The following is a 144,179-nucleotide window of genomic DNA, read 5'->3' as shown; positions in this document are numbered from 1 at the left end:
CAGTGTTGATTTCCTTTAGGATTGACTGGTTTGATCTCCTTGCAGTCCAAGGGACTCTCAAGAGTCTTCTCCAGCATCACAGTTCAAAAGCATCAATTCTTCAGTGATCAGCCTTCTTTATGGTCCAACTCTCACATCTATATGTGACTACTGGAAAAACCATAGCTTTGACAATATGGACCTATGTCAGCAAAGTGATGTCTCTGCTTTCCAATACACTGTCTAGGTTTGTCACAGCTTTTAATTTCATCTTTTAATTTCATGGCTGCAGTCACCATCTGCAGTAATTTTAGAGCCCAAGAAAATAAAATCTGTCACTGCTTCCATTTTTTTCCCCATCTATTTGCCATGAAGTGAGGGGATAAGATGCCATGATCTTAGTTTTTTGAATGTAGAATTTTAAACTAGCTTTTTCACTCTCCTCTTTCACCTTCATCAAGAAGCTCTTAGCTCCTTTTCATTTTCTGCCTTTAGGGTAGTATCATTTGCATATCTGAGCTTATTGATATTTCTCCCAGCAATCTTGATTCCAGCTTGTGATTCACCCAGGCTGGCATTTTGCATGATGTACTCTGCATACAAGTTGAATAAGCAGGGTGACAATATACAGCCTTGATGTAATCCTTTCCCAATTTGGAACCAATCTGTTGGTCCATATCTAGTTCTAACTGTTGCTTCTTGACCTGCATACAAGTTTATCAGGAGGCAGGTAACGTGGACTGGTATTCCCATCTCTTTAAAGAATTTCCCACAGTTTGTTTTGATCCACACAGTCAAAGAATTTATAGCATAGTCACTGAAGCAGAAGTAGAGGTTTTTCTGAAATTCCCTTGCTTTTTCCAATGGATGTTGGCAATTTAATCTCTGGTTCCTCTGCCTTTTCTAAATCTACCTGTACATCAGGAAGTTCTTAGTTCACATACTATTGAAGCCTAGTTTGAAGGATTTTGAGCATTACCTTGTCAGCATGTGAAATGAGTGCAATTGTGTGGTAGTTTGAACATTCTTTGGCATTGCCCTTCTTTGGGATTGAAATGAAAGTTGACATTTTCCAGTCCTGTGGCCACTGCTGAGTTTTCCAAGTTTGCTGGCATATTGAGTGCAGGACTTTAACAGCATCATCTTTTAGGATTATATGTGCACAAAATATAGAGATGACCAGAAAGAAAGAGTGAGAGGGAGCAATGAGATGAGGTCTATGGGCCAGGCAGGAGCCAGATCATGAAGCCTTACTAGCTGTGTTGCCGCAGATGGCTACTTAACCCTCCTGGGCTTCAGTTTCTGCATCTGCAAAATCAGGATGATAATAATAGTACATACCTGGGACTATTCATGAACTATGATTTATAAAGTTCTTAGAATAATGACTAACATGCAATTAGTATTATAGAAAAGATTTTAATTTAACAATTAAGTAAAGTTTTGATCTCTTGCTAAGCAACAGGAAGAAATTAGCAGGGAATGACATGATTAGATTCTACTAATAAAACAAATGAACATTTAAATGTATTTTTTAGTTGTAAACAAAGTAGTGATGAAGATTATGGTATCTATATTTGAGAAGTCATGAAGATATTTATTAATACATTCCTTTTAAATACATTAAATTATAGTCTAGTGACCAAAAGGATCTCAGGCCTACAAACTGTGTATGGAGAAGCAAAGCTTATATAGTGAGTATTTCTCAGATTCTGAACATGGAGATTGTCTTCAGAGCCCTTCCCAGGGTTCAGCAAATTTTCAAAGGCTTGTTTTTGGTCTTCTTATGTACACTTTGGTGGGAAAGTTTGTGACGATGAAGTGTTTAAAAGGTGGAAGGTCAAAAGGAAGGAGAAATCTATGGCCCTGGTGAAGATTGCCACTCAGTTCAGTTCAGTCGCCCAGTCGTGTCCGACTCTTTGCAACCCCATGAATCACAGCACACCAGGCCTCCCTGTCCATCACCATCTCCTGGAGTTCACTCAGACTCACGTCCATCGAGTCCGTGATGCCATCCAGCCATCTCATCCTGGGTCGTCCCCTTCTCCTCCTGCCCCCAATCTCTCCCAGCATCAGAGTCTTTTCCAATGAGTCAACTCTTCGCATGAGGTGTCCAAAGTACTGGAGCTTCAGCTTTAGCATCATTTCTTCCAAAGAAATCCCAGGGTTGAGCTCCTTCAGAATGGACTGGTTGGATCTCCTTGCAGTCCAAGGGACTCTCAAGAGTCTTCCCCAACACCACAGTTCAAAAGCATCAGTTCTTTGGTGCTCAGCCTTCTTCACAGTCCAACTCTCACATCCATACATGACCACAGGAAAAACCATAGCCTTGACTAGATGGACCTTAGTCGTCAAAGTAATATCTCTGCTTTTGAATATACCATCTAGGTTGGTCATTACTTTTCTTCCAAGGAGTAAGCGTCTTTTAATTTCATGGCTGCAGTCACCATCTGCAGTGATTTTGGAGTCCAAAAAAATAAAGTCTGACACTGTTTCTACTGTTTCCCCATCTATTTCCCATGAAGTGATGGGACCAGATGCCATGATCTTCATTTTCTGAATGTTGAGCTTTAAGCCAACTTTTTCACTCTCCTCTTTCACTTTCAAGAGGCTTTTAGCTCCTCTTCACTTTCTTCCATAAGGGTGGTGTCATCTGCATATCTGAGGTTATTGATAGCTAGTCACCTTCTATCTCTCACCAGTTATTCTAAGCAACCCATGTTGGTGGCCCCCTTACTCAGTTGCTGAAGCACCCTATCCAGCAGCCACATCACATTCATTTATCTGGAGATAATAAGGCACTTTGGCCAAGCGCACGTCTTGTTCCTGGACAGGATGTGACCACAAAAGGCACCAGATTACATACAGCCTCACTGAGAGCAGTACAAAGAGAAAAGGAGGTTTTCATGGGGAAGCAACATGCTGGCTTGTGTTTTGGACAGATAACCAGCAGGAATACAGCGGATGTGGAGTTGGGGAGACAGGTTAAGAGGCTGTGCCTATAATCTAAGCCTAGTAATGAGACCCTGAGCTAAATCTTTGCTGCTGCTGCTAAGTTGCTTCAGTTGTGTCCAACTCTGTGCAACCCCACAGACGGCACCCCACCAGGCCCCTCTGCCCCTGGGACTCTCCAGGCAAGAACACTGGAGTGGGTTGCCATTTCATTCTCCATAGCTAAATCTTTAACCATGAGGAAGCAAAGAGGAAGATGAGTCCTGCTGGCTGTAGAGAGGCAGACGCGACACATCTCAGCAGTTCTTTGGAGGCAGGTGAGGTTCCCAGCTGAGGACGCTGGGGGATTGTGAAGTCCTGGAAAGAGGTCAGAACACAGGAAGACAGAAGGCCAGGAGGGAGGCAGCTCATGGGAGAGGCTTCGGCCACGGTACACTCAAGCTCCGTGTAGCCAAAGTTGTGCCACAGTCAGTAGGTCACACCCTCTTTCCTGTGTATTAACACCTTTTGGGCTCAAGAGCCATTCAGACAGGGGTGCAGTGTAGTTTGACAGTTTCATTAAGCACCTGTTGTGTTCCATGCCTGAAGCAATGCTAAGCATTCATTATTTCACTTCATCCTCTACAGCCTCATCCCGTAGGCTTGTCAGCTCCATGCTGACATATGAGGGAACTGTGGCTCAGAAAGATTGATTAATTTTCCCAAGGCCAGAGAGTTCTTGGTGCCATGCTCTCCTCACTGCTTGTCTCTATAGCAACCATAGACAGCCCACTCTGGGTCCTCCCACTCTAGTCTCCTGCTCTGAGTCCTTGGGGAGGAAAGGTGGTCCTCAGTTTTTCCTGATTAGAAGTTTAAGAAATACTTGTGCTCAAAGAACTCAGGAGAAGAGTCCTCCTAAGCCTACCTCATAACCTCCTACCATGGAGAAGCAACAGGGCCTAGTGGTGATGGGCACAGACTCTGCAGTCAGCCTCCTACACTTCCATCCCTGCCCTCCCAACTAGTTGTATGAGCTGTGGTAGGTTCTTTAACCTCTCTGTCCTTTGCTTTACCCCCTTGTAATAAAGGAGTAATATTGTACTAAAGCAACATTGTTATTGTGAACATTGAGTTAACATAGAAAAAGAAAGTACCTAGAATAACATCTGGCACATGATATGTACGATATACATGGAGCCATATTATGGAACTGACAGTCCTGTTAGAATATGCCTAGAGATATCAATTTTAGTGCCAATCTCCCTGAGATTCTGTGGTCTAACAGAAACCAGGGGGCCAGTATTATTACTGGGCCCTGGTAATAAGTAAATAATTAAAATTACATTATTAATGCTTCTCATTAAATCTTTTTTCTACCTAACTAAGTCTATCCACTGATTCTGCAAAATCTTATTAATCTGATGTGAAGTACCAGATTAGAGGTTGGTAAACTTAGGAAGTGAATCAGAAAAATACCTGTCTAGATGTAGCTTACTGTATTAAGTAAACTCAGTCAAACACAGTGATTAATTTGTTCGAACAATCAGCCAACTCAGTAAAACCTGTTTTTTGGTCTATGTTTCTCTTTTCCTCAATCAGAACAAAGACATGGTTCAAAAATGGTAGTTACTAATTTGGACATCAACATGGCATCACTCTACTCTCAAGGAAGCTCAAGAAATCTTCCTCAGGTTCCATGGGGAAGTGTGAGCCACAGATGTGAAGTGTCTGAGCCAAAGCCACCAGGCTGATTCCATCATAGGTGGAAACGAAATCCATCTCTCTAACTCCAAACACAGGGAGCTTTCCACTGAAACATGCTGACTTGACACTCCACTCGCCTCTCTCCTAGGTCACTGTTCAACATACTTCTTTGATCATGTAACCCTATCAATAAAAAACAATTGAGCAGACAACACATATATGCATTATAAATATTCTACTGCACCAATACATTAATTACACTATAAAAACAACACAAAACTATAAGAGTTGAGCTTTCTTTGTGACCTAAGTGGATTATCTTGGGCACACCCAGGGCAGATAATATTCTCACTTTCAGAGACCACAGTGCTGTGTGCTGTCCAGAAAGCCCATGGAAACAATCAGTTCAGTTCAGTTCAGTCACTCAGTCCTGTCTGACCCTTTGCAACCCCATGGACTGCAGCACGCCAGGCTTCCCTGTCCAGCACAAACTCCCAGAGTTTACTCAAACTCATGTCCATTGAGTCAGTGATGCCATCCAACCATCTCATCCTCTGTCATCCCCTTCTCCTCCTGCCTTCAATCTTTCCCAGCATCAGGGTCTTTTCCAGGGAGTCAGTTCTTCACATCAGGTGGCCAAAGTGTTGGAGTTTCAGTTTCAGCACCAGTCCTTCCAATGAACATTCAGGACTGATTTCCTTTAAAATGGACTGGTTGCATCTCCTTGCAGTCCAAGGGACTCTCAAGAGTCTTCTCCAACACCACAGTTCAAAGCGTCAATTCTTCAGCGCTCAGCTTTTTTTATAGTCCAACTCTCACATCCATACATGACTACTGGAAAAACCATAGCCTTGACTAGACAGACCTTTGTTGGCAAACATTATGGGACTGTATTTGTATTCTATTGTCATTATAACTGATCATCACAAATTTAGCAGCTTAAAACTGCATATTTATTTTCCAGGGAGCTCCATGACATAGGAGTCCAGACACAGCAAAGCTCAGTTGGTTCTCTCTAGGTGTCTCACAAGGCTGAGATCAAGGTACTGCTTTCCTCTCTGGAAGCACCAGGGGTGAAGTCAGGTCCCTGAGGTTGTAAGACTAAGATCCCCATTTCCTTGCCAGCTCTTGACCAGGGATTGATCTCAGTTTCTTGAGGCTGAGCTCATCTTCCCAGGCTTGGGGCCATTCACCTTCAAAGCCAGAGATGGTAGGCTGAATCTTTCCCAGACTTCAAATCTCTCTGATTTCCCTTCTGCCTCATCCCTCTGACAAGTCAAATCAGTTGCTGAGACTCAATTTCTTCAATAGAAAAATAAGGAAAATGGCATCTACCTCAGATAACTGCTTTGAGGATTAAATCCAATAATAGATATGAAATTATTGTGAATACTGTGAAGCAATAGATGTGACAAGAGGTCGGACTTGGGGAGAATTAAAAGGAAAAAGAAGGACAAGGAAGCTTTTCTCTGCATTTAAGATGATCAGTAAGACTCTGATATAGAAGAGTTAAGTATCCACAGAACACTAAAAGTAAGGGAGATATTATGTTTAAAATATTTTGTGAGTGCTACAGTGATACATAAAAGTTGGAAGTTTTTATAAAATATCATCCACCAAATGAAACACAGTTTAACTTTAGGGTTTATCAAGATTTACTCTGTATCCCCAAAAGGATCAGAATTTAAAATATAAATGAGGAAAAACTGAATATGAGCCTGCACAAGACCAGAGAGCCTGTAGATATACAAATACCATTTGGTGAGAACAAGTGTGTCTTGGACTCCACAGATAGTGTCCGGGGGTCAATTACTTAACTTCATGCTTCAAATGTAAAATGGGAATAATAATAATAGCACCTATCTTAGGGTTGTGACAATTAAACACACATGTAGGACACTCAGCATGGTACCAGTCAATAAATATTATCTATTACTTTATCACTGGGCTCAAAAGAATGAGACTATGATCAGTGAGTCATAAAGCCAAAAGTATGGCAACCAATAATCTATTGCTACCTCCCAGCCCTTTTAAGGCAATAAAAAGACTCACGCATCCTTCAAAGAATAAAAATATGCAATAAGAATAAAAATCTTTCAAGTCGCTGCAGATAATGGGTGCTTTACCCATTGTGTACTCTACCCTGATGCTGTCCTTTTGTGGCTTGCAGGATTTGGAGCAATAATTCAGCTAAAAGCAAAGGGTTGTGTGAATTTGCAGTTCTGGAAGATGCTTCCAGCAGGTGCATCTTCATCCTGAGAAGATTTAGTCAGGGCTTGGTTGCCTAGATGGTTAACACCTGGTGGTTTTTATAGCACATGCTCAACTAAGCGTAATGGCAAAGGAGAAGGCCAGGCATAGACAGATGTATTACACTCTGGGCGTGAGTAAACGCTGCGTTCTCCAGCTGCACTTCACACATGCAAGGATTACACACACCGCGGCAACCGTGCCCCAGTCCTGGCAGAATTTCAAGACACTCGGAGCTTGAATGCCCCCCGAGAGACCTGTTGAGAAACCAAAAGAAAGTAAAAAGAGAGATTTAAAATATCAAATGCCTTACTGCCTGATGTGTTACTGTTTAACGGATGTAATTTAAAATGAAAATCAAAGGACTATTCCTTTCAATGTGACAGGCCCAGGGGAAACTCTTAAAGTAGAAAATATGAAGCAAATCCGAGTAAAGATTCCACGAGAAACGAAAGAAAGACAACACAGGAGGGAAAGGCAGGGAAAGAACTATAACAGGATAGCTTAGAAAGGAGACTTCAGAATGGCCGGAAATTTGGAGACTATTTGAAAAAATTTACTTCTTCATTGTTGTCGCTAAGTCGTGTCTGACTCTGCGACCCCATGGACTGCAGCATGCCAGGCTTCCCTATCCTTCCCCATCTCCCAGCGTTTGCCCAAACTCATATCCACACAACAGGCACTAACTAACCACCTACAGTGTATCAAGCACTATGGTAGGAGCCTCAGAGAGCTAACCTACATGGGGAGTCCTTAAACAGAGACGGACACTTCGTGGCAGGAGGAAGTAAAAAGAGAATGACCGCGAAAGGACAGAGAAGGGGCACCTATCTCTGCAGCATCAGGGAAGCAGGAAGAAGACAAACACGGGGAGGCGATGGGGAACAGAAGAGGGAGGTAGAGTTGCCCCGACCAGAGGGACAACTCTCTGGACCTCAGTTGTCCCAGGCATCAGAGAAGTGTCCTGGGCTGTGTGATTAGCTCAGGAATCCTGGGAATCCTGCAAGCAGACGGGCGTCTTTAACTCCTCTCATTCTTCACACTCCACCTTCAAAATGCTGGAAACGCATATCATTCAAAATAGGCATCCAGACTCTGACATCCTCTTGCTCTCCCCACCCATAGCTATCCCTGGGGCTGAGCCAATGTCCCCTCTTGTCTGCCTTGATGCTACAGCCTCCTCACCAGCCTCCTTCTTACACTGCAGCCTCAAGAGAAACAGGAGCGAGTCCATGCTCCAGGAGCATAGCCGTCCTCTGTCCAGAATGTCGCGGTGTCTCCCCACTGACCTCGGGCTCACGGACGCCACACGGCCTCTGCTCGCAAGTCATCTCCACTCCGCCTATGCTCCCTTACATGCTCCTCTCCAGCACTTCTGACCTATTTGCCATTCTTCCAACTCTCTTGCCTGGATACCCTCTCTCTGCTCCATCAGTTCCCTCTGCCAGGAAGGCCCTTGCCCTGGTTTCATTCTGTGAATATTCTTGACTCCCTCAAGGCTTTTCTCAAATTTTGTCACTGAGCAGGAACTTATGGGGCCTTCCTGAGACAGACTCCTCCCCCATATCCTCTGCTTTAGCTCCTCTCTGAAGGATCTAGACAATAGCATCTGATGCATGTTTTTTGAGTTGATTCGAAAACTTCCAAAAATGGAAAATGTTAACCACTTGATGACCATGAGCACATAGCCCCCAGGCCTTCTGGAGCCTCAGTTCAGTTCAGTTCAGTCACTTAGTCATGTCCAACTCTTTGGGACCCCATGGACTGCAGCACACCAGGCCCCCCTGCCCATCACCAACTCCCAGAGTTTGCTCAGACTCATGCCCATTGAGTAGGTGATGCCATCCAACCATCTCATCCTCTGTCATCCCCTTCTCCTCTGGCCTTCAATCTTTCCCAGCATCAGGGTCTTTTCAAATGAGTCAGCTCTTCGCATCAGGCAGCCAAAATATTGGAGTTTCAGGTTCAACATCAGTCCTTCCAATGAATATTCAGGACTGATTTCCTTTAGGATGGACTGGTTGGACCTCTTTGCTGGAGATCCTGGAGCCTGAGGACTGATAATGTCACTTCCCTTGTTACTTCCCCTTCAACCAACTGGAGAACCGTGCATGAGCTGGTTAGGATGCCCCTCCCCATCCTGCCTTTAAAAATTCCCTACTGAAATCCATCAAGGAGTTTAGGTGTTTGGGGCACTAGCTGCCTTGGATTCCTTGCAGGTCCTTGCCTTGGACCTGCAATAAACACTGTAGCTTCCTTCACCACAACATAGTGTCAGTAAATTGGCTTTACTGTGTGCAGGGGAGAAGACCCGAGTTTGATTCCGTAACAATTTCACCTTCTCTGCAAGGTCTACTCTAACCAACCAGGAAGCCCTACAGCCTACCCCTACATTCCTGATCCTCATCACCTAATTACTTACCTGTTGTGTGTATTATATACTGTCTCCCTCCTCTCCTCTAGAATGGAAGCTCCAAGAGGGCAGGGATCTTTTTTTTTTTTTTCAATTTGAGAATAACTGCTTTACAATGCTGTGTTAGTTTCTGCCATACAACTGCATGAATCAGCCATCCTCGTGAGCCTCCCTCCCAAACCCCCATCCTTCCCCTCTAGGTCATTGCAGAACACCGAGCTGAGCGACGTGTGTTATACAGCAGCTTTGCTCTAGGGATCTATTTCACACATGGTTTGTGGTGGTTTAGTCATTAAGTCGTGTCTGACTCTTGCGACCCCATGGACAGTAGCCCGCCAGGCTCCTCTGTCCATGGGATTCTCCAGGCAAGAATACTGGAGTGGGTTGCCATCTCCTTCTCCAGTTTTACCCATGGTAGTGTTTATATATCAATGCTGCTCTCTCAATTAATCCCACCTTCCCCTTCCCTTGCTGTGTCCACAAGTCTGCTCTCTGTGTCTGTGTCTCTATTTGAGGGCAGGGATCTTTGCTTGCTTTACTAATCACTTATCTAGGACACGATAAACACTTGATAAATCATTTGTTGAGTGAGCAAATACACCAATCTGAAAACAGGTACAAAAGCTAGTAAATCATAGGATCTGCTGGTAAGGCTCCTGGTCACCTTCTTCTTCATCCAGCTTTCTGTGCTTAATAGAAGATAGGAGGGAAGAAGACAGGGCCCTTAAAGAGCCAGTGCACCAGAGAGTATGGCAGAGTGAAAGAGTACAGCTTTGGTTCAGTTCAGTCGCTCAGTCATGTCCAACTCTGCAGCCCTATGGACTGCAGCACGCCAGGCCTCCCTGTCCATCACCAACTCCCGGAGCTTACTCATACTCACATTCATTGAATTGGTGATGCCATCCAAGCATCTCATCCTCTATGATCCCCTCCTCCCATCTTCAATCTTTCCCAGCAACAGGGTCTTTTCAAATAAGTTCGTTCTTCGCATCAGGTGGCCAAAGTATTGGCGTTTCAGCTTCAGCATCAGTCCTTCCAATGACTATTCAGGACTGATTTCCTTTAGGATGGACTGGTTGGATCTCCTTGCAGTCCAAGGGACTCTCAAGAGCCTTCTCCAACACCACAGTTCAAAAGCATCAATTCTTTGGCGCTCAGCTTTCTTTATAGTCCAACTCTCACAGCCATCCATGACTACTGGAAAAACCATAGCCTTGACTAGATGGACCTTTGTTGGCAAAGTAATGTCTCTGCTTTGTTGGCAAAGTAATGTCTCAGAGTACAGTTTAGGTTGTCTGAAACAGCATTCTGGTTTTGATTTGGCCACTTCTGTGTGACCTGGGCTTCAATTTTCTTGTTTATAAAGGAGAGGTTAGATTAGACCAGGAAGAGGCAAATCTCTGCCATGAGGCCAGATCCAGCCCACTTCCTGTTCTTAGCATAGTGTCTAGGGCTGCTTAGTGTTGCAACTGCAGAGCTGAGCCGTGATGGAGACAGTACAGTCTTCAGAGCCTAAAACGCTTACATTCCCAACTCTTTTCAGAAAAAAGTTGCCAACCCCTGGGCTAGACCACCTGAATACAAGAGCCAGTAAAGCAGACTTTGCTTAGTTCACCACTCTCCCTCCAGTACTTAGACCTGGCACAAGGCAGGTGTTCAATATATGTTTGAAGAACTCAAAGTTTTCAGGCTGTTGCACCAAGGCTTGAGCAGTTTACATAACAATAACAGTAGCTGATAGTATTAATACCACTTGTAAGACATGGCCTGGGGTCTTCTCTCATAGCTCAGTTGGTAAAGAATCCACCTGCAATGCTGGAGACCCAAGTTCGATTCCTGGGTCAGGAAGATCCACTGGAGAAGAGATAAGCTACCCACTCCAGTATTCTTGGGTTTCCCTGATGGCTCAGCTGGTAAAGAATCTGCCTGCAATGAGGAAGACCTGGGTTCAATCCCTGAGTTGGGAAGATCCCCTGGAAAAGGGAAAGGCTACCCACTCCAGTATTTTGGCCTGAAGAATTCCATGGACTGTATAATCCACAGGGTTGCAAAGAGTTAGACATGACTGAGTGACTTTTACTTTCAAGGCATGGCATAAAAATGTAACTTATATCAACAGTGCCATAAGAGAAGTTTTATTATCTTCCCCATGTTATAGATGGAGAAATCGAGACACAAGAAGATTAAATAACTTGTCCTCCTAAGTAAGTGGGACGAGTCGGGACCTGAACTCAAGTTGTCCAATGCCACAGTTCATACTTGAACCGCTGTACACACTGCCTGTCACCTGGCCAAAGGGACAAAGGCAGTTGCTCATTTATCTGTTTTATCTTTTGATATCTACACTTGTTTTTCTTTAAAGGGGGGGTCTCCAAGTTTTTTAAAGTTTGAAAATCGCGGAACTAGATTTAATTAAGTCACTTCAACAGTCTAAAATATAGCTTTAGCAGAGCTACTCTAAAGGAGAAAGTAAAATTGCATCCCACATCTTCCCTTTTCTCTTTACACATGGAGCCCTAAAGACATCTCTGCAAATTCCACAGCAGGACACCATCCCTCCCCCAACTGCACAGAATGAAGAAGACTCTCTGCTTCTCAAAGAAAGAATAACTAAGAAAGAAATGACAACTTTTATGTCCATTGCACTCTCCAAAAAATATAGAAAAGAACAGACTCAAAGAGACTTAGAACCTAATTCAACTTTCAATTGATTCACTTGTAGAAGCTTAGAGGATGAGCTTGAAAGGTGCACAACCTATAAAGAATTCCAAATACTGAATCTGCAGCTGGGATAAGCATAGAGTGGCGTGAAATTTCACTCCAAATTTCAAGGCTACTGCTCGTGGCCCTGAGCTGCTCTTATTTTTCAGCATGTGAGCACATGTTTTCCAACACAGAGACATCAATAAGTCAAGCCAAGGATAATCTCCAGGTCATTAATTAAAGCCTGTGTACAGGCATGCACACGATATCATCATACATAGCATACGGAGCCATAAACACTACGTGAAACAAGCAGCTATAAATTATGAGCATATAATTCCCTTGAGCTTCATAAACCATAAAAATGAAGCTCAAGTGGTTTGTGTAGTCATTTGAATCCCAGAAGGAAATACAGCACCGTGATTCAAAAGTTGCTTATTGTTTATTTTTATATAATGGATGGATCCTACTTGTCAATTCACGTGTGCCCTCCTCCCACTGGGGCCGTCCATCCTCACGCTGACTCTCCGTCAGCCATCCCCTCCCAGCCTGGCTTCCCCCAAGGTCTCCTCTCTTCACAGAAAAGGCCCCCCTCCATGGCAGGAGCAGAAGCAGCAGCCTGGTGGGAGTTTGGGGCTTCTCATCCCACTAGCAAACATTAATAATTCACGAGAGCAGTGTAACTCTGAATCATCAATGACTTTTTTTCATGGGATGCAGCATTTGAAACACTGCATTCTATGTATTATGACTTACTTACAGATTTGGAAAAACAACAGCTATTGAGCACTAATGTCTTCATGAAAGTATTGTTTTAAATGATGTCTTCCCAATCCCCTGTCCTCAAATGCCTCATCTCCATTCAAAAGTGTGATGTCCTTTCCTTAAATCCTATGCATTCATCCACTCATTAACCTAACAATGAGAAATCAAATATTTAGTGATCACTGATTATATACTTGGAAATGTGTCATACTTAGGATGTTTTCCCCTCGAGAATGTGCAATCTGGTTTTAAAGTAAAATAAAAATACACTGCAGAGCATGAGAATTAGAGTCAGGTAAAAGAAAGTGAAAGTGAAAGTCGTTCAGTCATGTCCGACTCTTTGCAACCCCATGGACCATACAGACCAGATAATTCTCTAGGCCAGACTACTGGAATGGGTAGCCTTTCCCTTCTCCAGATCTTCCCAACCCAGGGAATCCAGGAGTCAAGTAAACCAGGGTTATGTTTGAACTCTGCTGCTTTTTAACTGTGTGGTATATTAGGTATGACACTTAATTTCTCAGAACAATCATCTTCTCATCTGAATAAGTGAAGATGATAATATTTGCCTTTCTGAGTAGCTGAAAGTTAGTAACATATACCTCTTACTTGCTATATGCCCTTGGGTAAATTATGTAACCACTCAGCGTCTCCATTTCCTCAGTCAGCAAAATGGGGATTGCAAGTGTTCTTCTCATGTTATTCTGAAGATTAAATGTGTTATTAAGTGTAAAACATGCAGAAGAGTGCTTGGTAGATCATAAGAGCTCAACTGATATTAGTGGCTCAGGTTGTTTCTCTACATAAAGTGCCTATATCATACCATTTAGTAGATATTCAAAGTATTATAAAATGATATCAGTAATAAATAAGAAACTATTTCATATCAAATTATGTTACATAGTCTAAAACAATTTTTTTAAAGAAACACCCCCAAAGGACCAAACACAGGGACTCAAACCCATACGTCTATGTTAATAGCAGCATTATTCACGATAGTCAAAAGACAGAAGGAACCCAGGTGTCCATCTACAGGTGAATAGATAAACAAAGGTGGTACATACATATAATGGAGTGTTACTCAGCCTGAAAAAAAAAGGAAATTCTGACACATGCTACAACATGGATGAAAGCTGAAGACTTTATGCTATGTGAAAGAAGCCATTTACAAAGGGGCAAATATTGTATATACCTCACTTACATGAGGTATCGAGAGAAGTAATATTTACAGAAACAGAAAGTAAAGCAGTGGCTTCCAGAAGCTGGAGGGATGCGGTATAGAGTCTCTGGGGAAGATGAAAAAGTTCTGGAGATGGCTGGTGGTGATAGACACAACGCAAATGTACTTAATGTCACACTGTACACTGAAAAATGGTTAAAATGGTAAATTTTATAGTCTGTAATTTTACCACACAAAAATGTTTAGAAACAAACGGCACGTAAAGAGGGTTAAAGAAGTCTAGGATGTCTCCTTAGAGCAAGTGGCACAACAATTGCATCTTAGAAGATAGGAAGATCTGGGGAAATGGCATGTTCCGAATGGGGGGAGCACGGGAGTGAGGGCCTGGGTGGGGAAAGGACCAAAAGGGCATAAGACAGCCCAGTCGGAACCGAGGTTGTCTGCTGGGGAGAGCAGGACCACCGCGAGGAGGCCTGGCTGCAGTGCCTGTCTCCGCCCTACCCCTCCAGGCTCACCCACCCTCAGGCCATCCAGAGCTAACTTCAGAATTCATGCCACCTCGCAAATCCAATCCGTGCCCTTTCATCTTTCTTTGCAGTTCCTCTTCCTTGGAAATCCCTTTTGTGCGATGAATTCCATTCCCTCAAGACCAAGTTCCAAGGTCACCTCCTTGGCAAAGCCTTCCCTGACTCCGGAACTTCCCCCCCACTTTCTCTCCTCAACGAGAACCACTGTTCCTCAACAGTGAGACTTTTATCTTTTTCTTACGCCCAGGTCCTAGCACGTGCCTAGTGCATTGTTGGTGCTCAATAAATGCATGTGGAGCAGGTGAATCCTGGAGAAATTCAGGCAGTAGAGCTGAGACTGGATGCACTGGGTGGAGGTGATGGTCTGAGTTGGGGTAAAGAAAAGATAAGTCCTCAAACAGGCACAGAGAACAGACCGGAAGGGCTAAGAGACAGAGTCCAAGGAAGTAGAGGGGAGGACCATGTCCAAGTCCAGGCAGGAAGGTGGGGGCCCTGGATTAAGTAATTACGATGGGGAGGGAGAAAACCATTTAGAGAAAAAACACCCTCCCCCTAGCAACTGATTGAAAAGTCAAGACCATTGATAAAGTTTTTTAATGGGCTAAAATTTTTGCTGCTGATGACTGCAATTAAATGGTTTCATTGATTGAGACCTAGAGAATGGCGGAATGAAGACGCTTCATGGGCAGAGTTCCGGTTTCCGGTGAAGCTGGACCGCTGTGTTTCCGGGAAGAGGAGGATGTCCCGCCGAGATGAGAGCCATTCGCGCATCCCTCTCCAGGCTACCACCTCTTCAACCTATCCCAGGCCCCTTTCTTTGCTATACCATCTAGAGGGCTGTGTCTTCACAAAACAGAAAGGCTCATCTTCAAAGCTACTTCATTACCAGAACTTAAAAAAATAAAAAAGTAAGCTCAGTTATATACAACATTCAGTAGGAGACGAGTAGACCAGGTTCCTCTTTTCCGAACCTGTTCTAAACACTAGAGGAATTTCTTTGAAGGCCCCTGAGTGACTCTAAACAAGGGAGACACGTCCTCTAATTACCCTTTCTGACTTCAGTGGCTTCTGGGCCAATGCTGCCTTCGGTCTCCTAGCTGATGAGAGGACCGATCAGAAAGCTGCCAAAGCTTAGAGGTCTTACACGCTCTAATAGAAATACTCCAAAATGCTTTCCATTAAGTTTCCTCTTAAGGAACACTGATTATTTGCCAGTATATATACTGCAGCTTCGCCTCAAGGAATTTGGGCTATAGGTAGTGGGAAGCTCCTGGTCTAAAGATACGTGGATGTCGAGGGCAGTTACATCAGGAAATCACGACCAGTCGATGGATGGATGCTATTATCTCTGCCTCCAGGAGATGACAGTCTCACTATTATCATCCCCCAACACAAAGAGGGAAACCGGGTACCCTGAAAACAGGTTTTCCTATCAAGTGTAGACTGACGGATGCAGACAGCACCATCGCAATGCTAAGAGCACCATCAGAACACCAAAGGGCTACACATGGCCAAAAGGCTATGGAAAGATAAGAACTGTGTAATAATTAAGGCTGTTTGCCGGTGCTGGACTTTCTTGGGGGATAATTATTTCTCAGACAATCAACAAATAATTTTAGATGGGTGGACTACCCGCTGACTGATAATGGAGATTTTCACAAAATTCAAGTCATAAAACTCCAGGAAATGAAATAAAAAAGCAAGGTAAATCACCATCAGTTTATTTATGTTATTCGTACCATGCTAATTGTAAAACTCGATCTTAAAGATGATCATCCCAGCAGGGTTTCCAAGGTTCCGTCTCAGCGCTCCCCACTGTTTCCAAATGCACTCACACTCCTGCAAGCCCTCCCCACACACACAGCAGCTCACTGGTCCCCTAAGAAGATGACAAAGAGTTGGTCTGCCCTCCAAACCCTCCATCACGAGCACAACTAAACAGAGGCTCTGGGGACTTTGAGCCTAGGAGAGCACTCATTTATTAGCTCTCTTCCAGAAAAAAAAAGAAAAATCATAGAATGAATTCTGGAAAGACTCACTGATTTCTAAATGCCACTCCTAGGACCCGTGACCCTTTCTTACCAGTCCAATGAAAAATGAGGAAAATAAGGCCCATAGGATAAATTTTCCAAAAGATAAGTTTTGTTAAAGAAACGGGTTTTTCCTAGATGTCCATCAGCAGATGAATGGATAAGAAGGCTGTGGTACATATACACAATGGAGTATTACTCAGCCATTAAAAGAATTCATTTGAATCAGTTCTGATGAGATGGATGAAACTGGAGCCGATTATACAGAGTGAAGTAAATACAGTATACTCCAATATATGGAATAAGATTTTGTGTAAAAGAGACACAGATGTGTATAAAACTTTTGGACTCTGACATTCTCATGTATACTCCCTGTATTTTACAGATATGAATGTCATTTTATTTATAAAATGAAGGTAACACATCATATTAGATTTTTTAATGTCCTTACAATATATAATGGTCAATCTCCAAACACTGTCTTTGAAATATTGCTGGCTGATGAGATTAAATAGATTGGGAACTGCCCTCTGATCCTGCCTCCCTTCTTTGCTTTAATCTTTCAGGCCATGGGTGACCCCTCAGCCCATGGAGTCCTGGCATCATCAATCCACACGCGGCGCCTCCCCTCATCCCTGTTTATGTTCCTCCTCCACTTTTCCAGCTAAGCCCACTTCATAATAGTTAGCACAAAAGATAAGCAACAGTCCATATGCATTAAAAGAGTATTTACATGCAAGCATTATCATGTATTTTATAAGTATCTATACACTTCCAAGAACCTACAGCAGTTTTCTCATTTTATAAGTGAAATCACTGAGGACCAAAAAAGCATAGTGACTTGCCCACAGTCGCAAGAAGGTATAAGCCATCTTGTACTCTCTCTATTTTTCAATAAGGTTTTTGGCCATTTCCCTAAAAGAAAATACACATGTACACATTTTTAAAACCTCACTCATTAAATATCAAAATCAAAACTCCCCATAAATCTAGCTATTTCTCTAAGGTTATGTTGATTACTTGAAAGGTCATGTGGACTTGATTCACCTAGGATATCACAAATTGAAAAACAACTTAATAGGCAAATTTTTAATGTGATGTACATAAATTACCTTTGGGGATCCCCTTAGGGGTCCTCAGAGGAGTTTTTGTTAAAAATAATAATAACGCACAGAACATTTTAAGCAAACAATGTTGAAAATGACCATTTTTCCAAGGCTTGGGTTCTGTCTTCTCTGGCATTTCCTTCCCGGATCCCAAGAGAAAGCATTTTTCTCAAGTCCCACCACCACTTGCATTTTGCTTTCTGTTCTCAAGGTTGGCTTTAGAAAATGTCTCCTTTAGCTACGTCAGTGACACTGACGGTGTCTGTCAGTTTCCCCCATTGAATTTGTCCACAGCCAAAGCCACAGGTTAGAGCACAACTCTTTGTTCACAGTCAGATTTGTGAAGTAACCGGTTCCAGTATATGCACCCAAAATATTTATAATTTGTTACTTCCAAATACAAGTCACAGGATAATTTCACCTGTTTAAAAATACTGTAAAGTAGTGTCCTAGTGTTAACCTGTCCTTCATCCATAAGAAACAAAGCCTTCACTGACTTCACCCTGTCCCATATGTTCTGTCAAAGGACATGGCTTAATTGAAGACTTGTTTATTTTATAATGACTAGCAGGAAAAGCATCCTACTCTTGACTTGGAGATTTCAAACTTAAACTGAAATCCCCCTGAAAGCTGGTAACCAATTCTATGACCTAACAGAGCCCAGCGATATATCACAGCAAGACTTCAAAGCCAAGGGCAACCTTGAACATCTGCACTATCTCAAAAGCTTTAGTACTCCTCGGTTGAGAAGTGTCACAAGAATTAGGTTCTCCAGTCACCAGCCTGAGACTAACACTGTGCAGTTTATTTCAGCGGAAGGGATGCTATTTCACAGCAAGAATGGCTTCCACTGCTGCATGAAAGCAGACGTCCTGGTTTAACCATTTGCATCCAGCACTGATTATAGTCATCTGACTTCTTTCTACAAACCACTCTGTTCTCAGCAGGACTATCCATCTATTAAAATGCTTGTTGGTTAGAGTCCTTCTTCTTTGACTTTTCTTAGACCTCACTCTGAAGGAGGGAGACTTTCATTTCTTACACATATTGTTTCACTGTATTTGTACACAATAAACCTTCAGATGTAGTACTTGATGTCTTAAAAGGCAAAACAGTGTTAAAATGAACAGATTTCTCATGGAATTTGCTCCATTGACGATAGCCACATAATCACTAATCTGATCTTTACACCAACTATCAGAGAATGTCTTTGTTTGTGTCCATCTGCTTTGATTATTCATTCTATTTGGAAGGAAGGAAGGCCTAGTGCTCACCTGGTCTTGATGGCAGGATGTGTGTCCCCTACCTGTGTACCTTGGCTTACATCCCCTGTGGGTAGGAGTCCAGAGCCATGCACACACACGGATGATCTTTGTTCCAATCCAATTTCCTACCATTCTGAACAACCTTAAACTAGGATGCTCACTGGACAACAAAGAGGGGTACCTGGCAATCCAGCGAAGCCCACAGTGTCATGGCTCCTGACCTGACCTCCGTGTCCACAGCTTTTCTCACATTTACCGACCACATGCGTCAAAACCTACCTTACCAACCACAGACAAAGCTGCAGCATGAGCAGCAGCTGCCTCTGTCTTCCAGGCTGCTGCCAGGTTCAAGAAGGTGTGAGTAGAAGGGTGGAACAGAATTGAATCAAATCGAATCGCTCTTCATCCTTCCAGGGGACATAAGCCTCTTTGATTAAGTAGAGACAAAACGTATGCAAACAGGACCTCATAATCTTATCTCACTGTTGTTTTTTTTTTCCCCTTGTCACTCATATCATAAGCAGCATGGCTACCTAAAATGACATGTGACTTGAGAGTACGTAAAATGGCACACAGTTCTGCCTAAGAAAAGATACAGGCGAAAATAGACAGGCGTGGATACACACGAATGTGATTTTCATCCTTTAAAAAGAGAGAGGGAGAGCAAGTGAGAAACAAAGAAACGTTGCCAGCGTCCTCGGTGACCCGCACAGATCAAATTATACAGGATAGGGTAATATGATTGCCCGTTCTCAAATCAGCCCGCAGATGCGCCGCTGCTACTGAGTGAGCTGCGAGTGACGGCACAGCCCTGCTGGAAGTCCTCCTAAAAGGGAATTACAATAATCAAGCCAGAGCTCCATCAGGGCGTGTGTTACTGCAGCAAAATTAAGTACAGAAGCACAACCTGCCTGAGGCATCAAAATCACAAAACCATTGTCTTAACCTTCCAAACACTGCTCATTGAAAGAAGGGGTATCATTTAAAAAAAAAAAAATTAAGATTGAGCACAGCAGTCTTAGGTTGATTTTTTTTTATGCATTTAAATCATTGACTCCATTCATCTTTGCTGTTTCTTCCTCCTGATGGCCCCGTCCCTTGTTTATGCTACCCACTCAATCTTGACTTTCAATCATGAGAGTTCAATCATAAGATTGAAAGTCAAGGATTTAGAAATTATTTCCTCCACAGAACATTTTAAATAAAACATGTGTGGTAAACAGTTTTTATACACCTCAATAAATACACTTCCATCATCAAAAGCCATCTTGGAGCTTTTGAATAAAACGAACTAGAATCTTAGCCTTAGAAGAACTAAAGCTTCAACCACTAGGGAATCTGGTCGGTTCAGTCAAATCATTTTTGTGTTCATGAAAACGTCAGTCAAATTCATCTTCACACTGTACAGATTAGTGATTTTCAAGCTGTGTTCTCAGAGCTGCAGAACTCCAGAGGACAAGCAGAGATCTCTCACCCTCAGCCCGGCCAAATCTACCTACCCATCTTCCCCATCCCATCCGTCACCTCTGTTACCACCGGGTACCAGCACTGTCCTTTCACCCAGACCAGTGCACAAGCCCCTTACAGATTCCCTTGCTTCTTCACCTGCCCACTTCCATCTGTTTTTCACATGGAAGCCCCAGAATTCCTTTTAAAACATAGGCTAGCTCATATTTCTTCCTTGTCTAAGCCCTTTCAAGGACTCCACATTTTATTTCAAAGAAAAATGAAGCTCCTTGCTTTGCCTTGAAAAACTCTGCAATACCCATCCTCCAGTTTGTGCCTCTCTCTCTGACTCACAAAAGCTGCAGCTGAGAAAGAAAACACTTGCCCTTCTGTGCCTTGAAAACACAAGCTCCTTCTTACCACAAGGAGTACAAATCTCAGGGCCTTTGCACATGCAACTCACTGTCTTTGCAGAGCTGGCCCTTTATCATCTTAAGTTTGAGCCTCCATGCCCCCTTCTCAAAAAACCTGTACCTGACCACCCTATCAAGTAGTTTTTTCCCCCAGCATTGTTCTCTGTCACTGTATCCTGTTCATCTCTTTCACAGTAGCCATTGCAAAGTGATTTATTCAACTTACTGATTTTACTGACTGTACCCCAACTAGACTGAGCTCCATGAGGAGTGATGCTAATGCCTGTTCACAGGTTCCTTGTGGGCCATGCACCTGCCTTATTTCACCATTAGGTTTCGGCAAAACGATAACACAATTAATGGTTGTAGCTAAATGACAGAAGGACGAAATCTATGGCTGATTCATACTGATATTTGGTAGAAACAAACACAATACGATAAAGCAATTACCCCTCAATTTAAAAAAAGATAAGCAAATGAAGAAAGGAAGAAATGAGAGGTTAAGTGAATTCATCAGTCTGTTTGTAACAAGGCGTAAGAGGAGAACATGTACAATACGTAGACTTCACCACTGCACTCAGGTCATTACAGCCCAAAATTTAAATTGGAGGGAATTCTGCATAATCTGAAGTTTCTTTACATGCCCTTTCCTCCTACATTTTAGGGGAAGAGGACAATGAAAGGGATCAGAAGCGAGTCTTGGATCTGGTTCTCCCCACCCCAGCCAGCCTTGCCTCCTGTTTGATGGGGACAAAACAAGGCAAGCACCTGATTGAGCCCTTCCCCCAGCAGCTCTTGGGGCCCTGGTTTGGGCAGCAGCCTTTCCTGACTGGCCCATGGTCCTCCTTGTGTGTCACTCAGGCAGCAAGGTCCATGCTTCCTACCCAATTCTGTGAGGTCTCTTGGCGCACATACAACATCTGGCAGAACCCTGAAATCACAGGTCTGGATACTGCAAAGTTATCTCCATACATTACGCTCCTGCTCTGCAGGGGAAAAAAAGTTATTTTTTATTGAAATCACTTTTTCAGTTATGACAAGTCAGAGAAAGTTCATCATTCCCGTTGTTCAATTTTCCTCTGAGTCAATTTTTTTTTATTTTGTCTCATTGTAAAATTAAATATTTTTAAATGTACTGTTTTACATAGATATATGGCTAAAAGCAAAGCCATGTGATTGAGACTAATTTACAAGAATGACTATGTATACATGCATATATATATACATATATAAATATAAAGTCATTTTAAATTCTGATCCACCATACAATGTCAATGGTTTCTACACAACCATTTATCACACAGTTTATCAATACAACTTACCATTTTTTTTTTCATTTCAAAGAGACTGTTAATTCAAATCTGTCTTCATACTGGGAAGAAGAAACTGATTTATTGTCATAATTTTAAAAGAAAGTGATATAATAACATTCACAAATGACATTCATTTGGTTTTATTTTGATATTCATTTTAAAATGGAATGTCCATGCTCAGAGTTTGCAGACAAAATTACTAAGCATTCTGTCACCTCTACATGCTAACAAAATTATAAAGCAATGTTCACACTATTTGGAAGAAATCCATGTTTTTCCATTTCTGTTTTAATAATTTGGTCAAATATTGAGAAAATGGGGACCTCAAAAGAATCATAAACTGTGAAAAAAGAATGATGATTGCAGGTCTTTTAAATACTGGAGTTAAAATCAAGCCAAATGGATTTTCTTGAAAGATAATTTGTGGAAGATATAATTTAAGCTCCCAAAAGAAAGAAATCATTTATCTGAGGATAATGATGTTTACATAGAAAACTATCTGATGACCAACACCAGATCCGTTATGTTTTATTTCTTAACCTTTCTCTTTATTTCTTTACCACTTAATAAATACTTTCCTCTTTTCCTTTAATTTCTTTCTCCTCTTGTTCATTGCTTTGTGAAAAATAAGAAGGAAGAAGAAGGGAACAAGAAGAAAAGGAAAGAAAGACTTAGGAGTGAGGGGAGGATTCCTCCATCCATAGCTTTTCCTGGGTCATGTGATGAGTTGTAAGCACCGAAACATTTCCTGTCAAGAACAGTCACTTGAAAACTGGGGGCCTGGGCACACTGTGTCTTTGGCAGACCTCCCACCTTTCCACATCCTCCTTCCGGACGTCAGAAGCTTGCCTTCTCCCCGTAGAGATACCGACTCTCCCATTCTAACTTTGCTTTGACTATTATTACACTGCTTACCCTCTCAAAGCAGTGTCTGACTGTTGCCTCCTCTCTACCCCCTTATTTTCATAATTTACTGACCTTGTGTGTCATTCTTGCAGAAATTGCCTTTCTGGAAGGCACTGCGACTCAGTAGAAAAGTAGACTCTGGAGTTAACCCCTCTGAGTTTGAATCTTAGCTGTGCAACTTATAGCTGTGTGACTTTGGGCAACTTACTTACCCTCTCTGAGACCCAGTTTCCCTGGATGTAAAAGTGGGGATAATACTTTCTTCTGCATCTGTTGTTAGGATGCTTTAGTATAATAAACTTACTGTGAAGGGATTTTTTATAGAGGCTGGCATTCAGTAAGTGAGTGAATTGAAGTTGCTCAGTTGTGTCCGACTCTTTGTGACCCCCATGGGCTGTAGCTTACCAGGCTCCTCCATCCTTGGGATTTTTCAGGCAAGAATACTGGAGTGGGTTTCCATTTCCTTCTCCAGGAGATCTTTCCAACCCAGGGATTGAACCCAGGTCTCCCACACTGTAGGCAGACACTTTACCATTTGAGCCACCAGGGAAGTCGCCTGCATTCAGTAAGAACTTGATAAATGAAGGTGGTAGCTATAATAATACTTTTAGCATTTTTAATCTAACTTTCACTTTAGAAAATGATCAACAAATAAATGTAAACATATGAAGAGTTAATACAGAATAATGTTTTAGAACCTTTACTTTGCATTTTTCATCCTAAGGTCAGGCTTGAGTCATTCACAAAAACACTATGGGGGGAAAAATGTTTTATACTCATAAAGTTCTAGAAAAACTTGGTGGTAAATCAGAGCAACAATATCGAGATGAACAAATGTTTAGAAAAAGGCACACAAAAAGAGCAGAGTGTTCCAATATCCAAGAAATTTAGCCATTTATTCAGCAAAATTCACTTCAGGTCAGCCAACTATCATAAAGAATCTGGCAAACACCGGGAATAGAGAGAGAATTAAAACACGCTCCCTGCCCTCGAGGAATCTGCACACCAGTGAGGGACACATACCAAACTGCTTCGGAAAATGATAGAATGAGTGACATGCTTCAGGGAGCAAAGAGGAGGGACCCTTCCCCTAATCTGTGGTCAAGGAAAGGCTTTCCAGAAAAGTCGACACCTGAACTGTCTTTAAAAATGAATCCAAGTGACTTGCGTGAAGAAGGATGGGAGGCAACCACTGCAGGCAGAGCAAGCTGCTGAGGGAGGCCGGAAGCGTCCGAGCACGTGCGGAGAAGCGTCCAGCAAGAAGGTGCAGGGACATCCGGCGGGCGGGAGCCGGTGAGGAAGCAGTGCCCGCGGAGCAGCCTGCCCTTGGCTCTCCCCGGGACCCAGGCACGTCACAGAGGCCCGCACGACTGGGTTTGGTCTTGAGGGATTGTGCTGGCTTCGGAGTGAAGACACAGGCTTGAGGATGGGGTGACAGGGAAAGGGCCCACGAGGGGAGCAGGAATACAAGCCAAGCATGGACAGCGAAACTCCGAGAGAGTCCCAGTTCTTCACCTGAGAGACGTTACAAGTGGGTTCCCGAAATATTTAGAAAGCAAAACCGACAAGGTACACGTAAAACCTTGATGAAATAATAAAGGTAAAAGCAAATATCAAAATGTCAGACTGTGTGTGTGTGTGTGTGTGTGTGTGTGTGTGTGTGTGTGTGTGTGCGCGCGCGCACACACTAAGTCGCTTCTGTCGTGTCTGACTCTTTGTGACCCTATGGACTATAGATAGCTAGGCTCCTCTGTCCATGGTGATTCTCCAGACAAGAATACTGGAGTGGGTTGCCATGCCCTCCTCCAGGGGATCTTTCCGACCCAGGGATCGAACACACGTCTCTTTTGTTTCCTGTACTAGCAGGCGGGTTCTTAACCACTAGCGCCACCTGGGAGCGCTCAGACTCTGACTCTCTCTGCTCTGCTAAGTCACTTCAGTCGTGTCCGACTCAGTTTCCAAATACTGGTAATGGTCACAAGGACACAAGGTACCCATATTAACTGCAGCTCCTGATATGTGATCTACAAATCAGTGTAGTTATTACTGTCTACAACAGGAACATCTGTTTAATAAAATATTTTAAATTTCTACTGTCAATTTTTAACAAGCACATGGGGCTTTGGAACTAGACACATAACTAGATTCCAAAGTGGTGCTCCATTGAAATTCTTTTTGCATTAGGTCTTATTCCTTTCCCACCAATTTTTAGATTAATTAATGTAAATATAAGACTATCCACACACTCAAATTATTTGACAAACTTGAATAAAATAACAAATGTTCTTGATCAAATAATCACTTTTAACAGTGTTGGAAAAACTAAATTGACTCATCAATTCAATCAAGATGAATGAATTAGTTGTTCTGTTGACACAGTTTCTTTCAAAATAAAAAATGATCTGCCATTGCACAAAAGCCAAATGTTCTTCTGCATTGGAGTTTGATGCACCAAAGAACAAACAAAAATTTCAAATGAGTGCCTAATCAAGGATCTTTAATCATAAGTGAGTGCCAGGAAAATGTATTTTTTAAATCCATTAGAAATTAGTTGATAACTTTCCCTCAATAATAACCACAGTGTTGAATAGAGATGTCCTAATGCATTCAGTATTTTAAAACACTGGTGGGTTACACGCCAACCAATAGTGGAGTGGCTGAAAATGGTACAAGGTTTCTTTTGGAGGTGATGAAAATATTCTAAAGTTAGATGGTGGTGGAAGTTACATAACTCCGTAGGTATCCTCAAATTTATGGATTTGTATACTTAAAACAGGTGCACTTTATAGTATGCACATTATATCTAAATAAAACTGTTTTATTTTAAAGCTAAAAGAGGAAGCAGCATTTGAAATTACACACCAGTCCTCTCTGAAGAAATGGGAGATTGCCAAATGAATAACAACCATAGTTTCAGGGGCAAAGATCACTTGGAGGAGCAGTCATCAGAATCCTGAGGGAGAGAACACATGCAATTGTCAACAACAACAACAAAGAACATATGGTGGATAATTTGACAAAAATGATAATACTCTCAGCCTCAGGAATCTGAAATATCCTTAGGACATTGCAGTGGTCACATGAGGCCATAGTAAGAACACAAGGAAAGTCATGGGCTATCCATTAGAAATGCCAGCAAAAAACTTGCAGGAGGGAGAGGGCCACACGGGCGCTCTTTGGGGTAACAGTGCAGCTTTCCTGGGATTTCTTCCACATTTTGAATGAGGAATATGCTGAATTTGAGTAGCAAAACAAAGCTGGATCAAAGAAGGCACAAAGAAGGGCAAGAGGCGAAATGATGAAGGAAAGCAGTGCAGAGGCAGCAGGAAGTGCTGTCATTGTGGGGCTGGTAACAAGGATCATGCCAGTAAGGCTGGCATCTGATATAATCTACCAGCAAAGTCTGTCTTAGCTCTTACCAGCATGCGTGTGCATGCTGTGTTGCTTCAGTCACGTCTGACTCTTTGTGACCCTATGGACTGTACCCGCCAGGCTCCTCTGTGCATGGGATTCTCCAGGCAAGAATAATAGAGTAGGTTTCCATGCCCTCCTCCAGGGGATCTTCCAGTCCCAAGGATCAAACCCTCATCCCTTATGGCTTGTGAATTGGCAGGTGGGTTCTTTACCACTAACACCCCCTGGGAAGCAGAGTCTAAACTCTTTAAGTTCTGGGGAAGATGAGAGAGAAATGTAAAAATCAATGTTGAAAATAGGCTAATTTGAATTTTGACCCGTCAAATCCAGATGTGCAGAGGGAATGAAAATATTTCAATAACTGAGAAGAGGAAATGTTTCAGAGAAAGAACCCAGGGACCACAAGAATTTAGTAGAGAAACAAGAAAGACGGAGAAGATTTCAATGGCCCATGGTTTCTGAGCCTAAAGGAAGAGACAAAAACAAGGGGGTTAAAAATACTACAGTTTGGGAGAGAGAAAAGTTGGTTGCAATATTGAACTTGAGCACGGACCACCTGAGTGAAGTTATTTTATCAAATCAGGACAGGTTAGGAGACATGAGGAGAGGAAGGAGCAAGAAGCAATGGTCCCTGTCTTTACCGTTCGTTTTTTTATTCGTACCTATAAAAGGACTGGGATTGGGTCCCAGAAAACTGTCTGAGTCCTCAAAATTTCAGCTTTTAAAGATATCCAGCTTTCTCAAGTATGTGTAGTTATGAAACAAAGTATGAATTAACAAGAATTCCAATGTCTTGAACATGTAATTCAACAGCGATATATTATTGCTAGTTAAAGCAATTTTCAAGGCATGAACCGTATTAGTTCTACAAGAACATTTGCTTCGTGTGTTTTTCTTCTAGAAAATTAATAATTTTGGCAACGTGTTTTGTGATGTTCTTTCTAACATGTGTTGTAGAAGGATATTGTTGCAACTGCTGCTTTGTGTATTCTGGCTCGCAAAGATGATTTCACACTTACTAAGTTTGAAATTTAAATTGTGGGTTTGGCCGCAGCTATTGCCAGACAGCAATATCACAGAGTTATGATAAAGTTAAGAAATTTTTGTTGTCATTTTAGATTTTTAACTTTATTCAGAAAAAAAACTACATAATTTCAGAATTACAGACATATGAGGTATCGACTAATATTTTGCTTTAGGCAAACAATTTTTGTGGTTCAGAGAGATCTGCAGGGCATGGGCTGTTGAAACAGATCTTTCCCAAACTAAGCAATAAATCTAGAATTGACAGCTACACAAAGCCATCATCAAGTTGGGAAGGACTGCGTCCACAGTGTAGGCATTCAGGTAATTGGATAGTTAAGAAGGGAACTGTGAAATGACAGAACTCCACTGTTGCGAAAGATATCAGAGATCATTTTTAAATTATAATCTGCTAAAAAAAATCCTCATATTTGAGAGTACATAGAAGATCTTTAATTATTTTTAATGCTAATCAGGGGGCTCATCAAAAATTTAATTCAGCTCCTAAAATATTTGGGTTGAATGTGCATGCATGCTCAGCTATGTTCAGTTCATTGCAACTCCATGGACTGTAGCTTGCCAGGCTCCTCTGTCCATGGAATTTTCTAGGCAAGAGTACTGCAGAGGGTTGCCATTTCCTACTCCAGGGTATCTTCCCGACCCAGGAATTGAACCCAAGTTTCTTGTGTCTCCTGCATTGGCAGGTGGATTCTTTAACACTGGTGCCACTTGGAAGCCCTAACAATATTTAGGTTACCCTCTTAAACAACAGCACCAAGAACTGATTAATTTTTTAATTAAAATGACATTTTGCAAAAAATCTGTATGAATCAAGATTTTGCAGAAAAACTGAGTTTTAGAGACCTTTTCATTGGAAATTAAAATTATTTTATTTTATACATTTACAGTTTTGGTCTTATGTGGCATCTGGTCAAATACCAAGAAGAAAAGAAAGAAAGAATTTATGTTTTTAAATATCCATTCAATGAAATAAATAGAATTGTATGCTGGTAACATTAATCATCAGAGTTACAAAAATTATAAATTTACTAATGAATAGATAAACTTTCTTCAGATTCTCCATAACTTTGTTTTCCATGGAAATTCTTAAGACATCTCTCATGAAGTCATTTTTGAAATTTTTACAAATGATGGGCATATCTTCCTGAAGACCATAAGTATATTTTAGATGTCTGTCATGATGATGTGTATATCCGCTCTCTACTGCTCCCTTTAGCTTATTGGCACAGCATTGAGAGAAAAATGACAATCTGTCTCCAGAAAACTGATTCTGAACTGCATCTTTTAAGACTAAATGTCTTTGGCTTAAAGAAAAAGAAATATACAAAAGGCATAAAAATCAAATGGGTGATACAATTTGAAAAGTTTTTTCTTTTTTTCATTAGAAATAGAACTTCAAATATTTAGCTGGAAGATATTGTCAACTACACAAGATTTTTTTTATGTGTTTTCCAAAAGGCAACATCTCAACACCTCATGGAAGATGGCATGATTTCATGAGATCTCTAAGATACGAAGCTGGTTTTCCCCATCCTCCAGCATCACAATGAGAAAATAACTCTTCTACAGAAATATCCAAAATGAGGAAGCACTGTTTGCGAATTTTACATAAATGTATAAAATTACTGCCTAGAAGATATGATTACAAACAAGTGAAAATAAAATATTTCTAACTCTAAGGTAGTTAAACACATAACTTGATATAGAAGACCTGGGAACACGGATGACAACGGGCTGAGACCTCCATAGTGGTGAACGAGCGCCATCTAGTGCCTGAAAATGGAAATAGCAACAGAAGCTACTTTATACGTGATTTGCAGAAGGCTGACGGAAAAACTGATGAGGCTGTCCCAGGTGCAGCTAATTCTGGAAACCAGGATGTGAGGGTGAGTATTCTGCAGAGACTGAGGAGGGAGAAGAAAAACAAAGAGCGGGGTTGTTTTGGCATAGGTGGTGACCCTGTAAAAATTCATGGCCAGGATGAGGTGAGGAAAAATGCAAGATCCTGGGTGCTACCAGCAAACAGAACTTTTACCCTGAGCACCCAGCCGTTTTCAGGGAAGATCCCTCTCTTGTGCCTTTTACTGAATATATCTTCCTTTCTTCTTTCTTACCTTTTTCCTTAATCGCACCTTCTACAAATCTTTTGTCAGTTCAGTTCAATCGCTCAGTCGTGTCTGACTCTTTGCGATCCCATGGACAAATCTTTTAGGGCTGGAAATCTGTTGATACAAGATTTTTTTTAATTGCCTCATAAATAAAGGAATTTCTGGCTTTAAGACAATACAACAAACTTTTAAAACTACACTTATGCTTTATGGACCATCTAGTCTGTATTTAAGGAATGCAAGAAACTGAGGCTAGGAAATTGTAGGTATCCTTGGAGTCACCCAGGTGGTGAGTGACAGAACTCAGACTGAATCCAAGCTTTCCTCACAGACCGGGCCCAAGGGGAAGGAACTTTCCTGCCAGGTGGGCACACCTACAAAATGTTCAAAAGCTTTCCCACCTTTAGTCTATTTTTATTTGTTTTGCATATGTTTGGAATTTCAGAGGTTTAATAAAATTATATATTTTCCTCATTTTCTTTGAGATACCTTGAAGAAAATCAGAATTTAATATAAATGCATAGCTGCAAGAAAAAATAAAATGGGCAGTTATCTCTAAGTTCATGTATCCAATCCGTTTCAGAAAAAGAATGAACTGATTTAAATATAAATTCTGTGTTTCTATGGTCTTTTTTAACATGGTACAACAAATGAAACACAACATTGTTACCTTTAATTCCTTCTATTTGTACACAACTTTTTGCCATGTCATCCACTGTAGAATGAAACTTCCTAGAGGGTCAGGAAGTAGTTTTTTAATTTTTGTAAAGGAAGTAGCTTAGGGTGACCTAGATGTTTTCCTTTATGGTAAAGTTTTCAAGTATTAAGTTTGATTAATCAACATTTTAAAGATTTATATCTCCTACAATTCTCATTTGCAACAGTTAAATATGCAATGCCTCTGGAAGTCAGCTGCCACATAAACCAGGAAATCACATCCTTTAATACATATTACTATATCTGCAAGTAAAAAGCTTCAAAAACACCTTTTTCTTTTTTAATGAGATATTTTACATATTCAGATCCCACCCGCAAGAACATCTTGGAGAGGGACTCTCAAATGTTAAAGTTAGTAACCATCAGTTACTTCCCACCAATGAAAAATTCATTGTAATCTTTTTATAAAGAAAATAAAGCCAGAGTATTTTCCAAAATCATTCAACGAAAGAAGCTGATGATGTTGAACTTGAACCGAGCCCTGTGCTCCTGGCAAACAGAGGTTACAGGAGTTCTCCCATTCTTTGTGCTCTGGAAAACAGCTTCCTGTGAAGAACCAGCCTTCCCAAATGGCTCGACATAGACGAGACTCGCAGATGCTCCCGTGTTTACCTATGGCAAGGTCAGCCTTGGCTTCATACGTGATCAGCCCAACCCCTTGCCCCCACTGACCAAGCAGAACAAAATGTCTGGAAACTGAACACTGGTTAAACCCCTCTCCTTTTCTCACGTCCCTGGCCTTGCGCCTTCTCTCAGCCTGAGACAGCGTACAGCCCCTATTTGTGGGTCCTTCCTGGATGGTGTCAAGACAAACCATTCTCTCATTTGCTGTCCTGTATGCCATCCTTTCATTCCACTTCCCCACACCAGGCTCTTTCTAGCTTTGTCTCCATCTCTCATAAAAGCCCTTTTGCCTAACTCTTAAGACACTGCAGATAGTTGGATGGCATTGCTGGCTCAATGGATATGCGTTTGAACAAGCTCAGGGAGTCAGTGAAGGACAGGGAAGCCTGGCGTGCTGCAGTTCATGGGGTCACCAAGAGTTGTATACAACTTAGCGACTGAACAACGACTCCTCTTGTAAAAGCCCTTTTGCCTAACTCTTAAAGACACTTCACATGGTCACTATTCTTTCTACGGCAATAGCCCCCTTACAACATTGTAACAGCCCCTTCCCCCTTTTGCAATTAAAGTCTCTCCTTATTAAGTCCACTTTCTGTTTGATAAAATCAAGAATTCTAATTAAAGCTGAGGGACATTGACTACTAAATAAAGCAAACCAGGATGATAAAGTCTTCTGGCTCTAGAAGCAAAATCATACAATGTTCATGAGGGTAAACGTATTTCTCATATTTTTTTCTTTGCTCAGATAAAGTTTCACAACTTTTCAAGGGCAGTGCTTTCTGCAAAATATCTGCATTCACAAGAATAGTGAAATCTTTTCACAAATTACACTAAAAGTCCCAATATTTTCCAAGTTTCATTCTGGAATATCAAGTTGTCCCTATTTGCCCAGATCCAACCTTACATTTAATAAGTAAAAAAAAAAAAAATTACTTATTCAGTATTAGCTCACTAAATATTACAATTCCACTATTCCCTGTATAGTGGGATGAGAAATCTAAATAGCTTTATTCAAAATTCCTGTCAAATTGCTCAGTGCTCATTTTGTTTACCAGAGTAAAAATCTAATTTTTCAATGACAAAACCATACATTGTGAGGCTCAGTGCCACCGCAAATCTCCAGGACATTTCTATGGTCAGAACTGACCAATACCATATGCCATATTATGTAAACAAACACGTACCAATAGGCTCAATTGTACAAACCACAGGAGGAAACAAAAATGATGAGATGAACAGATGTCTTAGAAGCATAATGATGTCTCTGACAATCCAGGAGACAAAGATCTATGTTTCCCTTTGGTCTGTAAAAATCAGTTGGAAATCTTTATAGATTCCCACTCTTTATTTTTTAATTTCATATACATATACACATATATGAAACAGTGAAATGACTAGTTGGCATTTCACAAACTTAGCAGATCCAGGTAACTGAATTAATTTAGCTAGTGCCGTTCTACGCATATTAGGGGAAAAAAAATCATTTATTTCCCTTGACATCAGTTCTAGGCTCAGATCCAATGCCTGGGTACTCTGATTTATTTCTACTGCATTTATTTAATGCTGCTATTTATTCGTTCCTTTATGGGTTAATACTAATTGAACACCTACTGTGTGCTAGCACTGAGGATACGACTCCGAACAATATAGACCAAAGTCTCTGTCCTCCTGGAACATATAATTTAGACAGAAAACAAACCACATTAGTGAGTAAAATATAATCTATAGAAGACTAGGTGTATTTTGTACTCAGTAGAAAAACAAAGCAGGAAAAGGAGCTACAAAATGCCATGGGGCAGGGAGGTGGATTTCAGGCACTGACAGGTATGTTTAAGTTGAGTCCTCGAGGAAGTGAAGGAAATGCCAAGTGACTATCTGGGGGAGGGAATGCTCCTCGCAAAGGGGTGGCAGGTGCAAAGGCCTGGGAGCAGGGACACTGACACATGAACTGCAGTGCTGGGCGCTACAGACCTTGTGAAGAGGTGGAAGCCATGCAAGGAAGCAGGGGATGCAGATGCACTAAAGCTAACAGCAAATCAACTGCTTAAGAGCTGGAAAGTGAAAAGTGAAAGTGAAAGGTGCTCGGCCGTGTCCGACTCTTTGCAACCCCATGGTCTATACAGTCCTCGGAATTCTCCAGGCCAGAATACCAGAGTGGGTAGCCGTTCCCTTCTCCAAGGCAGGGATCAAACCCAGGTCTCCTGCTTTGCAGGCAGATTCTTACCAGCTAAGCCACCAGGGAAGAGCTGGGAGAGGGATGCAAGCACGATCCACAGCAGTTTAGATTCCATAACAACAATATAGTTGGGAAGAAAGCTCAGCAGGCAGGGGGAGGAGGGGCTAGAGTTATAGATGGCGGACGGGGTGTCCCTAAATGAGCTCAAATCTGAGAGGAGTTCTGTTAAAAAAATGTGGGCCAGTGACGCAGCACGCATGGTGCCAACTAGAGTTAGGACCATAGCAAGGGGAAATATAAATATTACGTAGATATGTAAGTATATGAATATGATACAAATTTATAAAAGTTACACAGTGTTTACATTATATGCAAACTATGTTTGGACACAACACTAAAAATATTGTTTCCCTGTGCATAGACCTTCCCTCAATTCCTCAGATGTATATATCAAAAGGGCCTCTTCTTATGTTTGTTGTTTGAGACAAAGAAGTAGAAAATTCTTTGTCAAATACAAAGCCTTATTAATGGAGGTGGGATCCAGCATTAATTTAGAACCCAGAGGAGTTCAGATGATTATTTTCTCTCACCTCTGCAAAGGACAACCATTCAGCAGTACTATCATGAAATGTACACATTTCCTTCACGGGCCCCCTACCTCCAACTGCAGGCCTCAGCCATGCCCTCCTCCGTCCGGGGGTCTAAGCCCTGCCTGCTGGCCACAGGCCCTCTCTGGGAACATCTTCCTCCCGGCATGCCCACGCCCACTCCCCTCTCTTCTAGGCTCAGTCTATGCCAGGGTCAGAAGGAGTCAAACAAGAGCAAGACGTGTCCCTGTACACACTGCTGCATATAAAATGGATAAGCAACAAAGTCCTACCAAGGAGCACACAAAACTCTGCTCCATGTTACGTGGGAGCCCGAATGGGAAGGGAGTTTGGGGTACATGTACATGGATACATGTACATGGATACATGGATATATATAGGATACATGTATATGTGTGGCTGAGTTGCTCTGCTGTGCACCTGAAATCATCACAACTTTGTTAATCAGTTATACGCCAATGCACAATAAAAAGTTTTTTAAAAAATGTTTAAAAAGGCAGGTCGCTGGCTTCCATGTGGGAAGATTAGAGCAGGCCCCAGGAGAAAGGGTTTACAAAACAAGACCAGGAGGCTGAGCCCTGGGAGAAAGGCTGAATCCTGCTCCCTATCCTAAAGGAAATTAGCCAAGGAAATCAGTCATCCAAAAGCGCTAATAATGTCTGATAGTATAATGTGTTTTCTCTCAAGCACACCTACTATTTTTAAGAGGCTGTTTTAAATAAAAGAAATGGACCTCGGGTGATGGCTTGCTGAGTGGAGGCTCTTGGAAAGAGGTCTTTGGAGCCCTTCCCAGCAGTAAGCCTGGGGGGTTAGGCCTCATGCGGGCAAGCCAGTCCAAGGAGGAGCTGAAGCAAGACCCAGCAGTCTAGGGAGCAAAATTCACCTGAGTCCTGCCCCCACCCCTGCTGGGCATGGGCCACCTGCCTCCTGCCATCTCTTCTCACCCCACAGTCATCCCAAAGGGAATGCTTGCATTCCTCATTTTGGATTGGTATCTGCCTGATGGTAAATAAATTAAATATGAATTCCCCTCAGTTTTAGAACTCATGTCAATCAAAATGTCAAGAATCCTGCATCCCAATTCCAGTTCTTTCCATTCATTTGGAGGAACAACATTTAAGTATCAGTTTTCCCATTAGATTATCAAAGATAATTGAGTTGTTATTTATTAGTAAATGTCCCATTCTGCTATTCTCTGTATTATCCCTTCAAAAAGCTCTAAAAGCACCCTCAAATCTTCATTTACAGTATCTAACAATTGTACCTTTTTACAACACAGAAAACATAAGTTAATATTTCAGTTGATGCTCATGTTTCCCTACCACTTTCCTCCTTTTTGAATCTTTAAAAAATATCTTGTATACATAAATTGAAATTCCATTTCTAATTTTATTTCACTCTCTTATGAAAGCAGCAATTACAATATTTGTAATGAATAGACATATTCTGGCATTTAAAATATAAAATCAAAGTGGAAAAATATTAGAGATACTGATATTTAGATCAAGATTCAGATCAAGATGATAATAGTCTGTATAAATTTATGAACTCAAAGTAATATTTTTAAATATTCCTTGAACATGAAAGTAACTTTTTCTAAAAGCATAAAGAAAAGCCCAGGGAAGACTTTCATTTTCTTATTTTGAGGCTTATTAACTACCGTTAAGCAGTTTAAAAATCTATCTGCATTTTTTCACTTGCCCTACACTTGGTTCAAAAGCAATCATTTGCTGCCCCCTGGCTGTAAAGAGATTCATTATCTTTGAATAAAATTATTTTCTTTAAAAGAAAAAATTATTGTATGTTGAAAAGGGAAGGATATAGAAAATCTGGAACTTCTCTGGAAGTCCAGGAGTTAAGACTCCACTCTTCCAATGCACAGGGTGTGGGTTCAATCCCTGGTTGAAGAAATAAAATCCCATATACTGCACAGCACAGCCAAAAGATTAAAAAAAGAAAATTTATGACCTCCCAAATATATCAAGGTACTAATTAATACTGATAAAGAACCTATATTTTTAGATCAGACTGCCTACCACGTACTAGCTGTGTGATCTTAGTCAAATTACTGAACCTTTCTCTGAAGTGTCCTAATCCATGTTAAAGAAGCTAATGAGAATAATAATGCCTACCTCATATGACTGGTAACCACAACTAGAGAAATCCTGGAATGCACACAATGAAGACCCAGAGCAGCCAAAAATAAAAGCAAATAATTTATTTAAAAACAATAAATAAATAAATTGACATTGCCCTCCAATCTTGCACTCCACCAACAGCATGAACCAAAACACCTGACTGACATAGAGGAAAAGTTGGGACCCAACTTTGTTATTTTACAGTTCTACAGATGTATGCTCAGTTATATCAAGATTGTATATTAAGTCCATTTACCTTTACCCACTAATTTGAAATATTATCTTCTACAAAGGTTTCTGTCTCTAATAATAGCAAAGAAAAATGTTCACTATCAACATATAAAATAAAGAATTTAAAATCTGAGTGTCAAATTTTCATCAAAGCTACCTTCTTTTCCTCCCCTCAAATCTAGGAGCAAGCAATTTTATCTTGATGCTGTGATGTCTTAATCTTTAAAAGGAACATGGAGAACAATTTAGATAAACACATTATTCATAGTCTAATTCTAAAAACATCACAACTAGCTGCTGCTCCCATAAGCATGAGAAACAAATGGTCCTGTGTGTATGTTTTTAGCAAAGTACTACTATATAGCGTTGTCCCTTTCTAAGCTCCTGCAGTTCTGTGAAAGAACTATATTAAGATCTGTGCTCACAATCCTGAGACTATGCCACAGTCAGGTCTAGTGGCAGAAGAAACCCTCAATTGGGACATTTGTCCTTTGGCATCTGTCATTAAGCAATGCAAAGCATAAAGTAGATTACCAAAGGTCATGTTTTAAAAGGTCTGCATTGTCCAACACACACTCCATCCTGTTGTTATTGGGCTACACAGTAACCAGATTGGGTTGCAAAATACACACTGCTTTTCTAAGAAATTATAAAGAAAAAATGTAAGATATCTCAATAATTTTTATATTATTTACACATCAAAATGTAAAACTTTGTGTATATTCATTAAATAAAATATATTATGAAAATTTACTTTATTCTCTCTTTTACTTCTTTAATGTAGCTACTCCAAGACTCATAATTACAAACATGTCTCATTTTGTATTTCTATTAGACCACAGTATCAGTTCACAGCAATAGAACTTGTAACTTTAGGACATGACCTGAAGGATTAGCTGTGACTCTTGGAGACCACACGTAAAAGCTGCAATCACAGGGATTCCTAAAAGTTCAGTATGAATAGTAGATAACACAATACACTAGGAAGAAAGAATTATTCACTCTGCAAATATGGATTAAGCACCAATTATTGCCAGGAACATGCCTGGCATTAGATCTGGACTATAGACTCCTTGATAACTGTACAACTTTAACCTTGTCAAAGCATTAAATTTCTCTGAGCCCCGTGGTTTGATGTGTATAATTGACCTTGCCTCAAGAGAAGAGATCAGAATGAATGCACTCTTGAAATTCTTTTCTGCATCAAGATCTATGATTCTGTACATATTTCAAGTTTGTAATCAAAGTCTCTAACTGGCTATAAAACTATATTAGAAAAGCTTATATCGTAAATTTATAAACAACATTTTTTACACATTATTTACTATGAACATTTTCTCTCAGCATGTAAATAAATTTATTCAGTGTGTAAAACATTCAATTCTATAATGGATAGTGAACTACAAAGAGAAATAAAATCATATTTTGCACCATACTCTGACAGTTTTATTTTGAGGTACATAGATTTTTTTCATTAACTTACTCAATATTTATATAACAAGTTCAAGGAAAGATGCTATCAAGGAAACAAACATTCATAGGGATAGTTCCTGTTCTTAAGTAACTCATCTTTGTGAAGCTTCCCTGGCCAGAGTTATTCCTAAAGGTAGATTTAATTACTCCATTGTTCATGTCTCTATTACATTCAACACATTTTTTCTGTTTATATTTCTGCTTCCTGCCTAGACTGTAATCTCCTTGGCAAAGGGATTATCTTATTCATCTTTGAATCCAGTACTTAACAAACAAGGGATGCATGTTGAACACTTGACATGTGGCTATTATCGTAACCAATAAGGAAGAGATGGACAAGCCGTGCCCTAGACGTGATACCCTGAGAAGAGCACACCATCAGCTATGCAGTATTTTTGCCAAGAATGCATAACCTCAGTCCGTTATTAGGAAACATCTGACAAGCACAAAGTGATAAACATTCTACTAAGAAAGTGGGGCACAAGGGATTACATTCTTACAAAATATTAATGTCATAAAAGACAAAGAAAGGTTGTAGAAATGTTCTATATCAAAGAAAGCTAAAGAAACATGACAATTAAATGCCACACCTTATCCTGGACTCGATCTTTTACTGGAGTGAAAAGACTCCTATCAGGGATATTATTAGGTCAGTGGACAAAACTGGAATATGAATGATAGATTAAGGTATTGTATTAATGCTAATTTTTGAATTTGATAACTTCATTATAGTTATGTAAAAAAATATTCCTATTTTTAGGATATACATGGAGATACCTCAAACTATTATAATATATGCAACCTTCAAATAGGTCAGCAAAAAAGTATGTCCACATGCATACATGAGCATACATGCACCACACATGTAAATACCCATGTAAACATACATGGAGAGAGCAAATAATAAAGCAAAATGAACCTGGTAAAGAGTGTGTGCATACTTCCCTTGTACTGTTTTTGTGTTTGCAGTTTTGAAATTATTTCCAAATGAAATGTTTTTAAAAGGACAAATATATATATACATGAGGCTCAGCTTCACTGCTGTTCACAGAAATGCAAATTAAAACAATGAGAAAGCACATTCACTATTAGCAAAAATTTAAAGGATGAATAGTATTCAGTAAAGGCAAAGGTGTAGAGAAAGTAATACTGTTTTCACATAATGTTGAACAGAAATTGACAAATCCTTTTAGAGGATAATTTAGCACTTTAATCTATTAACCCTTTAACCTTTTAAACCCAGAAGTTCACTTCTAGGAATTTTCCTTTAAAATTGCATGCAGTATGCATATTGACAAGACAATATAAGGTGGGCACTTCAGTATTGTTTGTAATAGCAAAAAAAAAAAGGTAGATAACCTAAATAAGAAGAAGTGGCAAGAATACAAAAAAGATCTTCATGACCCAGATAATCACAATGGTGTGATCATTCACCTAGAGCTAGACATCCTGGAATGTGACGTCAAGTGAGCCTTAGGAAGCATCACTACAAACAAAGCTAGTGGAGGTGATGGAATTCCAGTTGAGCTATTTCAAATCCTAAAAGATGATGCTGTGAAACTGTCACACTCAATATGCCAGTAAATGTGGAAAACTCAGCAGTGGCCACAGGACTGGAAAAAGTCAGTTTTCATTCCAATCCCAAAGAGAGGCAAGGCCAAAGAATGCTCAAACTACCACACAGTTGCACTCATTCCACATGCTAGTAAAGTAATGCTCAAATTCTCCAAGCCAGGCTTTAATAATACATGAACCTTGAACTGCCAGATGTTCAAGCTGGTTTTAGAAAAGGCAGAGGAACCAGAGATCAAATTGCCAACATCTACTGGATCATCAAAACAGCAAGAGAGTTCCAGAAAAACATCTACTTCTGCTTTATTCACTATGCCAAAGACTTTGACTGTGTGGATCACAATAAACTGTGGAAAATTCTGAAAGAGATGGGAATACCAGACCACCTGACCTGCCTCTTGAGAAATCTGTATGCAGGTCAAGAAGCAACAGTTAGAACTGGACATGGAACAACAGACTGGTTCCAAATAGGAAAAGGAGTACGTCAAGGCTGTATATTGTCACCCTGCCTATTTAACTGATATGCAGAATACATCATGAGAAATGCTGGGCTGGATAAAGCACAAGCTGGAATCAAGATTGCCGGGAGAAATATCAATCACCTCAGATATGCAGATGACACCACCCTTATGGCAGAAAGTAAAGAAGAACTAAGCCTCTTGATGTTAAGTGAAAGAGGAGAGTAAAAAAGTTGACTTAAAGCTCAACATTCAGAAAACTAAGATCAAGGCATCCAGTCCCATCACTTCATGAGAAATAGATGGGGAAACAGCGGAAACAGTGGCAGACTTTATTTTGGGGGGCTCCACAATCACTGCAGATGGTGACTGCAGCCATGAAATTAAAAGACGCTTACTCTTTGAAAGAAAAGTTATGACCAACCTCGACAGCATATTCAAAAGCAGAGACGTTACTTTGCCAACAAAAGTCTGTCTAGTCAAGGCTATGGTTTTTCCAGTGGTCATGTATGGATGTGAGAGTTGAACTACAAAAAAGCTGAGCACCGAAGAATTGATGCTTTTGAACTGTGGTGTTGGAGAAGTCTCTTGAGAGTCCCTTGGACTGCAAGGAGATGCAACCAGTCTATCCTGAAGGAAATCAGTCCTGAATATTCATTGGAAGGACTGATGTTGAAGCTGAAACTCCAATACATTGGCCACTGTTATGGTATTCTTGACAGACTGGGACGTGGGGACAGGAGTCAACGAGAAGAAGGTGAAGAAAAGAAGGATGCGAGGGACCCAAGTCTCTAGTGGAACAACGGTACTTTATTCCTGGCAGTGTGTGCTTATATATTGCTATACAAGGAAGCTTTAGGCAGAAAAATAAAGTTAAGTAAAAAACACCGAAACCAGACGCGTAACAACATTAACTAAGGGAATAACAATAGTCATAGGGCCATAACAACAGTAACTAGGGGAATAACAATCGTCACAGAGCCAAAAGACAATCCATGTATTGCAAGTAAGGTAGTATGACTAGTAGTTTTACAGGAAAGTAAATGGTTACTAAAAGGAATCCATGTATGCATTCTGCCTCATGACCTCAGTCCTGAGAACTGCGGGCAGCTCTGCTTGTTCCTGTTTTCCAGGAACTGATAAGGAACAGAGGGCCCTCAAGAAACAGAAAACATATAGGATTCCTTAAAATTAAACGTTCCCTGAAAATACCCCCTTTTTATTATTGTTGTGAAAAAGGCCCTGACCAATTGAGTTTGTTTAGTTTGAGCAATTTTTGTTGAAAGGCATCGGTATACAACAAATATAATTACCAGGACAATTACCAATGTTACAGCACCAGACCCAATACTATGAGCAATACTTTGGAACCATCCTTAAGGGTCTAGCCCAGATAATTGATCAGCTAGCTGTTCAGCTAAAGTTTCCAAATTATTCGAAGAGGGCAGACTTTCAGAGAAGGTTTTGAAGATTTCTTTTTGTAATAACTACATTTAGGGAAGCATATCGTGTATGTCTTGCAAATGAAATTTGATTTGCTCCCAGTCATAAGCACTATAGTCGAATTGAACAGGGATAATACAAAATTGAGCCGAATTCCAATCACATTTTAGTATTATTTGCTTCTGTAAATCTATTAATCAATCTCCAACCCATTTGATGGCTGATTTTAGTTTCTGTATTTCATCTTGAACTTCCTCATCTATCTGAGCCTGAGTGGCCCACATAGTATGAGCATCTCTGGTCTAATTTTGAATAAAATTATGTGTTTGAACTGAGGTTTGTAAAGCAATGTCTGCGACAGCAGCAGTGGTGCAAATGGCTACTAATCCCAAAATACCAAGAATTAACCATCCAGTGAATCATTTAGATCGCTGGAGTAAGTTAGTGAGCAGCTGGGAGGCAAGTCCTGACATGGGACCCTCTTTCCAGGGATTCATTTTTCAAAGAAACAGAGGAATTAAGACAAGTATATAATTTGTAATCTATACAAGTCACAAAACATAGAGTCTTATTAAACTGTAAGTTCTCTATAGCTATAACAAAAGGAAGAGGAACATTAGCTTGTATAAAATACGAATGACTATAATGAAAGGAACAGTTACTATGAGTTGAAGAGCAAGCCCAGCAGAACCATACAAGCACAGTCATGCCCATCAGGGACCAGCGGTTGAAACACTCTTGGCCCTTTTGGCTCTCGGTTGCTGTATTGTTTCTGTAGAGTTCCACAAAAGTGTCCCAGCCGCTGTTCTCCTGGATCCAAGGCTCTAGGTGGCCATTTAGGTAAGTGGCCATCCAAGTTGTGAGCTGACTCACCAATACCTGCATCTCCTTGTCTGTGCTTTCCATGCTTAATGCCCCACTGAAGGAGAAAAAGGCCACAATGTGACCCCAGTTCACCCCGTCCAGGAAGAGCTCACACACTACCTGTTCAAAGCTCTGATATGCTGTCCCTAGGGTGATGTGAAGCTGGGACATTCAGGTCACTGAATGTCTATTGGTACCTCAGTTCAAACTCATTGCCTGCCTCCCTCAGGGCTTGCTTTACTGTTGCCATGGGGATCACTTCCCTGGCGTCCAAGCTTCTGCTGTGGCCAGTGGCTCCATTCACTGCAGGGCTACCTGCCAGGTGCCAGGATGGGTTGCCATTGATGGCATTGCTGTATCCTCTCTGGGAAAGCTTGTAAGAGAGAAAGTCAACCACTAGTTCCCAGTTGCTCTGAGATATTTTTATAATAAGGATGGGTTCCACCAGTCTGTTGTCTAAAATACCTGTAGTGAAAAAGGGGGTTAGGTATATAGGTCCAATAAGTATGATTAATTCAGCTTGAGTGGGGGAAGCAAAAGCAAGCAAAGCAAGCATAACAACAAAAATATTTTCTGGATTCCAAGGCATTCTCTGTTGAGAAACCAGATTTTTATCTTGATTAGTAAGGGTTTTTGTTTATCCCTAAGTAAGGAGATCATCGGAGAAGGCAATGGCACCCCACTCCAGTACTCTTGCCTGGAAAATTCCATGGATGGAGGAGCCTGGTGGGCTGCAGTCCATGGGGTCGCTGAGAGTCAGACACGACTGAGCGACTTCACTTTCACTTTTCACTTTCATGCATTGGAGAAGGACATGGCAACCCACTCCAGTATTCTTGCCTGGAGAATCCCAGGGATGGGGGAGCCTGGTGGGCTGCCATCTATGGGGTCGCACAGAGTCGGACACGACTGAAGCGACTTAGCAGCAGCAGCAGCAGCAGCAAGGAGATCATAAGGTCGATGATGTTGAGGGCGGTGCTTCTTGGAGATTTTTAGAATCACCATGGCTTGTTTGGAATTTTTCTCGGGAATTTTGTCGTTTCTTTTTTATTTGGAATGCTGGAGGATCTTCTGGGGCAGATCTTCCAAAGAGGAAGCCAGTTGATTTTCATTGGATCTACCTGGAGAAATACAAGCATACCCTTTTCCCTGTAAGATTAATTTCCCAGATTTCAATTGTTTAGTTAGCCCATCTTAATACCAAATGGGCAGAGGAAGAGAAGTGTCTTACAATTCCTAGAAATGTTTTTCTGCTTATTTCAAGATAACTCCTTGTGGTAAGTTTTAAAAATTTAAAACAAATAAAGCTGTATTAACAATAGTTATAGGTTTAAAGGATATCTTACGTTAGAATCTAGTAAAGTCTGCTCTGGATAGGGAAGATAGAATTGTTCCTGTGTAGTCCTCCTTTTTAACTTTTTTTATTTGTAGTTTCAGTGTGTGAAATGGGGGAAGTGTGGTCCCTAATAATGGACTGTAATTCAAGAAAAAGTTGTTGAATAATAACTGATTAGAATTTGTGGTAGAAGTTTCTATATTTTTTAATACAAAAACTGAATTTGAGGGGTCAGAAATTATATTAATAGGGTAAGGATGTAGGTGAATAACTTGAATAAGAGCATATAATTCATTTTGTTGGGCAGAATGGAATTTAGTATTAAAGACTTTATATTCTTTGAAAGACCAAAATGAGGCTTTAGCGTTTTTTGGTCCCATCTATATAGAAAACATCAGTTTGAGGTATAGGCTGTGTTGTAACAATGCGAGAGATAATAAATTTAGTATTTTTGAAGAAATTTCAAAGTTTATTATAAGGATAATAAAATGAAATCTCTCCAAAATAGTCTAAGAAGGCTATTTGAAAATTGGTAGAAGTTTCTAATGCATTTTCAAATTAAGCTTTATTAATAGGTAATATAATTTTGTGAGGATCAGAGCCAATTAAAGTCTTAGTTCTATTTCTCCCATTGATAATTATTAGAGCAATCAAATCAAGATAGGGTGTAAGTGACTTGGTCCCTCTAAAATGGGTATAGATCCATTCTATTGAGTGTTCTTGTTGGGCAAGAAGTCCTATGGGGGAATGGAGAGAAGGGAGTACAAACAACTTCAGAGGTAATTCAAGTCTAATATGAGTAAGAAACTGTTTTTGTAATTTATTTTGTACTAAACAGAGTTCCTCTTGTACCTCTTGTGAAAGTGAATGAGGGATATTTAAATCAGGATCTCCTTTCAAAGTATTAAATAAATTAGTCAGTCGATCATTTGCAATGCCTAAAGAGGGTCTAATCCAGTTTATAGCACCTAAAAGTTTTTGAAAATCATTCAAGGTTGATAATTTATCAACACAAATTTGTGTTAGTTGGGGAGTAATATGTTGTCTATTAACAATAGATCCTAAGTAATGGTAAGGTGTAGAGGTTTGAATTTTTTCAGGGGCAATAATTAATCCAGAGTCTTCTAAACATCGTTGAGCTATGTCAAACATATGTTGAGTTTCTAAAACAGATGGAGCTGAAAACAATATATCATCCATATAATGAATAACAAGAAAGTCAGGAAATTGTTTTCACACAGGTTCAAGGGCTTTGGCTACATAATATTAACACATGGTGGGAGAATTCATTATTCCTTGAGGCAATACAGTTCATTGATATCATTTATGAGGCCCAATATGATTAGGAAAAGGAAGAGAGAAGGCAAACCTTTCTCAGTCTAGAGGGTGTAAAGGTATAGCAAAAAAGCAATCCTGTAAATCTATAATAATATGCCAGTTTTGAGGAATAGTGGTAGGTGATGGAATGCCTGGTTGCAGTGTACCCATAGGTTTCATAGATGCATTAACTTTTTGAAGGTCTGTTAAGAGATGCCATTTGTCAGATTTTTTTAATTACAAAAATGGGAAAATTCCAAGGGGAATAAGATTCCTCAATGTGTTTTAATTTCAATTGTGTATTGACAAGTTCCTTAGTAGCCTCTAGTTTCTCTTTTGCAAGGGGCCATTGCTCTCTCCAAATAGGCTTGTCACTTTTCCAAGTTATTTTAATAATTGCACCATTGTGAGCAGTGGCCCCTAGGAAAAACGTGGAATACATATTTCAGCTTGCCATTGCATAAGTAAATCTCTTCCTATTAAATTAAGCGGTGCATCTATCACATAAGGTCATAATGTTGCAGGCTGGCCTTATGGTCCCTCACATGGATATATTTGGACACCTTGATAAACCTCTTGTACTTTGGTTTGAGAAACTCCTGCAATTTGGCAAGAACTTCTCTGTATAGGCCAAGATTTGGGCCATAAGTGTTTGCAGATAATAGTGATATCAGATCCAGTATCAAGAAGATCAAAAAATTTTTTGCCATTAATTTTGATATTTATATTTGGTCATACATATTCAGATACTACTGATGTCCGTAAGGATTGTTTTTGATCTGTATTGTCAAATCCACCTGTCTGTATGTTATCAGAGGAGTTAATAGAAATTTAAGGTAAAAGAAGTATTTGAGCAGTTTTGTCCCCCTTTTTGAATTGCCATAGTATCTGAGATGACATCATAATTTGAATTTTTTCCCTTATAATCTGAATCAATTACTTCAGGGTGAACAGTAACTCCTTTAGAAGTCCAACTAGATCAGCCAAGTAAAAGACTGAAGGTTTGTGGGGATAGGGGTCCAAAAAGTCTAGTAGGTATTCTAGAAGGGAATACTTGAGGAAAAAGGTGAAAATCATTTAAGGCTGGTATATTCACAGCAGCACTGCCGGATGTTGAGGGTTTGAAGGAAAAGATGCAGTTTGCCCCTGGATTTTGTTGATGGGGACCTGGGGAGTCCCCAGCTTGGAGTTTCCCAAAATAGGCTTCCCTTCAATATCATATTTAGATTGACATTATCTGGCCCAATGTATCCCCTTACGGCAACGAGGGCAAACTCCTGGAGGCTTTTTAATAGTTTTAATTTTTTCTGTGTATTTTTTAGGACAATCTCTGTTTTAAATGGGTCTTATCCCCATATGCAAAACATCCTTCATTTCCCTTTTTAAAGGCATCAACCATTGTCTCAGCTAACATTTTCATTTTTTGAAGTTCTGATCCTAAATTGCTACAAGCCTTCAAATAATCAATAATAGTCTCAGTCTCATGAATTGGAGTGATAGCTCTTTAACATTTTTAGTTTGCATTTTTATAAGCAAGCAGTTTTTCTAGCTGCATTTTGGCTTCTTCTCCTATAACATTACAGGAAATAGCAACTTCCAATCTAGCTTAAAAAATCAGCATGGGCTTCATTATGTCCTTGAAATATTTTTGTGTAGTTGTCTTCAGGTTTTATTGACTTCTAACTTTCCAGGGGGAAATACAGTGTTGGGGTTTATCCACATCCATAGGTTGGGCTCAAAATATGGACCATCTTTGTCAGAGTTGGGTGGCTCAATTATTCGGAGTTTATATTTGGCAAGGTTTTGTTCAGCTAAAGGCAGGTGTGACGTGGTGAAGGCTAGAAAGAACCCATTTTCCATGTCCCAGTCTAGTAACCCATAAAGCTTTTGTCGTGAAGGAGAATGAGTAGAAAGTTTTTTCTTACAAATGTGAGTGTGTGTTAAAGGCTTATCATTGTCATTTTAAAAAGTATTGCCAGCTTTAGTGTCAAAATGGCCTCAGAAAAGTCATTGGCAGAGTCATTTTGTCCTTGAGTTAAGAGGACTTTCAGTTTTGAGTCCATTGCAAGAGGAGGAGGAACACTTGTGGCAGCCAGAGCAGAGCTGGTGGGATAATTCTGAAATATTTTATGTTGTTTTAATTGGGCCTTTTGTAAAGTTTTATCATCTAATTCATATTCATGTAACAAGTGTTCTGCCTGTTGTCGAATATCAGGGGGGCTAGAATTTCCTTGAAAAGGCAAAATCATGGCTTTAATGAGGGCTCATAAGGACCAGAAATCTATTGGAATATTTTTTCCCCTTCTTGTGGCTTGTTTAACATTCTCTCTAACCCAGTTCCAAATCTTAAAATCAAAATTGCTTTCATCAGAGAACCAGGGATTATGTTCAATTACCATTTGGAGACAAGCCTCTATTTACTGATGTGAAACCAAAAGTCCTTGAACTTTAAATAAATAATGAAGCAAAGCAGAAAAGTGGTGGGGCTTTCCAGTCGTTTGTCCCATAACCCCGCACTTACCGACCTCAGTAGGTCCATAGTCACTCCGTCCACTTGCCAAGGGCATATTCCAGGTCCCTGTTCGGGTGCCACTTGTTATGGTCTTCTTGACAGACCAGGACCTGGGGACAGGAGTCGATGAAAAGAAGGCGAAGAAAAAAGGATGCGGGGGACCCAAATCTCTAGTGGAACAAGGGTACTTTATTCATGGCAGTGTGTGCTTATATATTGTTATACAAGGAAGCTTTAGGCAGAAAAATAAAGTTGAGTAAAAAACACCAAAACCAGATGCGTAACAACAGTAATAAAGGGAATAACAATAGTCATAGGACCATATCAACAGTAACTAGGGGAATAACAATCGTCACAGGGCCAGAAGACAATCCATGTATTGCGAATAGGAACATGACTAAGTAGTTTTACAGAAAAGTAAAAGGTTACTGAAAGGAATCCATGTATGCATTCTGCCTCATGACCTCAGTCCTGAGAACTGCGGGCAGCTCTGCTCGTTCCTGTTTTCCAAGAACTGATAAGGAACAGAGGGCCTTTAAGAAACAGAAAATATATAGGATTCCTTAAAATTAAACGTTCCCTGACAGGCCACCTCATGCAAAGAGCTGACTCATTTGAAAAGACCTTGATGCTGGGAAAGGTTGAAGACGGGAGAAGAGGATGACAGAGGATGAGATGGTTGGATGGCATCACCGACTCAATGGACATGAGTTTGAGTAAACTCCAGGAGATGGTGATGGACAGAGAGGCCTGGCATGCTGGAGTTCATGGGGTCGCAAAGAGTTGGACACGACTGAGCAACTGAACTGAACTGAACCTAAATATCCAACAATAGGTTAATAGTTAATGCATAATGAAACATTCATACCATGGAGTTCTATATAACCACTAGATAGAATGAGCTAGGTGTATATTCTGTTATTAAAAAGATTTTCAAGTACACAGTCAACATTTTTTAAACAATTTACAAAATAGCCCATATAGTACAATCCCATTAAAAATTGGCTTATTGTATTTTTATAGTAATAGAAATAAATATATATTTCTTTCTTATTGGCTGAAGTTTTATATAAAATAATTACCATAAACACACACATTCACACACACACACATACATACACATATATATATATACATATATATATGTATATATATGTACCATCTAACACTCTAGTCAATAGAAAAGGAATATTTACCAAAAGAGAGAGATCAAGCTAGCAGATCAGGATAATGCTGGACTCACCTTCCCTCAGAACACATCAAAACCACTACTACATATAGAATTACTCTTGCTGAAATTGACCTGAGAACTCGCAGAACAACTCTTCTACAACCAGGGTTATAAAGAAAGATCCACATGTAGTCTGGTAGGAAGGGAGGAAAAGCAATCTGGTCAGGACCTGCACCCCTAGCAGGGGACAGAGAAGAGAGGGTATTCCAGACTCAGGGATCCTCCCTGGGGGAATAAGGAGTTTGAGCACCCCACCCCAGTACTCTTGCCTGGAAAATCCCATGGATGGAGGAGCCTGGTAGGCTGCAGACCATGGGGTTGCTAAGAGTCGGAAACGACTGAGTGACTTCACTTTCACTTTTCACTTTAATGCACTGGAGAAGGAAATGGCAACCCACTCCAGTATTCTTGTCTGGAGACTCACAGGGACAGGGGATCCTGGTGGGCTGCCGTCCCTGGGGTCACACAGAGTCGGACATGACTGAAGCGACTTAGCAGCAGGAGTAGCTACATGTTAGACATGCCAACCCTGGGGTCTGACCCCATGAAGGTGAAGCCCCTTAACTGGTCTAAAAACCACTGAAGCTTATCAGAGGGCTGTAAGAAACTGAGACTCCACTCTTAAAGAGCATGCCTACAGACTTGCTTACTCACAATCACAGTGCTGAGGCAGCAGATTGAAAATTGCCTGGGGCTCTCCCCATGCCAAGGCCACCCCAGAGCACTCCCCCCACCCATACTGGGCTCCTGCTGCAGTACCTCTTGCTCCAACACTGCTCCCTACCGAGAGGGAGATGGCTATAGCCAACAAAAGTGTGCAAACTTGGAGGAAATGGAGCCAGCTTGCCCACTGGCCCTGCCTCTAATCAGCGTGGAGACAGCCATTGCCAGCACGTGCCTGCTGATCACACGCTACCGAAAGGGAATAAGGCTAACTGCAGAGCAGAGACCACCATCCCCATAGCACACATCCCCATCCCTGGTGGCTCAGAGGTGAAAGTGTCTGCCTGGAACGCGGGAGAACTGGGTTCGATCCCTGGGTTGGGAAGATCCCCTGGAGAAGGAAATGGCAACCCACTCCAGTACTCTTGCCTGGAGAATCACATGGAGGGAGGAGCCTGGTAGGCTACAGTCCATGGGGTCACAAAGAGTCGGACATGACTGAATGACTTCACTTTCACTTTCACTTTCAGTCCAGCTCATTGTTGACACTGACCCCTCCAGCTCACACAGAGAAACTAACCAGGGATCTCATACCAAAAAGAAAAGTGAAATCAACACAGAAGTGCACCCCACATTCTCAGGCTCAGACCACATCCCAAACCAAAGACTACCATCACATCTGAGAGAAACGCAGCTCCTTCAAAACTCCTATTCCAGCCCTGTGGGCCCTGCCCCAAGCCCTGATATGGCAATGACAGCCACTAATCATGGGAAAAACTTCAACCTTCACCTGGCTCTAACCACTCCATCTCCAGTCCTACTTCCCACCAAAGTGGTGGCTGCCAGCACATCCTGGGGAAGACATGACCCCTGCTTGCTTAGTTCCAATTCTCTGACCAAAGCTACTGGGCACAGATGGACTGCATAGGGATGTTCCCATACAAGGACATGCCTTCAAGGCCAAGTAAGGTAACTGACTCACCTAATTTCATAGAGATAAAGTTAAACAAAATTAGAAGACAGAGGAATATGTTTAAAATGAAAGAAATGAAAAACACCCTGAAAAAAATCCTGATGAAACAGAAATAATTTACAACAACAACAACAACAAAAAGAGCTCAAAGTAATAATAAGCTGAACTGGAGAAAAGAACAGATGAACACAATGAGAATTTGAACAAAGAACTAGGAAAAAAAATTATTTTTAAAGAACTAGTCAGGGCTAAAAAATGCAATAACTGAAATGAAAAATACAACTAAAGGGAATTAACAGCAGATTAGGTGATAGAGAAGAACACATAAACAATCTGAAAGACAAAATAAAGAAATCACCCAGTCAGAGCAGCAAGAAGAAAAACATATTTTCAAAAATGAAGGTAGTTTAAGGGACCTCTGAGAAAATATCAAGCATACTAACAGCCACACCATAGGAACCTCAGAAAAAAAGGAGAGAGAAATGGTTTAAAAAGGTATTTGATGAAATTATGGCTTAAAACTTCCTGAACCTGAAGAAGGAAACAGATATCCAGGTCCGGTAAGCACAGAGTCTCAAACAAGATGAACAAAAAGAGAATCATACCAAGACATCGTAATTGAAATGGCAAAACTAAAAATTAAAAAAAAAAAAAAAAAGTAAAAGGCAGCAAAAGGAAAAAGAAAAGAGTTATATACAAGGGAACCCTAAAGGCTATCAGCTAAGTTTTTCAGGAGAATCTTTGCAGGACAGAAGGGGGTGGCATTATATAAGTACTTAAAAGCAAAAGTTAACCAGAAACCTAGAATACTCTATCCAGCAAGGTCATCATTCAGAACTAAAGAGGAGATAAAGAACTTCTCAAAGAAGCAAAAACTAAAAGAGTCCATCAATAGTAAACAAGTCTTAAAGAAGTGTTAAGGGTTATTCTTTTTAAGAGGAAAGAAAAGGCTACAACAAGAAATAAGAAATTATAGAAAAGAGAATATCCTGCTGATAAAGACTGTGGATCAACCATTTAAATTAGCTAGTACAAAGGTTCAAAGACAAAAGCTGTCAAATAAACAGCAATAAACAGTTAAGGGATAGACATGAAGATGTAAAATACGACATCAAAAACATAAAACATTGTAGGGGAACTGAAACGTAGAGCTTTTAGAATGTGTTTAAACTTAAATGACCACCAGTATTAAATAGAAATAGTCATAGGTCAACATGTAAACACAAATCATAAAACCTACAATAGATATACAAAACTAGCAAGAAAGGAATGCAAATGTAACATAAAGAAAAGCATTAAATCACAAAACAAGGGACTAAAAGAAGAAAAAAGAAAAGAGGAAAAACTATTAACAATCAGAACACACATAGCAAAATGGCAATAAGTGTATACCTATCAATAATCACTTTAAGTGTCAGTGGACTAAATGCCTAATGAAAGGAAATGCGGTGGCTGACTGGATGAAAATCTAGGATTCATCTATACATCGCGTACAAGATACACACAGATCAAAAGTGAGGGAATAGAAAAAAATATTCCACCCAAATGGAAACAAAGAGAAAGCTGAGTAGCAATACTCATATCAAACAAAACAGATTTTAAAACAAAGTCTATAATAAAAGACAAAGGGCATTATATAATGATAAAGAGAACAACACAAGAAGAGGATATAATGTTCATAAACATATGCAGAAATACGAATAGACATGAAGGGAGAAATGAACAATAACACAATAGTAATAGGGGACTTTAACACCCTACTTATATCAATGGACACATTAGCTGAAAGAAAATCAATTTTTTTAAAAAACCGCTGCCCTTAAAAGACATATTATACCAGTTAGACTTAGTAGATATCTACAGGATTGTTGGGGTCCTTTAATAGACCAGAACCTGGTGGTTAGGAGTCGACGATAAGAAAGTGAAACAGAGAAAGAGGCTGATATTCCCTAGTTTATGCAGAGAACCAATAAAGCCCTTGACACAGGGCTTGCATCGTTCACGAAGGCACAGGGCACCCTCTCGAGGGGGTGAAGGCACAGAGTGCCTTCTCAAGAGAGTCTTAGAAGTCCGGGCAGGAGAGTGAGCACGACGACGGGTTTCTAAGCTCCAGAGAATTAGCCGGGGGCGGGGGTCGGGGCGGGGGTTGGTGGAGAGAGAGAAACAAAAAAGACACGGGAACCTAAGCTCTGATGGAGCAAAGGTATTTTATTAGCAGAAATGCAGGCTTATATATCTTTAGTAAGATGATTACTCAGCTATTACACAGGATGAAATTTTATCAATAGTCACAATATGGATAGTCTAATACATGCAAGGTCGCTGATATTGAAAAGAGTCACTGAAGGGAGTTACTGAAAGGAATCCAAGCAGATACCATTTCTCATGATCTCAGTCCTGAAAGCTGCGCACAGCACTACTCGTTGTAAGAACTAATAAGGAACAGAGAATTTATGTGAAACAGCACGTAGGAATCCTCCTGTTAAACATTCCCTAACACATGACATTCCATCTAATATGAGCAGAATACATATTCTTTGCAAATGCACATGGAATGTTTCAACAAATTTAAGAGGGAAATTATTTAAGGCATGTTTTTGACCACAATGGTGTGAAGTTAGAAATCAATTACAAGAAGAAAAATGGGAATAAATAACATACTAATGAAAAACCAATGAACTCAATAAAAATCAATAAAAAACCAATAGGTCAATGAAGAAATAAAAAAGAAATCAATAAATACCTTGAGACCAATTAGAATAAAGCCATAACCTTCAAAAAAAATCTATGGGAGGCAGCAAAATTAATTCTGAGAGATGTTTATACCAATACAGGCTATCTCATAAAACAAGAAAAATTTCAAACAAAGCATTTAACCTATCATCTAAAGGAATTAGAAAAAGAAGAACAAGAAAATACCAAAGTCAGCAGACAACAGATCAATGAAGCCAAGAACTGGGTTTTTTTTAAAGATTAAAAAAAAAATTGATAAGCCATTACCCAGACTCATTTAAAAAGGGGGGAGGAGAAGGAACAAAATAAACAAAATAAGAAATGAAAAAGGAGGAGTTACAAATGTATCAAAGAAATCATAAGAGAATCCTGCAAACAAACTGGACAAAATATGTCAACAAACTGGACAATCTAGAGGAAATGGATAGATTCCTAGAAACATGCAATCTTCTGAGACTGAATCAGGAAGAAATAGCTAATCTGAAAAGATCAGTTACTAGTATTGGAATTGAATCAGTGATCAAAAACTCCCAACAATTAAAAGCCCAGGACCATTCAGGGGAATTCTACCAAACATAAAAGGAATAGTTATTATATACATCTCTCAAACTATTCTAGAAAAATGAATAGCCGAGAAAATTCCTAAATTTCTTCTGATATTAAAACCAGATACTACAAAAAGAGAAAGAAAGAAAATTATAGGCCAATATCCCTGATGAATGCAAATACAAAAACTCTCAACAAAATAAAAGCAAATCAAAATCAATAACATATAAATAGGTCCATACACCATGATCAAGTTTGATTTCTTCCATGGATATAAGAATGATTCAATATGTGCAAATAAATCATTGTGATACTTCACATTAACAAAAGGAGGGATAAGAAAATGCATGATCATCTCAATAGATACAGAAAAAGCATTTGACAAAACTCAACACCCATTCATGATAAAAACGCTCAACAAAATAAGATGTAAAGGGAACATACCTCAACACAATAAAGGCTATATATGACTAGACCACAGCTAACACCATATTCAATGGAGAAAAGCAGAAAGAATTTCCTTGAAGTTCAGGAATAAGACAAGGATGACCACTCTCACCACTTTTACTCAACATAGTACTGAAACTCCTAGTCACGGTAATAATCAAGAAAAATAAACAAAATGCATCCGAACTGGAAGGGAAGAAGCAAAACTGTCACTATTTGCAAATGACACGATATTGCATATAGGAAACCCTAAAGTATCCACTAAAAAACTATTAGAACCAATAAACAAATTCAATAAAGTTGCAGAATACAAGGTTAACGTACAGAAATCTGTTGCTTTAAAAAAAAAATCTGGCTGTGCCACATACCTTGCAGGATCTTAGATCCCTGACCAGGAATCAAGCCCAGGCACAAACGGTGGAAGTGCTGAAAGCAAGGATTTCATTCAGATTTGATGGAGAAATCAGAAGATTTACAGACAAGCAAAAGCTAAGAGAATTCAACATCTCCAAACCAGCATTATAACAAATGCTAAAGGAACTGCTCTAGACAGGAAACACAATGAGAAAGACCAACAAAAACAAACTCAAAACGATTAAGAAAATTACCAGCTAACAAAATGAAAATAGAAATATATGTTAAGTCACTTCAGTTGTGTCCAACTCTTTTGTGACCCCTGAGATTGTAGCCCACCATGCTCCTCTCTCCGTGGGATTCTCCAGGCAAGAATACTGGAGTGGGTTGTCCTGCCCTCCTCCAGGCGATGGTCCTGAACCAGGGAAGGAACCTGCATCATTTATGTTTCCTGCATTGGCAGGCAGGATCTTCACCACTAGCCCTACCTGGGAAGCCCCTCATAGGAACATACATATCGACAATTATCGTCAATGTAAGTGGATTAAATACCCCAACCAAAAGACACAGACTGACTGAATGGATACAAAAATAAGATCCATGTATATGCTCCCTACAAGAGACGCACTTCAACCCTACAAACATATACAGACTGAAAGTGAGGGAATGGAAAAAGTTATACCATGCAAAAGGAAATATTTTTTAAAAACGGGAGTAGGAGTACTCATATGAGACAAAATAGACCTTAAAATAAAAACTGTTACTACAAGAGATAAGAAAGGACACTACATAATAATAAAGGGATTAATCCAAGAAGAAGATATAGCAATTATAAATATTTATGCACTCAACATAGGAGCACCTCAATACATAAGACAAATGCTACTGACCAAGGACCTTGGTTGGCAAAGTAACGTCTCTGCTTTGGAATATACTATCTAGGTTGCTCATAACTTTTCTTCCAAGGAGTAAGCATCTTTTCATTTCATGGCTGCAGTCATGCAGTGATTTTGGAGACCAAAAAATAAAGTCTGACACTGTTTCTACTGTTTCCCCATCTATTTCCTATGAAGTGATGGGACCAGATGCCATCATCTTCCTTTTCTGAATGTTGAGCTTTAAGCCAACTTTTTCACTCTCCTCTTTCACTTTCATCAAGAGGCTTTTTAGCTCCTCTTCACTTTCTGCCATAAGGGTGGTATCATCTGCATATCTGAGGTTATTGATATTTCTCCCGGCAATCTTGATTCCAACTTGTGCTTCTTCCAGTCCAGCGTTTCTCATGATGTGCTCTGCATAGAAGTTAAATAAGCAGGGTGACAATATACAACCTTGATGTACTCCTTTTCCTATTTGGAACCAGTCTGTTGTTCCATGTCCAGTTCTAACTGTTGCTTCCTGACCTGCATACAGATTTCTCAAGAGGCAGGTCAGGTGGTCTGATATTCCCATCTCTTTCAGAATTTTCCACAGTTGATTGTGATCCACACAGTCAAAGGCTTTGGCATAGTCAATAAAGCAGAAGTAGATGTTTTTCTGGAACTCTCTTGCTTTTTCCATGATCCAGTGGATGTTGGCAATTTGATCTCTGGTTCCTCTGCCTTTTCTAAAACCAGCTTGAACATCAGGGAGTCCACAGTTCACGTATTGCTGAAGCCTGGCTTGGAGAATTTTGAGCATTACTTTACTAGCATGTGAGATGAGTGCAATTGTGCGGTAGTTTGAGCATTCTTTGGCATTGCCTTTCTTTGGAATTGAAATGAAAACTGACCTTTTCCAGTCCTGTGGCCACTGCTGAGTTTTCCACAATTGCTGGCATATTGAGTGCAGCACTTTCACAGCATCATCTTTCAGGATTTGAAACAGCTCAACTGGAATTCCATCACCTCCACTAGCTTTGTTCATAGTGATGCTTTCTAAGGCCCACTTGACTTCACATTCCAAAATGTCTGGCTCTAGATTAGTGATCACATTATCATGATTATCTGGGTCGTGAAGATCTTTTTTGTACAGTTCTTCTGTGTATTCTTGCCACCTCTTCTTAATATCTTCTGCTTGTTAGGTCCATACAATTTCTGTCCTTTATCAAGCCCATCTTTGCATGAAATGTTCCCTTGGTATCTCTAATTTTCTTGAAGAGATCTCTAGTCTTTCCCATTCTGTTGTTTTCCTGTTTCTTTGCATTGATCACTGAAGAAGGCTTTCTTATCTCTCCTTGCTATTCTTTGGAACTCTGCATTCAGATGCTTATATCTTTCCTTTTCTCCTTTGCTTTTCACCTCTCTTCTTTCCACAGCTATTTGTAAGGCCTCCCAGACAGCCATTTTGCTTTTTTGCATTTCTTTTCCATGGGGATGGTCTTGATCCCTGTCTCCTGTACAATGTCAAGAACCTCAGTCCATAGTTCATCAGGCACTCTATCTATCAGATCTAGGCCCTTAAATCTATTTCTCACTTCCACTGTATAATCATAAGGGATTTGATTTAGGTCATACCTGAATGGTCTAGTGGTTTTCCCTACTTTCTTCAATTTGAGTCTGAATTTGGTAATAAGGAGTTCATGATCTGAGCCACAGTCAGCTCCTGGTCTTGTTTTTGTTGACTGTATAGAGCTTCTCCATTTTTGACTGCAAATAATATAATCAATCTGATTTTGGTGTTGACCATCTGGTGATGTCCATGTGTAGAGTCTTCTCTTGTGTTGTTGGAAGAGGGTGTTTGCTATGACCAGTGCATTTTCTCGGCAAAACTCTATTAGTCTTTGCCCTGCTTCAGTCTGCATTCCAAGGCCAAATTTGCCTGTTACTCCAGGTGTTTCTTGACTTCCTACTTTTGCATTCCAGTCCCCTATAATGAAAAGGACATCTTTTCTGGGTGTTAGTTCTAAAGTATATTCAAAAGCAGAGACATTACTTTGCCGACTAAGGTCCGTCTAGTCAAGGCTATGGTTTTTCCTGTGTTCATGTATGGATGTGAGAGTTGGACTGTGAAGAAGGCTGAGAGCCGAAGAATTGATGCTTTTGAACTGTGGTGTTGGAGAAGGCTCTTGAGACTCCCTTGGACTGCAAGGAGATCCAACCAGTCCATTCTGAAGCAGATCAGCCCTGGGATTTCTTTGGAAGGACTGATGCTAAAGTTGAAACTCCAGTACTTTGGCCACCTCATGCAAAGAGTTGACTCATTGGAAAAGACTCTGATGCTGGGAGGGATTGGAGGCAGAAGGAGAAGGGGACGACCAAGGATGAGATGGCTGGATAGCATCACGGACTCAATGGATGTGAGTCTGAGTGAACTCCGGGAGATGGTGATGGACAAGGAGGCCTAGCGTGCTGCGATTCATGGGGTCACAAAGAGTCAGACATGACTGAGCGACTGAACTGAACTGAATGACCAAGGAGAAACAACCTGGAAGTAATGAACAGATTCTCAGATATGAACAAATTCTTCCAAGACCAAACCAGGAGAACTGGAAAATATAAACATACCAATCAGAAGTAAAGAAATTGAAACTGTGAATAAAAATCTTCCAACAAACAAAAGTCTAGGACCATATACCTCACATACTAATTCTATCAAACATTTAGAGAACTAACACCTATCCTTCTCAAACTCTTTCAAAAAATTTCAGAGGGTAGAACACTCTCAAATTCTTTCTATAAGGTCACCATCACCCTGATACCAAAACCAAAGCCATCATAAAAAAAGAAAATCATAGACAAATATCACTGATGAATATAGATGTAAAAATCCTCAACAAAATACTAGCATTCAGAATCTAACAACACATTAAAAGGATCACACACCATGATCAAGTCATGTTTATCTCAGGAATACAAAGATTCTTCAACACATGCAAATCAATTAATGTGATACACCATATTAACAAATAAAGAATAAAAACTGTATGATCATCTCAATAGATACAGAAAAATCTTTTTGACAAAATTCAATATCCATTTATGATACTCTCCAGAAAATGGGCATCAAGGGAACTTACTTTAACATAATAAATATCATATATGACAAGCTTACATCAAACATCATACTCGATGATGAAAAACTGAAACCATTTGCCTTAAGAACAGGAACAAGACAAGGATGTTCACACTCACCATTCTTATTCAACATAGTTTTGAAAGTCCTCAGTACAGCAATCAGCAAGAAAAAAAAGTAAAACAAATACAAGTTGGAAAAGAAGTCAAACTGTCACTGTTTACAGATGACATGTTGCTACACATAGAAAATCCTAAAGATGACACCAGAAAATTACTAGACCTAATCAATGAATTTGGCAAAGTTGGCGGATACAAATTTAATGACAGAAATGTCTTGCATTCCTATACACTAACAATGAAATAAGCAGAAAGAGAAATTAAGAAAATAATTCCATGTATAAATGCAACAAAAAGAATAAAATACCTAGGAATAAACCTACCTAAGGAAGTATAGGACCTGTACTCAGAAAACTATAAAACACTGATGAAATAAACAAAAAGGATATAGGCAAATGGAGAAATATACCATGTTCTTAGATTAGAAAAATGAATATAGTGAAAATGAATATACTACCCAATGCAATCTACAGATTCAATGCAATTTCTATCAAATTACAATGACATTCTTCACAGAAGCAGAACTAAAAATTTTACAATTTGTATGGAAACACAAAAGACTCCAAATAGCCAAAGTAATCTTGAGAAAGGAAAACCGACCTGGAGGAGCAAGCCCTCAACTTCAAACTACAGTAAACAAAGCTACAGTAAACAAGACAGTATGGTTCTCACACAAAAACAGAAATATAGACCAATGGTACAAGACAGCAAGCCCAGAGATGAATTCATGCACCTATGGTCACCTAATCTGTGACAAAGGAAGCAAGAATATACAGTGTAAAAAAGACAATCTCTTCAATAAGAGGTGCTAGGAAAACTGGACAGTACATGTAAAAGAATGAAATTAGAACACTACCTAACATCACACACAAAAATAAATTCAAAATGGATTAAAGACCTAAATGTAAGATCAGATATTACAAAACTCTTGGAGTAAAACATAGGAAAAACACTGAAATAAACCACAGCAAGATCTTTTTGGATCTTGCTAGAGTAATGAAAATTAAAACAAAACTAAACAAATGGGATGTCATTAAACTTAAAAGCCCCTGCATAACAAAGGAAACTATAAACAAGAGGAAAAGATAACCCTCAAACTGAGAGAAAATATCTGCAAACAAAGCAACAAAGGATTAATCTCCAAAATATACAAACAGCTTATGCAGCTCAATATCAAAAAAACAAACAATCCAATCAAAACTTGGGCAGAAGACTTAAATAAATATGGCCATGAGGCACATGCAAATATCCTCAACTTCACTAATTATTTGAGAAATGCAAACAAAAATTACAATGAAGTATCATCTCACACCAGTCAGAATGGCCATCATAAAAAACATGTGCAGACAGTAAATGCTGGAGAGGGTGTGAAGAAAAGGGTACCCTCTTACACTGTTGATGGGACTGTAAATTGGTTTACCCACTGTGGAGAACAATATGGAGGTTCCTAAAAAAACTAAAGGTAAAACTACCAAACAACCCAGAAATCCCACTACTGGGTATATACCCTGAGAAAACCATAACTCAAAAAGATACATGTACCCCAGTGTCCACTGCAGCACTATTTACAATAGCCAGGACATGTAAATAACCTAGATGTCTACCGACAGATGCATAGATAAAGATGTGGTATATATACACAATGGAATATTGCTAAGTCACTTCAGTCGTGTCCGACTCTGTGAGACCCCATAGACGGCAGCCCATCAGGCTCCCCTGTCCCTGGGATTCTTCAGGCAAGAACACTCCTCTGTCCATGGGATTCTCCAGGCAAGAGTACTGGAGTGGGGTGCCATTGCCTTCTCTGACAATGGAATATTACTCAGCCATAAAAAAGGCATGAAATTGAATCAGTGTAGTGATGTGGATGAACCTAGAGCCTGTCATACAGAGTGGAGTAAGTCAGAAAGAGAAAAACAAATATCATATATTAAAGCACATATATGCAATCTAGAAAACTGGTACTAATGAGCCTATTTGTAGGGCAAGAACAGAGGTACAGATGTAGAGAATGGACTTGTGGACACAGAGGGGGAAGAAGAAGGTGGGACAAATCGAGAGCATTAACATACACATACTACCATGTGTAAAGTAGACAGGTAGCAGGAAGCTGCTGTATAGCACAGGCAGCTCAGCTTGCTGCTCTCTGGTGACCTAGAGGGGTGGAATAAGGGGGTTGGAGGGAGGCTCAAAAAGGAGAGGATATATGTATACCTATGGCTGATTTGTGTTGTTGTACAGCAGAAACTAACAAAATATTGTAAAGCAATTCCAATTTTTTTTAAATGAGAATACCTGAGTACACTTTTTCAAAAGAAGACATAGATATGCATAAATATGACCATATCAACAGATGCAGAAAGGGCTTTTGGTAAAGTTCAACTCCATCATTTATGATTTTTTAAAAAACGTCCAGAGAGAGGACATAGAGAGAATGTTGTTGTTGATGATGTTATTATTGTTTAGTTGCTAAGTCACATCTGATTCTTTGTGACCCCATGAAGGGTAGCCCACCAGGCTTCTTTGTCCATGGGATTTCCCAGCAAAAATAATGAAGTGGGTTGTCATTTCCTTCTCCAGGGGATCTTCCCAACCCAAGAATCAAACCCATGTCTCCTGCATTGGCAGGCAGAATCTTTGCTGCTGAGCCATCAGAGAGCCCACAGGGAACATACCTCAAATAAAGACCATATATGATAAACCCATATCTAACATCATACTCGTGGTGAAAAGCTGAAAATATCTCCTCTAAGATCAGGAGCAAGACAAGAAGGCCAATTCTCACCACTTCTCTTCAACATAGTTTTGGAAGTTCTAGCTACAGAAAACAGAAAAGAAAAAGAAATACAAGGAGCTCAAATTGGAAAGGAAGAAGTAAAAACTGTACCTGTTTACAGATGACATGATATTATACATAGAAAATTCTAAAGACACCACCAGAAAAGTACTAGAGCTCGTCAATGAATTCATTAAAGCATCAAGATACAAAATTAATATATAGAAATATGTTGCACTTCTATGAACTAACAACAAATTATCAGAAAGAGAAATTAAGGAACAATCCTATTAAAGAACCATCGCATCATAAAGAATAAAAAACCTATGAACAAACCTACTTAAGGAGGTAAAAGACCTGTACATTGAAAACTATAAGACATTGATTGTGAATTCCCTGGTGGTCCAGTCGTTAAGATTTCACACTTCCTGGGCAGGGAGCACAGGTTTGATTCCTGGTCAGAGAACTGACATCTTGCATGCCATGAAGCACAGCCAAAAAACAGACACCAATGAAAGAAACTGAAGATGACACAGAAACATGGAAAGATATATCATTATCATGGATTGGAAGACTTAATATGGCTAAAATGAGCATAATGCCCTAGGCAATCAACAAATTCAATGCCATCCCTATCAAAATACCAATGGCATTTTTCACAGAAATAGAATAAATAATTTTAAAATTTGTATGGAAAAACAACACCACTGGTAGTCAAAACAAGACTCCTGGTAGCCGAAACAATTTGAAGAAAGAAGAACAGGGCTATAGAAATTATGCTCCCTGACTTCAAGCTATTCTACAAAGCTACAGTAATCAAAACAGTACGGTACTGGCACAAAAACAGACATATAGATCAATAGAACATAATAGTCCAGAGATAAAGAATCTACCTGCCGGTGCAGGAGACACAGTTTCGATCCCTGATCTGGGAAGATCCCACATGCCATGGAGTAACTAAGCCTGTGTGCCACAATTATTGAGCCTGTACTCTAGAGCCCAGGAGCTGCAACTATTAAGCCCACATGCTGCAACTACTGAAGCCTGTGCCCCCTAGAGCCCATGCTCAGAACAAGAGAAGCCACCACAATGAGAAGCCTGCACATTGCAACAAAGAGGAACCTCCACTCATTGCAGAAAGCCTACACAGCAACAAAACCCAGCACAGCCAAAATTAAAATAAATGAATAAGATTAAATATAAAAAAAAGAATAGAGAGCCCCGACATTATCCAACACTCTCACGGTCAATTAATCTATGAAAAAGGAGGCAAGAATATACAAAGGAGAAAAGACACTCTCTTCAATAAGTGGTGCTGGGGAAACTGGACAGCTACATGTAAAAGAATGAAATTAGAACATTCTCTAATGCCATAAACAAAAATAAACTAAAATTAATTAAAGATCTAAATGTAAGATCAGATACTATAAAACTCCTAGAGGGAAAAAACATAAGCAGAACACTTTGGCATAACTTCAGCATAGTACTTTTTCTTTTTCTTTTATTTTCTTTTTTGGATTTGTCTCCTAAAGCAAAGGAAATAAGAGCAAAAATAAACAAACGAGACCTAATTGAACTCAAAAGTTTTACACAGCAAAGAAAACACTGACAAAACAAAAAGAAAATCTACTCAATGAGAGAGGATATTTGCAAGTGATATGACCAATAAGAATTAATATCCAGCATATATAAACAGTTCATACAACTTAACATCAAAAAACAAAACAACCCATTTTTAAAATGGGCAGAATTGAATAGACATTTTTCCAGAAAGAAAATACAGGTAACCAACAGGCACTGCACTGAAAAGATGCTCAACAATGCTATCATCAGGGAAATGCAAATCAAAACCACAAAAAGATTTTACTTCATACTTGTCAGAACGGCTTATAATCGAAAAGAACACAAAGACAAACATTGGTGAGAATGTGGAGAAAAGGGAAGCCTTGTTCACTGTTGGTGAGAATATAAATTAGTACAGCCAGATTGGAAAACAGTATGGAGATTTCTCAAAAAACTAAAAATAGAGCTGTCATATGACCTGGCAATTCCACTGTTGGGCATATATACATAACAAAAACACTAAATCAAAAGGTACACTTACTCCAGTGTTCACTGTTTTTGTCGTTGTTCAGTTGCTAAGTTGTATCTGCCCCTTTGTGACCCCATGGACTACAGCACGCCAGGCTCCCCTGTCCTTCACTATCTCTCAGAGTTTGCTCAAAAAAATGCATATTGAGTCAGGGATGGCATCCAACCATCTCATCCTCTGTCACCCCTTCTCCTCCTGCCCTCAATCTTTCCCAGCATCAGGGTCTTTTCCAACAAGTCATCTCTTCACACCAGGTGGCCAAAGTATTGGAGCTTCAGCTTTAGGATTACATCTTCCAATGAATACTCAGGGCTGATTTTCTTTAGTATTGATTGGTTAGATCTCCTTGCTGTCCAAGGGACTCTCAAGAGTCTTCTCCAGCACCACGGTTCAAAAGCATCAGTTCTGCAGCCCTCAGCCTTCTTTATGGTCCAACTCTCACATCCATACATGACTATTGGAAAAACTATAGCTTTGACTAGACATATCTTTGTCAGCAAAGTCATGTCTCTGTTTTTTAATGTTCATAGCAGTAGTATTTACAACTGCCAATGTATGAAAGCAATCTAAGTTTCCATCAACAGATGAATGAATAAAGATGTGAGGTGTATATATATATATATATATATATATATATATATACACACACACACACATATACACACACACAATAGAATACCATGCAGCCATTAAAAATGAAAATATTGCCATTTGTAACAACATGGATGAACTTGAAAGTTATTATGCTAAATGAAATAAATCAGACAGAGACAAATATTGTATGATATCACTTATATGTGGAATACAAAAAATATAACAAACTAGTAATTATAACAAAAAGGAGCAAACTCACAGATATAGAGAACAAGCTTTTCAATAGCATTGGGGAGAGGGGCAATACAGGATTTGGTGATTAAGAAATACAGAGTATTATACATAAGCTACAAGGATAGATTGTACAATACAAGGAATGTAGCCAATATTTTATAATAACTATAAATGGAGTATAACCTTTATAAATTGTAAGCCACTATATTATACACCTACAACTTATACAATAGAATACATCAACCATAACTCAATAAAGAAAGAAAATATTACACCCAACTTTGAACCTATAGTCAACAATCTAGATAACATGGACTGGTAGGGAGTATTGAGTAGATGTAAATGTATAACCGAGACTATACCACTGTATGGGTTATAGTTTCAAATATATTGCTAGTAACATTGATAACATGATATAAAAATATTATTAGTAAAAATAAAATGTGAGAAAAGGGAAGTGATAGGAATTATGAAGATGCTAATTTGCTTATTTTTTAAAGCAGAGTTAGTCATAGAATCTGAAATATAACTACGTTTTCAAAATATAAAAATTTCCATTCTTAATGACTTAAATCTTAGCTATTTTAAGAATTAACATCTTATGCAAGAGGCATATTTTCTAAATTTCAAGAATTCTTTTATTTTATTTCTTTTTCTCTGTTATTAAATTTAATAAAGTTAATAGTTTAAAACAATGACTTTAAAAATATCTTCTCTTTCCCCCAATTTCTAAAATACAAGACAGTATAGTGCTAACTTCCCAGATGGCGCTAGTGGTAAAGAACCCACCTGCCAATGCAGGAGACATAAGAGACATGGTTTTAGTCTCTAGGTTGGGAAGATCCCCTGGAGGAGGGCATGGCAACCCACTCCAGTATTCCTGCCTAGAGAATCCCACGGACACAGGAGTCTGGCAGGCTACAGTCCATAGGGTTGCAAAGATCGGACAAGACTGAAGCGACTTAGCACACATAGTACTGGCATAAGGATCAACATATAAGTCAATGGCAGGAAGTTAAGATCCAGAAATTAACCCTTACATTAACAAGCAATTATTTTCAACAAGGGTACCAAGACAATTCAGGGAGGAAAAAAATAATCTCTTCTATGAATGTTCTGGAACAACTGAATAATCACATGCAAATGGAATGAAATTTGACCCTTCCTCACACTGTACACAAAATTTAGCTCAAATCAGACCATCAAAAACTGTAAGTGCCCAAACTTTAAAACTCTTAGAAGAAAATATAGGAGTGATTCTTCATGACCTTAGAAAGCTTTGCACCAAAAGCACTAGAAACAAAAGAAAAATTAGACAAACTGAACTTCATCAAAATTAAAATCTTTTGCGCTTCAAAAAATACTATCAAACAAGTGAAAAAGACAATCCATATATTAGGAGAAAATGTTTGCAAATCCATATGTCTGATCAGGGACTTACAATTAGATATTGTAATTTAGTAATAAAAGGGACAAATAACCCATTTTAAAAATAGACAAAAGAGCTAAATAATTCCTTCTCCACAGAAGATATACAAATGACCAATAAGAACATGAAAAGACATTCAACATTACTAGCCATTGCTGCTGCTAAGTCGCTTCAGTCGTGTCCTACTCTATGTGACCCCATAGACGGCAGCCCACCAGGCTCCCCCATCCCTGGGATTCTCCAGGCAAGAACACTGGAGTGGGTTGCCATTTCCTTCTCCAGTACATGAAAGTGAAAAGTGAAAGTGAAGTCGCTCAGTAGTGTCCGACTCTGTGCGACCCCATGGACTGTAGCCCACCAGGCTCCTCCATCCATGGGATTTTCCATGCAGGAGTACTGGAGTGGGATGCCATTGCCGTCTCCATTACTAGCCATTAGGAATATGAAAATCAAAACCATCATGAGATATCACGTCATACTCACTGCTGCTACTGCTGCTAAGTCACTTCAGTCATGTCCAACTCTGTGCGACCCCATAAACGGAAACCCATCAGGCTCCTCCATCCCTGGGATTCTCCAAGCAAGAGCACTGGAGTGGGCTGCCATTTCCTTCTCCAATGCATGAAAGTGAAAAGTGAAAGCACTAGAACAAGCTAAAATCAATAAAGTCAGATAATAACAAGTGTTGGTGAGGATGTAGAGAAACTGGAACTCTCACACACTGCTAGTGAGAATGTATCAATAAAATGGTGCAGCCATTTTTCAAAACTGCTTGGAAATTCCCTAAAATGTTAAACACAGTACTATTAAATGATCCAGTAATTCCACTCCTAGGTATATACCCAAGAGAAATGGAAACATGAGCCCACACAAAAACTTGTATACAAGCATTCATAGCAGCATTATTTGTAATAGCCAAAAAGTGAAAATAACCAACGTCTATAACAAATGAAGGGATAATTCAAGTTGGTATATCCATAGGATGGAATATTAATCAGCAGTAAAAAAAAAAAAGTTCTAATACATAAGATGATACATATCTTATATATACCTAATATATATCATAAGATGATACTTGAAAACAGTATCCTAAGTGAAAAAGGTCAGTCACAAGACAACATACTGTATGATTTCATTTATGTGGCATGTTCCAAAGAAGTAAATCTATAGAGCCTGAAAGTAGATTGTTGGTTGCCTGGGTCTGAGAGGATTGAGGAGAAATAGAGAGTGAAAGCTAATGTGTGTGAAATTTCTTTGGGGGACGATAAAAATGTTCTAAAATTGATTGTGGTAATAGTTGTACAAATCCGCATGCTAAGTTGCTTCAGTCGTGTCCGGCTCTTTATGACCCCATGGCCAGACAGGCTTCTCTGTCCATGGGATTTTCCAGGCAAGAATACTGAAATGGGTTGTCACGCCCTCCTCCAGGGATCGAACCCAAGTCTCCCACATTGCAGGTGGATTCTTTACCATCTGAGCCACCAGGGAAACCCAAGAACACTAGAGTGGGCAGCCTTTCCCTTCTCCAGGGGATCTTCCTGACCCAGGAATCAAACCAGGGTCTCCTGCATTACAGGCAGATTCTTTACCAACTGAGCTACCAGGGAAGCCCTAAATATGCGGAAGGGGTCAGTTAATTATTTTATGTATGTTTGATATACTTCATAATGTAAAAGAATCAAATTGTGCCTAAAATAAAATTTTAAAACACATACAAAGATCCTGCTTTTGTAAGATTGCTTGTCTGCATGCCTACTATATTTGTGTGTATGTATGTGTGTGTGTGTGTCTGAGTGTACATATGTGTGTGTGTATATAAACATCTATATGCTCTACCTCTATAGACAGATCAATCTAGAAAAATGTTCACCTAAAATTAACATAACATTTTATCATACAGCATTGGCATTTATTTTCTTTACTATGCTTCTAAGGTTTGGATGGCACTTCCAATAACAAATACGCACCTTTTTTTTTTCCCTAAAAGTCAGAGTTTTGCTTTACTTTTTTCCATGCCTTATTCACATTTCCTTGGTTTTTACCTAACATCCATTCCCTGTTCTAGGGCCCACCCTATCCACTAGGCCACATTGCATTTAGTTGTCATGTCTCCTTAAGGTCCTCTGGGCTGTGCCAGTTTCTCAGACTTTCCTTATTTGGGGTGACCTTGACAAGTTTTAGGAACACTGGTCACATATGTTGCAAAGTGTCCCTGAACTGGGATTTATCCGATGGGTTTCTCATGATTACACTGGGGTTACAGGTTTTGAGGAGGAAGCCCACAGGGTAAGGTACACCACATAAAGAACACGTACTAATAACGTGACTTACCACTGTCGATATCAACCTTAATCACCGGGCTGAGACGGTGTTCATCGTGTTTCTCCTCTGTAAAGTTACCCCTTTTTCCCTCTTTGGAAGAAAGTCACCATGTGCTCCTTACACTTAAAACGTAGGTAGCTATCCTCCACATCTTTGAGGGCAGAATATCTACAAAAAAATATTTGAAATCCTCAGCATGGGAAATTTGTCTCTTCTCCATTTATTTATTTATTCCTTCCTTCCTCCAAGCATTTATTTATCTCAGCATGAGCTTGGGGATATTTACTTTTTAACATGAATTATAATCATTTTATTGCTGAAATTATACCAGCTTTGGCCATTGGAATCTCTTTCAGTTGGCCCCTATGTCCCTTTGACATAGCCCCTTCACCGTGTGGTTTTTGTTTTGTACCAATTTTTTCAGAGCAATATGAATAAAGATTAGTCTACATTAACAGTGCTATAGATATATTAATAATGTATAGTACACTGTCAAGCACACTTAAGTAAAATTACTGATATAACTTAGCTTCCCTGATAGCTCAGTTGGTAAAGAATCTGCCTGCAATGCAGAAGACCCTGGTTTGGCCACCTGATGTGAAGAACTGACTCACTGGAAAAGACCCTGATGCTAGAAACGATTGAAGGCAGGAAGAGAAGGGGACGACAGAGGATGAGATGGTTGGATGGCATCACCGACTCGATGGACATAAGTTTCAACAAGCTCCGGGGGCTGGTGATGGACAGGGAGGCCTGGCATGCTGCAGTCCATGGAGCTGCAAAGAGTCAGACAGGACTGAGAGACTGAACTGAACTTAGCTAACAATAATAGCTCAACAACAATATTCTTTTTTTTTAATTCCACCTCATTTTTTTAATTTTTTACATTGGAAAACACTGACATATTGCTAAGAGCTAACTCCTGTGGAGCACTTACCATGTCAGCACTTACCAGGCATCTACTGTTCCATTTAATCCTCGCAATAGCCCTATGGCTAAACCTTGAGGAATATTTAATATAAGGTTAGTATTAACCTTATTTAATACAAGGCTTGGATTCACACTCTAGAAGTCAAGCACAGCTCTTCTCAAAGTGAGGTTCCTGTACCAGCAGCGTCAGTAACACCTGAGAATGTGTTATGAATGCATATTCTTGGCTGTCACTCCAGACCTCCTGAATCAGAAACTCTGGGGTAGGGTTTAGAAGGTTGTGTTTTAATATACTGTCTGGACAGAGGATCCTCGTGGGCTCCATAGGGTCGAAAAGAGTCGAACTAGACTGAAGCAACTTAGCACATCCTGCATGCTAAGTGATTATGAGTCGTTCTTGAGAAAATGATGGAGTCAGAATTTAATTCCAGGTATGAGAACTCAGAGTCCATTAAAGTCTGTGTGCTTTATCATTTAATATTTTCCCCTTAATTGCTAAGAAGAAAATCAGTTATAGGTGATTACTATTTAAAAACTGGTGTTAAATGAGGTAGGATTCTGGGGTAGTTTCATTCTCTACTCTGGGCTTCTACTGCATGACCAAATAATTTTAAGTACTCAGTTCACCACAAGAGAGAGTCCCTATACCCCTCAAGTGTGAGTGTGTCTAATCCCTCAGTGTGTCCAACTCTGCAACACCATGGATTGTGGCCTTCCAAGCTCCTCTGTCCATGGGATTCTCCAGGCAAGAATACTAGAGCAGGTTGCCATCTTTACCTCCAGGAGGTCTTCCCCACCCACAGACTGAACCCACATCTCCTATGTCTCCTTGCATGGGCAGACAGGTTCTTTACCACTGAGCCACCTGGGAAGCATAAGTACTGAATCTTTAAAGCAAAATAATCACACACACAAAAAAAAAACCCTAAAATTTTACTGGAGAGAGATTTTATCTCTCTGCATCATCATTAAAACAATTTGCTTAAGCTTCTTAACATGGGACAGCTGCATTTGAAGTTATATTGCTTAGTCGTTCAGTTGTGTCTGACTTTTTGCAACCCCACAGACTGGTTCTTCTGTCCACCAGGTTCCTCTGTCCGTGGGATTCTCCAGACAAGAATACTGGAGTGGGTTGCTATTTCCCTCTCCCGGGGATCTTCCTGATTCAGGGATCAAACTCACGTCTCCCGCGTTGCAGGCAGATTCTTTGCTGTCTGAGCTACAGGGAAGCCCATTTATTTAGGCATAAACACTAGCAAATAAATATATCATGGTTGGTCATTCAACATCTTTCTTCATTTCTAAAATGGGGCAAAAGCTTAGTGGAAGAGAATAACAAAGTAATCACATAATTTAAATAAAATTATCTAATTCAAGCATCATCACCTCTAAAGTTCCAAAGAAATGAGAACAGAGAAAAAATTTAATGATCCAGTTATGTGCATAGCTTTCCCTTTCCACATTATTCAGAGAACTTAGGTTAAAGATTGGTAAATATAGCATCTGGTACATGGTGAGTTCTCAGTATGTAGATCTGAATAAATGAGTAAATGGAGTTAATGTAACTCTTTGCCTTCACTGGACCTTTCTTAAGCCATCCCTCATTGGAATTCATTCAACTTTACACAAAATAAGATTGTGCTATTTTCACAATAAATATACAAATATTGCATAGTAGTTTATGAGAAGTCAGGTTATACTGCTTGTAACCTAGAACAATAATACTGAGAGATTTTGGAATGCTATACCCAGTGATGGATCCACACTCTGCTTATTCCAAACAAGAAAAGACATTCATTGACTATTTAGTAATTTATGTTTATGTTTGTTTAGCAACTTTGCCAAAAAAGAAAAAAAAAAGCATAATGAGAGGAGTGGGTCCTGGTACAGTAGAAAGAAAGGGAAGACAAAGGATTTAATTCCAACTTCCCTACTATCTTATCATGTGACTTTGGCCATGGCACTTGGCCTCCCCAGGTCCCCAGCTCCTCTTCTATGAAATGTGTCCAGATAAAATACAGCCTATAAGAAAGAAAATGCCTCCAAACAGTGAAAGACTTGTGCTCACAATTGTGCTGATGCACATCTTGAAATGTCTGTTGACAGAAGAGTAAGATCAAAGAGTCCAGATCTCAGGGGAAGAGTTCCTAGAACACATATGTTGGGTAGAGACTGAGAAAGTACAGTTCAGTATATATTTGTCCAACAATTACTATACTATGTATGTGGCATCTGCCAAAAGATTTGAGTTACATGATGAATAAGATAGTCCCTGCTGCCATCAATATCTTCGCACAGATACCAAGATAAAGACTATGATGATCAATCTGTGTCACTACGACTAAACTACAGGATGCCCACACATTTGGCCAAACATTATGCTGGGTGAGTTTCTAGGGGTGTTCCTGGACAGGCTTAACATTTGAATTGGTAGACTGAGTAAAATGGATTGCCTTCCCTAACATGAGTGGGTCTCATCCAACCAATCAAAGACCTGAGTAGAACAAAAATGCTGAGGAAGAGGGAATGCCTCCTGCCTGCCTGTATGGGCTGAGATTTAGGGGTTTTCCCCCAGTATTCAGACCCAGCCAGAAAACTGGCTCTTCTCAGGTCTTGAGCCTGACAGCATTCATACTGGAATTCATGCCATCAGCTCTCCTGGGTCTCCAGCTCATTGACAATGTATCTTGGGACTTGGTCTCCATAATCATATGACCCAATTCTTTATAATAGAGCCATATATATGGTTTTCTTTGGAGAACCCTAATACAAGGACCAACCTCCTTACATGGCCAAATGCCCTACAAGACCTGGTCATACCTACTCTCCCACCATAAGGCACATCACCCACTTCCTCTGCTCTAGCCTCACTAGTTTTCTCCCACATCCTCACATGCATCATGCTTCCTCTGTCATGGGGTTTTCAATCACCCCTTTATTCATTAACAAGCTCAACTAATTATTGAGTTCCTACCTTGAGCCAAAGGCTGTGGTAGCACAGGGAACATAATATAAACATGATAGCAAAGTGCTTGGTTTCATGGAGAATATATTCTAGTCATGGCAAATAACATACAAATAGGTTAACTTCAGAGAGTAGCACACACCTCAAAGGAAACAACAAAAAAGGAGGATATGGAAATAAGTAGGTGACCAGAGAAAGTCTCACTGTGTACGTGCCTTTTAGGTAGAATTTTATATGATGAAAAGGGCTAGTCATGTGGAGATATAATAAAGGAGTATTCTAGGCAAAGAAAACAAAAACAAGACTGACTCTGAAATGAGTTCGATATATGCTAGAGATAGCATAGTGGGGTGGTGAGAGGAGGGAGATGAGTAAGTAAGAGCAAGATACAGCTTTCATAGCCACAGTAAGAATTCAAAATTTTATTTTAAGCATACTGGGAGTGAGTCTTAGTCCACTGAGCTGCTATAGCAAAAATGCCACAAACTGGGTAGCATATAAAAAAACATAAATTTAAGTTCTGGAGGCTATGAAATCCAAGCACTGGCCTAGTCAGTGCCTTCTAAGAGCCTCTCCCTCATGGATGCTGTCTTCTCAGTGTACAGAAGGAGACAGGGAAGCTCTTCAGAGTCTCTTTTGTCAGAGCACTAACCCCATTCATGAGGCCTCTGCCCTCATGACCTAAGCACCTTCCAAAGACCCTACATCCTTATATCATCACCTTAGAGGGTAGGGTCTCAACAAATGAATTTTGGGGAGACACAAACATTCGGACCCATCCAGTATAGGCTTTGAAAGGTTGGCACGATCCGACCCACACTTTTTATTTTGCATTGCCATGTGTGACAGAGAAATCAGTGGGGATGGTTTGCAATAAAGGTGGACGATGACAGGAACTTGGCTGATGGTGATGTAGAAATGAAGAAGGAGTGGTTCAGGATACGTTTTGGAGGTAGAACAGATGAGAACTGCCAGTGAGGAAAAGAAAGGATGACTGCTAGGTTTTTTACTTGAACAGTCAGCTGGAGGGTGGTACCATTTTCTGAAACATGGAAGTTGAGGTTGAAATGAGAAGTGGGAAAGGGTGTAGGGTGGGTATTTGCCTATATCCTCTCTCTGGACTGTCTTTCTCTCTCTCTTCACCCAGTTACCCCCTTTCCAATCTTTGGATCTCAGCTTAAGTGTCATTTTAGCAATGTAGTCCTTTTCCCCAATAGTTCAAAACAAACTTCATATATTCAGTATATGCTCGCTTGGTGTCCTGTACTTTTTCTTAGTTCTTGTGTCACATTGCAAAAGTGGCCCCTAACACACTGTCTCTATCGCCCCTACTAACAGCCTTCCCATCAGAACACTTGGGCATGAGACCATCCTAGATCATCCAACCACCAGCAGACCCACCAGCTGACCAGAAAGGTATGAAAGAGCCCAGCTGAGCACTCAAAAATAGAACCACCCAACCTACTCACAGTATTCTGAGTTAGCCAGAGTACTGCTGTAAGCCACTAGGTTTTGTAGTGAGTTGCTACATAGCAAAGAGTGATACAACAGTTGCAGTCTTACATGTTGCAATGTTATGGTGCAATCTTAGTTGCAATCTTACATACATGTATCTGTTTGTTTGATTAGTCTGTCCCTTGGAGGAGACTGTGGGCTCTGTTATTCTGGTTTTCAGTTACCATGCCATGCTCAGAGCCGGCATAATATCTGAAACACATCAGGTATTCACAATGGACAACTTGCTGAATGAATGCAGGGGGAGAAGAGAGGCATACTTCATAACAGGAGAGAAGACAAGTTCTGTAAGAAAGGTAACAAAAGACTGAGGACATCCCTCTGTCCAAAACGAACTTTTATCAGAACACACTGCTGAGGATTACAAGACCAAGATTACCTTTCTTCTGCGTCCAAGAGCTCTAAACTGGGAGACAGTACAAAATCAACGGAATATACCGCCCTGGAAGGGGCTCTAACGCTGCCTACAAGACGGACCTGTCCAAGTTGTCACAGGAGAGTTCTTGAAAGACAGAAAGCCGAGATTTAGTCTCCTGGTGTTTACTTGGAAGAGGAGCACAAGCGAAGGCCAAGGACATGGGGTTTTGTTTGTTCAGTTCAGTTCCGTCATTCAGCTGTGTCCGACTCTTTGTGACCCCATGGACTGCAGCACGGCTTCCCTGTCCATCACCAAGTTTGAGCTTGCTCAAACTCATGTCCATCTAGTCGGTGATGCCATCCAACCATCTCACCCACCCTCTGTCCTCCCCTTCTCTTCCCGCCTTCAATCTTTCCCAGCATCAGGGGTCTTTCCCAGTGAGCCAGTTCTTCGCATCAGGTGGCCAGAGTACTGGATTTTCAGCATCAGCTTCAGCATCAGTCCTTCCAATGAATATTGAGGACGGATTTCCTTTAGGATGGACCGATTGAATCTCCTCGCAGTTTAAGTGACTCTCAAGTCTTCTCCAACACCACAGTTTGTAATCTCGGGGTATATCGCTAAGGTCTGTCTGTCTCTTCACTAAACTCTTAAGGCCCTTTAGGGCAGGCGGGGTGTAAGGGGCGGATTCTTATCTTTGTATTGATTATTATTCCCAGGGTGGAACATTCTCTTTTCCACAAAAGAAGTTCAGTAAACATTTGCTGAAAAAATGAACAGGGCGGAAAGCGCTGCTCCTTGCAAGAGCCTACACTTTTCGGACTTTCGGCCTCCACACGGAGACGTGGACAAGCTGAGCTTAGGTTCTACGACTCACCCGAAACCCGCCCCACCGGCGTTCGGTTCATCTCCCTCCTCGTTACCGGGTGACCGGCTGTGCTCCCGGCCCAGAGTGCGGGGACAGAGGCGCCTCAGGAGAGGCAGAGGCCCGGCGCCACAAACCGTTCGCCCGCAGAGGACGCCGAAGCGGACGCGGGTGGAGTCCGCCCGGCGCGTGCACGCATTAGGGCCCTTCCGGCGCTTCCGGGCGCGGGTCGCGGGGGACGCCAGGGCGGACGCCGGGGGTCAGAGGACGCGGGTGGGCGCGCCCCGCGCGTGCCCGCATCCGGGCCCTTCCCGCGCTTCCGGACGCCGGCCGCGGGGGCGCGCGCCGCGTTGCCGTGGAAACTCCGAGGCCCTCTTGGCGGCGGCGGCGCACAGGGCGGGCTCTCGCGCCCCGCCGCACGTCCGGGCGCCGAGACCCTGTCGTTGGGTCTCAGCCCGGGGTCTCCAGCCGTGAGCGAGGCAGCATGTTGAGGCGCAGCTTGGAAAACCGGTAACGGCCGCAGGGGCCCGCAGCGGCCCAGGGTCCCCCAACCATACACACACACGCGAGGGCTCGGGTCGGGGCGCGGAGCCTTCCTCCTTGAGCCACCGGACCGAGTTCGGGCCCTCAGATCGGGCTCCGAGCGGCGCCCGCCGCGCTCTGGGCCGACCACACTGGGCCGCGGCGGGCCCCGGCGGCGCGTCCCCAACACGGTCCCCGGGCGCCGGCCCAGCACTGCTGCTGATCCAGCGGGGCCGCTCGGGGCGCCTGCACTGCGGGATGTGCAGGCCAGGCCCGGAATGGGGGCCCGGAGGAGACGCAGGGGTTGCTTCAAGGTTTGCGCCGGCGAAGCTGCAAACTGCGCCCCCCGGGAATGTTGGCGTCATCACGTGTAACGCGAAGATGAAGTCATCTCATCTCATCAGATGAGAATGATTTGCCTTTTTTGTGTCTCCTTTCTCTCTAGGGACGCTCAGACCAGACAACTGCAAGATGCTGTCACCAATGTGGAGAAACATTTCGGAGAGCTGTGCCAGATCTTTGCTGCTTACGTGCGGAAAACCGCCCGACTGAGAGACAAAGCGGACCTCCTGGTGAACGAAATCAACGTGTATGCCTCTACCGAGACCCCGCATTTAAAGCAGGGCCTGAAAAACTTTGCGGACGAGTTTGCCAAACTTCAGGATTATCGACAAGCCGAGGTATGGAATGAGGTCACAGCGTCCTGTTAATGAGTGAGCCCTGAAGTGGTGGACGGAGCCGTGAAGACCTGTAATCTACCCAGCTGCAGTGGCGATCACACACTTGATGATAAACGTGCATTGTCATGTCGGTAGCGCTGTGTGAGTCTTATTAAAGGGAAGCTTCCTGTAATTTTTACCGTTTGCAAACTAACCTCTAGGGTGTCTTGAAGTCCTGAATTTCCCCACCTCATTTGCCAGCTTTTAGCCAAAGGGGTGGCTGTTTACAGGGGATAGTAAACATAGTACCCGAGGCAACAAAAGGAGCAATGGCTTGTGTCTTGTATGCAGGTAGGTATATTTTAAAGTAGTGTATCTGGAGATGGAAGATATTGGGAGTGGTACTGTGTATGGATAAGTAGTAACTGGACAAGAGATCTTTGTTGCTGCTTCCGTGCACTGGAAAGTTGAGCTGTGTTTCATTGAGAGGAGCGAGGGGCGGGAAAAGTGCACTGATTTCTTTTACAATCAACAGTGAAATTTTGTGAAGTTCCCCGAACTGAACTGAACCACCCCACCCAGAAAGGAGAGGTGGGAAGCGATGGCGTTGTAATTGTTTAAATGTTAAATCCCATTTACTTTTTAAAATTTTATTTACTTATTTATTTTTGTCTGCGCTGGGTCTTCATTGCTCCCTGGGGTGTCTCTAGTTGGGGCCAGGAAGGCTACTCTTCCTTGCAGCGGCCGGGCTTATTGCCGTAGCTTCTCTTGTCGCGGAGGTGGCGCTCTAGGCCCAAGAGCTTCAGTAGTTGTAGCAGGCGGCCTCAGTGGTTGCTGGCACGTGGGCTTAGTAGTTCCGCTGTGTGTGGGATCTTCCCACTCCAGGGATCGAATCCGTGTCCCCTGCATTGGCGCCTGGACACCTATCTATCCACTGTGCCACCAGGAAAGCCCAGCCCATTACTTTTAATACCTCGTTAGCACTTTCACGTGTATTTATTTGAAGGTTCAAGACTCAGGTCAGAAGTTTTCACTTTAACTTTTAACTTGTCAGAAGTTGCCCAGTTTTTGAGCTGTATTACTTCTTTTGTGCCTTTGGTCCTTTTTAAAAGTCTAAAACAGATTTGAATTATCAAAAAAAAAAAACCTTGAAATAAAAAAGAAGATAATGATCCTTGAAGCTATAACTGCTAATGATACAGAAATTTGAGTATTAATTACTTTGGGGGAAAACGGTGGGTTCTTCTCATATGATGTTTTGTGTGTAATAAACTTTCAGTTATATGTAACTGGGAACTTGACTGTTTCATAGGTAGTTTATACTCACAGATAATCCTAAAATCCTACTTTAGCCAATAAATTTCAGTGCCCCTTGCTAGAAAATCTTTATGCTATTTATTGAATAGCAAAGTGAATTGATTTACATGTGTTCTCCTTTTTATTTCCCTTGCTTACCAAATGGTGGAGGTGCTAAAGAACAATGAACAAAAAGGTAGGCTACAAAAAGGAGAACAGAAAAAGATTTAGCTAATCTTTACACTGAATAACCAGTGTATGGATTATTTGAAATGGAATAAATAATCCTGAATATTCATGGATTTATTTTTAGGATTCCTAATATTTAAATGCTTAGTGAGAACTTGATCTCTATTTCCTAAAATCTTTTAAAATGAAGTATTCATATACATTGTTTATAGAAACTAAACAAAAATCATTACAAAGTGATATATACTCACTGATTATAAAAACATGTATCAGCAAAATAAAGCTTTTTTCCTGCTACAAAAGTAATACATGTTCATTTTAAACAATTAAATATATGTCATCTTGTATTACCTATCCTGAAAAAGAAAATTTTAAGGTCCAGGAATTGTTTTTCTTATATTTATATAAATAGCTATATACCTCCCTTTAAAAAAAAAATTCATTTCTTTAGTGCCTTCCACTAGTGCTATTAGTAAAAGGAGAAATTACTCAAAATCTGATAAATATTGCAATGTTTAAGAAAACGGTTTAATTCCACATAAAAGAGAGATTGACCACATAGTTTGACAGCTCAGGAACACTGAGACCATTTATCTTGTTCTTTAAGCTTTGACAATTTACAAATGTCTTCCCAGAAAAAAAATTACCAATAACACAGTGGTCTCTAGACTTTTTTTCTTTTGATGATTCAGTTGTTTTAAATGTTTCCAGTATGCTATATTTTTCAGCTTCGATTTCTTTATCTGGAAGGTTGGGCTGTGCGTTTCAGATATAATGTATGTAAAATGTCCATTCAGGTGTTAAACACACTGAAAGTATAGCTGCAATAAAATTTGAGATGTCTTAAAACTTACCAAAGCTCTGATTGCTACTGCACACCTTCACAGTTTTTAATGTATTTGAGTTTAGATTCTGAGTCTTACCAATTTCCAGAGATTATATTTTTACTTATAAATGTTACTGAAATTTTAAAAATTTCAAATGTTAATCAGTATAGTGATTATGGTCTGGTTAGACAGCATAGGTTTTATTTCACAATTTAAATTTTGATATGTCTATGTTTCTTTCCAGTTATATTTTATAATAATTCTCAATAGGTTGAAAGACTTGAAGCCAAAGTAGTTGAACCTTTGAAAGCTTATGGAACCATTGTAAAAATGAAGCGAGTAAGTAAATTCATTTTTTTCTATTATTATTAGGTATTCTGGCAAAACATACAAGGTTTCCAATAACTGTCCTTTTAGCAGGGGCTTCCCTTGTAGCTCAGTTGGTAAAGAATCTGCCTGCAGTGCAGGAGAACCGGGTTTGATCCCTGGGTTGGGAAGATGCCCTGGAGAAGGAAATGGCAACCCACTCCAGTATCCTTGCCTGGAAAATCTCATGGACAGAGATTTTCTGCACTGGAGGGCTGCAGTCCATGGGATCACAAAGAGTCGGGCACGACTGAGCGACTAACAATTAGTTCAGTTCAGTCGCTCAGTCATGTCCAACTCTTTGCCACTCCATGAATTGCAGCATGGCCTCACTGTCCATCACCAACTGCCGAAGTTCACTTAAAGTCACGTCCATCGAGTCGGTGATGCCATCCAGCCATCTCATCCTCTGTCGTCCCCTTCTCCTCCTACCCCCAATCCCTCCCAGCATCAGAGTCTTTTCCAATGAGTCAACTCTTAACATGATGTGGCCAAAGTACTGGAGTTTCAGCTTTAGCATCATTCCTTCCAAAGAACACCGAGGACTGATCTCCTTTAGAATGGACTGGTTGGATCTCCTTGCAGTCCAAGGGACTCTCAAGAGTCTTTTCCAACACCACAGTTCAAAAGCATCAATTCTTCGGCGCTAAGCTTTCTTCACAGTCCAACTCTCGCATCCATACATGACCACAGGAAAAACCATAGCCTTGACTAGACAGGCTTTTGTTCGCAAAGTAATGTCTCTGCTTTTGAATATACTATCTAAGTTGGTCATAACTTTTGTCCCAAAGAGTAAGCGTCTTTTAATTTCATGGCTGCAATCACCATCTGCAGTGATTTTGGAGCCCAAAAAAATAAAGTCTGACACTGTTTCCACTGTTTGCCCATCTATTTCCTATGAAGTGGTGGGACCAGATGTCATGATCTTCGTTTTCTGAATGTTGAGCTTTAAGCTAACTGTTTCACTCTCCTCTTTCAGTTTCATCAAGAGGCTTTTAGTTCCTCTTCACTCTCTGCCATAAGGGTGGTGTCATCTGCATATCTGAGGTTATTGATATTTCTCCCAGCAGTCTTGATTCCAGCTTGTGCTTCTTCCAATCCAGCATTTCTCATGATGTTCTCTGCATAGAAGTTAAATAAGCAGGGTGACAATATACAGCCTTCACGTACTCCTTTTCCTATTTGGAACCAGTCTGTTGTTCCATGTCCAGTTCTAACTGTTGCTTCCTGACTTGCATATAGGTTTCTCAAGAGGCAGGTCAGGTGGTCTGGTATTCCCATCTCTTTCAGAATTTTCCACAGTTTATTATGATCCACACAGTCAAAGGCTTTGGAATAGTCAATAAAACAGAAATAGATGTTTTTCTGGAACTCTCTTGCTTTTTCCATGATCCAACAGATGTTGGCAATTTGATCTCTGGTTCCTTTGCCTTTTCTAAAACCAGCTAAAACATCTGGAAGTTTATGATTCACGTATTGCTGAAGCCTAGCTTGGAGAGTTTTGAGCATTACTTTACTAGCGTGTGAGATAAGTGCAATTGTGCGGTAGTTTGAGCATTCTTTGGCCTTGCCTGTCTTTGGGATTGGAATGAAAACTGACTTTTTCCAGTCCTGTGGCCACTGCTGAGTTTTCCAAATTTGCTGGCATATTGAGTGCAGCACTTTCACAGCATCATCTTTCAGGATTTGAAAGAGCTCAGCTGGAATTCCATCACCTCCACTAGCTTCGTTTGTAGTGATGCTTTCTAAGGCCCGCTTGACTTCATATTCCAGGATGTCTGGCTCTAGGTCAGTGATCACACCATCATGATTATCTTGGTTGTGAAGATCTTTTTGTACAGTTCTTCTGTGTATTCTTGCCACCTCTTTTTAATATCTTCTGCTTCTGTTGGGTCCATACCGTTTCTGTCCTTTATTGACCCCATCTTTGCATGAAATGTTCCCTTGGTATCTCTAATTTTCTTGAAGAGATCTCTAGTCTTTCCCATTCTGTTGTTTTCCTCTATTTCTTTGCATTGATTGCTGAGGAAGGCTTTCTTATCTCTTCTTGCTATTTTTTGGAACTCTGCATTCAGATGCTTATATCTTTCCTTTTCTCCTTTGCTTTTTGCTTCTCTTCTTTTCACAGCTATTTGTAAGGCCTCCCCAGACAGCCATTTTGCTTTTTTGCATTTCTTTTCCATGGGGATGGTCTTGATCCCTGTCTCCTGTACAATGTCACGAACCTCAGTCCATAGTTTACTTACTTAGTAAAAGGTACAGAGTAGTGTTCAGTGATTCTTATTACACTGAAGCATTATTTCTTAGAACTTTGAGAATAATGAAGTATTTTTATATACTACTATAGCATCATAGCATTATTTTGTTTATTGTGGAAACTTTAAAATATTTAATATTTATAGTCATGAAGAATATATGGACAGAAATTGTTTTACTAAATATTCTCATATATTTGTTTTAAAGCAAGCAATAACTTGCAAACTAAAAGTCAGTGTGACGAAGCTGTTTTTTAAATTCTTTTCTTGAAGTACAACATAATGATTTGATGTTTGTATATATTGTGAAATGATTAAATAAGCCTAGTTCACATCTGTCACAATACATAGTTAAAAAAAACTTTCCTTGTGATAAGAACTTTTAAGACCTAGTTTCCTAACAACTTTCAAAATGCAGTACAGTAGTATTAATTCTAGTCACCATGGTAGATATTACATTCCAAAAGTTCTGTATTTAAAATCAATTTTATTGAGGTATAATTTATATGCAGTAAAATTCTCCTGTTTTAAATGTTTTCATAAATGTGTATACACATGTACCTACCACCATAATCAAAATTTTGTGTGTGTGTATATACATATATGTGTGTGTGTGTGTGTGTATATATATATAATTTTGCACTGCAATTCTGTCATTATTTAATAGGATATTAAATACGCACATGCACATAGTCTTACATACAAAGACACACACTGGTAATATAGTAATAATCCCAGTGGTAATGATGCCTGGATCAAATAGGGAATGTTTTTGCATTCTTAAAGAAGTGTGTATTTTATTCTTAAATCAGAGAGATTTATTAACCAAAAAAAATGCCTTTTTGCAGGATGATCTCAAAGCAACATTAACAGCAAGGAATCGAGAAGCTAAACAGTTAACTCAGTTAGAAAGAACACGTCAGAGAAACCCATCTGATCGACATGTTATTGTATCCTTTGAATTTTGGTCTTTAAAAAAATATTCTGTAAGGTATGCTGTAAAAAGTAAATATATATGAAAATTACGCATTTATACTTTAAATGTGCAAAGAATATGAATATAAAGTTTGAAAAGAAACACAGACATTTAAAATGCTTACTGTGGAAATTAGTTAATTTTAAAGAGAATATACAACTTAAATCAGTCCTCTTGTGTTGTTTTCCACAATAGATACTCAAAATTTAAAACACTCATACGTATAGATGTTTTATAAAGAGTACATACAAAATTCTAAGATATTTTACATTAAAAATGATTGATTAAATATTAATTATAAAAGTAACTTAAAGATCTGTCATTAATCCTAATATATCAATGCCTTCTCAGCCCTGCATTTGAGAAAAGGAACAAACTGTTTTTTTTCCCCAGTGAAATTCCTTTCATCTTAAAAAAACAACTACTTTGTGAAACTGCAATTATAACTTCCAGCCAAAGACCCTTAGGATATTCCAAGGTATTGAGATTCACAGCTGGACACAAGTCTTAATAGCCTTGTCTACTGTTACAAGGCTCTTCTGTTAAGAATGATTATTTCTGAAACTTAGAATGTGCCTATTCAAAACTACACAAAAGAAAGAAAAATAGCACCTGACTAATTGTAAGCAACTGGGATAGGTACAATTGTAGAGAAAGTACTAACTAACTGTGGGGCTTTCCTGGTGGCTCAGCTGGTAAAGAATCCGCCTGCAATGTGGGGAGACCTGGGTTTGATCCAGGGAACCTGGATTTGACCCCTGGGTGGGGAAGGTCCCCTGGAGAAGGAAAGGCTACCCACTCCAGTATTCTGGCCTGGAGAATTCCATGGACTGTATAGTCCATGGGGTCGCAAAGAGTCAGACACGACTAAGCGACTTTCACTTCACTTTCAGCTTACCCTGCTGCCTCCTTTCCCCATGCTTTCTTATGTCTCATGATTTTGACAACCTGATACTAGAAAATAAAGGACAGTCTACATATAAATGCATCCACTATAAATATAAAAATACTCAGTCATAGCATCAGAGAATATTTACCAGGATGACCCTTAAAATTCTTCTCACTATTAAAAAAAAACACGTTAAAGTTCAGTATGTAAAATAAAGAGGTATAAGAGGCTGGGGTGAAGAAGAATCCTAGTGCACTACCTGGACCCCTCCCAAGGCCCCTGGTAGCTTCTGAAAAGTTTCCTGCAGCACAGTTTGAAAAACACCAATCTGGCTCACTCTTCTATAGGCCATTTTGCACTCAGACCAATTTCATTAAATACACTGATACCCTTATTCATAAAGCATTGTAATATTTTAATCAAAAGTATCTCCTACCAAATTAGTATGTTATATGATTTTGAAGAATTTTCAACAAAAGGAGGGAATACAGATCTGTATCCACTTTCCTAAAAATAGCTGTGTAACTTTGGGCAAGTTTCTATGCTGGAGTGAAAGGATTTGAAACTTAAAGGAATGAAAAATAGTTGCTGGAAGGTGGTAAGAGATTAACATACAGATGTTCCAGCTGTGGCTTCTGCTTCCTACTCTTTCCTAGTTTAACCAACTCAACCTACCCTTCCAAATTTTAAAATGAAACTGTCAAAAAATGGGGAAGGAAAACACCTGTCAAAATTAAGTAGTCATGGTAAAGAATTTCATGAGTCACATGTGTTGAACTGTATTAGAAAAATACTCTTGAGTATTTTCATTAGTAAAAGGTTAATACACATCATAACATCTAGAGAGTTTTTCAAAATAATAAATCCTGTGATAGTTATTTTAAAAAATCCAAAGCCCAGTAATAAAGTGAACTGTTTCTGATTACTGGTTATGAGTAAAAGTTTGCATGTAAAATTATGCAGGAAAACTTTACACCCTCTATAGCAAATGTACACACACAGATATATATGAATACGTTTTAAAGCTTAGTTTCTTGAAATTGTATATCTGAATTAACCTAGTTTTAAGAGTATATAATCAATATGTTACAATTAATGTATAGTCTGATTGCAAAAGGATATAATTCTGTCAGAGCATATGATTTTAATTTATTGGAATAAATTGTTCTACTTGAAAGGTATTTTTCCTTTATGAAAAATTTCAGTCGCAGGTGGGTAATAAAGTGATGTGTCAAGAGATGGATCCCTGTAGTAAACCCTTTTATTTTCATTTATACATTTTCTTAAAAAAGAAAGCAAGTGTAAATGGTATAATAATATGTGTCACAAAACTTTACTTACAACTGCAGATTTTTTCTATGCAATAATTATTAAAATGATATGTGATACTTTTAAGTGAACATAATACTAGCATAGGAAACAAAACATTATTAGAACTTAATCAGAAAATTGGGCCATGTTTTTAAAACATGTTTTATTCAACAAAAAATGTTAAATATTTTTGGACAACTGTTGTCATTAAGGAAGAGATATTTTAAAGAGAAATACATGCCACTAGCTATATATGTGGCTGTTGAGCTCATGAAATGGCAACTAGAATAACCAGCTTTTTAATTTTAATTAATTTAAATGTAAATAGCTGGTTGCTAGTGGCTACCACTACTGACTATACAGTGTGAATCTAAACAGTATGAGTACTTTGAAGCGAAACATTAGACTTTCCATCTGATTTATTAGTTATTGGTATATCTGTGTATATATATTTTGTAATAAGCATTAAGTAGTAATAGTGCAATATTACTAGCTTATAAGAATATTCATACTGAAATAAACATTTGTAGTGTATATTCTGTGTTGTTGTTCAGTCACTCAGTCATGTCCAACTCTCTGTGACCCCATGGACTGCAGCACACCAGGCTTCCCTGTCCTTCACTATCTACTGAAGTTTGCTTAGACTCATGTCCATGGGTCAGTGATGCTATCCGACCATCTCATCCTCTGTCAAGCCCTCTCCTCTTGCCCTTAATCTTTGCCAGCATTAGAGTCTTTGCCAGCATTAGGCTGTTCACATCAGGTAGCGAAAGGATTGCAGTTTCAGCACCAGTCCTTCCAATGAAGATTCAGGGTTGATTTCCTTTAGGATTGACTGGTTTGATCTCCTTGCAGTCCAAGGGACTCTCAAGATTCTTCTGTAGCGCCACAGTTTGAAAGCATCAATTCTTTGGTGCTCAACCTTCTTTACATGTATATTCTACTCTACCTGATTAGGATATTATAGCAGTAGAAACATTTCATGCATTTGGAGAACTAGAAGATTGAAAATACTTAAGTCACAGGTCTTTTGGCAGGACAAAGGGTTAAAGGGGAGAGAGAGTGAGAGGAAAAGGAGAGGGTAATAAATGGCAGAGATTGGAAATATGGGAAAGCGGTAGAAAATATAGAAAATAGTTTTACAGTAAATCAAACAAGGATGATAGGAAAAGAAATGGTTTGTATAAAGAAACGGAAGGAATTTTGTTTTGAGATCATGAATCATATAATCTGATAAATTTAAAGTTTTTTATTCTGCTGTGTCTATAATATAGATCACTTTATTTTATGTGGTAATATGTATTTTTGAGTGATTTACACTGTTATGGCAAAAAGCCAGTCTTGCATTTACAAATGCATTTACAGTACTGCATTTACAAAAAGCCAACACTGTATTTACAAAGGTAGCATTTACAGAAAGACTCAATAAAATGGATTCTGACGATTTTTGTTTTTTGTATCTTTGGTTGGGGAATACCTCTGTAGGCAGAAACTGAATTACAGAGAGCTACAATGGATGCTACCCGAACAACTCGTCACCTGGAGGAAACTATTGACAATTTCGAAAAGCAGAAAATAAAGGATATAAAGGTAACAACTAAATAACTATTAAGGTTCAAAATATGTATTCTAAATTAATTTTTTATTTAAATTTATGAAAAATTTAAATTACTGATTTTCTTTAGCACACAAGTCTTTGTGAGAAAGATATAAACAAAATATATCAAATGTTATTTTCTTATGGAAACAACAGTATATAAAGGGACTACATTCCCAACCAGAGCCCAGATATTCGGATGTTACCAAAAATACTATTAACCACAGAAAAATAAAGTCTATTATGTTTTTATGTATCAGGTACTACACTAGTCCAGGCACTTTACATAAATTACCTTTTAATCTTTACAGCAACCCCATAGTGTAGCATCTATGTATACTACGTACCAATATCTATCTCATTCCTTTTAATGGTGGAATAATATTCCATTGTATGGATATTACCATGAAAGTGAGGTGATTAAGCAGAGATATAAGGCAGTATCACAGCCCACAGTTCAAAGTCTGAACTATAAGCCAATTATACATTTTAAAAACCTGTGCTTTCCATGACTATACAGCATTGTTGCAGGAAGGGGGACCCCTTTCAGGGCCTGAAACTGGGCTCTTGTCTAACACTCGCAAAAGAACTGTCTGAGAAGACACATGCTGAAGCAAGAGATTTTATTGGAAGGGGCGCCCAGGTGGAGAGCAGCAGGGTAAGGGAACCCAGGAGAACAGCTCTGTCATATGGCTTGCAGTCTCACGTTTTATGGTGATGGGATTAGTTTCCGGGTTGTCTTTTTTATTCGGACTCAGAGTCCTCCCTGGTGGAGCATGCCTTGTTCAGCCGAGATGGATGCCAGAGAGAAGGATTCTGGGAGGTGGTCGGACATGGGGTGTCTCCTTTTGTCTTTTCCTGAACTCTTGCAGTTGGTGGTGGCTTATTAGTTCTGTGTTCCTTACCAGGACCTCCTGTCATAAAACAACTCCTGCCGATGGTTACTATGGTGCCTGGACAGGGTGGGCAGTTTCAGTCAGTGTGCTTCCCCTAACACTGTTCCTACTTGTTTTGGCTTGTAGCTTTCTAATTCCTACATTATCGAATAAATAAGAGTAGCTAACCACATAAACTTGCATCCACCGTAATTTAGTGTCACAGGAAGAATAGCCTTATTTTATTGTAACACATCAGTAGACATTCAGGTTCCTGGGCTTGAGATGGTATTTTTTTTAATTGGAGGATAATTGCTTTACAATGTTGTATTGCTTTCTACCATACAACAATGCAAGTCAGTCATAATTATATGTATATGCCCTCCCTCCAGAGCCTCCCTCCTAAATCCCCAAACCTAAAGACGGTCTTCAGTGACTTTTTCATCAATATTTTGGAAAGATTTGGAGGATTACTTATGACCATGTTGTGTCCTTTAAAACAAGTCATCTAAGGATGCCTTTTCACTCACTGCAATTCTCCTGGAATAGCTTTTAAAGAGAAGTATTTTTTGTTATTTTCATAACTTACTAACAAGTTATCCTTCTTTCAAAAGTTATGCCCTTATCAATAAAATCAGCATTATCTGCCACTTAGTTGTACCATTCCTCTCTGCAATCAATGAAACATTTATTTGTCCTTTTATATTTTTTAATTTCCTATCATAGTTTCATAGGATTCCAGAACTTTGATTTTTTCCAATCGTCAGGCACAAAGGTCTCTGCTTTGGTCCTGAAGGTCGAAGAAAAAAAAAAGTAAGCCTGTCAGTTCAGCACTCAGAGTGTAATGTAGATCGCTGCTCAGGAAGAGCTCCGTAGGAGGCTGTCCTGAGATAACCCTTTTGCCAATATGGGGGAGCACTGGCAGGGCGTAACGTAACTGCCGGCATCATCTCTTAAGTTGAGGGGGAAGAGAAAGGTTGAAATAATTAGCTTTAATCTAAAAAAGGAGATTGGAGACTTGTGAGATATGCCTGATTCATTGCCACCTAACGGCTTCTTTACTGACCTGGGAGCCCGATTCCTCACCCTACCACTGTTCTTCATGCCTGCACACTTCTCTTTTACATGTGGCAATCTTTGATCTTTGGGCTCACTTCCATGTTCTTCTTGCATGCTGGCTAACTCTACAGGCGGTTTATAATCCCATGAGCACCACCAGTTACAAAACTGGAGCAGAGACAGTGAGTGTAGAATTCCTGACTGCACGCTGGGATCTCCTGAAGCAGCAGGACAGGGAGTGAGGCACTGCCAGTGGAGGGTGCACGGGGGAGACCCTGCTTCCGCGCTCTCTGCCTGCGGTCTCACGCCCCTACAAGACGGAGGTCTTGTGGCAGTCACACAAAAAAAGAAAAAACAGGAGGAAACGGAAAAAAAGGAGAGAGAATTCATATACCATACAATTCACCATATAGCTCAGCATTTTCTAATATGTTCAGGTATCTACGACCATGACCACTCAGTTTGAGAACATTCTTGTCATCTCAGAGTGAGGCCTAGTACACTTTAGCTTTTACCTCCCTGCTCCAACAGCCCCCACCCACGGCCTAAGCAGCTATCACCAATCTCATGTCTCTTTGGACTTGGCTGTTCTGAATGTACTTTCATATGAATGGAATCATAAAATACATGGTTTTCATAACTGGTTTCTTTCACTTAGCGTGCTTTCAAGTTTTATCTCTGGTATAACATGTATCAATACCTATCTCATTCCTTTGTATGGTGGAATAATATTCCATTGTATGGATATTACCATATTCCACCTTTTCGCTATCATTATTAATGACAGAAACATTCATGTAGAAGTTTTTGTTGAGATATATTTTCATTTCTCTTAGACATTTTTCATTTTCGTTCAACCATATACCCTGTTGAATTGCTGGCTCATAAGGTGACTCTATCTTTAATTGTGTGAGAAACTGCCAGACTGCCAAAATGGCTATGCCAGTATATTTTCCCACCAGTATTAGATGAGGCTTCTGGTTTCCCTGCATCCTCCCCAATACTTGTTGCTCACCAAACTTTCCTTATAGCCATCCTAGTGAGTGTAGAATGGTATCTTACTGTGGTTTTGATTTGCATTTTCCTGCTGATGTTTATGGCCATTTGTATATCTTCCTTGAGAAAAAAATGTCTATTCAGATTATTTTAATTGGATTTCTTTTTATTTCATTTTTAAGAGTTCTTTTTATATTGTGTGCAAATCTTTTATCGAATGTTTTGCAGTTATTTCCTTCCATTCTGTGAGTTCTTTTCACTATCTTGATGGTATCCCTTGAAGCACAAAGCTTTTTAATTTTGATGAAGTCCAGTTTATCTTTGGGCTTCCCTGATAGCTCCGCTGGCCAAGAATCTACCTGTAATGCAGGAGATCGTGGTTTGATTCCTGGGTCTGGAAGTTCCCCTGGAGAAGGGAAAGGCTACCCACTCCAGTATTCTTGGGCTTCCTTGGTGGCTGAGCTGGTAAAGAATCCACCTTCAATGTGGGAGACCTGTGTTTGATCCCTGGGTTGGGAAGATCCCCTGGAGAAGAGAAAGGCTACCCACTCTGTGTAGAATTCTGTGGACTGTGTCATTATCTAAGAATCCATTGCCAAATCTGAGATTATAAAGATTTATCCTGGTTTTCTTCTAACACTGTTACAGTTTTCACTATTAAGCCTTTGATCCGTTAGAGTTAATTTTTATGTATTACGTGAACTGAAAGGTAAACCCCATTCTTTTCCATCTGTCAGCGCAGTTGTTCCAGCACGATATGTTGAAGAGACTGTTTAAGTCCTCACATTCTTGTTGAAAGTTAGTTGATGTGTTTTGTTTCTGAACTTCCATTCTCTTTTATTGAGGTATGGTGGTGGTTTAGTCACTAACATATCTGACTCTTGCGAGCCCATGGACTGTAGCCTACCAAGCTCCTCAGTCCATGAGATTTCCCAGACAAGAATAGTGGAGTAGTTTGCCATTTCCTTCTTCTTATTCCAGTACCATACTGTTTTAACAGTGCTTTGTAGTAAGTTTTAAAATCGGGATGTATAAATTCTCTATTTTGTTCCTTTTTAAGATTCTTTTGATTATTCTGCATCTGTCGTAGTTTGGTATGAATTTGGGAATCAGCTTATCAGCTTCTCCAGGTCAGCTGGGATTCTGACAGCGTGCGCATGTGCGTGCATGGTCACTCAGCCATGTCCTCCTCTTTGCGACCCCATGGACTGCTGCCCGACAGACTCCCCTGTCCATGGGATTCTCTAGGCAAGAATACTGGGGTGCATAGCCACTCCCTTCTCCAAAGAACTGAACCCAGATCTCCTGCACTGCAAGCAGATACCGTCTGAGCCCCTGAAATTCTGACAGGGATTGCATCAAATCTGAGGATCAGTTTGGGTAGTACTGCCTTCTGAAGATGAACTCTTCTAATCCATGAAACATGGGCTGTTTTTCCATTTAGTTAAAGCATCCTTAATTTATTTTAATAATGTATGTTTTGTGCTTTCTTAAGCTGTTTCCTCAGTATTTCATAATTATTGATGCTACTATAAATGGAATTGTTTACTTCATTTCATTTCAGTTGTGCATTGCAAACACACAGAAATACAATAGATTTTTGTGTACTAACCTTATATCTTACAACCCTGCAGAAGTCTTTTATTAGCTCTGTTAGTTTTTTGCACATTCCTTTGGATTTTCTATATATAAGATCATGTCATCTGTGAAAATGTACACTTTTAATACAAACTCTATCAAAATCCCAGAATTATGAGTTCCAAGAATCAAGTCCAATCTGTTAGGATTATGAATCTCCATTCTCTCTTTCCTCCTTATCTGTCAAATTTTTCCTTTTCAAAGTTAAGCCTCATTTGAGATGTTTTATGATAAAGAAGGATGCACAAATCCTACACCCAAAAGCCTTAAAAATCAGATTAAAAGGGTTACTTTACCACACCCTTATTTCTGATAAAAACAGTTTTCAGGTACTGCTATGTTAGCTTATCTGACAAACACTTCTATTTATGAGACAAATTCTTGGAAAAAATCACTGTTGCCACTCATATTCTGGGAGAAACAGACACAGAACGTTCTTTTTTTTTTTAAGAATGTTCTTATTGTTACCTGTTTTCAGGCAACTGTTACAGATGGAAGCAGAACTTCTGGGTGCTTAAATCTCCCTGAGGGTAGAAACGATTGACAATAGTGAACACTGCTCATAATGTAGTAATTATGAGGTGGGGTTTATCAACACGTCCATCTGAATTTTAGCAGCATTAATTAGTAAGGTAGCACAATTCTTAGTAAGTAAAAGACTTCATACAAACCTTACAAAGTATTTGTCTTTCTGAGAGAAGTTGCTATGAACTTAGTTAATTGTACAGAATGTGAAAGAAAACTCACAGTTCTATTTGTTTCCCATGTAATAGGAAAAGTCATCAGTTATATGTTGTCAAGGGAATTTTCTGACCTATGAAAAGGATCTTGATCAGGAGTCATTCCAGTGACAGATAGGGATAGCAGTTCAGTATTGGTAAAGTAGCTGATGTGAACAAGAATCCGCTTCAAGATTTAGTTTTTATCAGCTTTATTTTTCTTATAAATATAAAATGACCATAAGTTTTCATAAAATTGTGGAAGAAAACATAATTCCCTACTGAGAAATAATCAGCATCTTGGTTTATATCCTTCTAGAATTTTTTTCTATGAGACATACACAAGAAATATATTAAGGAGAATGACAACAACAAATATTTCTTAAGACATTAACTGTGCCACACATTCTAAGCATTTTATGTGGATAAACTCATTTCCTCCTCACAGTGTCTTATGAAAAAGGCAATATTGTTACCCCTATACAATTATATTTAAGTGGGACCACACTATATGTAGCATCTTTTTAAAATTTAATATATAATGGATATATTTGTGCTAAGAAAGATCCATATTGTCCTTTTTGATATCCCCGTATAGTATTTTGCTATACTATATGGAGAATAGTATAGCTATGTGGATATATTCATGTTTAACCATCACCTGTTGATGGACATCTAGATTATTTTTGCTATTATAGATCTCATTGCATCATTAAACATCGGCCTTTTTGCTGGTTCAGTTGTTTTGGCGGGGGATAAATTACTGGAAGTAGCATTCTTGTTCAAAGAGCATACACACTTTCAATTTGGATAGCTATTTATAACTTCTGTCCGCAAATCTTTTGACTAGTTTACATTTCTGCAGAACATTACACAAGCACCCAGTGTAACAATGTTGAGTAGTAGTATTTTTAATAGTACCCAATCTGATAGTGAAAAATCAGTATCATCTTAATTTGCAGTTAGTACTGTTGAGGAAGTGTTTTTTCATACATTTAATGACACTAAATTACTCTCACTTGATCTTAGCTTATATTTTTAGTGTGTTGGCATTTTTGGTTAATTTTAAAAAACCTCTTCAGACGGAGATTAACCCATTATATTAAAGAGAAGATTTTTGAAATATATTTTCCCATTTTGTTGCTTATGGTTATGTTTTTGCCACCTTACAGTCTTATTTTTGCTGCCAGATCTATTAGTCTTCTTTTTCTGCCTTAGTGTCATGTTTAGAAAGAAGTATTCATCCCCAAGATTATATAACTATTTGCTGTATTTTCTTCTAGTCTTTGTATGATTTTTTAGTATTTTAAATATTTAAATAGCTTATGCAGTTGTATTTTACATATGATCTGAGGCAGCTATGTCTAAATTTATTATTTTCAAATGAATAGAAAGTTCCCCTGAAATCATTCAGTGAATAGCCTTTACTCTGGAGAGCTGTCATTGTACCTTTATTTGTAAAAATTATTAACAAGACTTTTAATGACTTTTTTGTTAAATATTCTGCTTTCCAGTTAAACCAGGATGGAGGTTTTAATGTCACATAAGGAACAGTTTCTCATTTATCTGGCTTACTTCTTTAGCAATAAAATTAGCTAACTTGTGCTGAGCACTTACTCTAAGCCAGTAGCCATACTATACTTTTTCTTGGACTACATTTAATCCTTAAGGCAAAACCTATGATTTTGAAATTAAGGAAAAAGAACAGATAAAGTGCTGAATATTACACAGCTGATTTGTTTCAGTCTTGATTTGAACTTGTGCTAAGTCCCTTCAGTCGTGTTCGACTCTGCTGCCCCATGGACCTAGCTCGCCAGGTTCCTGTCCATGGGATTCTTCGGACAAGAATACTGGAGTGGATTGTCGTGCCCTCCTCCATGATCTTCCCTATCCAGGAATTGAACCTGCATCTCTTATGTCTCCTGCATTGGCAGGCGAGTTCTTTACCACTAACGCCATCTGAGAACCCCTGATTTGAAATCAGGTTTATCTTAATCCAGAGCCCCTATTTTTAACTACTGTGCTACCTGCTTTACAGAATACTTGCCAATGTGTAGAGAATTCCATTAACTCCCCCACCCCCCACCAATAAAACTGAAGTACCCACCCAAATGGCATTCTTGTCAAACAAAATAAAATTGAAAAGGGGGGAAACGAAACTCCTTGAATGCCCATCTCTTACCATACTGACCCATTCCAGATTAGCAGATTACATGTGATCATTGAAAGGTGTATTTATTTGAGGAAAATTATTTCTAAATATGATACTACAAGATAAGCTGTATGGCTATCTTCCAGGGTGCAGGACCACTCCTATCTGAATGGTTAAGACAGGAGAGCAGAAATGAAGGAAAATGAGTATTTGCTATTGCTTTTGAGCCTAACCCATTTCATCTATACTGCCCCTTTAAGGACAATGCTTGAGTATTTTCTATCCTATTCTTATTCTCTCCACTTCTCTACGTTAATGCTCCGATTTTATTTTGATAAGAGACAAGATGATAGAAGGATGAGATCCTATTTTATTGAAAACATATCTGGCTTACATACTTTCCCTGCCTACCAGTTCTCTCACCCCTGCTTAGATCAACGTGCACATCCTCATTCATTCTCTTTTCTCATAGCCTTCCTGACCAAAAGTTGTCGCCATCTTGCTGGTAAGAGTTTACCTGCAGTGTATTTGCAAAGGAAATAATTGAGTGCAGTGAGAACAGCATAGTACAATGAGCAGGTGATATGACCTTGAAGAATCAGACCCAAGTCTTAAAACATTGTAGCTATGAGCAATACTGAGCATGTCATATATTTGTAAACTGGAAAGCTCTATGCAAATGTATCCTGCTGTTTCCTGGAGTAGGAATTGTGGCTGGAGAATACAAGCAACATATAAATATGTTAGGATGGAATTCTTGCCTAAAACCATTCTTTTAAACACCAGTTGGAGTTGCTAAAAAAACAGGTTCAGAACTAAACTTCTTTAGCTAATAGTGACATTTTAGTGATGTACTGACAAACATCTTTTTTAAACGTAAATATCTAATAGAAGAACATACTTAAAAGTGGAAGTAAATAATAAGATACTAAATATTTTGTGTAATTTTAAAGTTTTGCTGCAAAAGATATTTGCAGCTATTTTTATTCCAATTATGTGTACTTCATTTTCCCTGTTGAAAAACCTCTGTATTCAAATAAAATGTCAAGACTATACTAGAGAATAACTCTACTAAATTCACGAAGCAATTTGTTTAAATTCAAATCCTTGTTTTTTCAGACTATATTTTCAGAATTTATCACTATTGAAATGTTATTTCACGGCAAAGCTTTAGAGGTCTACACTGCTGCCTACCAAAATATACAAAAGATTGATGAAGAAGAAGATTTAGAGGTAGGACTATGTCTGTCTAAGCTCAGTTCTTCTATTGATATGGAAATATTTAAAAGAAACCATCACAGTGTGGGTAAAGATGTCTTAAATTACACTTTGTGGTTTAGATGTCATTGTATGCGGTTCCAAATAGCTGAACCTTTATGACTTTCTAGTTAACTTTTCAAATTAACCATAGTTAAGTTCGAAGAATATCTAGTAAAACATAGAAACAAAGCCATAATGTGAAATAAGGTATCATTTTGACTAATGGTGTAAGTCACTTATATGTGTTAAAAATACTATTTATTGATTTAAGCCAAAATTTGAGTGTTTATGCCACGCACAACACCGAAAGCTTCACATGCATTTTCTCACTCACTCCTGTAACTCAATTGCTGTGATCATTCATTTACAACTAAAGAAGCAGATGTAGAGGCTTTAAGTAACTTAACTTGCCCTTGACCACTTAGCTAGTAGAAGAGCAGAATCTGGCTTCCAACTAGCTTTGTGAGACTTAATCTGTAACCTATGAAATGTGTAGATTTGTATATAGGTGGGGGACGGGGGGGGCGGGGGTGTTTCACTCAGTCGTGTCTGACTCTTTGTGACCCCATGGACTGTAGCCTGCCAGGCTCCTATGTATGGGATTCTCCAGGCTTCCTTTGTATTGATAGTTAAATGCAAATATTAACTCTTAAATATTCAAGATGTACTTTGTCCATATAGCTCTACAGTAGAAGTGAGAACAGCCATGTATTCTCAAGATATAGCCAAAATTTTTTAATTATATTAGTTAATTCCATAATTTTCAAGGATCCATTTATTTTTTAAGTAAAATATCTATCGAGATCCCCCAAGGCTTCACTTCCCACTACTCCACTGGTTTCAAGAAATGTGAATTCAGTAAAACCAGACTATACAGCTTGGCCAAAATGAAGTACATGTTTTAGTATGTTTTCCAGTGCCAAAATCTGATCTCACTTTTACCTCAGTAAAGCATACACAATCATATTTCTGTTACTATTTGTTAATAGAATGGTTTCTATTCCCTACTAAAGCTAAGATTTCTTAATTTTCACTTTTTACATCCTATTTTTTAAAAAAATAATCATCAAACTTTTAACTGTAATTTATAAAACAGCAAATGTTTCTACAGTGATTACTTTAACCAGCTACTGACCTGTGCATTTTCACTGTTATTATTTTAATCCTACCATGAATTTTAATAAAAGTACTTACTGTCCTCATTTCTACGGATGAAAAAACTGAGGCACATTGAGGTTAAGGAACTTTCCAGAGGATCCCATAGCTAGTAAAATAGCTGGAAGCCAAACAGTAGTCTGACTGCAGACACTGTTTTTATCCTATCTACGCTGCCAGAAGCATGATTCTTGGTGAGTGACGTGAACTATTTCCTGCAAGAAACACTGCATTGAGTGGCAGGTTTAAAATTGATCCCCTACTTTCCCTATAAGGTTAAAGTTCCCATTACAAGTATTTTCATTCTCCATTTTCTAACACCCTTGACTTAATGCACTTTCCTCAAGCCCCCTGGACCCAAAGATTTTCTTTCTCATTCCATAGGTCCTAGGTGTCTTCTGTCACAGCGTTTCCTTTACCACTTCTCTTAACACTGTTCTTCACCAGCTAGCTAGGTAGCTTGTAGGAGAGATCCATAAACACTCAAAATCTCAGTGCTGTCTAGAGTATCTCAGAGTATCGACTTCCCTACTTTTTCTGATGGGGCACTATTGAGCAAGTTAATTTCTTCACACTTCATTGCTTCTCTCTATGGAGACACTTATGTACATTCGTCAACTGTTTACTGAGCATCTGTTATATGCGACACTGTTCTGAGCGCTGAGGATTCAGCACTATAGAGTTGGTCCAAGTTGTCAAAAAGCAGAAACGTAAAAAAGGAGTTCAGGCATTAAAAAAAGATGTTTCATAATATGAAGGAAAAAATAATAGATAACATACTGTTGTGTGAATGAGTGTATGTGATGGAGGATCCTAAATAGTCTGGAGAATCAAAGAATGATTTCTTAATCAGAAGTTTGAGGAATGTGTCGAATCCCTGTCTACAATTTCAGGCAGAGTACAAAGGTCCTGAGGTACAGATGCCGGAACTTGTGGAAAGGAGAGGAAAGCAGTCTGGGGAAGAGCTGTGTGGGACAAGCCAAAGTAAAATTACATCAGCTACCAAGGAGAGGAAGGACCCTTTAAATACAAAGTCTCTTGGAAACGAGTAGAGAAAAGATGCGGAAAGGGACAGAGAATTTCCTATTCTTAGGTAGTAGTCCTTACTATACGAGAATTGCAGATTTATTCAGATAGCAGCTAGTATTTTACATCCAGTTATATCAGAAACCATCTTAACTGATTTGTTCTTCACATTAAAAGTACTATCATATTCCCCTTCAAAAGATCACCTCTGTACATTCAGTTTAGAGCATATTCAGATCTTGAGACTCACTCCTAGAAAAGATCTTGGACCATGTATTGGAAAATGCAGTATTGCCAATAAATATTCCTATAAATATGTTCTTTTGCAATAGATTAATATTTAACTGGTTTAGACTTTTATCCCAAGGGTGGTATATTGTCTTCCATTTCCCACTTTTATCTTTGCTAGAAAATCCAAAGAATGTTGTTTTAACAAACATGTATTTCTTCCAAATACCAGTGACTTCAGTCATCCACTTTTGATATCATACCAGGATGGCAGGGTCCATGTCTAGCACCAAAATATAATTGGGTCTTCAGTAAAACTATTAATAACCTAATTATCAATATACCTGAATTGCCCTAAAACACAAGTCTTACCTCTTTCGTTAAGTTTCATCCCTTGATTGCTTTTATATGCTGTACTTCTTTAATGTTTAAAAAAAGCAGAAAAAAGAGCAAGCTTTTGTTTGTTGAAGTTTTGGCTAAGGGGAAAATGCACTGTGGGGAATCATAATCACACTTGCTTTAAAAAAGCAAAACGATAGCATGAAGAGTTGAGGGGAAAATGAATATGAAGAAATTCACATTTGATAGACTTGCCTGTTTTACGTTACAAAGTGGTATAAAAGATAAGGAAGCTTAAGAGTGCAGTAATAGTTGGAACTACTACTTTCAGGAAAAAGAACTGACAAGCAATGACATTCCAGATGCTACTGAGATTGGAATTTCATAGAATGGCTCCATTTACTCTTCTGTGATATACTGGGACAGCACTGTAGTGAATTTAAACTGTTGAGTTGAGGATAGGCAGAACAGAAAGAATCAAAGGTGTGACTTATTGTCTCACTGGCTTGCATGCTCTTTGAAGGTAGGAACTTTTCACGTTTCACAAGTAAAATCTCTTAAGTGACTGTTTCAGGACCCATCATCATTTTACATGGTTCAGTAGAATTTTTTAGCTTACATCTTTTCAACGTAAAATATTTTTTAAATTTACAATAAATTAAATAAATAATGTCCCCGGGGCAAGGGTGGGGGAGCAGAGTTGCTTAAACAAATTCTGAACTAAAGGGAACATGACTTTATAGATTTCCAGTTTAGTATCTAATTTATAACATTTTTTTATCATTGCAACAGGTTTTCCGACATTCTCTGTATCCGCAAGATTACTCATCCCGTTTAGATATCGTAAGAGCAAATTCGAAGTCACCTCTTCAAAGATCACTGTCTGCTAAGTGTGTATCTGGAACAGGACAGGTGAGCTAGAAACCGTAATTTTAAGGAATATAAGCTACTGCCTTTTGAATTGTTCAGTATTAAAAATGTTTCCCTTAAATCATTGGATTTTGAATAACCTGCTCTTCCCCTCTTCTATATAAAATGATGTAAAACTGCACTAGGTTCTGCTCTATTATTGATATTTCTTTTATTATCTGAAAGACATGACTCTCTGAAGCAGAACATTTGGGAGCAGAGGTAGAAGGGACAGAGTGCTAATTTACATTTGTTCAGTGATAGAATGTGAAGATCACAGATTCTGAAATCAAACTGCCTAGGATTTGAATCCCACTAGCATGGCTTAGCAGCAGCAGCAGCATGGCTTACTGGAAATTATACCTAAAAAGGACCTTTGCTGAATGTTATCATAGATCCAGAAGCATGTATCCTTAGGTAAAGCATCAGTTTTCTCTTTTCTTCTATATCCTGAAAACCGGAGGTACCTAGTGTCTAGAGTAGGAGATATCCTCTTTTTCCTCAGGGGCCACAGAGAAAATACCAGGTTATGTGAACCACGTAGTCTCTGCCCCAACCAAGAGCAGCCACAAACAATACATTAACAAATCAACATGTTGTCATAAAACTTTATTTTATAGAAACCAGACAAACTGGGCTTTAGCTTGCCAACTTCTGATTTAGAAAGCTATGATCTTTTCCATATCTAGCCTTCAGAATTTAAAATTGAGCATTCAGTTGTATGTGACCTAGTATGTTGTTTTTATCTTCTAAGCACTTATTTACTGCTTTTAACTTACACATCTCTCCCCCTAACCAAATTATACTTTGATTATTCCAGTACTAAGTGCCTTGCACATTAATTCCATAAATCTATAGTATATAGTACATAGAGAATTTTGACTATTTAGAGCTAATAGTATCACCTAACTTAGCCAAGATCTATGTAACACTTTAGACTACGTAATGCCAAGGTTTCTCAACCTCAGCACTGGTAACTTTGAGCCAGATGATTTGGGGCAGGGGGCGGGGGGCGGGTGGTGAGAGGTCTTGTTCTGTACATTGTACAGATGCTGAGCAGCATTCCCAGCCTCTACCCACAGGAGCTCAGTAATGCCCTTACGCTCCCCCAGTCGTGACAATTAGGTGTCTCCAGACATTGCAGATGTCACCTGGGAGACATAGTCACCCTCTGAAAAGTGTGAAGCAGGATGACCCAAGGGGCAACAGTCAGAAATGAAAGCCAAGTCATGAATTCAGATTCTCATCTCATTAATTTTAAATCACACTATGTTCAAAGTTTAATATTTTTGCCTAGTTGAAATATCCTTGTGTTCTGCCATCCCTTTGAGGAGTCTCATGTTTTTGTGACCTAAGAATTATTTAACTTTAAATATCTTTAATATTTATAATGTACTTTACTTTTCTCTGGAAGTATATTATCAAAGTACTGATATCCAACTGGAGTTCAAATGGCTAATTTCACACCTCTCCAAAAAAAAATAACATGAATGAAGAAATTTTGTGATTGTTTTCAAACCTTTAAGGACAATTCATAATTTAGAATTTTCATTACTAAAGATTATTATTTATGGACATTTTTCTGATATTTGTTCTGTGTACCCTTATCTATCTATCAGGGCATAAAAAAAATACCAGGCATGTAAAAATATTTTCAAGTTAGTGATTTTTAAAACACGTTAACTTTTAACAGGTGTTGACCTGTCGACTAAGAAAGGATCAGCAAACAGAAGATGATGATGAAGAGGATGAAGACTTAGATGTTACAGAAGAAGAAAATTAAATTTCTTAAGTAAATTTTGCATTTCCATTTTCATCTTAAATGACCTGGAATCCAGAATTACTAAAACTGCAAAACATAATACTGGCTTGATACGTTAAACCTCAAAATTAAATCCTATTGGAAATGTAGAAATATTAAAGGAAATTTATGCCAACCAAAAATGGAAGTTTTAAAAAACATGAGTCATTTCAACATTTCTATCTAGCATCATACTCTCTTTTATAGGTTCCATTGTTTTTTAAAAACAATGTATTTCCAAAGTATTTCAAATACACTAACCTAGTTGGTTGTAGTAGGTAAATAACAAAAACAGATTAAACAATTCCACTTACGTCCTTTAGATTAAGACACCATACTTTCAACATCAGAAAAGGGTCCTAAGTAGTCATTCTGATTAAATACAAATTTTATTCCATAAAGCTTTCATCAAAAAGACAAGTGTTCTTTTTCTTTTTTTCACTTTTACTACAACCTTAAGTTTCATTCTTCAGTATATAAATTTACTTATCAACAAGAGTATTATAGTCACTCTCAAAAAATAGTAATAGGGCACTATCAGTGTTTTACAACTATACATAAGCACAAATTTTAGCTTTAAAAAGCTATTTTCAGCTTGATTCTGGTTTTAAAACAAAACCACTGTCAAACTAAAGCACTGTATATTTTTTGGCACCACAACTTTTGAAAAGCTAGAATTTGGTGGAATGTTTCCCTTAAAAAATATAGCAAATCATAAATCAGTAAAAAAATTATATATTTTATCAGCCTACCATATAATCAGTAAGAGTACACAATCACTCTCTTTCCTGAAAATAGAAAACAATTTAATCAGAGCCTTTCAGTATTACCTGATGCTTTTATTTCTTTGGATGGAGAACTGTACTCATTATTTCATAGATCCAAGTCTGGCATATAAAAAATAGGAAATTGATATTATCTGGGATTACCACAAAAAGCAGTTGTTCATAACAGAAAAATACTTTTCTAGAATGCTTTTTTGACTTTGGTTATTCATGGTCTTTTCTTAACAAATCATTGCTTCCAGAAAATAGTCCTAAGTGATACTTAATAAAATATTCAAAACATTTTAAAACTGTAAATATCCCATGTGGTGTTAGTGGTAAAGAACCCACCTGCCAATGCAGGAGATGTAAGAGAGGTTGGTTTGATCCCTGGGTTGGGAAGATGTCCTGGAGAAGGGAATGGCAACCCACTTGAGTATTCCTGCCTGGAGAACCCCATGGACAGAGAAGCCTGAAGGGCTACAGTCCACAGCATCACAGAGTCAGACACAACTAAAGTGACTTAGCACACAGCATGCACAAATAATTCACATTCATAAAAAACTGAGGATGTCATTGCATTTTCTCAGTATTTAATCTTGGTATTGTGGCTAGGGGAAAAAAACAAGGTTGTAGTATGTCTCTTGCAGATTATGATCACAACTCACTTGAGCATCAGTTGCCCTATTTGTAAAATTAAAATAGTGCCTGATATTTAAAGCAATCAAATTATGATATAAAATGTATGCTCTGTTTAAAAAAATATTGTAAGGACAAAAGGACTATTACATGTAATACTTTAACTGTATAATTAATTTTTAGGCCAGCAATAGGTTGGCCAACCTGAAAGGGTTGCTGTTTAGTCGCTAAGTTGTGTCCAGTGTTTGTGACTCATGGACTGTAGCCCACCAGGGCTCTCTGTCCATGGGATTTCCCAGGCCAAGAATACTGGAACGGATTGCCATTTCCTTCTCCAAGGAATCTGCGTGGCCCAGGGATCGAACCCGTATCTCCTACATTCACAGGCAGGTTCTTTATCACTAAAGCTACAAGGTAAAGTCTTAAAAGGGTTATAAAGTAACTATTTCTGCAATTTGTGAGCTGGGACAAAATCAAGGTTATTACATAGATACTTAGGTAACCATACTTTAAAATATAAAAACCTCTTTTTAGCTTCCTTATAAAAAGACAGGCAACTACTATGACTAGTTAGTTGGCTATAGGCTTCCATTTGTCTCCAAAATAGGTATATTAGGGTTATTGGAACTATATGCTGCTGCTGCTGCCGCTAAGTCGCTGCAGTCATATCCGACTCTGTGCGACCCCATAGACGGCAGCCCACCAAGCTCCGCCGTCCCTGGGATTCTCCAGGCGAGAACACTGGAGTGGGTTGCCATTTCCTTCTCCAATGCATGAAAGTGTAAAGTGAAAGTGAGGTTGCTCAGTCGTGTCTGACTCTTCGAGACCCCATGGACTGGAGCCTACCAGGCTCCTCTGTCCATGGGATTTTCCAGGCAAGAGTACTGGAGTGGGATGCCATCACCTTCTCCGATTGGAACTATATAGTTAATTCGTATATAAAGATCATATAGTACCTATTACAGTTCACTAAATATTAGTTAACATTTAATGCAGAGATGGAGGTGATAGGGTCACTGCTTAGTAGGTGATACATGGACCAAGAGCCAATGCTCATGACAGTATTGTCAGTAAGTGTGTAAGTGTGCACTCCTAAGGAGTCTTACTATCTCTTGATTATGAGATTAAGCTTACTTTCTAGGCATGATCTGTATTTTTCACATGCCTCAAATCAAAAATATTTGGCTTTAAGATAACTAAAATGCCACTGGGTATTAAACTTGATAACCGATATGCCACTATAATACCTAGTAATTCTAGAAGAGGAAACACAACTGGCTGTGAGATAATCATTGAAGCTGGGCAATGGGTTTTTGAGGATTTAGTGCACTGTTCTCTTTTACATGTTTGAAATTGGTGGTGTGTTGGTAAACTGGCTCACTGGGGTGGAAGACACCCTGATAACTCTGCACTTACCAGTTTCCATGGTGTAAATACTCCTACCATGGCCAATTCAAATTACCAACATGTCACTGAAGGTAAAGTTGTGAACAGATGTGCAGAAATGGCTCCCAAGCAGTAGAAGCCAGTTAAAAAATATACTAAACTGAAGATCATGGAGTAGAATTCTTATCAATCAATAATTTTACCATCAAAATACAAAGCCTGTGCTTATTGTTAGCCTTTTAATTACCACCACCATTCCACCCTAGCCTAGACTGAGAAGCAGTTCCATATTAAGTTATACTTCACCTTAAGCTTCATCATAGCTTTCATTTATTTATATGTATTTATTTGAGAAGCATTTTTAGGTTTTCCAATACACTTCTCAGATTGATCAAATAAGCCATACAATCTCTGAGCACTTAAAAAATATTTTCTTCCTTTTGTCATTTTCCTAGCTTGTGAGCTTACTAGTTTCAAGTGCCATATTGATGTGCTTTTTTGAACCAGATTTACCAGTTAATTCATTTTATTGCAAGTAGGATGTTCAACATAATTAAAAACACAGAAACTTGTTAATTTTTCTTAGACTTCTTTAAATCACTGAAGATGAGTACTGCAGTACTAAATGGCTAAATACTAAAAAGTATTCTACAATACCCTCCCAACTACTGTATATAAATTCAAATTTTATTTGCTCAGTGTGGGGAAGTATCACAAAATTGAGGGAAATCAACTGTTTTATATAAATTATAAAAGACCAATCAAAATCAAATCATGTTAGATAAAATGAACAATTGTAAATTAGAAGCCAGTATATACTGTCTGTCTCATAGAGAATCCCTGGATATGTAGTAACTTCTCATTAGTCTTTTATTCACAATGTTTGGGCATATTAATTTTATTTTTTTTAATGCTATTTTTAAAGCAACGATGGAGATAAGAAAATATCCTTTCCTCTTTTGAAAATATTTTTAGCCTGGTCTTCTTTAGTTGCTAAGTCGTGTCAGATTCTTTTGTGACCCCATGGATGTAGCCTGCCAGGTTCCTCTGTCCATGGGATTTCCCAAGCAAGAATCCTGGAGTAGGTTGCCATTTCCTTCTCGAGGGAATCTTCTGGACCCACACCCTGAACCCATTTCTCCTGCATTTGCAAGTGGGTTCTTTACCATTGAGCCACCAAGAAAGCCCAGCATGGTCTTACTAAAATTAAAAACTACCATTTAACAAAGTTGGTAGGCCAAAGTATTAAGAGCATGAACTGGAGTAAGTCTGTCAGGGTTGAAATTGGCTTCATGATTTACAACTATGACTTTAGGCAAGTTACTTAAACTCTGAATTTATCTCATTTGTGAAATATATATTTGTAAGCCTCTTAGGGCATATTGACATTATGCATGTAAAGCACTTACACTGCCTAGCACATAGAAAGTGCCCAATGTTAGCATTATTATTATGGTATGAAAAATCAAATCCAGTATTTGTAAAATCTCTAGTGTCAAATATCAAAGAAGTAAAAATTCAGTCTCACAGAATTCTTGTTATATTTAGCCATTGAGTCTTCAGATAAAAAAAGTTTAGAAATTAAGAATAAATAGCCACAAGTTATATAAATCATCAGTAAATTCTTCCTATAAACAAACTGTCCATTTATCAGATTCTTCCCAAGAAGAACCTGAAGGTCCCCTTGTACCTATAATTACTTGTCTTTTAAGTATTGAGTAAATCTTATCAGTCTGGTTGATGAGATGTTGGAATAAACCACAGAACTACACAAAGAACTCATATACTATTATAGAATGTCTGGTCCCTCCTGTCATATTATTTAATATAGCTGTTGAAAACCTTCACAAAAAAAGCTGTAATTCTTTTATATATATATATACAATACAAGTTAATTAGTTCATCTATTCAGTTGCAATTTTTTTATTTTTATAAAAACTTTTAATTTCCTAAGCCTTTTACATAAGTAAACTTCAAGTTCACAGTCTGTCAATTTTGAACTATTTATGATTAAGGAGAGGCTTAACACAGTAATATCTCAGACAAGGAAGAGGGCATTAATTCTGCAGGCAGTTAGCAATAAAAATGCTAACCCTGAACAATCAGTCACTGACCATTTCCTTATACAATTGGAGTAGAGATGTAGACTACAGAATGGAAACAAAAGTAAACATAAAACTTGTCTTCCCCAAACACAGTTTTCTACTTTATACAAGTCTTGACATTTACCCATGACATCAACAAAAATTACTGCACTCAGGGAATTAGTTCTCCCCCCACCCCAACCCACCCCCATCAAAAAAAAGCATATATATTTTTAAGTTAGAAAAAGTGAATGGCAATTTGCAAGCAAAAGAAAACCAGATTCACATTCTACTATTTACATTTCTTCTGTTCACAGGTCAAAATTAAAATGTTTCTTTTCATTAGATAATTAAAAATAAACACTTAAAATGCATTTTACTGCATCAATACTGTGGGGAGATAATTATGAATTTAGAAATGCTCTCTAGAGCAAAATTAACTTAACCTTGCGGGGGCCAACTGGTCTATCATTCAGATCTTTAATAGCAGCCATAGCTTCATTGTAGTTTATCATGGCAACAATGGCTTCCCCTGTAGGTAATCCTTGCTCATTATACTGTATTGAAACTGAATCAGGTATGATTCTGTAACCATGGAAAAAGTCTAAAATCTCATTAACATTAGCTTTAAATGGAAGATTCATTATCTTAATAGGCGTTACTCTACCTGAATTACAATTTAATTTTGGATCAGGCATAAATCTCCCCTCAGGAAAACTTCCCATATTACGCTTTCCAAAATCAAATTTGCCACCTTCTGGGCGACCAAAATTCACAAAAGGACGATGACTTCTAAAATCAGGGGGGCTCCTAAACTCCTCACCAGGAAGTCTAAAACTGTCAGGAACTCTGGAGTCCTCCTCTGGAGCTTCCCTGAGGTCTTCCTCCGGGAGCCGCCTGAAGTCCTCATCAGAAGGGCTTCTAAAATCTTCCTCCTGAGAACTCCTGAAGTCCTCTTCAGAAGGGTGCCTAAAGTCTTCATCCGGAGGGCCCCTGAAATCTTCATCCTGTGGGTGCCTAAAATCTTCCTCTCGGGGGCGCCTGAAATGTTCCTGGGGTGGCCTCCTGAAAAGCTCCTGAGGCGGTCGTCTAAAATGCTCCTGGGATGGCCGCCTGAAATGCTCCTGCGGTGGCCGCCGGAAATGCTCCTGAGGTGGTCGCCGGAAGTGCTCCGGGGGCGGCCGACGGAAGTGATCTGGGGGGGGCCGTCGGAAGTGCTCTGGGGGCGGCCGCCGGAAGTGTTCCGGGGGTGGCCGCCTGAAGTCCTCGGGAGAACCTCGGAAATCCTCCTCAGGAGACCGCCTGAAGTCCTCCTGGTGGGGTCGCCGGAAGTCCTCCTCAGGAGGGCGCCTGAAATCCTCCTCCGGGGGCCGCCTAAAGTCTTCCTCAGGTTGTCGCCTCCATTCCCCTGGGGGAAGCCGCCTGAAGTCTTCCTCAGGAGGCCGCCTCCAATCCTCCTCAGGTGGCCTCCTTAAGTCTCCCTCTAGGGGGCGCCTCCAGTCCTCCTCCTGAGGTCTCCTGAAGTCTTCTTTGGGAGGTCGCCTGAAATCCTCCTCAGGTGGCCGCCTCCAGTCCTCCTCCCTTGGGTACCGGAAATCCTCCTCCCGAGAGTGCCTGAAGTCATCCTCAGGAGGTCGCCTGAAGTGTTCCTCCCGAAGGCGCCTGAAGTTTTCCGGGGACCGCCTGAAGTCCTCTGGGGAATGCCTAAAGTCTTCTGGAGGGCGTCTATCAGGTGGTCGGAAATCCCCCTGAGGATGCTTGAAATTGTCCAGTTGCCTCAAGTCCTCTTGCTGATGCCTAAAGTTTTCCGAAGGGCCACCTGAGTATACTGGTGGATCATTTGAGTCAAACGAATGGGAATGATCATCTCTATCACAAGACTGTGAATGGTCATGCATTCTTTCACTAGGCATTGAAGAAAAATTTACACCAAACTCCTGCATTTGTGCCTCAGATATGAGCCTTAACAACACCTCTGTCCCCAAGAATCTCCGTCGGTTTAAACGTTCAGCTTTCACGGCCTGTTCTTCTGATTTGAATTTCACCAACGCTTCTCCTAGACCAACTCCTTTGTCATCATAAAGCAAGCAAATGTCATCCTCAGCAAGGGAAAAGTCAGCAAAGAACTTCTGCACTTCAACTTTTGTAACATCAAATGGAAAATTTCTTATATATATGCACAATTTCTGGCCAGAGTAGCCTTCTTGAGAGTGTTTTTGTGAGACCTGTCCAAGTCTCTCTTTCTCTGTTGATGCTGGTCTTTTCTTTTCATAACATTCAATGAACTTCAGCATCTGTTCCCTAGAAACTGGATCAATATAAACTGGACGATATTGTAAAACAGTCTTATGTAAACCCAGAGCAGTGTTATAGTCTTTCAGAGTCTTGAACATCACAAAGGCATATCTTGTTCTTCTTTCATCTTTATATAAAAACCTAATTTGTTCATTTGTCAGATCAGTATCTCTAAAAAAATTTCTTAAATCTCTTTTGTTAATACTTACAGACAGATTTTTTAAGTGAACATAAAATCCAAGAGGAGAACGAGAACATGCTCTTCTGGGAGATTTTGAATGAGATCGTTTCCGAAAATGTCTATCATTAATTCCTCTTGGTGATGTATGTTCTTCTGTCCTCATAGAAATGTCACCTTCCTTAATTAAAGTACCTCCAAAATCAATCCACTGTTTTTCTGAGCCTTGCATTACTTCAATAAATCTTGAACCCATAAAACTTCTATGACATTTAAGACCTCCTGAAGCATCAATACATGAGGCAAATTTTACTATGGCATCACCGTTATTTCGGCCATCATGATGCTTTAAAAAAATTACTCCATCCACACATAAACCAGAGAAAAAGACACGTACATCATCTTCATTTACTAAGTAAGGCAAGCCTCGTAGAAACAAGTAAGGATTCTCAGCTGTCAATGGCCGTGTCTTTCTTGGCCTTAAATCACCATGTCCTGTACCGTTAGTATGAAACCCAGCATCTTGATTAATCGGAGAACCATATCCAGAATTGCTTCCTTCTTCTTTAATAGCCTCAACAAAATTAGATAAGCTGCCAACCCCTGATGCCCCAGATCCTGGTCTCTCTCTTCCCATGCGGTCAGTTCTTTTCATTTCTATAGTCTTCTGCATTTCTGCTTTACTACTAAGAAAGAGCTCTACAGATGAATCTTTGATAAACCCTCCTGAACGACTTACAGCACGTCTTGCATCTTCATCTGTTGCAAAAATAATAAAAGCCTCCCCAATTTCCCCTCCAATTATATGCACTCCTCCATCAGGAATAGTCAATCCCGTGAAGAAGTGACGGATATCCACAGGCCCCGCAATAAAAGGAAGCCCCAGTAAACGGATGACTACAGCCATGCTGAGTGCAAACCACAGCAATAATGACCTGCAGACAGAAAGGTACACATAATAGCAAGTCTTATTTTTGAAGTACCTAATCCAAAACTAAGCTTATTAATTACTGGTCCCTACCTTCTTCAGCATTTATACATGAAAACAAGATATGAGTTCACAATGATATTGACTGTATCTAATTCTTTAAACAAATGGAATAAATTTTCTCCCAACTAAACATACAAATAAACCAGCTACTTTGAAGAAACATTTCCTATCACCTGTCCTATACAGCGTTGAGTAGAGAGTCTGCCAAGTGCTACTTCACAACATGACCAAACTATTTTCAGACATATCTGCTAGTGAAACATGAGTGACAGCTTTGTGGATTAAAGAATTTTACCAACCACAACAAATTTTACATAGTTATAAAAGCCATCTATGGACAGTATATAATTTCTGCTCATGATAACAAACTGCCTACCACTAGTGCATCACTGGCCAGACATAAAGTACAGAAGCCATGCATACCCAGGTGTACTATTCTACTTTTTTTTTTTTTTTTGGTCAAGCCTCTGTGAAAAGCCTTAAGCTCTGGATATCTTACCTTTTTATTTCTTGAAGACCTGTTAATTCTGTAAAAGCAACTTAACTGTGGAAAGAAAATGAAATATAATTAATCCTTGGACCCTGTAATTGACCTTAAACAACGCCAGATTAGGATATTCACTTCACAATTAACTGTTAAAAGTGAAGCAATATAAGAAGGCATAACTAAGGGTATTACAAAATGGTTGTCTTTGTTCCAAGGGGAAAATTAATCATCTTTTAGCAAAAAGGTAGAAATTCCAAGGAGACATCTGCAAATTATTTAGAAACAAAAAACCCGAAAACTTAACAACTGGTCCTTAATTGAAAGTGGCCCCAGAAGAAGGTGACAGAAATGTTACATATTCAGATTGGACTATTGGTTACCTGGGAGTATAAATTTATCAAGGCTAAATGAATCTATCCTTAAGTAAGGTCTGTGCATTTGACTGTATGTGAATTTTACAACCTATTTTTAAAAATCTTTTCTACAAGTAAAAATGACAATTTAACACCAAAAATTCCCAAAACCCTATCTTCCACTTGAAAAAACCAATATCTAATTCATCGTTTCTAACTCTCCTGTAAATCTTTCAAATCATAAGAGCAAATCAAATTAATAAATGATACAATAAATGAAGAAAAGCAATAAATCCAAACCAATGGCTACCATCTGGACACAATTTTATGTTCTACATTAACACCTCACACTTTCAAACATGGAACCCAATTTCCTGACTCCACTAAGACAAATAGTTCTCAATTACTTATACTCAACTATTGCTACTCTGTATCTTAAACTCAAATTTTATTATGCTAATAAGTTTACCCCATTTTGAATAACTGTCCTGCCTTCTGGGGAAACCCAAATGACTATGCTAAAAGGTAGAAACATAGTAAGAATACATTAATTTGGAATATTTGGGGATATCAGTATTAACTACTGAAAAATCTCATGATTCCTTACATCAAATACTTTGAGAGATATCCAAACTATTACCAAATATGTTTTTTAAGACCTGTTAATGATTATAAATTGTCTTTAATGAAAAAATGTTTTAATTCAGTACTTACACTTAAATACCACTCATCCACAAAGTGCTGTCTGAAAACATGGTCTTTGAGGTCTGCAAGGTCTATTTTCCTTTGAAAAAGGTCCACAGACTACTTTTCAAACTACAACTAACGAGGATATCAAGAAATTAACTGGCATTTTTTTACACATTTGAATTATCAATGCCAAATTGATATTAAAAGTATTAGTGAGGTTTGCTGCTAAGTCACTTCAGTCGTGTCCAACTCTCTGTGACCCCATAGATGGCAGGCCAGCAGGCTCCCCCATCCCTGGGATTCTCCAGGCAAGAACACTGGAGTGGGTTGCCATTTCCTTCTCCAATGCGTGACAGTGAAAAGTGGAAGTGAAGTCGCCCAGTTGTGTCCGACTAGTAGGACCCCATGGACTGCAGCCTATCAGGCTCCTCTGACCATGGGATTTTCCAGGAAAGAGTACTGGAGTGGGGTGCCATCACCTTCTCCAATTAGTGAGGTTTACTATAAAATATTAATGCATGAAAATGGTGGTGCAGACATAGGACACATAAAAAATCTTTGTACTTTCCACTCAATATTACTGTGAACATAAAAAAAATAGTTCTAAAACTTAGTCTATTGGACAATATCTGCAATGGTACCCCCCAAACACCCCAAAAATGAGTATAAGCTTAATTTCTTCAACAAACCCACACCAACATTTTAATAAAAACTACAAATGGCTTCTGGAATAGTTGTTCACATTAGTATTCCAAGACTCTTTCCTATGCAAAATGACTTAGCTCCTGTTACTTTTGGCAAGTAGTGTAAAACATTTTATCCCTGCTAAACTTTTAAAAACATAGCCAAGAACATTTCACAAAATAATTACTGTCAAGTTTTTAAAAGTCTTATAATTTACCAATTTGAAAACATTTTAACTAAGTAGTTTCATGAGTACAAATTCATGAATTCCAATTCAAAAATATAAAAAATTTTTTTCTTCTAATTTGCCACAGCGAAACATAACTATTGCTTAAACTGTTTTGCCCTTGAAATAGAAGGGTAATGTACTATTTATCCCTCTACAGAAATACACTTAGGAGATCACCTGTAAGAAACCAGATATCAAAATGAGCAACTTTCCTGTAGTTTCCACGTGATTTTCCTAAGCAAATACCCCAGAAATTCTATTCTTAGAACTACACAAAAAGCAAAAAACCCTACTCAACACTTAAAATGCGTCTTACGAATGCAACAAAACCATGTTTATAGCTGTGTTGATTAAGAGTGAGTTATTACAACTTCTTTTTTTTCCCCAAAAAAAGGAACTGAATCCTTAAAAGCTCGTTTAAGTGTAAGTGGCTGAAATTAACAAGCTCATTTTAAATAACTTAGCTGATTTTACCCAACGATTCATCCCACTTAATCATTATCACAAAAACCCCACGAAATGCTTATTTTCTAATCAAGCCTTAGAGGGAAATGGAAGGAAAGCTAACTTAAAATGGTATTATCTCCGATCCATTTATCATAACTAGAGAATAGCAAGTCATTTTCCAGACATGGTGAGAGAGAGATAACTGCTATTTCTTAAAACCTAAAGTTATGATGAAGTACATTTAAAATGCAAGAGTGAACCCTGCAGAAAATAATCTACCCCACTCCATAAGGGTTCTTTATGACGATTTGCCTTTTTATCCTTTTATAACGTAGATGATTAAAATAAAAAGCCAAAGCCATGACGACAGAGCCTGGTCCCCAGTAGAAACTGGAAATGAAGGCGAATCCACACGGCACCGGAATTCCCATTAACATCCATCCTCCTCAAATGGGGATCATCCGAAGGCATTGCTTCTATAGCTCAAAAAGCCTTTGTCCAGACTCCCAGGGGTCAGCGCTTCCTTCTTGTGCTCCAGGCCAAAGTTCCTACGTGGGATCCGATGTTCTTGCCAGACCTTCAGCCAAATCAGCCTTCAAATCAACCTGGACCACCCAACCTCCGTGCCTTTCCGTTACACCGGCTCAAGGGCAAACATTCCGCCCCGACTCGCCCAAGGGTGAGCTGTCCCTACACCTGAACACTTGGGCTCCCCTCAAGCCTAAAACTAGCCAGGCCTCCAAGCGCTTTTCCTGCCACCACTGACTACGATGACATAGCAAAGAAAAACAAGTACCTATGGAATCCTTCCAGATCTCCACTCTCTCAAGCCGACTGAAAAGGGCACGCACAACACCACATGAAGGCTGCCGGGAAGTCGGGTGCGTTTAGCAGGGGAAAAGAGGGTGCCCTGACGGCAGAAGCTACGCTCGCTGCTGGCGCGGCCCCGCCTTTCCCTGTGCTTCGGTCCCGGCCGCCAGGCCCTCCCCACGCCCGACGCCCCTGCGGTAATTGCTTCGCACTAGGGCGATCAAACACACACCGCTGCCGCCGAGTCGGAACCCCAAGGCTGGGGGCGGGGAGCTCTCCTCGTCCGCAGCAGCCTCCCCAGAGCCGGGAGAGCCCTCAGCGAACCCAGAAGAAGATGGCGCCCACTCTCTCCCCTCCGATCCGGACAAACGGACGTACGGTGGCTCTGCCCATGCGCTCTGCAGGCGTCCCCCCAACCCCCACCCCCCCTCCCGTCGCCTCGGTCCGTCTGCGCACGCGCCCTAACGTTCGCAGACTTCCCGTTGTCAAGCGGGAGGGAGGAGACGCCGGGGCGCGCGCTTGCCAGCGGCCCGGCGGGACCAAGCTATTGCGCATGCTCAGAGCCCGCGCCGCGCGCGACTCTCTACGGGGCGGGCGGAGAGCTTCCGTTAACAGGAGTTTGCTGTCAGCAGACGGCTGTGATGGGGAACGTGTGTAACAGCCGAAGTACACTAGACGAACGTTCGTGATTCCCAAGGGCTACGAAAAGAGTCGCAAAAGCAGAGGAAACACTTTTGGATGCTGACTAACGCCCCATGGGACTCCTGGGCGCGGAGGCCTTTTTGTCCCCTTTTTGTTTCTTTGGCTTCCCTGGTGGCTCAGACGGCAAAGCGTCTGCCCGCAAAGTGGGAGTCCCGGGTTCGATCCCTCAGTCGGGAAGATCCCCTGGGGAAAGAAATGGCAGCCCAGCCCAGTATTCTTGCCTGGAGAATCCTATGGACAGAGGAGCCTGGCAGACTACATACGGTCCATGGGGTCGCAAAGAGTCAGACAGTTCCTAATCAAAGGAGGAACAGCAACGAAATCACCACAGGCCGGATTTAAGCTCACCAAGATTAGGAGACTGGAATATTTTTGCTCGATCCGGTGCCTCCTGCGTCCTTCATTGGCAGGCACATTCTTTGCCGCTGACCACCAGGGAAGCCCCGCGTCACTCCTGATCATGCACAAAGCTGTTTTCTTGGGATCTGCTTTCCTCAAACGGTTCACCACTTTCTGTACAACAACTTTATTTTTTCCAATCAAACAGTCAGCTTTAAGTCAGACCGATTTCCTTTTCCCTCGATAAAATTCAACTCCATTCCACATGCCATCTTTACTGATAACTTACACCCTGCTTTCCTATTGTTTGCTGAAAATTTTTTATTTCTGTTAGCTTTAATCACATACTTAAATTATAATCCTCGTCTCTTAAAACCTTCATTTCCTGTGAAAACTAAGAAGTAAGCAATTAATGTCCTCTGCATTAGTATTTTGTAGACTAGTAACAAATACCAGTGATAATTTCTAAAAAAAAAAAAAGCTTTCAGATTGAGAACATCGCAGGGCGACACCAAACACATTCATTAATAGTTTTAAATATCTTTAGTTTCTCTGTAAAAGGAAGTCATTGTTCAGTAATTCATGTTTCAGTATCTTATTTGGGAATGACCAGCTATTCAATAAACTTTCCTCAATTTAATACAACTCCAGAATTTTAAGTTAGCAAAATTGCAAAGACTATTTTAGAGATTTCTAAAGCATATTCATTCTTAACCGTTTATCTAAACGTTCTGATCTCACTTACATTTTCTATCCCTAAAAGTTTCCTTATATTGAATTGGGCCATCACCAGCTGATGGGTGTGTCGCTTATTTTGCTGGTCTGTTACAAAGAGCATATACTGAGGCTCTAGAACTACTCAACCATCTTGGATCTATTTGCTTCTAATCAGCATATGTAATGTCCTTGGGTGATGTCTTTCTTTCAGACGTTGTGCCCTGCCCCCTCCCCTCCTGTTTTATTTCCCACTCTCAGATATTTCACTCCCACATTCTTATGGGAAGCAGAGGGGTTACAGTCTATCTTGTGTAAGTGTTTTAAGGCTGAGGAGGGGCACCGACCCTGCCTGGCAGGGAATAAAGATCTCTGGATACCAGATCTATGAGCCTCAGGGGGAGGACAGCTCCTTATTTTAATTCACAAGGAATGGAAACCTCTCCTAGCCATCTTTGTGCCCTGGAAATGTTGTGACTGCTTCCTTAGCCCTCTTGTGAATCTCCTTAATAATGAATCCCTTTTTGTAACAGCATCAGAGTACAAAAGTGTATATAAATAACAAAAGATATGGTAAACATCTGATAGATAAAGAAACTTGGTTACAGTAACCAGAATTATGAATGATTACATGTAAACTACAAAATAATTCTAGTTAAATATTTCTCCAAAAGAGACCTTTGGGGCACTCGAAAGTATCCCAAAGTTAGCTGGAACTCAAAAGAAATTTAATTACAATTTGATGTTTGGGAAGCTTGTCAAAAAGTTTTAAAACACTTGGTCAAGCTAAATCATTCATTGTAAGACAATACTCATCGCTTAGCCAAAGTAACCAGAGATCTCAAAAGCAAATATTAATACAAATCCCATGAAGGCAAAGATATTTACATAGTCTGTAGTTAAAAGCAGTGTTTCAACAATACTGGAGGAAAAAGCCAAAACTGTTTTACAAAAGAAGCCAATTCTGACTATGTTGGAACTGTTTCTTTGACTTGCTTTTCCTTGCTTTTGTTATCATGATCATACCTAAGGGCCTGCTTCAGAGGACTCTGTCCCTTGCCTGAGGGTAAACTGAAGTGCCTTTGTTCAGTTCTCAGAGAGAAGATCTGACCCCGCCCACCTGTGAATGAAAAGAGATTAACACTTCCACTTCCGAAGGATGGCCATTCCCTAGGAGATGTTCTGCCAGACTGAAGACCCTTTCACTTTACTTCCCCACTGCCTCTCCCTCTCTATTCTGCCTTTTGACTTTAGTTCCTCCTGGCTTCTTTCTCTTTCACTCTATGAAAAGAACCTCTCATCCAGACCCCAATAAGATGGTTATTTTGAGGCATTAACCTGCCATCTTCTTGGTCAGCTGGCTCCTTTGTCTTAACCCCTCATCTCTCAAAATTATTGGCCTATCGTGCGGTAAGCAGAGTAAGCTTGAATTCAGTAACAGAACGACAGAACCAGGGATTCAGGGTTGATGGAGTTCTCAAAGGAGAAAAGTTGGAAAAGTAGGCAGCTTCATCATGAGTAGAGGGACCATAGTATCTCACACTTTATCTTTTCCCAGGTGGAAGTGGGGCCAGGCAGGGGTAGTGAGATGTCCCATACATCGGGTGACTTGAGAGGGAAATTGGGGAGCATCCTTGTTAGCAGGAAAGATCACTGAAGCCAAGACTGAATGAATGACATGGTGGCTTCCAACCCAGCTGGGACCCTGGCCTTACTGGAAGGAAGTCCTACAAGGGCTTATGAGCAGATAAAGAAGACCAGAAAGAGGAAACAGCATTATATTCAGCATTATATTCAGAGTCTCACCCAGTGGAGAGGACATTTTTTAATACTGAGGGCCAAAACCCAGAGAAAAATAATCAATTGAAAATTTCCCTCATAATTTGGCAAGTTTTAAGATAATTATATAATGTATTTATTTGATTTTTAGATTAAGAGGAAAAATGCAAGTGATTTGTAATAAATATTAGTAAAATATGTACTGCAGTTTGATTCTAATGCTAAAAAAGATACAGAGACAGAGCAAATGTATAGAAAGACAGAAAATCAAAAGACAGAGATAAAAAAAAACAGGGACAAGGAGAAACAGAGAAACGAGCTTGAACTTGGTAACAAAACCAGTCTTGTTCCAGCCCATTTTTAACAAAATCCATTTAACCAACTAAACTCAATTCAGTCTTAGAGACTCCTGATCATGTATAATTTGGTATCTTTTATTCCTTATACCTTCCACTGAAAATGTTACGGAATCCAATCTTGATCTGCTCACCACACAACAGGCCAATGAATCCGAAAGATGAGGTGTTGAGGCAACAAAGAGACTTTAATTGGGGAGTCAGCAGACCGATAAGATGGCCGGCTAGCACCTCAAAATAACTATTTTATCAGGGTGTGGATGCCAAGTTCTTTCATCAATCAGAGAGAAAGAAGCAATGAAGAACTAAAGACAAAAGGCAGAACAGAGAGGGAGATGCAATGGGCAACTAAAGTGAAAGGGTCTTCGTTCTACAAACAACTCCAAGGGAATGGTAAGCCTTCAGAAGGGGTGTGTTAATTTCTTCTATTCACACGTGGGCAGGGACAAACTATCTATCCATCAGCTGGACAAAGGCACTTTAGCTTACAGTCAAGCAGAGGGTCAGCATCTTCCAGGCAAGTCACTAAGTATCATTATAATAATAAAAGCAAGTCAAAGGAACAGTTTCAAACTTGGAGTCAGAACTGGCTTCCTCCCTACAACAAAAAACTCACCTAGAGCCAGACATCCTGGAGTGTGAAGTCAAGTGGGCCTTAGGAAGCATCATTATGAACAAAGCTAGTGGAGGTGATGGAATTCCAGTTGAACTATTTCAAATTCTAAAAGATGATGCTGTGAAAGTGCTGCACTCAATATGCCAGCAAATGTGGAAAACTCAGCAGTGGCCACAGGACTGGAAAAGGTCAGTTTTCATTCCAAACACAAAGAAAGCCAATGCCAAAGAATGTTCAAACTACCACACAATTGTACTCATCTCACGTGCTAGGAAAATAATGCTCAAAATTCTCCAAGTCAGGCTTCAGCAATACGTGAACCATGAACTTCCAGATGTTCAAGCTGGATTTAGGAAAGGCAGGGGAACCAGAGATCAAATTGCCAACATCCGCTGGATCATGGAAAAAGCAAGAGCATTCCAGACAAACATCTACTTCTGTTTCATTGGCTATGCCAAAGCCTTTGACTGAGTGGATCATAACAAACTGGAAAATTCTGCAAGAGATGGAACTACCAGACCACCTGACCCGCCTCTTGAGAAACCTGTATGCAGTTCAGGAAGCAACAGTTAGATCTGGACATGGAACAACAGACTGGTTCCAAATAGGAAAAGGAGTACGTCAAGGCTGTATATTGTCACCCTGCTTATTTAACTTATATGCAGAGTACATCATGGGAAATGCTGGGCTGGATGAAGCACAAGCTGGAATCAAGATTGCCAGAAGAACTATCAATAACCTCAGATATGCAGATAACACCACCCTTATGGCAGAAAGTGAAGAACTAAAGAGCCTCTTGAAAGTTGGCTTAAAACTCAACATTCAGAAAACTAAAATCATGGCATCTGGTCCCATCACTTCATGGCAAATAGATGGGGAAACAATGGAAACAGTGACAGAATTTATTTTGGGGGGGCTCCAAAATGACTGCAGATGGTGACTGCAGCCATGAAATTAAAAGATGCTTGCTCCTTGGAAGAAAAGCTATGACCAGCATATTGAAAAGCAGAGACTTTATTTTGCCAACAAAGGTCTGTCTAGTTAAAGCTATGATTTTTCCAGTAGTCATGTGTGGATGTGAGAGTTGGACTATAAAGAAAGCTGAGTGCCGAAGAATTGATGCTTTTGAATTGTGGTGTTGGAGAAGACTCTTGAGAGTCCCTTAGACTGCCAGGAGATCCAACCAGTCCATTCTAAAGGAAATCAGTCCAGAATAGCCATTGAAAGGACTGATGCTGAAGCTGAAACTCTAGTACTTTGGCCACTTGATGTGAAGAACTGACTCATTGGAAAAGACCCTGATGCTGGGAAAGATTGAGGGCAGGAGGAGAAGGGGATGACAGAGGATGAGATGATTGGATGGCATCACGGACTCAAGGGACATGAGTTTGGGTAGACTCCGGGAGTTGGTGACGGACAGGGAGGCCTGGTGTGCTGCGGTCCATGGGGTCACAAAGAGTCAGACAGGACTGAGCAACTGAACTGACTGCAACAAAAACACATATCTTGCTTTCCTTAAGTTTTGTGGGTTTTTTTACGTTGAGATACTTTTCTTGTTGACAAATCTGTAACAGATGGAATAAGGTCTTATTTGACATCTAGTAAACTTAGGTACAACAGAATTAAACTTAACATAGATAACTCTAAGGACATGTCTATGTTAATCAAACCAACAAGCTTCAGCCACCTTCAATAGTAGATATCAATTTAGTACTGAATATTTCCCAGAATATAGGTCCTAATATTTATCTTGGCCAATTTTCTATTTATATAGATTTAATTTCTCAGTGCTTGCTTTCAAGTATCAAAATTCAGAGCTTAGAGATACCAAGGAAATATTTTATACAAACATGAGCAAAATAAAGACAGAAATGGAAAGGACCTAATAGACTCAGTAGAGATTAAAAATAGCAAGAATACACAGAAGAGCAGTACAAAAAATGTCTTTATGACCTGGATAGCCAAGATGGTGTAGTCACTCACCTGGAGGCAGACATCTTACAGTGTGAAGTTAAGTGGGCAAGAAAGTTAAAGCCAGTGGAGGTGATGGAATTCCAGCTGAACTATTTAAAAAGCTAAAAGATGATGCTGTTAAAGTGCTGCACTCAATATGCCAGCAAATTTGGAAAACTAGGCAGTGGCCACAGGACTGGAAAAAGTCAATTTTTATTCCAATCTCAAAGAAGGCAATGCCAAAGAATGTTCCAACTGCTGCACAATTGCACTTATTTTACATGCTAGCAAGGTCATGCTCAAAATCCTCCAAGCTAGGCTTCAACAGCATGTGAACTAAGAACTTCCAGATGTACAAGCTGGATTTAGAAAAGTCAGAGGAGCCAGAAGAACCAATCCAATTACCAACATCCATTGGATCATAGAAAAAGCTAGAAAAGTGCAGAAAAACCTGCTTTGTTGACTACGCTAAAGCCTTTGACTATGTGCATCAAAACAAATTCTGGAAAATGTTTAAAGAGATGGGAATACCAGACCACCTTATCTGCTTCCTGAGAAATCTGTATGCGGATTAAGAAGCACCAGTTAGAAACACACATGGAACAACTGACTGGTTCAAAACTGGAAAAGGAGTGTGACAAGGCTGTATATCGTCACCTTGCTTATATAACTTTGATGCAGAGTACATTGTGCACAATGCCAGGCTGGATGAAGCACAAGCTGGAATCAAGATTGCTGGGAGAAATGTTGACAACCTCAGATATGGAGATGATACCACTGTCAACTAAAAATATATGTAACTTGAGATTTGTAACTTAAGTTTTATTTGGGCTGGGGTGAGGACCGCAGCCTGGGAGGCAGCACCTCAGATAGCTCTAAGAGATTGCTCCAAAGAAGGAGTCAGGTAAGGTTAATATATAAGATTTTAGTGAAGGGGGAGCTCAGTGCAATCAAGGGCTTAGTTTACAAAAGTTTTGGCACAATGAGCTGATGTCACCTGGAAGGGATTAAGTGATGTTCTAGATTTGAAGAAGTGCAAAGATTGGGATCATGAAATCAGTTCCTGAAAATATCTAAAGACCTGTTCCACCAGATTCCCTGGAGCACAGAGGGCCTCACTCCACCCTGAGCTCCTGTTGAAGGTCAACAGCTAAAGCAGCACAGGGTTCAGTCTCCACAGAGGCAGATGGCAAATGCCCTTGTTGTTGTCAGTCTTAAAGGAAATCAGCCCTGAATATTCATTGGAAGGACTGATGCTGAAGCTCCAATACTTTGGCTACCTGAAGTGAAGAGCCAGCTCGTTGGAAAAAAACCTGATGCTAGGAAAGACTGAAAGCAGGAGAAGGAGGCAACAGACGATGAGATGGTTGGATGGCATCCCCCAATCAATGGACATGAGTTTGAGCAAACTTCAGAAGATAGTGAAGGACAGGGAAGCCTGGCATGCTGCAGTCCATGGGGTCGCAAAGAGTTGGACATGACTGAGCAACTGAACAACTTTCAAGTCAATTAGAAGAGTTCATTTACAAAGTAAATTTTACATAAAGACCAAATCAGAAATCTCAGTTTTTTATGCTTTAGTTCTAAACGCTTTTCTCTGCTCCCCACTTTTTCCCCTAAGGGCCTGGGCACAAGGGGAGAGAAACTTCAGTCCAATTTCATATCCTGTGCCAGTAAAGGTCTAATTGTTAGTTTTAGACCCATTTTTTGACTTTGAATGAGTAAAAGTTGCTCAGTCATGTCTGACTCTTTGCAACCTCATGGACTCTAACCTGCCAGGCTCCTCTGTCCATGGAATTCTCTACGCCAGAATATTGGAGTGGGTAGCCATTCCCTTCTCCAGGGGATCTTCTCAACCCAGAGACCTCACTTCTTCAAGGAATCTTCCCAACCCAGGGATTGGACCCAGGTCTCCCACATTGCTGACAGATTTCTTTACTGTCTGAGCTACCAGGGAAGCCCATAGGTTGACCAGTCATTTAAAACTTTTCCAAAGGGGTTCCCAGATAAGGGGGTGGGTAGAATCTTAGAGGAAGCACTTCCTATTTTAGCTCAAGCAGTTTTTACCAGATGTCTGCACACTCAAACCAATTGGCAGGCTCAAACCAAAGCAACCAAACAAAAGTGAAACCTCACCAGCTGGAAGTCATACTCAAAATAAATGGCAAAGAGATACCCAGAAATCAAAAAGCCAAACGGTGAAAATGCCCCAAGAGGATGGCAAAGAGATGCTCAGAAGTCAAAGCCAAATGGAGTGAATGCCCCAAACATGATTTCCCATTCCACTAGACCTGTGACCTTGTCCAAGGTGTGCCTTACAAAAGGAGTTGCCCTTCACAGGGAGAACTCCCCCAGTTGAAATCAAAGTTCTCCAGATTGGCACCAAAGTTCCCCAAATTGAAATCAAATTTCCCCAGAAGAGGAAAGGTCAAAGAGGTCCTGGTGTACACTCCATGAGACTTACCAAATTGCTGGCAGCTGTGTTGCAATGTACCAAAGGCACTCTTTCTAATCCTCCAAAAGTTAATGTCTTCTCAGAGTAGAAGTCTCGCAGAGAAAGGAAAGAAATCCTGGGCAGCTGCTAGGGCGACCTCGTCCCTGTTCTCTGCAGCAAACTTGGAGTTCTGTAGCCCAAAAGGAAGACGGGGTGTGATCCCAGCACAGCCCTACAGCAGGGGAACCCTGAGGGCCTAACCTCAGAGAAATCTTCCAACCTTCCAACTCTCCTAGAGGAGAGAGGCTGGGGTGGAGAGAAATCCAAAAGTGTCCGATCAAGCTGAGTAGCCTGCGGGGCCACCTGCCCACGATCAGATCCCAGACGAGTCTGCAAATTTGTAGTCAGAATCTTAGCTCTCTGTGCACCAATGCCAAGCAGAAATACAGAGACAGAATTACAGAGGAGAAAGAGTGGCTTTGTTATTTTGCCAGGCAAAGGAGGAACACAGTAGGTTAGCTAGTGCCAGGAGTCAGGAACTTCTCCATGGTGAGTAAGAAAAGTTTAAATACTCAGGCAGGAGTATGGGAAAAGGATCAAGGCAGTAACACTCATATTCTTTCCAGTTTCAAAAGGTTGGGGCTGCTGACAAGATTAGGGTGCATGCAGGTTCCTAGGGGACCTCTCCCCTGTTCTCTGAAGCAAACTTGGAGTTCTGTAGCCCAGACAGGGTGTGACCCTAGCACAGCCCTACAGCAGGGGAACCCTGAGGGCCTGACCTCACAGAAATCTTCCAACCTTCCAATTCATGTGTTTAAGTAAGCTCCGGGTGTTGGTGATGGACAGGGAGGCCTGGCTTGCTGCAGTCCATGGGGTCGCAAAGAGTCAGACATGACTGAGCGACTGAACTGAAGTGAACTGAGGGCCCTAGGGGGTCCATCTCCTAATCTTTGTGTTTTAGTTTATGTATTTGGCTAGGTCAGGACTTGTAGCATGTGGGATATTCATTGCTACACGAATAAATAATACATGTGTTTTCAGTAGAAGATGCAAGGAATAAAAGATTGAATTATGCATTATCAGAATTTGTAAGATTGGACTGTTTAGTTAGGTAAATGGATTTTATTAGAAATGGGCAAGAACAAGAGTGGTTTTGGTTTCTTCCTCTAGTATTCTGGAGATGTTGACTACAGCTGTATGAGATGAGTTTCTTTGCCTTTAAGGAATTTGTATTAATATTTGCTTTTGAGATCCCTGGTTACTTTGGTTAAGGAATGGGTATTGTTACACAATGACTGATCTTGATCAAGTGTGTTAAAACTTTTTGACAAACTTCCCAAATATCAAATTTTAATTAAAGTTCTTTTGAGTTCCCGCTAACTTTGGGATACTTTAGAAGGCTCCTTAGAATTATTATAGAGCCAGCTCTTCGCATCAGATGGCCAAAGTATTGGAGTTTCAGCTTTAGCATCAGTCCTTCCAATAAATATTCAAGACTGACTTCTTTTAGGATTGACTTGTTCGATTTCCTTGCAGTCCAGGCGACTCTCAAGAGCCTTCTCCAACACCACAGTTTGAAAGCATCTGTTCTTCAGTGCTCAGCCTTCTTTATGGTCCAACTCTCACATCCATACTTGACTATTGGAAAAAACCATAGCTTAGACATTTGTCAGCAAAGTGATGTACTTTTTAACATGCTGGCAAGGTTCATCATAGCTTTCCTTCCAAGGAGCCAAGAGTCTTTTAATTCCATGGCTGCAGTTGCCATCTGCAGTGATTTGGGAGCCCAAGAAAATAAAATCTGTCACTACTTCCTTTTTTCAGTTCAGTCGCTCCATCGTGTCCAACTCTTTGCGACCCCATGGACGGCTGCACGCCAGGCCTCCCTGTCCATCACCAACTCCCAGAGCTTGCTCAAACTCATGTCCATCGAGTTGGTGTTGCCATCCAACCATCTCATCCTCTGTTGTCCCCTTCTCCTCTCACCTTCAATCTTTCCCAGCATCAGGGTCTTCTCCAGTGAGTCAGTTCTTTGCATCAGGTGGCCAAAGTACCGGAGTTTCAGCTTCAGCATCAGTCCTTCCAATGAATATTCAAGACTAATCTCCTTTAGGATGGACTGGTTGGATCTCCTTGCAGTCCAAGGGACTCTCAAGAGTCTTCTCCAACACCACAAAATTCAAAAGCACTAATTCTTCGGCACTCAGCTTTCTTTATGGTCCAACTCTCACATTCGTACATGACTATTGGAAAAACCACAGCTTTGACTAGGTGGACCTTTGTCAACAAAGTATTATCTCTGCTTTTAAACATGCTGTCTAGGTTTGTAATAGGTTTTCTTCCAAGGAGCAAGCATCTTTTAATTCCATGGCTGCAGTCACCATCTGCAGTGATTTTGGAGCCCAAGAAAATAAAGTCTCTGTTCCCATTGCTTCCCCATCTATTTGCCGTGATGTGATGCAACCAGATGCCATGATCTTCAAGAGCTGTCTTGTGCCTCAGGCTCCTAAATCAGGTATCCAGAGACTTTTATTTCCTGACAGGCAGCATCAATGTCTCTACTCAGCCTTGCAGCAATTACAGAAAGTGGATGTCACCCCTCTGCCACCCATAGGAATATGGGAGTCAAATATCTTCAGAGGGAAATGAAGCAAGAGAGAAGGGGGAGGGCACAAACTTTGAAGGAATGATATAGCCTAAGGACATGACATAGACTGATTAGAAGCAAGTAGGTCCAAAATAGTTTACTAGTCCTTGCTCTTTGTAACAGATCAGTAAGCTAAGTAAACTGCTGCCAATGGGTGGTGATATAAAGAAACTTTTAAGGAAAAAGTGAGTAAAGTGAAGTCACTCAGTCGTGTCCAACTCTTTGTGACCCCATGGACGGTAGCCCACCAGGCTCCTCCATCCATAGAATTTTCCAGGCAGGAGTACTGGAGTGAGTTGCCATTTTCTTCTCCAGGGGATCTTCCTGACCCAGGGATTGAACCTGGGTCTTCCGCGTTGCAGGCAGACACTTTACCATCTGAGCTACCAGGGAATCCCTAAATGAGATAAGAGCTTTTAGATAAACTATTAAGAATACTTATGTTTTGGAAATGTCTGTCTCTCCAGTTGTTAGTAACTTGAAATTTTAGAGTTGCAAATCAAGTGAAGGAAATTTATTGAAAAGCTGTGTCATTCTCAAAGAAAATAAGATACTGAAACATAAATGACTATACATTGGCTTCCTCTTACAGAGAAACTATAGATTATTATTAAATAGGATTATTAATGTTTGGTGCCATTCTGAGATGTTCTCAGTCAGAAAACAAGTTTTTTTGTTTTTTTTTAGAAATTAACACTGGTGTTTGCTTACCAATCTACAACATACTAATATAGACGACAGTTCATAATTGCTTACTTCTTAGTTTTCACAAGAATTTAAGGTTTTAGGAGATGAAGATTCTAATTTAAGCATGTGATTAAAGCTAACAGAAATAATAAAAAACATTCAGGATAAAAAAGAGAAACCTTTCTAACATGGGAGGTACAATTAAGCAGCATATTCCAACAGATTGGACAGTTGTTAACCACTATGCATGAGTTTGTGTTCCATGGGTCTCCCCCTTTCCTGGATGCTCCCTAACATCTCTTCAAAGCAGAAGACTGGGAACTGCCAAAATTATGAAAAAGAGCAATGTGTGAGCAGCAACTTGAAGAAAAAGGGAAAAGATTCTGTGCTCCTCAAGTCTGAGAAGTATCAGACAAAAGGCGGGATTGATGCTGAGCAGGGCCCTGTGGGAATGCACAGAGCTCTTATCTCAAAAAGGCAGGGAGGCCTTTTTGTCCTTCATTTCTTATAGGCAGGGGCTTCCCTGGTGGCTCAGCTGGTAAAGAATCTGCCTGCAGTATGGGACACCTGGGTTCAATCCCTGGGTTGGGAAGATCCCCTAGAGGAGATAAAGGCTACTCAGTCCAGTACCTGGCCTAGAGAATTCCATGGACTGCTGTATAGTCCAAAGGGGTCGAAAAGTGTCGGACACGACTGAGTGACTTTCACTTCTTATAGGCTCTCCAGTTTCCATGACATTCTCTCAATTCCAAACAGCAGAACAGTTTCCTAGTCAAAGTAGGAACAGCAACTAGACTACCTGGAGATTAAAAGTCCAAAGAGGCTCATCAAGATTAAAAGACGGAACCACCTAAGACCGTGCACACACCCTCATCTCATCAGCAGCAGAAGAAAATACAAGGCTGTTCCTGCCTTGTTCCTTTTCACATACTCCTGCCTGTCTATATAACCTCTCCCTACTGACCAGAAAGGGGGGACATGGTTCTTGAGGCACTAGCCTACCATGTTCCCCCTTTGCCTGCCAAAGTAATAACCACTCTTTCCTTCTCTGTAACTCCGCCTCCGTTTTTCTGTTTGGCGTTGGTGCACAGAAAGCTGAGATTTTGGCAACACTTTATCTTTTCATTGCTCCAGTTATTAGTTCTAAGCATCTTTGGAAAGCCTCTTTGTAAATACTCTTAAAAGGCCAGAGAAATATTAATGTTACTGCCTTAGATGTTCCAGGTACAAGGCCAGCACCCAAGGGGCTTAATAAGCATGTGCATATTCAACTTTATAGACATTTTTGAAGAAGTGTCTTTATACAGTTATTCTTTCTACCTTTGGGGTTGTTTTTTTTTTTGAAACATGAGAACACATAGGCCAATTTTGAAAATTGGGAAGTGAGAAGCACAGTTACAGGCATGCTCTGTGGTGCCTGCTTTGTAAGAACTGGACAACAACCTTGTGCTAATATTTGGAAGTAACAAAGCAGCCCACCACGTTTAATAGTTACATGACACATTTACAAGTGTATTCAAAGCTTACTGAGAAAGTGTTACTTTAAAACATTGTTACATAGAGGAAAATATGAGTTTTCAAAATTTTTCTTACTGAAAAATAGCCATTCTCTTTGAGAAAGAAGAGGTAGTTTAACATGTGAATAAAAGGTGATTCTCGGAGTGAAAGCCACCATTTAATTGGGCAAATTACTTAGCCTCTCTACACCTCAGTCTCCTCATCTGTAAAATGGAAATATGAGTTCCTTTCTCTTAAGGTTGCCAGAAATGTGGAATGAATAAATACATGTAAATATCCGAGTCTATATGAGTGACTCATTTTAAATGTCAAGGCAATCCCATAGACAAGCAGAAAATGTCACCTCAGAGAGGTAGGCTCAAGGACTAGGCAGCATTTACCTTGATTATTTCCAAAACTCCAGGGTTTGGTCCTAGCCCAGCAAGCTCAAGAATCTGAACTTAAAAGCCAGCATTTATTGAGGCTTTATTATGTGCCAGCCCTTGTGCATTATCTCATTTTATTCTTATGACTACTTTTGTAGGTAGGTACTATTATTTTTCCAATCTTACAAACAAGAGAAACTGAGCCATAAAGGATTCAATAGTTTGCCCAAGGTAACAAAGATAGCATAAACCAGGAATTGAACCCTAGTGGTTTGTTTCCAGAGAACACTGCCCTGATTCACACTGGGAGAGGTTTCCCTCTTCTGAGGCAGACTGTCTTTAAAAAGCACACAGAAACAGTGCTGCAAAAGTCCATATTGTCAATATTGATTCACAAGAAGAAACACTGGTAAAGTGGACCTGAGCTCATCCCAGGCTGACCAGCATTTACGGGCTGTAAACACTCTCTGCGTGCGTGCTGAGTTACATCAGTTGTGTCCAACTCTTTGTGACCCCATGGACTGTACCCCCCCGCCTCTCCCCCACCACCCCCGCCAGGCTCCTCTGTCCATGGGATTCTCCAGGCAAGGATACTGGAATGGGTTGCCATGCCCTCCTCCTGGGGATCTTCCTGACCCTGGGATTGAACCCAGGTCTCTTATGTCTCCTGTATTGGTAGGCAGATTCTTTACCACTGGCACCACTGGGAAAGCCCCATAAACACTGTGTTAGTTGCTCAGTCGTATTTGACTCTTTGCAACTCCATGGAGTATAGCCTATAGCCCACCAGGCTCCTCATTCAATAGAATTCTCCAGACAAGAATACTGGAGCAGATTCCTTTCTCCAAGGGATCTTCCCAACCCAGAGATGGAACCCAGTAGCCTGCATTTCAGGGAGAGTCTTTACCATCTGAGCCACCAGGGAAGCCCAAAACACTTCTTATATAAAGTCAAAGGATGAGAGGGTTGTTTACAAAGCAAAAAATAGAAAATGAGTTACCAAATGTCAAAAAGTGTTTTTCAGTTAAGGGTACCTAGGAAAGCCATCTTAACAAAAGTAACAACTGTCCTTTAATGAACACTTACTATAAGGCTCATCTGAACAAGTGTGCTTAGATCAGATTCCTTCCCTTGGAGATGCTTAGGCAGGTATTGCCAGCTGCCTTTGCTTTTCGGAGAATACCATCCCCCTTCTGTCCACACAGATTTTCTCCAAGCGGAACAGTATAGCCATTGCCTGTCTTTTCTAGTCTGCTTTCTGCCTTTCTCTGATGATTGCACCATTACCATCAAAAGAAGAAAATTCCAGTGAAGGTAGTTGAGTTTAATAAGATCTTTTAGAACTAACACACACAAAAAAGATGTCCTATTCATTATAGGGGACTAGAAGGCAAAAGTAGGAAGCCAAGAAACACCTGGAGTAAGAGGCAAATTTGGCCTTGGAGTACAGAATGAAGCAGGGCAAAGGCTAATAGAGTTTTGCCGAGAGAATGCACTGGTCATAGCAAACAATCTCTTCCACCAACACAAGAGAACACTCTACACATGGACATCACCAGATGGTCAACACCGAAATCAGATTGATTATATTCTTTGCAGCTGAAGATGGAGAAGCTATATACAGTCAACAAAAACAAGACCAGGAGCTGACTGTGGCTCAGATCATGAACTCCTTATTGCCAAATTCAGACTTAAATTGAAGAAAGTAGGGAAAACCACTAGACCATTCAGTTCAGTTCAGTTCAGTTCAGTCACTCAGTTGTGTCCAACTCTTTGCGACCCCATGAATTGCAGCACGCCAGGCCTCCCTGTCCATCACCAACTCCTGGAGTTCACTCAGACTTGCATCGATCGAGTCAGTGATACCATTCAGCCATCTCATCCTCTGTCGTTCCCTTCTTCGCCTGCTTCCAATGCCTCCCAGCATCAAAATCTTTTCCAATGAGTCAACTGTTCGCATGAGGTGGCCAAAGTACTAGAGTTTCAGCTTTAGCATCATTTCTTCCAAAGAAATCCCAGGGTTGATCTCCTTCAGAATGGACTGGTTGGATCTCCTTGCAGTCCAAGGGACTCTCAAGAGTCTTTTCCAACACCACAGTTCAAAAGCATCAATTCTTCAGTGCTCAGATTTCTTCACAGTACAGTTCTCACATCCATACATGACTACTGGAAAAACCATAGCCTTGTCGGCAAAGTAATGTCTCTGCTTTTGAATATACTATCTAGGTTGGTCATAACTTTTGTTCCAAGGAGTAAGCGTCTTTTAATTTCATGGCTGCAATCACCATCTGCAGTGATTTTGGAGCCCAAAAGAATAAAGTCTGACACTGTTTCCACTGTTTCCCCATCTATTTCCCATGAAGTGATGGGACCGGATGCCATGATCTTCGTTTTCTGAATGTTGAGCTTTAAGCCAACTTTTTCACTCTCCTCTTTCACTTTCATCAAGAGGCTTTTTAGTTCCTCTTCACTTTCTGCCATAAGGGTGGTGTCATCTGCATATCTGAGGTTATTGATATTTCTCCTGGCAATTTTGATTCCAGCTTGTGTTTCTTCCAGCCAGCCTTTCTCATGATGTACTCTGCATAGAAGTTAAATAAGCAGGGTGACAGTATACAGCCTTGACGTACTCCTTTTCCTATTTGGAACCAGTCTGTTGTTCCATGTCCAGATCTAACTGTTGCTTCCTGACCTGCATACAGATTTCTCAAGAGGCAGGTCAGGTGGTCTGGTATTCCCATCTCTTTCAGAATTTTCCACAGTTTATTGTGATCCACTCAGTCAAAGGCTTTGGCATAATCAATTCAGGTATGACCTAAATCAAATCCCTTATGATTATACAGTGGAAGTGAGAAATAGATTTAAGGGACTAGATCTGATCGACACAGTGCCTGATGAACCATGGATGGAGGTTCATGACATTGTATAGGAGACATGGGTCAAGACCATCCCCATGGAAAAGAAATGCATAAAAAGCAAAATGGCTGTCTGGGGAGGCCTTACAAATAGCTGTGAAAAGAAGAGAAGTGAAAAGCAAAGGAGAAAAGGAAAGATATAAGCATAATAGCAAGGAGAGATAAGAAAGCCTTCCTCAGAGATCAATGCAAAGAAATAGAGGCAAACAACAGAATGGGAAAGACTAGAGATCTTTTCAAAAAAATTAGAGACACCAAGGGAACATTTCATGCAAAGATGGGCTCGATGAAGGACAGAAATGGTCTGGACCTAACAGAAGCAGAAGATATTAAGAGGTGGCAAGAATACACAGAAGAACTGTACAAAAAAGATCTTCACGACCAAGATAATCATGATGATGTGATCACTCACCTAGAGGCAGATATCCTGGAATGTGAAGTCAAGTGGGCCTTAGAAAGCATCACTACGAACAAAGCTAGTGGAGGTGATGGAATTCCAGTTGAGCTATTTCAAATCCTCAAAGATGATGCTGTGAAAGTGCTGCACTCAATATGCCAGCAAATGTGGAAAACTCAGCAGTGACCACAGGACTGGAAAATATCAGTTTTCATTCCAATCTCAAAGAAAGGCAATGCCAAAGAATGCTCAAACTATCACACAATTGCACTCATCTCACACACTAGTAAAGTAATACTCAAAATTCTCCAAGCCAGGCTTCAACAATATGTGGACCGTGAAATTCCAGATGTTCAAGCTGGTTTTAGAAAAGGCAGAGGAACCAGAGATCAAATTGCCAACATCTGCTGGATCATGGAAAAAGCAAGAGAGCTCCAGAAAAACATCTATTTCTGCTTTATTGACTATGCCAAAGCCTTTGACTGTGTGGATCACAATAAACTGTGGAAAATTCTGAGAGAGATGGGAATACCAGACCACCTGACCAGCCTCCTGAGAAACCTATATGCAGGTCAGGAAGCAACAGTTAGAACTGGACATGGAACAACAGACTGGTTCCAAATAGGAAAAGGAGTATGTCAAGGCTGTATATTGTCACCTTGCTTATTTAACTTCTAGGCGGAGTACATCATGAAAAACGCTGGGCTGAAAGAAGCACAAGCTGGAATCAAGATTGCTGGGAGAAATATCAATAACCTCAGATATGCAGATGACACCACCCTTATGGCAGAAAGTGAAGAAGAACTAAAGAGCCTCTTGATGAAAGTGAAAGAGGAGAGTGAAAAAGTTGGCTTAAAGCTCAACATTCAGAAAACTAAGATCAAGGCATCTGGTCCCATCACTTCATGGCAAATAGATGGGCAAACAATGGAAACAGTGTCAGACTTTATTTTGGGGGGCCCCAAAATCACTGCAGATGGTGATTGTAGCCATGAAATTAAAAGACGCTTGCTCCTTGGAAGAAAAGCTATGACCAACCTAGACAGCATATTAAAAAGCAGAGATATAACTTTGCCGAAAGGCGATCCAACCAGTCCATCCTAAAGGAGATCAGTCCTGGGTGTTCATTGGAAGGACTGATGCTGAGGCTGAAACTCCAATACTTTGGCTACCTCATGCAAAGAGCTGACTCATTGAAAAAGACTGTGATGCTGTGAGGTATTGAGGGCAGGAGGAGAAGGGGACGACAGGGGATGAGATGGCTAGATGGCATCACTGGCTCGATGGACATGAATCTGAGTGAACTCCGGGAGTTGGTGACGGACAGGGAGGCCTGGTGTGCTGTGATTCACGGGATCACAAAGAGTCGGACACGACTGAGTGACTGAACTGACTGACTGATATGGGACTCTGGTTATTGCACAGTTCCTAGAGCATTTAGTGTATCAACATGAAAACCTAATCATTTTTGAGAACAGAGAGGATGGTTCTGAAACAACAAAATGGAAGAAATTATCCCCTGAAACATGGGAAGCACACTGAGGCATGGCTATTCTGGGGCACTGCCTGGTCGACTAGTCCGCTTTGCTAAGCATGTTGCCACCACGACTGCCCTCCCTACCCTCCTGCATGGTTTTAGTATCAGACAGTTTTCAATTGTCCCTCCTAGCTCTCAACATCCACAAGAACAGCCTTATATCACTTGGTCTCAGAGTTCCTCCATCTTCTAAACTCCAAGGACCCTCTTGCAAATCCTGACTTCCGTGCAATTCAACTGTCAATTATTGAGCATGGACTGTGTGTCAGGAATCTTGCCACGGTTCCTGAAAGACAAAGCTGAATAAATCATAGTCCTCTTTTCTCAAGAAGCTCTTACTGTAGCAGGAGAGGGGAGCCCACACGGGCAGCCTGTCATCACATACAGGAGGACATGGACAGCATAAGACTATCAAAGCCATGGCTCTTGGATGAGGCAGATCCAAGTTGAAATCCCAGCTCTGCCGCTTCAAGACTGTGGACAAATTCCTTATTCTTCAGCTTCTCCATTTGTAGAGGAAGCTAATAGTACTGACCATGCAGGGCCATTATGAAATAATGAATGAAATAATCCCTTACAGCCCTTAGAACAGTCCTGCTGCTGCCGCTGCTGCTGCGTCACGTCAGTCGTGTCCGACTCTGTGCGACCCCATAGACAGCGGCCCACCAAGCTCCCCCGTCCCTGGGATTCTCCAGGCAAGAACACTGGAGTGGGTTGCCATTTCCTTCTCCAATGCATGAAAGTGAAAAGTCAAAGGGAAGTCGCTCAGTCGTGTCCAACTCTTCGTGACCCCATGGACTGCAGCCTACCAGGCTCCCCCGTCCATGGGCTTCTCCAGGCAAGAGTACTGGAGTGGGGTGCAGGTGCCTTCTCCGAGAACAGTCCCTGACACATAGTAAACTCTAGTACAGTTGTCCCTCAGTATCCTCAGGGGATTAGTTCCAGGCCCTAATACAGTGATAGTCAAGTCCCTTATATGAAATGGCATAGTATTTGCGTATAACCTATGCACATCCTTCTGTATACTTTAAATCATCCGTTCAGTTCAGACTTTCAGTTGCGTCTGACTCTTTGCGACCCCATGGACTGCAGCATGCCAAACCTCCCTGTCCATCACCAACTCCCAGAGTTTACTCAAACTCATGTCCATTGAGTCGGTGATGCCATCCAACCATCTCACCCTCTGATGTCCCCTTCTCCTCCTGCCTTCGATCTTTCCCAGCATCAGGGTCTTTTCCAATGAGTCAGCTCTTCGAGTTAGGTGGCCAAAGTATTGGAGTTTCAGCTTCAGCATCAGTCCTTCCAATGAATATTCAGGATGGATTTCCTTTAGGATTGAGTGGTTGGATCTCTTTGCAGTCCAAGGGACTCTTAAGAGTGTTCTCCAGCTCCACAGTTCAAAAGCATCAATTCTTCGGCACTCAGCTTTTTTTACAGTTCAACTCTCACATCCATACATGACTACTGGAAAAACCATAGCTTTGAGTAGACGGACCTTTGTTGGCAAAGTAATGTCTCTGCTTTTTAATATGCTGTCTAGGTTTGTAATAGATTTTCTTCCAAGGAGCAAGCGTCTTTTAATTTCATGGCTGCAGTCACCACCTGCAGTGATTTGGGAGCCAAAAAAAATAAAGTCTGACACTGTTTCCATTGTTTGCCCATCTATTTGCCATGAAGTGATGGGACCAAATGCCATGACCTTAGTTTTCTGAATGTTGAGTTTTGGGCCAACTTTTTCACTCTCCTCTTTGACTTTCACCAAGAGGCTCTTTAGTTCTTCTTCACTTTCTGCCATAAGGGTGGTATCATCTGCATATCTGAGGTTACTGATATTTCTTCAAAATACTTAATACAGTATAAATACTATGTAAATAGTTGCCATGCATATGTATTCAGTAGCCACACTCTTTGCGACCCCATGTCACTGTAGCCCGCTAGGCTCCTCTGTCCCTGGGATTCTTCAGGCAAGAATATTGGAGTTGCCATTTCCTCCTCCAGGGGATCTTCCCAACTCAGGCATCAAGTCCGAGTCTCCTGCATCTCCTGCCTTGCTGGCAGATTCTTTACCACTGAACCACCAGGGAAGCTAAATAGTTACCAATATGTGGCAAATTAAAGTTTTGCTTTTGGGAACTTTCTGGAATTTTCCCCCAATTATTTTCAGTCTGCAGTTGGTTGAATCAATGGATGTGAAACCCATGGATACAAAGGGCCAACTCTATAACTTACATATCAAGAAGGTAGTCTCAGAAATTAGAATACCACAGTTCAAAGCCTAAACCCAACACTTGCTAACTGTATCATTTAAGTTGCTAAACCTCTCTAGTTTCTTCACCTAACAAATGAAGACGGCAATAAAAATGGGTACAGTAGCTGTCTAAATAAAAGCACCAAGAAGAGCATATAACATGAAGACTTACATGTTGCTCTGGTGGCCTGCATACTCCTTTCCAGTTTGTCCCCTGCTGCGGTTCTCAGAAGGACATCTACACAACCTCCAGGGATCACTGGAGCACTGTTTAGACACTACTAATTCAGGGAAGGAACTGGCTCAGTTGTGTGTGACTGAAGTCAGATCCGAAAGACTTAACAGAATCAACAGATGTGTGTGGTCAATCAGAATTGAGGAGAACTCCTGCATTCTAACTTGGATAAGCTCTTGCCTGATGTAAATGAGAGTCTTGTCTCCACTGTAGAATATGGAGGTGACCGAGTTCTGAATAGTCCATAGATGCTATAGCTTAACTCTAAAAGGAGTCATGCAGAAAGGGTGCTGGATAAAATCTCTGGGTTTTACTGATGAAGCTTCAACCCTGAATCTCACTGTAGAACTTATTTCTAGTAAATAGGCAAAACCATGTGTGAAACAAGATGTCTCCTTCTCCTTAGGTTTCCTTCCCCTAGATTCCATCCAGACCTAAGAATGTGAAACAAAAGGAAGAAGCAAGAGGAAGATCTAAGAGTCTATACTGAAATTCCAAAGAGAGGACATAAGGAGAAAACCAAAAAATAAAAGAGAGAGAGAGAATCCAGAAGAACTTTCACTGGAAAAGGCAGTCTCATGGACCCCCACTCAGCTGCATAAAATGAATCTTGGGTCTGGAATTCTTCCTTATCAACTGCTAAAGAGCCCATACAGACTATGTCTGGTTTATTACCCGTGTGGGAAATCTTTCCTTGTTTTAATCTCAGTGAGTACTCTTGTCTCTGCTTAAACCACATGTGTCTCATGGTACCTGGCCAATCCTAACTGTTACGATGTCCTCTGAGGTGAGGGAACAGGGTTCCTTTCACTGCAGCATGAATGGGTGCAGTGCCCTGTGTGACACCTGGGAGAGACCCGCTAGCCATGGGGTACAGATGCCCACTATTAAAGCTGATCGCATTCTGCCTCTTCTCTGTGTAACTAAAATGCTGTCCCATCTAGGGCTTGACTGCATTGTATCTTTTTTTGGAATCTCCAGTCAATACTGAGATGCAATGGGCTGAAGTGTTTGGAGATATACCCTAGGATCCATCACCAGGGCTCGGTGCTCTGCTTGACACCATGCCTTGTGGACACCAAAAATTCTATCCCTAAGGACTGTGACCAGAGGCCTCATGGTCTAGGTCTAACCCACGTCGATCCTCTGGCCCCTTCCCAGGGATGAAAGGAAAGGAGAGAGCACCGAGCTCCGCTTAGAGTTTGGAAGGTGACAATAAACTAGAGACTGAGGAAAAGAAGCGAGTTTTGATCTATTCTTTTTCAGTTCAACAAACGTGCTTTAAATGTTTATAATGTATGACACGCAATTCCACGAGACATGCATGCATGCTTGCTAAGTCTCTTCAGTTGTGTCCGACCCTGTGCGACGCTATGGACAGCAGCCCACCAGGCTTCTCTGTCCACAGGATTCTCTAGGCAAGAATACTGGAGTGGGTTGCCATTTCCGGCTCCAATTCCACGAGACAATGGTGAACAAAAATGGACATAGGCATTGCTCTCATGAAGCCTGTAAGTCCAGGAGAAGAGAGACAAACTAATGAAAGAAGTATTCAGCTAAATGTAAATTTACAACAGGGATAAGAGTTATGAAAGGGAACTACATGTTCTCCTAAGAGCATTTCATAAGAAGGCCTGGCCTGGTGGTGGAAGGCAGGAAGAGAGGCGGTAGATGAGCTGGAAGAAAAGGATGAGTTAATACGGAAAAGGGAACTCGCTGGGAAGGGGAGAGGAGGAGGGGTGATGCAGGCAGAGAAGTGCACAGGCTCAGTGGCCACAGAGAACTGAAAGACACCAGTGTGCGCAGTGCCCAGGACAATGAGAGGCTGCAGGAAGAAGTCAGGCCCTGCTAGGGGTTGTGGTTCATGGTAAAGACTTTGAGCTTCCCACTGGAAAACCAGTGAACTATTTTCAGTAGAGAGGTGACACGTTAGACTTGCATTTCAAAAGATGACTCCAGCTGAGTTCCGGAGAATGGATTAGACGGTGGCAAGAGTATGTACATGTAGAGAGAGGTTAACAGGTTATTTTGACTTCCAGTTTAAGGTGACAGTTTGAACTGTATTTACTTTCACTCCTTTCAGAAGTCCTAATAAAAAGTCAGAAAAGGAAGTTTTACAGGATTTCTGACAAGAATGAAGAAGATAGGGTAGGAGACAGCAGCAATAAAACTTTGCAAGCCAGAAGCAGATGGATAGATTGTCATTTCTTTTGTGAATCCAAGAGGATTCTGAATTGACAGTGGAGGAAGCTAAGATATGACCTGATATTCAGCAAATAAGTTCTCAGAGGCTTAAGAGGCTTCAATATCTTCTGCTGGGGAAGGAGGTGAAAATAGCTGATTGAACAAAGTTTATAATGCACTGAAGACACACTCTTAATGCTCTTTCCTAAAGAAACCTGTCTCTCCCAGACTATACCCAAAGATCAAAGGTTTATTCTCTGGAGAGAGTACGACTAGGGGACAATGAGTATAGATGAGATCAGGGGCTCGATATAGAAAAGAGGATATCATGTCAATGATGAAATTGAATGATGAAACACTCTATTTCCCCGCTAAACCTAGCAGCCAGACATAAATTCTTCAGGAAGAAGATTATTTCTGGGGAATTCGATCAGCACACGGCGGGAAACTACCAAGTGTGGGGGAAGAGTAAAGATGTTTTCAGACATGCAAGTTCTCTAAAATTTACATGTTATGCACCCTCTCAGGAAGCTGCTGAAGTATGTACTTTGCCCAAACAAGGAAGTGAACCAAAAAAGAGAAGATATATATAATCCACTAAATTTGAGATCTCTCTTTTCCTCTTCCAGCCTAATAGATTGCAGATTCTCTTTAATCATGGTTTACTCCCTTGAGGAGGAATCAGATAACACAGTGGTTAAGAACATGGGATGCCTGAGGCACTAAAAGCAAAAATAAACTAGTGAGACTAGATAAAACTAAAAAGTCTTCTGCACAACAAAGGGAACCATCAATAAAATAAAATGAAAAGGCAACCTACCAAATGGGAGAAAATATTTGCAAATCATATATCTAATAAGCTTGCTCCTTGGAAGAAAAGCTATGACAAACCTAGACAGCATATTAAAAAGCAGAGATATTACTTTGCCAACAAAGGTCTGTCTAGTCAAAGCTATGGTTTTTCCAGTAGTCATGTATGGATGTGAGTTGGACTATAAAGTAGGCTGAGGGCTGAAGAACTGATGCTTTTGAGCTGTGGTGTTGACTCTTGGGAGTCTTGAGTCTTAAGAGTCCCTTGGACAGCAAGGAGATCAAACCAATCAATCCTAAAGGAAATCAGTCCTGACTGTTCATTGAAAGGACTGATGCTGAAGTAGAAGCTCCAATACTTTGGCCATCTGAAGCAAAGAACCGACTCATTAGAAAAAACCTTCATGCTGGGAAAGATTGAGGGCAGGAGGAGAAGGGGATGACAGAGGATGAGATGGTTGGATGGCATCACTGACTCAATGGGCATGAGTTTGAGCAAGCTCCAGGAGATGGTGAAGGACAGGAAAGCCTGGAATGCTGCAGTCTGTGGGGTCTCAGAGTTGGACACGAGTGAGCAACTGAACAACAACAAATATCTAATAAGAGTATATAAAATATGTAAACCACTCATATAATTCAATAGGAAAACCCCCAAATAATCAGATTTAAAAATGAGTATAAGATCTGAATAGACATTTTCCCAAAGAAGACATACAGGTGGCCAACAGGCACATGAAATGGAGCTCAGCATCACTAATTATTCAGGAAATCAAAATCAAAATCACAATGGGATAACATCTAATATCTGTGAGAATGGTTATTATCACAAAGACAAGAAGGAAGCATTAGCCAGCATATAGAGAAAAGAGAACCCTTGTGCACTGTTGGTGGAAATGTAAATTGGTGAGCCATTATGGAAAGCAGCATGGAGGTTTCTAAAAAATTAAAAATAGAACTGTCATATGATCCAGCAATTCTACTTCTGGGTACTTACCTGAAGAAAATGAAAATACTAGTTCAAAAAAATGTATGCACCCCTGTGTTCATTGTAGAATTTATAATAGCTAAGATACAAAAAATGACCTAAGCATTCATCAGTAGATGAATGGATAAAGAAATTGGGAGATAGATATATATTTATTTATTCATAATGGAATATCACTCAGCCATCAAAAAGACTGAAATCTTGCCATCTGCAATAACATGAATGGATCTTGAAGGTATTACACTAAATGATAAGTCTGACAGAGAATACCATATAATTGCATGATTTCACTTGTGTGGAATCTTTAAAAAAAACAGAGGTCATAGATACAAAGAACAAATAGGTGGTTGCCAGAGGCAGGAGGTGAGAAAAAAGGGTGGAAGGCTTCAAAAGGTACAAACTTTCAGTTATAAAATAAGTCATGGGGATATAATATATAGCATTTTGTGTGTGTGTGTGTTAGTCACTCAGTGTGTCCGACTCTTTGTGACCCCATGGACTGCAGCCCACCAAGCTCCTCTGTCCATGGGACTCTCCAGGTAAGAACACTGGTTGCCATTCCCTTCTCCAATAGCATTGTGAATAGAATTAATAATACTGTGTTGTATATTTGAAAGTTGCTAAAGAGACTAGATCTGAAAAGTTCTCATCACAAGAGAAAAATTGTACCTTTGTGTGGTGACAGATGTTAACTAAACTTATTATGGTGATCATTTTGTAATATATATAAATATTGAATCTTATGTTATACTTGTACACCTGAAACTAATCTAAAAGCCAGGTGTCAGTTATACCTCAATAAAAACAAATAAATAAAATATAAATTATTTTCCTAAAAAAAGAAAAAAGAATATAGATGCCTGGATATTGCCTTGCTCTGTTCCTAAATTTCCTCATTTGTAAATTGGGGATAACAAGACCTACTTCAAAGGGCTACTAATAAAGATCAAAACCACTTGGAGGAGAATGTGGCCCATAGAAAAGGTACTGAATGTACTTAAAGGAGAATCATAGTCCCGAGGAAGAATTGAGGACTTTTTAATGAAGCAAAAGATAATTAAAGAAGCAAAGAAGACACTTATTCAAATAAGAGAATGATAAATATGAGGTGAAGTCACTCAGTCGTGTCTGACTCTTTGTGACCTCATGGACTGTAGCCCACCAGGCTCCTGCATCATGGGATTTTCCAGGTTGCCATTTCCTTCTCCAGGGGATCTTCCTGACACAGGGATCAAACCTGGGTCTCTTGCATTGCAGGCAGAGGCTTTACTGTCTGAGCCACCAGGGAAGCCTGGTATGGTACGTGACTCAAATGTGAATAGCAGTTAAGTAGTAACAGTAGTGTAAAAAGTGATTACTACTCCAACTGAAAACGTAAAATAAATAATATATATTAGGAAGATGGAGAGGTTCAGAAAACGTGATAAAAAGCAAATCTTCATCTTTCATAGCAGGCAGACAATGGAGAATGCCTACAGTTGAAAAATTAAGTTTAAAATAGGCTGCTGCAGTAATTTAGAGGAGGGGAAGGTTGCACTTAGGGTGACAGTGATGACAGAGATTGAGAAAAGTAAGATTTCAAAGGATATTTGGACAATAAATTCAAGAGATATTCAGAAGATAAAAACCAAGAAGTCTTGCCAGTGCGCCGATATGGTAAGTTGAAGGAAAGTAAAGCATCAAAAGCTACCCCTAGATTTTTGGCCTTTTTTATAGTTTGATGATTGCCATCAACAGAGATGGAGTACACTTAGAAGAGGGAACGTTTGGGGACTGGGGAAAGGGGTGGAGATCATGAGCTGTTTTTGGACATCTGGGTTTAAAAAAGCTTCATTCCACCCAAATGGAGTTTTTCAAGAAAACAGTGGAAATACTGATTCAGAGCTCAGAAAAGTTATTTGTCCTGAATTTACAAACATATGTTAGTCATCTGCAAAAAGTAGTCATTGAAATCTTGGATATAACTTTTCCCAGCAGGGGAAAATCAAAGAATGAGAGGAGTCAAAAGTCTACGGCTGAGACCGTAGGGATTCCATATCTAATGGTTTGGTAATGGAGTCAGAGAGCAAGAATAACCAGAAAGTTTGTTCTAGGAATAACCTGGAGGAAAACCAGAAGACTGTTCTACCATGGAAGTCAAATTCCGTTTAGAACATACTAAATGTGAAAGCAGCAGTTGTTTACATCTAGTTGTTTATAAGTAAGAGTCTGGAGATTGGGAAAGAGTACAGGACTCACCACACAAGGTGCCCCAACTGAAGGATCTTGACCTAATTCCTCTTTGGACCACAGCCTCCACTTTTGCACTTTGAATTTGGCCTTCACACTCTTTGCAATATTTTAATTCATTAGTCCGCTCATGGGCTCACTTGCCTTTTCCTTTTATTTATTAATGCCCAGGAAGGCACATCCAGGGATTCAGGAGCACGAGTAAAGAGTCAGGGTTAAAAGCATGGGCTCTGGTGTCAATTGCCAGGGTTAGAATTATGATGTGAGTGTGACCCTAGAAAATCACAGATGTTTCTATGCCTTGGGTTTTCTCACCTGTAAAGTAAAGGTGATGATAATGGCTCCAATTTAGTGTTAAATGAGATATTGCAGTGCCTGACAGATTGAAAGCAAGCGATTAATATCAATTATTTCAATTATTATCCATGGTCCTAACTCCCACCAACATACTAGAAAATTCCTATAAACTGAATTTCTACTTTTATTTTTTTTTTTAATTTGGTGAAAAGCCTTTATCTGCCCCGAGTATTTTCAATGTTCCTTTAATGGCACCATCCACCCAGCCACCTAAATCAGGAAACCTGGGAATGATCCTTGTTCCTGTTTCTTTACTTCCTCCATCCAAGCCTAAAATTCTCACAATAATCCCTCCTAAAACAGCTCTTTCATTTATCTTCTCCTGCTTCTACCTTCTTCCCCTGCCCTTAGACCCTAGATTTCTGCTTTAACCTTTCAAGGCATCTATATCTCTAGAGGTTTCCATATGCTATTTCTCTAGGATATTTTCTAAAATGAAAATCTGATCAACAGTAGAAGACAAATAACAAGCATTTAAGAACCTTCATTTTTATTTCTTCCTGCCTTTCAAGCTTCATCTCCTGCCACTGACCATACACCCCCCACACCTCAGGCATGCTGACTTACGTGTCATTTGCTGGTGTGCCTGTTCACTGGTGCCTCTGGTTCTGCTCTGGTGGAGCCGCGACTTATCCTGTCCTTTATATCTTCACTGATCTCCCTCCTTCCCAGTAAGGCAGGGGTAATAACATCTGCCAGTTGCACAGTCTCAAAGACAGCATTCGTCTCAAAGTAATTGTTTCTGTGTCTGCTTCTCTACAAGATTATGAAGCCGCTGAACAAAAGCACCAGGGATAGCTCTTGTCCCCAACAATGTCTGCTCATGTATGTGTACGCTCAGTCACTGAGGTGTGTCCGGACTCTATGTGATCCTGTGGACTGTAGCCCGCCAGGCCCTTCTGTCCATAGAATTTTTCCAGGCAAGTATACTGGAGTTAGTAGCTATTTCCTCCTCCAGGAGATCTTCCTGACCCAGGGATCCAAGTAGTGCTCAACACATGTTTGCAAAATTCTCCACCAAAGATGAGCTGCCTTCTGACTTCTCACCTCAGGCTCTCTTCCCTTGTGATTCTGCTTCCCTGGTGGCTCAGAGGTTAAAGCGTCTGCCTCCAATGTGGGAGACCCGGGTTCGATCCCTGGGTCGGGAAGATCCCCTGGAGAAGGAAATGGCAACCCACTCCAGTATTCTTGCCTGAAGCATCCCATGGACGGAGAAGCCTAGTAGGTTACAGTCCACAGGGTTGCAAAGTCGGACACGACTGAGTGACTTCACCTTAACTCTGTTTAGGGATTCAAATACACAATAGTCTTTGGGATACTCAAAATGATTTCCATTTCTGGTTCCAAACTCTTCATCAAGCCCAAGACTATCACATCCATTTTTGTTATATCTCTCTACCTGAGTAGGCAACTTGCTCAACATAATCAAACTACACTCATCTTCTCCATAAACTATTCATTTTGACCCTAGAACCTTCCTAACCCTACCCTCTATCTGCTCCCACTCCGACATGATTCAGCTTTGTAGTTAAGATCTAGACTTGCTGCCAACTTTCAACTCTAGATGATTCCCCTTCCAACCAATTATCTACTCTATCTTTTCAAAGAATTTCTCCCTTTTACCTATGTTCTTTACTTAGAAAACTGATCTTACTCAACTTCTCTAATCCTTAGTCCTAGATTTCTGGATGGCTTCACTCACCTTTCTCTTTTCTTCTAGTCTGAGAAAGAATGACTCTCTTCCGATTAGGTGGTCTTCCTCCGAGTCTTGGTGGCTCAGATGGTAAAGCGTCTGCCCGCAATGTGGGAGGCCCAGGTTCAATCCCCGGGTTGGGAGGATCCCCTGGAGAAGGAAATGGCAACCCACTCCAGTACTCTTGCCTAGAAAATTCCATGGATGGAGGAGCCTGGTGGGCTATAGTCCATGGGGTCGCAAAGAGTCGGACATGACTGAATGATTTCACTTTCACTTTCTCCCAGTCTTACATCCAAGTCTTTGACTCCTTCCCGGAAGCTCAAGAGAGAGTCAATTATTCCTTCCTTATTTTGAATCTCTCTTCTACTACTCCTTTGGACTTCCCTGGTGGCACAGATGGTAAAACGTCTGTCTACAATGCAGGAGACCTGGGTTCGATCCCTGGGTCGGGAAGATTCCCTGGAAAAGGAAATGGCAATCCACTTCAGTACTCTTGCCTAGAAAATCCCATGGACAGAGGAGCCTGGTGCAGGCTACTGTCCATGGGGTCGCAAAGAGTCAGACACAACTGAGCGACTTCACTCACTTTCCTTTCCTCTCCACTAATAGACATATTCTTCTTATCCTAAGCAAAAATTAAAATTGTTTTAGCTCAGTCCCTTCTTTTGCTTTCCTTTCATTGTCAAAATAATCTACATCTGTTGGTTACTCTTTCTTAGCACTGCTCTGTGACTGACTTCTGCTCTTATCGCTGTAATAGAGCTGTGCTGTAAAAGACAAATAATGATCCCCTAATTGCCACATCCAAAGACTTTTTCTCCATCCTCAGCCCCTTGCCTTTCTGTAGCATTTATATTGTTAGGACACACAGCACTGTGGTTAAGCAGCCCTGAGAGTTAAACTGCCATAATTTAAAGTTACCTCTGTAGATTGAAATCTTTGTATTTTGGTAAGTTTGAAAAATCTCCTCGTTGCTCCATTAATCTTCTATAAAAAGAGATGAGAATAACGGTATAGGTTTCATAAGGTTGTTGAGTGGATGATAATTTTGGTAAGGCATGTTGCAGTGCCTATCTCATTATAGATGTTCAATAAGCATTCACAACTGCGTTTGAACACACCCTTTCACCTTTGGGGGGTAAAGTTCTTCCTAAGCTTATTTAAACCATGTTCTTCTTCTCATCCACTTCTATGTATACCTCTTTAACTTCTTAGCTGGGTGATATTGGGCATGTTTTTAAGCCTGATAAATGGAGATTATTACTTATTCATAAAAGATTGAAATGATGCATGTAAAAAGTTTAACTTTAGCATAACATCTGGCATTCAGAAAACACTGGCTTTCCTGACTAAAGAGACAGAGAAAACATCTCTGATTCAGTAACTTTCCTTCTTCTTGTCTTAAATCTGAATGTTGATTTCTGGTATAAGGCAATCATAGGGCAACTAGGAGAGAAAAACAAAGAGAACTACAGAGATGACCATCTGATATCATTGAATAAACATCAGCAGCCCCTATGTCAGAATTTACATGTTTGCTTTTGTTAAGCCATTGTGAACTGGCTTAAACTATGTGATTTTCTATTACTTGCAGTGAAAATATTCCTAATGATACAGTCCCAATTTATGCTTCACAGTTTTAGGTAACAGTCTTTCTGTTATCCTTCTAGGCAGTTTATAAAGATGAACCCAGAGTATCCACAGTTATTTTAAATGTAACTACATCTATTTTGAATACTTCTGCTACAAATAAACTCTCTATTTAGCTCTTTGGGAAAGATGTTTTTTAGGTGAAATGCCTGAAGGTCTTAGACATCCATCGTTCCCCTGCCTGTGGTGTAAAATGGCAGTATCATCTTGTTAACTAAAGACAACAGGTTTGCCTACATATGCAATATGCCAGATTTTTTTCTCTAACTATTCCACTAAGAAGCCACTTAGTAGATTGAAAAGATAACACGTTTTGGAGTTGGACAGATGGAGATAAAGTTTGGTTTCACCACTTCCTAAAATATGTTTTTTAATCTTCAGTTTCTTTGATTATAAAGTACCCAAAAAAGGGGGGATAATATTCCTGCAAAAGGTTATTATGAAGAGTTAACGTTAATGCTGCCAAGGGCCTAGCATAGTGCACAGTGTGGAACACAAATAACCTGCTCTTTTACTGCTTCAATTATATAGTAGACAGTGAGTAAATATCACCACCCTGAAGCCTCTCACAGAGCATTAAAAAAGATGAGTTAAAATTCACCCATAAGAAGCTTTTGTAGATTAATCTCAACTATTCTGAGCATACCCTTTCTGAGCTCCTATTAACATTTGTACAGTCATATGTTTTTCAAAAATTATTTCAGATAAGTAACTTCTACTTCAAATTATAGACTCTAACAACATGGTAATTACTCAAAAACATTTTTTATAATGCATATTTAAGGAAGAGTTTTCAGAACATACACCTCTTTCTGTCATAGATATTAGTGACAGAATGAATGTTGGTCTTTTGCAGATGGTCACATGACAAATACTAAGCCTAAATATGGTTAATAAATTTATCTAAATTTTTAGACATATTTTCCCACAGGTACTGAGAATATTGTGTGTGTGTGTGTGTGTGTGTGTGTGTGTGTATTCTCCTTAATAGTAATAAAGTCATTTCAAGGTATACTGATGAATAAGGTGGTTTCAAAATATGCCAGTTTTATTGGGGAGGAAGGACAAAATAAAACAATAAAACAAATAGAATACAACAAAAGCAGAAATGAAATTTAAATATTAAGAAACAATTTTTTCTTTTATGACCCAGAAACTGGCTTTGAAGGTAATTCTAAAATGTTTTGGGCCCAACAGCCTCTAAGAGTGCCCATTTTGAAAGACAGCAATCATGCATGTGTATATTTGACTTAAACAATAGATTCCTTCTTTATTTACAACTGGACTAAAGATCTCATTTTATGAACATGATTTCTATGCTCAAAACAAAGAACATAGAAACACACAAAAAAGGTCTGTCAGGAAAGATCTTTTTTCAGTGAAGTGAAAGTCACTCACTCGTGTCCCACTCTTTGCAATCCCATGGAGTGTAGCCCACCAGGCTCCTCCATCCACGGGATTTTCCGGGCAAGAGTACTGGAGCGGGTTTCATTTCCTTCTACAGGGGATCTTCCTGATCCAGGGATTGAACCCTGGTCTCCTGCATTGCACGCAGATTCTTTACCAAGCCACCAGGGAAGCCCTCTTTTTCAGTGCTTGAGCCAATCGTCCAACATTACATATTTCAAATCTGTGGTTTT

The 144,179-nt window shown here is 40.0% G+C and overlaps 3 protein-coding genes across 10 annotated transcripts; 1 reads left to right on the top strand and 2 right to left on the bottom strand.

The window, feature by feature from the left end:
- Positions 1-35,825: 35,825 nt before the first annotated feature.
- On the bottom strand, positions 35,826-74,278 carry LOC105610887 (bcl-2-like protein 1). Its single transcript, XM_060393514.1, is given in 5 exon segments — positions 35,826-41,969; positions 41,971-42,922; positions 46,976-47,076; positions 67,482-67,640; positions 68,087-74,278. Coding segments are annotated over 2 exon segments (1,011 nt in total). The 5' UTR covers positions 42,391-42,922; positions 46,976-47,076; positions 67,482-67,640; positions 68,087-74,278; the 3' UTR covers positions 35,826-41,378.
- A 186-nt stretch (positions 74,279-74,464) lies between these two features.
- On the top strand, positions 74,465-99,292 carry CIBAR1 (CBY1 interacting BAR domain containing 1). 5 transcript variants are annotated; one of them, XM_012184142.4, is made up of 9 exons: positions 74,465-74,615; positions 75,073-75,307; positions 77,869-77,937; positions 81,068-81,169; positions 83,290-83,295; positions 84,881-84,985; positions 93,551-93,664; positions 97,232-97,351; positions 99,042-99,292. In XM_012184142.4, the coding sequence occupies exons 1-9, from the start codon at positions 74,590-74,592 to the stop codon at positions 99,129-99,131; spliced, it is 867 nt and encodes a 288-aa protein (XP_012039532.2). In that variant the 5' UTR covers positions 74,465-74,589; the 3' UTR covers positions 99,132-99,292. The 5 variants fall into 5 exon arrangements, with proteins under 5 accessions (XP_012039532.2, XP_012039528.2, XP_060249498.1 ...); XM_012184138.4 differs by lacking the exon at positions 83,290-83,295 and adding an exon at positions 81,589-81,673 and having other exon boundaries at positions 81,068-81,210; XM_060393515.1 differs by lacking the exon at positions 83,290-83,295.
- RBM12B (RNA binding motif protein 12B) lies at positions 90,475-111,552 on the bottom strand. Of its 4 annotated transcripts, none has more exons than XM_027973233.3 (3): positions 111,173-111,552; positions 107,986-108,030; positions 90,475-107,430 (listed from the first exon to the last, which is right to left on the bottom strand). In XM_027973233.3, the coding sequence occupies exon 3, from the start codon at positions 107,400-107,402 to the stop codon at positions 104,448-104,450; it is 2,955 nt and encodes a 984-aa protein (XP_027829034.1). In that variant the 5' UTR covers positions 107,403-107,430; positions 107,986-108,030; positions 111,173-111,552; the 3' UTR covers positions 90,475-104,447. The 4 variants fall into 4 exon arrangements, with proteins under 4 accessions (XP_027829034.1, XP_027829033.1, XP_042110424.1 ...); XM_027973232.3 differs by having other exon boundaries at positions 111,419-111,552; XM_042254490.2 differs by lacking the exon at positions 111,173-111,552 and adding an exon at positions 109,041-110,755.
- Positions 111,553-144,179: the final 32,627 nt, after the last annotated feature.

This window comes from Ovis aries, chromosome 9 (genome assembly GCF_016772045.2).
Source record: "Ovis aries strain OAR_USU_Benz2616 breed Rambouillet chromosome 9, ARS-UI_Ramb_v3.0, whole genome shotgun sequence".
NCBI classification, from domain to species: domain Eukaryota; kingdom Metazoa; phylum Chordata; class Mammalia; order Artiodactyla; family Bovidae; genus Ovis; species Ovis aries.
The sequence above is the reverse complement of the archived record's forward strand: the minus strand, read 5'-3'. Positions and strand labels throughout refer to the sequence as shown.

Coding starts and splice junctions, on each gene's coding strand:
- CIBAR1 (XM_012184138.4), top strand. CDS start 74,590: ATGTTGAGGCGCAGCTTGGAAAACCG. Junction 84,986..93,550: donor AGAAAATAAAGGATATAAAG/GTAACAACTAAA, acceptor TTGTTTTTTCAG/ACTATATTTTCAGAATTTAT. Junction 93,665..97,231: donor ATGAAGAAGAAGATTTAGAG/GTAGGACTATGT, acceptor TCATTGCAACAG/GTTTTCCGACATTCTCTGTA.
- RBM12B (XM_027973233.3), bottom strand. CDS start 107,402: ATGGCTGTAGTCATCCGTTTACTGGGGCTTCCTTTTATTGCGGGGCCT.